The 136,327-nt window shown below is 56.3% G+C and overlaps 10 protein-coding genes and 2 long non-coding RNA genes across 23 annotated transcripts in view; 7 read left to right on the forward strand and 5 right to left on the reverse strand.

Annotated features, from left to right (window-relative positions):
• Positions 1-1,847: 1,847 nt before the first annotated feature.
• ITGA5 (integrin subunit alpha 5) lies at positions 1,848-20,946 on the forward strand. Of its 2 annotated transcripts, none has more exons than XR_011735967.1 (30): positions 1,848-2,254; positions 3,227-3,354; positions 3,905-4,017; positions 4,098-4,224; positions 4,886-4,947; positions 5,190-5,235; positions 5,978-6,103; positions 7,041-7,085; positions 7,177-7,220; positions 7,490-7,546; positions 7,843-7,895; positions 8,003-8,235; positions 8,917-9,108; positions 9,768-9,813; positions 9,891-9,998; positions 10,557-10,612; positions 10,722-10,900; positions 10,984-11,121; positions 12,014-12,081; positions 12,226-12,376; positions 13,300-13,392; positions 13,468-13,547; positions 14,230-14,310; positions 14,391-14,496; positions 15,214-15,366; positions 16,124-16,243; positions 17,031-17,145; positions 18,626-18,727; positions 19,413-19,532; positions 19,833-20,946. XR_011735967.1 is itself a non-coding variant. In XM_071799852.1 (30 exons), exons 1-30 carry the CDS (start codon positions 1,863-1,865, stop codon positions 19,914-19,916), a joined length of 3,417 nt encoding a protein of 1,138 aa, XP_071655953.1. In that variant the 5' UTR covers positions 1,848-1,862; the 3' UTR covers positions 19,917-20,946. The 2 variants fall into 2 exon arrangements, 1 of the variants encoding a protein (XP_071655953.1); XM_071799852.1 differs by having other exon boundaries at positions 17,031-17,139; positions 18,621-18,727.
• Positions 20,947-21,774: 828 nt separating this feature from the next.
• ZNF385A (zinc finger protein 385A) lies at positions 21,775-31,710 on the forward strand. The gene is made up of 8 exons (XM_071799870.1): positions 21,775-21,836; positions 22,198-22,294; positions 22,933-23,031; positions 24,233-24,371; positions 25,532-25,747; positions 27,618-27,781; positions 28,683-28,775; positions 29,843-31,710. The coding sequence occupies exons 2-8, from the start codon at positions 22,202-22,204 to the stop codon at positions 30,071-30,073; spliced, it is 1,035 nt and encodes a 344-aa protein (XP_071655971.1). The 5' UTR covers positions 21,775-21,836; positions 22,198-22,201; the 3' UTR covers positions 30,074-31,710.
• A 208-nt stretch (positions 31,711-31,918) lies between these two features.
• On the reverse strand, positions 31,919-38,096 carry COPZ1 (COPI coat complex subunit zeta 1). Of its 2 annotated transcripts, none has more exons than XM_071799889.1 (9): positions 38,014-38,096; positions 35,410-35,478; positions 34,914-34,995; positions 34,720-34,811; positions 34,113-34,168; positions 32,878-32,955; positions 32,733-32,784; positions 32,605-32,643; positions 31,919-32,040 (listed from the first exon to the last, which is right to left on the reverse strand). In XM_071799889.1, the coding sequence occupies exons 1-9, from the start codon at positions 38,029-38,031 to the stop codon at positions 31,993-31,995; spliced, it is 534 nt and encodes a 177-aa protein (XP_071655990.1). In that variant the 5' UTR covers positions 38,032-38,096; the 3' UTR covers positions 31,919-31,992. The 2 variants fall into 2 exon arrangements, with proteins under 2 accessions (XP_071655990.1, XP_071655989.1); XM_071799888.1 differs by having other exon boundaries at positions 32,036-32,175.
• A 1,650-nt stretch (positions 38,097-39,746) lies between these two features.
• NFE2 (nuclear factor, erythroid 2) lies at positions 39,747-45,262 on the forward strand. The gene is made up of 5 exons (XM_071799842.1): positions 39,747-39,813; positions 40,656-40,695; positions 40,933-41,073; positions 42,009-42,407; positions 45,149-45,262. Exons 2-5 carry the CDS (start codon positions 40,681-40,683, stop codon positions 45,260-45,262), a joined length of 669 nt encoding a protein of 222 aa, XP_071655943.1. The 5' UTR covers positions 39,747-39,813; positions 40,656-40,680.
• On the reverse strand, positions 45,105-51,862 carry HNRNPA1 (heterogeneous nuclear ribonucleoprotein A1). 2 transcript variants are annotated; one of them, XM_071799868.1, is made up of 10 exons: positions 51,707-51,862; positions 49,917-50,033; positions 49,543-49,689; positions 49,232-49,442; positions 49,017-49,109; positions 48,815-48,907; positions 48,541-48,717; positions 46,384-46,506; positions 45,589-45,651; positions 45,105-45,485 (listed from the first exon to the last, which is right to left on the reverse strand). In XM_071799868.1, the coding sequence occupies exons 1-9, from the start codon at positions 51,719-51,721 to the stop codon at positions 45,596-45,598; spliced, it is 1,032 nt and encodes a 343-aa protein (XP_071655969.1). In that variant the 5' UTR covers positions 51,722-51,862; the 3' UTR covers positions 45,105-45,485; positions 45,589-45,595. The 2 variants fall into 2 exon arrangements, with proteins under 2 accessions (XP_071655969.1, XP_071655967.1); XM_071799866.1 differs by having other exon boundaries at positions 48,815-48,937.
• A 329-nt stretch (positions 51,863-52,191) lies between these two features.
• CBX5 (chromobox 5) lies at positions 52,192-57,320 on the forward strand. Of its 4 annotated transcripts, none has more exons than XM_071799882.1 (5): positions 52,192-52,334; positions 53,667-53,822; positions 55,413-55,596; positions 56,607-56,704; positions 56,799-57,320. In XM_071799882.1, exons 2-5 carry the CDS (start codon positions 53,686-53,688, stop codon positions 56,947-56,949), a joined length of 570 nt encoding a protein of 189 aa, XP_071655983.1. In that variant the 5' UTR covers positions 52,192-52,334; positions 53,667-53,685; the 3' UTR covers positions 56,950-57,320. The 4 variants fall into 4 exon arrangements, with proteins under 4 accessions (XP_071655983.1, XP_071655982.1, XP_071655985.1 ...); XM_071799881.1 differs by lacking the exon at positions 52,192-52,334 and adding an exon at positions 52,397-52,521; XM_071799884.1 differs by lacking the exon at positions 52,192-52,334 and adding an exon at positions 52,507-52,524.
• Positions 57,321-57,883: 563 nt separating this feature from the next.
• Positions 57,884-61,945, forward strand: SMUG1 (single-strand-selective monofunctional uracil-DNA glycosylase 1). Of its 2 annotated transcripts, none has more exons than XM_071799873.1 (3): positions 57,884-58,023; positions 59,730-60,077; positions 61,158-61,945. In XM_071799873.1, exons 2-3 carry the CDS (start codon positions 59,772-59,774, stop codon positions 61,752-61,754), a joined length of 903 nt encoding a protein of 300 aa, XP_071655974.1. In that variant the 5' UTR covers positions 57,884-58,023; positions 59,730-59,771; the 3' UTR covers positions 61,755-61,945. The 2 variants fall into 2 exon arrangements, with proteins under 2 accessions (XP_071655974.1, XP_071655973.1); XM_071799872.1 differs by having other exon boundaries at positions 57,895-58,023; positions 59,762-60,077.
• Positions 61,946-62,284: 339 nt separating this feature from the next.
• Positions 62,285-66,946, forward strand: LOC139825765 (uncharacterized). Its single transcript, XR_011735970.1, has 3 exons — positions 62,285-62,689; positions 66,107-66,184; positions 66,687-66,946. It is a non-coding gene; the product is annotated as an uncharacterized lncRNA (long non-coding RNA).
• Positions 66,947-86,161: 19,215 nt separating this feature from the next.
• Positions 86,162-90,977, forward strand: LOC139825766 (uncharacterized). Its single transcript, XR_011735971.1, has 3 exons — positions 86,162-86,235; positions 87,550-87,638; positions 89,487-90,977. It is a non-coding gene; the product is annotated as an uncharacterized lncRNA (long non-coding RNA).
• Positions 90,978-100,829: 9,852 nt separating this feature from the next.
• On the reverse strand, positions 100,830-103,678 carry HOXC4 (homeobox C4). Its single transcript, XM_065858903.2, has 2 exons — positions 102,901-103,678; positions 100,830-101,973 (listed from the first exon to the last, which is right to left on the reverse strand). The coding sequence occupies exons 1-2, from the start codon at positions 103,634-103,636 to the stop codon at positions 101,621-101,623; spliced, it is 1,089 nt and encodes a 362-aa protein (XP_065714975.2). The 5' UTR covers positions 103,637-103,678; the 3' UTR covers positions 100,830-101,620.
• A 15,345-nt stretch (positions 103,679-119,023) lies between these two features.
• On the reverse strand, positions 119,024-121,656 carry HOXC5 (homeobox C5). The gene is made up of 2 exons (XM_065858928.2): positions 120,711-121,656; positions 119,024-120,004 (listed from the first exon to the last, which is right to left on the reverse strand). Exons 1-2 carry the CDS (start codon positions 121,174-121,176, stop codon positions 119,790-119,792), a joined length of 681 nt encoding a protein of 226 aa, XP_065715000.1. The 5' UTR covers positions 121,177-121,656; the 3' UTR covers positions 119,024-119,789.
• Positions 121,657-123,281: 1,625 nt separating this feature from the next.
• HOXC6 (homeobox C6) overlaps positions 123,282-136,327 on the reverse strand; it is a 14,002-nt gene continuing 956 nt past the window's right edge. The window contains exons 2-4 of one of the 5 annotated variants that reach the window (XM_071799880.1): positions 127,044-127,785; positions 125,415-125,639; positions 123,282-124,688 (exon numbers count right to left, since the gene is read on the reverse strand). In XM_071799880.1, coding sequence (XP_071655981.1) covers positions 124,351-124,688; positions 125,415-125,639; positions 127,044-127,080 — 600 coding nt within the window. In that variant the 5' untranslated portion in view covers positions 127,081-127,785 and the 3' untranslated portion in view covers positions 123,282-124,350. Of the gene's footprint in view, positions 124,689-125,414; positions 127,786-135,658 lie in introns of all 5 variants that reach the window. The other 4 variants (XM_071799877.1, XM_071799878.1, XM_071799876.1 and 1 more) reach the window with 4 other exon arrangements.

The following is a 136,327-nucleotide window of genomic DNA, read 5'->3' on the forward strand; positions in this document are numbered from 1 at the left end:
AGGTGAAGGTCTCAGGACACACGTGTGTGCACAAGGTGACGGTCTCAGGACACACGCGTGTGCACAAGGTGATGGTCTCAGGACACACGTGTGTGCACAAGGTGATGGTCTCAGGACACACGTGTGTGCAGAAGGTGACGGTCTCAGGACACACGCGTGTGCAGGGGGGGCCGGGCGTGCAGGGCAGGAAGGGCCCCGCCGCCAGCGCATTGTTCACGGTCTGCCCGTCACTTCCCCCCCCCCCGGCCACGGAAATGTCCCCATTGTCCCCACGGGCACCATGCCCACGGGGGGCACACGCAGCCCCGCACCCACACGCGTGTGTGAACTCCCACGCTCCCCCCACCGCCCTGAGCGGGGGGCGGCACCCACGGCGGGGTGCTAGGCAGTGGACCCAGGCGTCCGGGCCTGGGGGTGTGGGGAGAAGGCCCCGGACGCCTGGGTCCCCCTAAGCCCCCCGAGCCCCCGGCCCAGCTGCGGCCCCATTGCATCAGCAGCACAGGAATGTGGCCCCCCCGCCGGCGGCGTGCGAGGCCCCCGGCCCCTCGCACGGGGCTGCTGGGGGGGGTCCCACTCAGGGGGGGGTCCCACGCTGGTGGGATCTAACGCGGGGGGGGGGGGGTCCCACCTTTTGCACCTGGAGGGGCGCACGCTGGCGAGGGGACAACAAAGGTGACCCCGGGGGAAGCACGCGCGGGTCCCCCCCGCCCCTCGCGGGTGCTGGGGTGCTGGGGGGTGTGCGTGTCCCCCGCTGTGTCCCCCGTGTCCCCCGCCCCCAAACGCCGCGTGGGAACCGCTCCAGCTCCGGCCCTGTTTCCGCTGGTTCCTTCCAGGAAGCGGCAGCCGGATCCGCCCCCCCCGGCCCCTCTCCGTGTCCCCTTCCCCCTCCGTGTCCCCTTCCCCCTCCGTGTCCCCTTCCCCCTCCGCCCCCAGCCCCGTGTCCCCCCAGCTGTCCCATCCCCAGTGGCCCATTCCACGCCCACCCCCGTGTCCCATGTCCCCACGTGTTCCCCCCGTGTCCCCTCATGCCAGTCTCACCCTGTGTCCCTTTGTCCCCTCAGTGTCCCAGAACCCCTAGTGTCCTGTGTCCCAGCACGCCCTGCTGTCCTGCTCCCCCCATGTCCCCCTTGTCCTCCTGTTGTCCTGTTACCCCCATTGTCACCTCCCAGTCCCCTTAGTGTTGTCCTGTGTGCAGGGCCCCAGTTCCCTTCCCAGTGTCCCAGTCCCCAGTGTCCCCTTGCCACCTGGGCCCCATCTCCCCTCATCTCTCAGTGTCCCCACAGTGTCCCATTCACCCCAGTATGTCCCAGTCCTTCCCAGTGTCCCTCAAGTGTCCTGGTCCCCAGTATCCCTGTTCCCACTGTCCCGGTCCCCTCAGCTGTCCCAGTTCCTGATGTCTCGGTCCCACTAGTGTCCCCCCAGTGTCCCTGTTCCCAGTGTCCCGGTCCCTCCTGAGTATCCCAGTTACTGGTGTCCCTCGAGTGATTTTGTCCCCAGTATCCACTGTCCCCATGTCCTGCGGGTGTCCCCGTCCCTGGTGTCCTGATGCCCTCGGGGTGTCCTGGTGTACATGGGTGTCCCCATCCCTGGTGTCCCAATGAGCCAGTACCCCTGGGGTGGCCTTGTGCCCCCGGGTGTCCCAATCCCTGATGTCCCCATCCCTCCGGAGTGTCCCAGTGCATCCCAGTGCATCTCAGTCCCCGATACCGTGGTCCCTCTGGTGTGTCCCAGTGTCCCTCAAGTGTCCCGGTCCTTGCTGTCCCACTCCCCTCGGGATGTCCCGGTGTCCCCGAGGTGTTCCAGTCCCTCATGTCCTTGTGCCCCCGGGGTTCCCCGGTCCCTGATGTCCCACTCCCCCCAGCATGTCCCTCTCCCCCCGGGATGTCCCCGCTCCCCGTGCCCCCGTCCCTCTCCGGTGCGGTGCCGGTGCCCGTCGGGGCTCTGGCTCCTCCCCGGTGAGTCACGGCGGGGCGGGGCGGCCCGGGCCCCCCCCGGGCACTTTCCGAGGGGACTCGGGAGCGGGAGGCAGCGCCGAGCCCGGCCAGCCCCGCTCCGCCATGGCCCCGGCCCCCCCGCGCCGCCCCCCGGCCCGGCCGCTGCCACCGGTGCTGCTGCCGGTGCTGCTGCCGGTGCTGTTGCCGGTGCTGCCGGTCGCTGCGTTCAACCTGGAGGCGTCGCGGCCCGTCGCCTTCCGCGGGGCCCCCGGGTCCCTCTTCGGCTTCGCGTTGGACTTTTACCTGCCCGAACCCCACAGGTACCGGGAACGGCACCGGGAACGGGACGGGGCGGGAGCGGCCCCGAGAACTGGGCAGGGGACGAGAACCGACGACACGGGGAGCGGGATGGGGAACGAGGAACGGGCGGGACCGGGAGCGGCCCCGGGAGCGGCCCCCGGAGCGGGGCGGGGAAGGGGAACGGGAACCGGGAACGGGGCGGGATAACGGGAATGGGGCAGCGGGAATCGGGAATGGGAAACCGGGACGGACGCAAGGACGGGAACGGGACACCGGGGCGGGAACCGGGGGAGCGGGGCGGGATAACGGGAATGGGGCAGCGGGAACTGGAAATGGGAAACCGGGACGAACGGACGGGAATGGGACACGGGGGCGGGACGGGGAAACGGGAACCGGGAATGGGAAGCAGGAACCGGGACTGGGACAGGATAATGGGAACGGGGCGGGACCGGGGGGCTCCGGCGGGGCCGGGGGCACCGGGCGGGGACTCAACCCCGTTCCCGGCTCCGGTTCCGCGCCCCCGCCCCGCGCCGGCCCCCGCCGGGGGTCCCGGGGCCCCGTTGCCCCCGGCCGGAGCGTTTCCTGTAACCGGAGCCGGGAGCTGCCCCGGGGGGCGGCGGAGGCTCCGGGGGAACCCAGGCGTCCGGGTACGGCCCTACCCCCCCCCTCCACCCACGCGTGACCCGCACCCAGGGGGGGACCCAGGCGTCCCAGGCATGCTGGGCCCCCCCATCCAAAACACGGGAGGGGTGTCCCCGGCCCCTCTGCACCCATCATCCCATGGATCCTGGGTGCTCCTGGGTGTGTCCCCCCCCCCGGAAGGGGTCACCCCGGCTCGGCCCCGTGGGCTGGGCCAGAGGGGCCCGTGGGGGACACACAAAGGTGTGTCTCCCCCCCAGGACACCCCCCACCTCCTGGGTGCCCTGGGGTGACAGCCACCGTGTGCCCACGGTGACAGCCCCCACCCTGAGCATCCCCTGACCCCCCCACAGCGTCAGCATCCTGGTGGGTGCCCCCAAGGCCAACACGAGCCAGCCCAATGTCACCCAGGGGGGGGCCGTGTACCACTGCCCCTGGCCCCCCACTGGCGACTGCACCCCCATCGACTTCGACCACATCGGTACGGGGACATTGTGGGGGACAGGGACATGGGTGGGGATGGGATGCCCTGGGCATGATGACAGGGTGGGGATGAGGACACTGTGGGGGACAAGACCCCCTTGGGCATGGGGACAGAATGGGAAGCGGGGGACACACAGGTGAGGACAGGACCCCCCCCTGTGCAGGGGGACAGGGACAAGGACACAGGTGGGGACGGGACCCCCTTGGGTAGGACATGGGTTGGGGGTGGGGATGAGGACACACGTGGGGACAAGACCCCCCCAGGCCTGGGGACAGACACTGCATGGGGACAGGGATGGGCATGACCGGGGATCGGGCCCCCAGCACCCATAGGACCCCAGTGGCCCCCCATGGGCCCCCCCAGCCCCACGTCATCGTCCCCTATGGCCACGTGTCCCCCCTGGTGGCCTTGTCCCTGCAACTGGGCGCTTGTCCTGCCTGGTTAATGATAAACCCGGAGTGGGGGGGACACACGTTACCCACGGGGGGGGTCCCATGGGTGCTGCAGCAGCAGGTGCCAGTGACCCCTGGTGTCCCCCCACACACAGGGACCCGAACCCACGACTTTGGGGGCAACAGCACCGAGACCCCCGACCCCGTGGAGTTCAAGTCCCTGCAGTGGTTCGGGGCCACCGTGCGGGCGCATAACGGCTCCATCCTGGTACGGGGGGACACGGGGGATGACGGGGGGGCAGGGGGTGTGTTCTTGTCCCCTGTGACCCCTCCTTGGCCCCCTCCCAGGCCTGTGCCCCCCTGTACAGCTGGAGTCCCCCCAAGGAGGACGGGGGGGGCCAGGAACCGGTGGGCACCTGTTTCCTCTCCATTGGCAACTTCTCCAAGTTCGTGGAATACGCGCCTTGTCGTTCAGGTGGGACCCCCCCGTGCCCCCCCCAGACCCCTCTGGCACCTATGGGTGGCACCACTGGGCATCCCCCCCCCCGGCTGATACCCAGGGGTGACACCTCCATAACCCCCGTCAGCACCAATGGGCCCCCCACCCTGACAACCTGGGGGGGATGATACCGCCATAACTCCCACCAGCACCCATGGACCCCCACCCTGACACCTTGGAGGGCGGTGACACCCCCATAGCTCCCATCAGCACCGATGGGCTCCCCACAACCTGACACCCCCATAACCCCCATCAGCACCCATGGGTGCCCCCACCCTGACACCCTGGGGGGGGTGAGACCCCCATAGCCCCCATCAGCACCCATGGGTCCCCCCACCCTGACACCTTGGAGGGGGGTGACACCCCCATAGCCCCCATCAGCACCAATGGGCTCCCCCCAACCTGACCCCCCCATAACCCCCATCAGCACCCATGGGTCCCCCCACTCTGACACCCTGGGGGGGGTGAGACCCCCATAGCCCCCATCAGCACCAATGGGTCCCCCCACCCTGACACCCTGGGAGGGGTGACACCCCCATAGCCCCCATCAGCACCAATGGGCTCCCCCCAACCTGACACCCCCATAACCCCCATCAGCACCCATGGGTCCCCCCAACCGCCCCCCATCTCCCCACAGATCTGAACTCTGCAGCCGGGCAGGGATATTGCCAGGGGGGGTTCAGCGCCGAGTTCACCCAGGTGGGGGCACAGGGAGGACATGGGGGGGACAAGGGGACATGGGTGGGGGGCATGGGGATGGGGGAGCAGGACCCACAGGTCTGGGGGAGGTTGGGGTGCAGGGGTATGGGGGTAGTGGGATGGGGGGATCTATTGGGGGTTATGAGGGGTGGGGGGGTCTCTAGGGGTCTGGGGTCATAGAGGGGATGTGGGGGAGCCCTGTGGGTACCCCAGGCTCAGAGCCCCCCTGGGTCTCTCTGCAGACGGGACGGGTGCTCCTGGGGGGGCCCGGCAGCTACTTCTGGCAAGGTGAGACCCATGTCCCTGTGTCCCTGTGTCCCTATATCGCTATGTCCCTGTGTCCTTATGTCCCTATATCCCTGTGTCCCTGTTTCCCTGTTTCCCTGTGTCCCTGTCCCTGCCCCTCCCTGTGTGCCTGTGTCCCTATGTCCCTGTCCCTGTTCCCCTGTCTCCCTGTCCTTGCCTGTCCCTTCTGGTCCCTGCCCATCCCTGTCCCTTCTTGTCCCTGTCCCTGTCCCCCTGCCCATCCCTGTCCCTGCCCATCCCTGTCCCTGCCCATCCCTGTCCCCGTGCCCATCCCTGTCCCTTCTTGTCCCTGTCCCTGTCCCCCTGCCCATCCCTGTCCCTGCCCATCCCTGTCCCCGTGCCCATCCCTGTCCCTTCTTGTCCCTGTCCCTGTCCCCCTGCCCATCCCTGTCCCTGCCCATCCCTGTCCCCGTGCCCATCCCTGTCCCTTCTTGTCCCTGTCCCTGTCCCCCTGCCCATCCCTGTCCCCCTGCCCATCCCTGTCCCCGCCTGTTCCTAAACACCCCTACCTGTCCCTACCTGTCCCTACCTGTCCCTACCTGTCCCTACCTGTCCATGCCTGTCCCTGTCCCCCTTCCTACCCACGGTCCCTGCATGACAGACCCGGGTTCTGGACCCCCCATCCCCCGGGTTCTGGACCCCCCATCCTGCGGGTTCTGGACCCCCCCGCCCCGGGTTCTGCCCCTCTCGGGTTCTGGCCCCCGTGCTGAGCCCCCGTCCCCAGGGCAGGTGATGTCGGCCACGCAGGAGCAGATCGCAGCCTCCAGCTACCCCGAGTATTTCATCCAGGAGGTGGCCGGGCAGCTGCAGACGCGCCAGGCGGCCCCCACGCACGATGACAGCTACATGGGTCTGGGGACACGGACCGTGGGGGTGTGGGGACATGGGGACATGGAGGATACGGGCATGGGGTCCTAAGGGACATGGGCATGGGGACCTGGGGGGACAGGGGCATGGGGGCGTGGGGACATGTGGACACAGACAAGGGAATATGGGGACATGGGCATGGGGACCTGGGGGGACAGGGGCATGGGGACATAGGGGCATGGGGTCATAAGGGATGTGGGCATGGGGACATAGGGATGTAGGGGCATGGGGGGACAGGGGACATAGGGACATAGGGGTATGGGGACGTGGGAGAACAGGGGCATGGGGTCATAAGGGATGTGGGCATGGGGACATAGGGATGTAGGGACATTGGGGGACAGGGGACATGGGGATGTGGGGACATAGGGACATAGGGACATGGGGATGTGGGGACATGGGAATGTGAGGACGTGGGAGGACAGGGGCATGGGGTCATAAGGGATGTGGGCATGGGGACATCAGGACATGGGGGACATAAGGACATGGGGACATGGGAGAACAGGGGCATGGGGTCGTAGGGGACATGGGCATGGGGACCTGGGGGGACAGGGACATAGGGACATGGGGATGTGGGGACATGGGGGGACATGGGGACATAGGGACATGGGGACATAGGGACATAGGGACATGGGGATGTGGGGACATGGGGATGTGGGGTCATGGGGATGTGGGGTCATGGGAGGACAGGGGCATGGGGTCATAAGGGATGTGGGCATGGGGACATAGGGACATAGGGACATGGGGGACATAAGGACATGGGGACATGGGAGAACAGGGGCATGGGGTCGTAGGGGACATGAGCATGGGGACATAGGGACACGGACAAGAGGACATGGGTACATGGGAACATGGGCATGGGGACAGGGTGACATCAGTGGCACAGGTGACAACGCAGGTGACACCTCTCCCCCCTCTCCCAGGCTACTCAGTGGCAGTCGGCGAGTTCAGCGGGGACACGACACAAGGTGAGTGTCACCAGGGTGCTGGGGGGTGACATGGGGGTGTCACACCCCCCGCCTGGGGATACCCCTGACGGGGTCACTTTGTCCCTTGTAGACTTCGTGGCTGGTGTCCCCAAGGGCAACCTCACCTATGGCTACGTAAGGCTGTGGGGACAGGGACATGGGGGACACGGGGGGACAGAGGACACGGGGGGGACAGGGAACATGGGGGGACAGGGGTATGGGGTACATGGAAGAATAGGGGACATGGGGACAGAGGCTGGGGGGACATGGGGGCACAAGGGACATGAGGGGACACAGGTGGGCATGGGGGACATGTCTTGGGGGACAGGGGACACTGGGGGGCCTGGCTGCCCGGTCCCATGGCTGCAACCGCAGTGTCGCCCCCTGTGTCCCCATGTCCCCAGGTCACCATCCTCAATGGCACCAACATGAGATCCCTCTACAACTTCTCAGGGGAGCAGGTGGGCCCAGGGGGGCTCTTTTGGGGTCCCCATACAGGGTGGGGGGCACCCATATTTGTTGGGAGCACCCACAGAGGATGGGGGGGTCCCATAGAGGGTGGGGGGCACCCATTGAAGTTGGGGGGCACCCATATTTGTTGGGAGCACCCACAGAGGATGGGGGGGTCCCATAGGTGGTGGGGGGCACCCATGCTTATTGGGAGCACCCACAGTGGATGGGGGGCACCCGTACAGGGTGGGGGGCACCCACTGAAGGTGGGGGCGCCCACCCTCACCCCCCACCCCCCCCCCCCAAGATGGCAGCGTATTTCGGCTATGCGGTGGCAGCCACTGATGTGAACAACGACGGGTGAGCGTGTCACCCCCCAGCCCCCATCAGGCACCCATGGGTGCTCCCCTGCACCCCAGGGCTTCACAAGGGGGGTGCTGATTATCTCCCTCCCCCCAACCCCCAAGGCTGACGGACCTGCTGGTGGGGGCCCCCCTGTTCATGGCACGCAGCGGGGGGGGCCGGGTGCAGGAGGTGGGCAGGGTGTACCTGTACCTGCAGCGGGGGGGGGACACCCCGCCCCCCGACCCCCCCGCCATGGCCCCCACCCCCACCATGGAGCTCACGGGGACCCAGGAGTTCGGGCGCTTCGGCAGCGCCATCGCCCCCCTGGGTGACATTGACCTTGATGGGTTCAACGGTGGGTGCTGGGGGGCACTGGGGGGGTGACACAGGGGTATGGGGGGGCACAGGGGTGTTTGGGGAGGAGGGGAATAGGGGGGGTCCCTAAGCTATAGAGTGACTTGGGGGGGCACAGGGGTGCATGGGGGGGTCCCTGGGCTACAGGGTGACATGGGGGGGACAGAAGGGCATTTGGGGAGGGGGGGAATAGGAGGGTCCCTGAACTATAGAGTGACATGGGGGGGCACAGGGATGCATGGGAGGTCCCTGGGCTACAGGGTGACATGGGAGGGTATGGGGGGGACACAGGGGATTCAGGGAGGGGGGACATGGGGGTGTCCTTGTGCTATAGGGTGACACAGGGGGATACAGGGGAGCACAGGGGGGAATGGAGGGGGTCCCTGGGCTATAGGGTGATATGGGCGGGTACAGGGGGGGTTCAAGGAGGGGGATCATGGGGGGTCCCTGGGTTGTAGGGTGATATGGGGGGTACGAGGGGGCATGGGGGGTTTGAGGAGGGGGGGAATAGGGGGGTCCCTGGGCTATAGGGCGATATGGGTGGGTACAGGGGGGGCACAGGGGGTTTGGGGAGGGAGCTCAAGGGGGGTCCCTGGGCTATAGGGTGATATGAGGGGGGCACATGGAGGTTCGGGGGGGCCATGTCCCTTGAGCCCCCCCTTCACCGAGCATCTTGTCGCAGATGTGGCAGTGGGGGCCCCCCTGGGCATCGAGGGCCAGCAGGGGGCGGTTTACATCTACCGCGGGGGGGCCGCGGGGCTGCACCCAGAGCCTGCCCAGCAGCTGCGGGGACACTGGGGACCCCGGCGTCACCCCGACTTCTTCGGAGCCGCCCTGCGCGGGGACACCGACCTGGATGGCAACGGCTACCCAGGTAAGGGGGGACGGGCTGGAGAGCTGCGCGGGGAATGAAATAGAACAAGGACAAGTGTAGAGTCTTGAATCTGGGCAGGAACAACCCCAGGTTCCAGTGTAAGTTGGGAATGAGCTGTTGGAGCGGTGAAAAGGGACCTGGGGGTCGTGGGGACAGCAGGGTGACCATGAGCCAGCACTGGGCCCTTGTGGCCAGGAAGCCAATGGGACCTGGGGTGGGTTGGAAGGGGTGGTCAGTGGGTCAGAGAGGTTGTCCTGCCCCTCTACCCTGCCCATGAAGAAAGGGTTTAGTTCAGATACTGTCAGGATATACTTGGTGAACATATATATTCATACATATATATACATATAATATATACAGCCATAGCACCCTGAGAATGCCCCATCTGGGAAGCTAAGCAGGGTCGGGCCCGGTCAGCACTTGGATGGGAGACCAGCTGGGAATCCCGGGTGCTGTGGGCTGAGCCAGCACTGGGCCCTTGTGGCCAGGAAGCCAATGGGACCTGGGGTGGGTTAGAAGGGGTGGTCAGTAGGTCAGAGAGGTTCTCCTGCCCCTCTGCTCTGCCCTGGGGAGACCACACCTGGAATCTTGTGTCCAGTTGTGGTCACCCAGCCCCACATGTCCCCCATCCATTGACACCCCATCCCTTGTCCCCACAGATCTCCTGGTGGGCGCGTTCGGGGAGGATACGGCCGTGGTGTACAGGTGGGTGCCACCGGTTGGGGGGGTGTCCCTGGGGTGTCCCCGGGGTGTCCCTCCCGTCCCTGATGCCCTGTCCCCAGGGGCCGCCCCATCGTCCACGCCAGCGCCGCGCTCAGCGTCTTCCCCACCATGTTCAACCCCGAGGAACGCGGCTGTGTCTTGGAGGGCACCGGCCACCATGTCCCCTGGTGGGTGACACCGCAGGGGATGCGGCCACGGGGGTTCCTGGGTGGGGGGACCGCGGGTGGGGAGGGGTTGGGGACACCCAGGGTGTCCCCAGGGTCTCCGATGGCCGCCAAGGGGTCAGGTGGAGGCTTGGGGACACGAGGGACACTGCGAGGGGACGTTACTGGGGGGAAGCAAATGGCTGGGGACACTGCGGGGGTCTCTGGGGGTCCCGGGTCTGCAGGGGGGCACTGGGGAGTCACTTGGGGTTTCCCAGGGACATGGGGACACTGAGGGGGACATGGGGGTGGCACAGTGGGCTTGGGGACAACCCAAGGGACACAGGGGCACTGAGGGAGGTGGCCTGGGGGTAGCAAGGGGTCACGGGGCGGGCTTGGGGACATTGGGAAACACCATTGGGGGGGGCGTCAGGGGGGCTCCCTGAGGAGAGGTGGGGACCTGGTTGGGGGGGACACATCCAGGGGTGTTGGGGACAATTAGGGATGGAGTGGGGACACCAGGAGGGGGCACAGGGGGATGTGGGGTCCAATGGGTGCCCCCCTGTGTGTGCCCCCCCCCAGCATCAACGTCAGCTTCTGCCTCAACGCCTCGGGGCGTCACCTCCCGAGCTCCATCGGTGAGTCACGGCGGGGGAGGGGACAAGTGACATGGAGTTGGGGGGGGACACCCGCATCAGGGCCACCTGACACGGGTGTGTGCGTGTGTGTTTTCCCCCCAAAACAAAGGTTTTTCGGTGGAGCTGAGCGTGGACACGGCCAAGCCCGCGGGGGGGCGGCGGGCGCTGTTCCTGCGGGGGGGGCAGCCCACCCGCACCCTCACCCTGCCCGTCCCCAACGTCCCCAACGTCCCCAACGTCCCCAACGGCGCTGGCACCCGCTGCCGCACGCTGCCCGTGTTCCTGCGGGTATGCCGGGATCGGGGTGGGGGGGGAGGTGGGATGGGACACCCCCGTCCCCGTTTGTCACCGTGTGTCCCCCCACCCCGCAGAATGAGTCGGAGTTCAGGGACAAGCTGTCGCCCATCGCCGTGGGGCTGAGCTTCGCCCTGGACCCCCACGCACCCCCCGACGCCCACGGGCTGCACCCGGTGCTGGCGGCGCAGACCCGCACCCGCCTGGAGGCCAAGGTGACGGTCACCCCGTCACCCCTTTCACCCCCTGGCCACCCGCTGTCCCCTGCATCAGCTGTTGTCCCTGATCACCCGTTGTCACTGCGCCACCCACTGCCCCTGTGTCACCCATTGTCCCCTGCATCACTCAGTGTCCCCATGTCCTCCCTGTCCTCCCTGTCCCCATGTCGCCCCTGTCCCCATGTTCCCCATGTCCCCCATCACCCCCCGTCCCCACGTCCCGCCTGTCCCCATGTCCCCCATTATACCCATGTCTCCCATCACCCCCATGTACCCCATCACACCCCTGTCCTCATGTCCCCCATCAATCCCATGTCCCCATGTGCCCCATCATGCCCATGTCCCCCCTGTCCCCATGTCCCCCCTGTCCCCATGTCCCCCATCACCCTCATGTTCCACATCACCCTCATGTCCCCCATCAATCCCATGTCCCCATGTGCCCCATCATGCCCATGTCCCCATGTCCCTCTTGTCCCCATGTCGCCCCGTCCCCATGTCGCCCCTGTCCCCATGTCGCCCATCACCCTCATGTTCCCCATCACCCTCATGTTCCCCATCACCCTCATGTCCCCCATCATCCCCACGTCCCCCATGACCCCCATGTCCCCATGTCCCCCTGTCCCCATGTCCCATATCACGCCCCTGTCCTCATGTCCCCCATCAATCTCATGTCCCCATGTCCCACATCATCCCCATGTCCCCCCTGTCCCCATCTCCCCCTGTCCCCATGTCCCCCTTGTCCCCCATCACCCCCATGTCCCCATCACCTGCGTGTCCTCATGTCCCCATGTCCCTGTGTCCCCCCCTTTGCCCTTGTGCCCCTATCAGCCCAATGTCCCCCATCACCCCCATGACCCCCTGTGTCCCCATCATGTCCCCATGTCCCCAGGCTCACATCCAGCTGGACTGTGGGGAGGACAACATCTGTGTGCCTGACCTGCAGCTGGAGGCGTCTGCGTAAGGAGGGGGGGACAGAGGGGACAAGTGGGTCCGAGGGTCCCAGGAAGTGGCCCGGGGCGGGGTCTGGGTGTCCCTGGGGGATCTGGGGACACAGGGGACCCTGGCACAGGGTGACCGTGACACAGTGTCCCCCCCCGGCAGGGATCGACGTGCTGTGTACCTGGGGGACCGCAACAGCTTGAACTTGACCTTCAATGCCCGCAACCAGGGCGAGGGGGGGGCATACGAGGCCGAGCTGCACGTGCGGCCCCCCCCGAACGCACAGTACACGGGGGTGCTGCACCCGCACGGGGTGGGTGCGGGGGTCCCTGGGGTGTCCCTGGGGGTGTCCCCGGGTATTGGGGGGGGTCAGGGGGTCCCTGGGGGTGTCCCCTAGTATTGGGGGGTCAGGGGGTGTCTTCTGCTCTGGGAGGGGGTCAGAGGGTCCCCGGGGTCATCTCTGGGTATTGCGGGTTAGGGGGCTTCCTCTACTTCAGGGGTGGTCAGGGGGTGCCTGGGGGTGTCCCTGGGTATTGAGGGGGTCCCTGGGTATTGGGGGGATCAGGGGGTGTCCCCTGCTCCAGGGGTGGCTCAGGAGGTCCCTTGGGGGGTCCCTGGGTATTGAGGGGGTCAGGAGGTGTCTCCTGCTCCGGGTGGGGGTTGTCAGGGGGTCCCCAGGGGTATCTGGGTATTGGGGGGATCAGGGGGTGTCCCCTGCTCCAGGGGTGGGTCAGGAGGTCCCTGGGGGGGTCCCTGGGTACTGGGGGGTCCCTGGGTATTAGGGGGGGGTCAGGAGGTGTCTCCTGCTCCGGGGGGGGTCAGGGGGTCCCCAGGGGTATCTCTGGGTATTGGGGGGATCAGAGGGTGTCCCCTGCTCCAGGGGTGGGTCAGGAGGTCCCTAGGGGGGTCCCTGGGTATTGGGGGGATCAGGGGGTGTCCCCTGCTCCAGGGGTGGGTCAGGAGGTCCCTAGGGGGGTCCCTGGGTATTGGGGGGGTCATGGGGTGTCCCTACTCTAGGGTGGGCATGTCAGGGATGCCTGGGGGTGTGGGGGGAATCAGGAGAGTGTTGGGGGGACCCATGGGTGCCTAGGGGGTCAGTGGGTGCCCCCTAGATATGGGGTGAGGTGCATCTGGGTGTCTCCTGAATATATAGGGGTGTCCCTGGGGGGGTGCCTGTGTGTGCCCCCAACCCCTGCGGGTCCCAGCACCCCTGACACCCCCTTTGTGCCCCCCCAGAACTTCTCAGCACTGAGCTGTGAGCTGGGGGTGGGCAACGACTCCAGCCCCCTCGTCTGTGACCTGGGCAACCCAATGAAGGCGGGGGCCAGTGTAAGTGGGGGGGACACGGCAGGGGGGGCAGGGGGTGCGGGGCGAGCCGGTCTGACCCCCCCATTCTGCCCACAGATCTGGGGGGGGCTGCGTTTCACCATCCCCCAGCTGAGCGACAGCAGCAAGAGCGTCCGGTTCGAGCTGCAGATCCGCAGGTGGGGGGGGCACATGGGGGGATCCCCAAAATTGGGGGGCGGGGGTGTCCCAAAAATGTGGGTGTCCCCTTGGGGATGGGTTGGGGGGGGTCATACTTGGGAGGGTTCAGACTTGGGGTGTCCCCTGGGGTGGGTGTCCCCAAGGGGGTTGTCCTCAATCCCAGGGGGGTGTCCCCAATCTAGGGGGGTGTCCCCAGTCCCAGTGGGGGTGTCCCCAATCCAGGTGGTGTCCCCATTCCCAATGTGGGTGTCCCCAGTCCCCGGGGGTATGTCCCTAGTTCCAGTGGGGGTGTCCCCAATCCCAGGTGGTGTCCCCACTCCCAATGGGGGTGTCCCTGTTCCCAGTAGGGGTGTCTCCAATCCCAGTGAGGCGTCCCCAGTCCTGAGGGGGTGTCTCTGTTCCAAGTGGGGGGTGTCCCCAATCCCTGGGGGGGGGTGTCCCCAATCCCAGTGGGGGGTGTCCCCAATCCCAGTGGGATGTCCCTGATCCTGGGGGTTGTCCCCAGTCCCATTGGGGGTGTCCCCAATCCCTGGGTGGGTGTCCCCATTCCCAATATGGGATGTCCCCAATCCCGAGGGGGTGTCCCCATTCCCAGTGGGGGTGTCCCCATTCCCACTGGGGGTATCCCCATTCTGCGGGGGGGGGGGGGTTTCCTGCCGTGACCCCCCCGTTACCCGGCAGCAAGAACGCCAACAACTCGCAGAGCGCGGTGGTGCCGGTGCCACTGGAGGTGCGGGCGGCCACGCGCCTCTCGGTCTTCGGGTGAGTGTCACCGTGGGGACACGGGGGGACACAGGGCCCTGGGCCCTGCCTGAACCCCCCCGCGGTGTCCCCAACCTCAGGGTGTCCCGACCTGACGTTGTCACCATCCCCGAGGGGGTGTGGGCGTCCGAGCGGCCACCGCAGCGGCTGCAGGACCTGGGGCCACCCGTGGAGCACGTCTATGAGGTGGGGGTGTCCCCAATGCCAGGGGGTCCCTGTCCCCAACACTGGGGTCCCCATGTCCCCAACACTGGGTTATCCGTCTGTCCCCAACCCTAGGGTCCCCATGTCCCCAGCACCGGGGTCCCCATGTCCCCAACACTGGGTTATCTGTCTGTCCCCAACCCTAGGGTCCCCATGTCCCCAGCACCAGAGATGTCCCTGTCTCCAACACCAGGGGTGTCGTTATCCCCAACAGCGGGGTCTCTGTGTCCCCAACCCTAGGGTCCCTGTGTCCCCAACACCAGGGGTGTCCCTGTCCCCAACACTGGGGTCCCTCTGTCCCCAAGACTGGGGGTGTCCCTGTGTCCCCAAGGCTGGGGTCCCTGTGTCCCCAACACTGGGGGTGTCCCTGTCCCCAACACCGGGGTCCCTGTGTCCACAACACTGGGGGTGTCCCTGTCCCCACCACTTGGGTCCTTGTGTCCCAAATCCCAGGGTCCCCATGTCCCTGTCCCTATGACTGCCTCATGTCCCAACCCTGGGCGTCCTCATGTCCCCAAAACCAGGGGTGCCCATGTCCCCAAGCACACATCCGCCTGTGGGTCCCCATGTCCCCAAAACCCCAGGGGTGCTCCTGCCCCCAGTCCTGGTGGTCCCCATATCCCTGACCCCAAGTGTTCCCATGTCCCCACGCCATGGGTGACCCCCCAATGTCCCATGTCCCCCCCCTGCTACCACCAGGTGGTGAACGAGGGTCCCAGCGCCATCAGCCATGGGACCCTGGAGCTGAGCTGTCCCCTGAGCCACCGCGGCCACCCGCTGCTCTACGTCATCGGCCACTCGGGTCCCCGCAACTGCTCCGCCAGCCACCCCATGGACAGCCTGCGCCTGGCGGTGGGGACACGGGGGACACTGGGGACATTGGGTGGCACTGGGAGATGGGGCACTGGGGGTACTAGAGGGGGCTGGGGACATTGGGTGGCACTGGGGACATTGGGTGGCACTGGCTGATAGAGGACTGGGGGGAACATTGGGTAGCACTGGGGACATTGGGTGACACTGGCTGATAGGGGACTGGGGGACATTGGGTGGCACTGGGGACATTGGGTGGCACTGGGGACATTGGGTGACACTGGCTGATAAGGGACTGGGGGACACTGGGCGACACTGGGGATATTGAGTGGCACTGGGGACATTGGGTGGCACTGGGGACATTCGGGGACATTGGGTGGCAGTGGGAGATGAGGCACTGGATGGCACTGGGGACATTGGGTGGCACTGGCTGATAGAGGACTGGGGGCCACTGGGTGGCACTGGGGACATTGGGTGACACTGGGGACATTGGGTGGCATTGGGGACATCGGGTGGCACTGGGGACATCGGTTGGCGCTGGGAGATGGGGCACTGGGGGACACCGGGGGTACTGGAGGGTGCTGGGGACTTTGGGTGACACCAGGAAACGGGGCACTGGGGGTACTGGGGGCACCAGGTGGCACCAAGGCAGGTGACACTGGGTGACATGAGCGGCACTGGGAGGGCTGGGGGACACCGAGAGGGGACATGGGTGGCACGGGGAGGTGGTGGGGAGGGAGGACAGCAGTGGGTGCCAGGGCTGTCCCCAGAGCTGTCCCCAGAGCTGTCCCCTCCACAGGAGCAGAGCCCGGAGTCCCACATCCTGCAGCGCAGGGACACAGGGGACACCGTCACGAGGGACACGAGGGACACAAGGGACACGTGGGGCAGTGTCCCCCCCACAGCCCCCCACACCCTGGTCAGTGCCCTCCTGTCCCCATGTCCCCTCTTCTCCCTGTCCCCACTTGTGCCCATGTCCCCCCTCCCCATGTCCCCATGTCCCCTACTGTCCCTGTCCCACTCTGTGACACCCCCAGGCTGGCATGTGCCCCCCTGGGAGTGCTGTCCCCATGGGTGGGTGCTGTCCCCACCCAAGACAGGTGACACATGGGGGGATGGATGTCCCTGCTGTGGGTGATGGGGGGGTCACCCCACTTTGGGTGACCCTACTGTGAGTGACAGCTGGGGCCGGTGTCCCCATGGTGGGTGACATGATGGGGTGTCCCAGCTATGGGTGACCCCTGGGGCTGCTGTCCCCATGGTGGGTGACACAGGGGGTGTCCCTACTATGGGTGACCCCTGAGGCTACTGTCCCCGTGGTGGGTGACATGGGGGGGTGTCCCAGCTATGGGTGACCCCGGGGTTGCTGTCCCCGTGGTGGGTGACACAGGGGGTGTCCCCACTATGAGTGACCCCTGGGGCTGCTGTCCCCATGGTGGGTGACATGGGGGGGTGTCCCAGCTATGGGTGACCCCTGGGGTTGCTGTCCCCACTGTGAGTGACACAGGGGGGTGTCCCTGCTATGGGTGACCCCTGGGGCTGCTGTCCCCACTGTGAGTGACACAGGGGGGTGTCCCCACTATGGGTGACCCCTGGGCCTGCTGTCCCCACTGTGAGTGACACAGGGGGGTGTCCCCACTATGGGTGACCCCTGGGGCTGCTGTCCCCACTGTGGGTGACACGGTGGTGACACGGGGGTGACACAGGGGTGCCCCGAGGCCGAGTGTTTCCGGCTGAGCTGCCCCATGGGGGGGCTGGACAAGCAGCAGCGGGTGACCCTGCGCCTGGACCTGCGCCTGCGCGCCCCCCCCCCCCCGCCAGGTGAGACCCCCGGGACCCCCCCACCCCAACCAGCCCCCAGAATCCTGCCCCCCCCGCCAGGGACCCCCTTGTACCCCAGTTCCCCAGGGTGGGGGTGCCCTTGTCCCCCATGGGGGGGGGGTTACGTGGTGGGGGGGGGGGTCAGTGGGTGCCCTGGCACCCTCAGGTCCCACATGGGTGCAGGTGCCCACGGTCCTCTGTGTGTGTCTGGGGGTGTCTGGGGGTGTCTGGGGTTGCCCTGGGTTGTCCGTGGGTGTCTGTGGGTGTTTAGGGGTGTCCATGGGTGTCTGTGGGTGTTTGGGGGGGGTCCATGGGTGTTTGGGGGTGTCTGTGGGTGTTTGTGGGTGTCCATGGGTGTCTGGGGGTGCCTGGGGGTGTCCGTGGGTGTTTGTGGGTGTCCATGGGTGTCTGGGGGTGCCTGGGGCTGTCCATGGGTGTTTGTGGGTGTCCATGGGTGTCTGTGGGTGTTTAGGGGTGTCCGTGGGTGTCTGTGGGTCTTTGTGGGTGTCCATGGGTGTTTGGGGGTGTCCGTGGGTGTCTGGGGTTGCCCTGGGGGTGTCTGGGGTTGCCCTGGGGGTGTTTGGGGGTGTCCATAGGTGCCCCACGGGTGTCAGTGGGTGCCCTGTGGGTGCTTGTGGGTCTCGGTGGGTACCCATGGGTGTCAATGGATGTCCGTGTGCACCTATGGGTGCCACGGTGCTGACACTGGTGTCCATGTGCACCCGTGGGTGCTGTGGCACTGACACCATGTCCATGCTCACCCGTGGGTGCTGTGGCTCTGACACCGGTGTCCATGTGCACCCATGGGTGCTGTGGCACTGACACCATGTCCATGCTCACCCGTGGGTGCTGTGGCACTGACACCATGTCCATGCCCACCCGTGGGTGCTGTGGCTCTGACACCATGTCCATGCTCACCCGTGGGTGCTGTGGCTCTGACACCATGTCCATGCGCACCCATGGGTGCTGTGGCACTGACACCATGTCCATGCCCACCCGTGGGTGCTGTGGCTCTGACACCATGTCCATGCCCACCCGTGGGTCCTGTGGCACTGACACCATGTCCATGCCCACCCGTGGGTGCTGTGGCACTGACACCGGTGTCCATGCCCACCCGTGGGTGCTGTAGCTCTGACACCATGTCCATGCGCACCCATGGGTGCTGTGGCTCTGACACCGGTGTCCATGCCCACCCGTGGGTGCTGTGGCACTGACACCATGTCCACGCCCACCCGTGGGTGCTGTGGCACTGACACTGGTGTCCATGCTCACCCGTGGGTGCTGTGGCTCTGACACCATGTCCATACCCACCCGTGGGTGCTGTGGCTCTGACACCATGTCCATGTGCACCCATGGGTGCTGTGGCACTGACACTGGTGTCCACGCCCACCCGTGGGTGCTGTGGCACTGACACCGTGTCCACGCCCACCCGTGGGTGCTGTGGCACTGACACCATGTCCATGCGCACCCATGGGTGCAGGCGCAGGCGCGGGCGCAGTCCCTGCGCTGCGAGGCCGAATTCCGGGTGCTGCGGCTGCCGTACCGAGTGCGTCCCCAGCACTACCCCCGGCAGCGGCTGCAGGTGACACGGGGACACGGGGGGACATAGGGGGGACACACTGGGGGACACCAGGGGCGGGGGGGGGGGGGTCTCCCGAGGGCGCTGGGGGACGCTGGGGTGACACTGAGGGTGACAGGTGGTGACAGGGTGGTGGGCGCGGGGTGACATTGTGTGACACTGTGGCATTGTGACAGGTGGTGACGGGGCTGCGGTGAGTACAGGGTGACACTGGGTGACACTGCGTGACACTGGGTGACACTGGGGGGCACAGGGTGGCACTGGGTGACACTGTGACCCCATGACAGGTGGTGACAGGGGTGTGGTGGCCACAGGGTGACACTGGGTGACACTGTGTGTCACTGTCACAGTGATGGGTGGTGACGGGGCTGCAGTACGTGCAGGGTGACACTGTGAGGCGCCTGTGTGACACTGGGTGACCCTAGGTAACACTGGGTGACACTGAGTGACACTGTGACCCTGTGACAGGTGGTGACGGGGCTGCAGTGGGCGCAGGGTGACACTGGATGACACTGTGGGGCACTGGGTGACACTGAGTGACACTGACCCCATGACAGGTGGTGAGGGGGCTGCGGTGGGCGCGGGGTGACACTGGGTGACACTGGGTGACGCTGTGGGGCACAGGGTGACACTGGGTGGCACAGGGTGACACTGGGTGACCCTGGGTGACACTGTGTCCCTGTGACAGGTGGTGACAGGGCTGCAGTGGGCGCAGGGTGACCCCACCGGGGTCCCCGTCTGGGTCGTGGTGCTGTCGGTGCTGCTGGGGCTGCTGCTGCTGGCCCTGCTGTGCTATGGACTCTATAAGGTGGGTCTGGGGGGTCCAGGGGGGGCATTTTGGGGACAACGGGGGTGCAAGGGACATGGGGACAGCGCGGGGCACGGGGACACGAGGGCACAGGGGACATGGGAGGGGAGAAAGGGACATGGGTGGCACAGGAGACACGAGTGGCACAGGGGACGGGATGGCACAGGGGATGGGGTGGCACAGGGGATGGGGGGCACGAGGTCCATAAGAAGGGAAAGGGAACACATGGGGACACAGGGGACACTATGGGGGACCTGGGTGTCCCTTGGGGGGGTGACACGTCCCCTGTGTCCCCCCCAGCTCGGCTTCTTCAAGCGCTCGGGCCCCTACGGCACCGCCATGGAGAAGGCGCAGCTGAAGCCACAGGCGGCCTCCGAGGCCTGAGCGTCACCGTGTCACCGGTGTCACCGTGTCACCCGTGTCACCGGGCACCAGGGACCTCCAGCTGGGGACTGTCACACCGGGCGGTCCTGGAACCACCAGGACGGGTGTCACCGGTACAGGGGTGACACCGAGCCAGGCACCGACCCCTTGGACACTGCCCGGGTGACACGACCTGCACCGGGCATTGTCACCGGGACACCGTGGGGACAGTGCCATGCTGGGACCCCGGGCAGCGTGGGGACACTCAGGACACCGGTAGGGTGACAACACTGTCACCAAGCCAGGAACTGCCATGCTGTCACCGTCACTGTCACTGCGCCGGAACAAGACCTGGGGACAGATGTGCCTGGTGGCACCTTGTCGCGGTGTCACCCACCTGCGGTGTCACCTGGTTGTGGCGTCACTTGGGTGCCTGGTGTCACCCCCATCGCAGTGTCACCCGGTTGTGGCATCACTTGGGCACCTGGTGTCACCTTGTATCGCGGTGTCACCCGGTCACGGTGTCACCCGGTCACGGTGTCACCCGCTTGTGGCGTCACCTGGTTGTGGTGCCTCCTGGCCGCAGCGTCACTCGGACACTTGGTGTCACCCCCATCGCGGTGTCACCCGGTCGCGTTGTCACCCGCTTGTGCTGCGGCGTCACTTGGGCACCTGGTGTCACCTCATATCATGGTGTCACCCCATCGTGGTGTCACCCCATCACGGTGTCACCCCCATCGCGGTGTCACCCGTCCGCGGTGTCACCCGGCGTGTGCTGCACTGCCCGTGTCCCCCCCGCGGGCACCTCACTTTGCACTGACCCCGCGCCCAAAGGTTTTGGTTTTTCTTGGGGGGGGGGACACACACACACCCACACAGCGCCCCCTATTGTCCCCAGGGTGCCCCCGGGTGTCCCCAGGGTGTCCCAGGACCGCGGGGGGTGATTGCACTAGCGCGGGGGGGGGGGGCGCGGCTTCGGTTTGTATTTAATTTGGGGGGCGGGGGGGCGACCTCAGGGCCCCCCCTCCCCAATAAATGTGTCCGACCCAAAGCAGTGCGAGGGACACTGGGGAGGGGACACGGGTGGGGACACACACGGCGGGGGGGACACGGTTGAGCGCTCCGGGTGTCGGGTGACACCATTAGCGGCTCATTAGCAGCCGGGACGCGTCGGGCATCAATAATTCATCCCCCCCCCGGAGATGCAGGGGGGGCCCGGCACCCATAGAACAGCTGTGCAGCACCCACAGACCCCCCCCCTGCACCCACAGACCCCCCTGCACCCACAGAACCCCCCCACGGACCCATAGACCCCGCACATGGACCCACAGACCCCCGCATGGACCCATAGACCCTCCCACAGACCCCCCTGCACCCATAGACACCCCATATGGACCCACACCCCCCCCCGTGCACCCACAGACCCCCCAGCACCCACAGACTCCCCCACGCACCCACAGACCTCCCCGCACCCATAGAACCCCCAACACCCACAGATCCCCCTGCATTCGCAGACACCCCCCCCCCCCCCAACCTGCCCCACAGACCCGGGTGGGGAGGGTGCAGAGTGGGGGGTGACACACAGGGGGTGGGGGGGACACGGGGGTGTCATGGTTCTAACCAGAGGCACCCACGGGGGACCAGCCCCACCCGGACGCCTGGGTTCCTCCCCACCCCACTCCCCCAACCCGGACGCCTGGGTTCCTCTCCACCCCACTCCCCCCACCCGGACGCCTGGGTTCCTCCCTACACCCCCGCCCTGCGCCTGGGGCGCGCGTGGGCGGGGCGTGGGGAGCCCGTTCCCGAGGCAACCGCCCGCCCCCGCCCACGCGTGTCCCGACATGTGCGTGTCCCCGCCCGCCGGTGCGCCTGCGCAGAACCGCGCGTGGAGCGGGGGGGGACGCGCGTGGAGCGGGGACACGTGAGCGAGCGCCGACACGGGTGGGAGGAATTGCGGGGGGGGGGGGAGGGGGGGGCGGAATATGGGAGACACGCGTGGCCGGGGGGACACGCGTGTGACGTGAATCTCCCGCTCGCCATGCGTGTCCCCCCCCCCACCCCGCGCCTGCCCCACTTCTGCGCGGCGCCATTGGCTGCGCTGAGCGCGGAGAGCGGGGGGGGAACACGCGGGGGTGGGGGGTGGGGGGGGGACACATTGCGGGGGGGGACACGCGGGGCCAGCGCCACCCCACAGGTAACACCGCAACCCCCGGGGGTGGAGTGAACGGGAACGGGGGGTGAACGGGAACCGGGGGGGGTGAAGGGGAACCGGGGTGGGGGTCTGACTGTGTCCCCCCCCCAGGGCGATGCTGCGGCCGCTGGGGCCGCCCCCCCCCGGCCGCCTCCTGCTGCCCGAAGCCGCCGCTGCTGCCCTGCGGCTGCTGCCGCCGCTGCCCGCGGTGAGTGCGGGGGACACGGGAGTGGGGGACACGCGGGGACACTGCGGGGACATTGGGGGGTGCGGGGGGGCGCACAGGCCGGTGCGGAGCGGAAGCCCCGCCCCCTCCCGGCCGCCGTACCGGGACCCCCCCCTCCCCGTGTCACCCCCCCCCCCGCAGCAACGGGACGCGCTGGGGTAAGGGGGAGGGGGGGACGACACTGAAATCCACCCGTGGATGGGGGGGTGGGACGGGTGGGGTCGGTCCCCCGGGTTTGGGTGGGGGAGATTCCAGAGGCGCTGTGGATGGGGGGGGGGGGGGGGCACATGGTGCAGCTGCCCGGCCCCCCCCCCCCCGGCACAAACAGCCGGCACACAGCCCCCACCAGCACCCATTGCACCCCTACAGCACCCCCCAGCACCCACTGCACCCCCATAGCACCCACTGCACCCCATAGCACCCATAGCCCCCCCCCCGAACCCACTGCACCCACCCCCCGCCCAGCACCCCACAGCACCCCCCAGGCACTCCACAGCCTCCCCCAGCACCCACCCCACCGTGCCCCCCCAGCACCGGGGATGCCCCGGTGGGGGAGTTTGGGGGGGGCTGTGTGGGTGCTGCCCCCGCGCAGGCTGTGACCCCCCCATCCCGTGCTGCAGATGGAGCCGCTGCCGAAGGTGCTGGGGGGGGGCGCGCTGGCCAAGCCCCGGCGCCCCGTGATCGCCTGCAGCGTCTGCCAGATCCGCTTCAACTCCCAGGTGAGACCCCCCCCCAGGACCCCCCCAGGGCCCCCCCAGACACTCAGGACCCCTCCAGACTCCCAGGACCCCCCCCAGGACCCCTCCAGACTCCCAGGACCCCCCAAACAACTGGGACCCCCCTGAACAACCAGGACCTCCCCAGACACCTGGGACCCCCCCCCAGGACCCCCCTAGACACCTGGGACCCCCCCAAAGACCCAGGACCCCCCCAAACACCCAGAACCCCCCCCAGGACCCCCCCAGACTCCTGGGACCCCCCCAACACCTGGGACCCTCCCAAACAACCAAGACCTCCCCAGACACCCGGGAGTCCCCCAGGATCCCCCAAAACACCCAGGACCCCCCCAAACACCTGGGTCCCCCCCAGACACCCAGGACCCCCTCGGGACCCCCCCAGACAAGCAGGACCCTCCCAAACACCCAGGACACCCCAAAGACCCAGGACCCCCCCCAAACACCCTGGACCCCCCAGGACCCCCCCAGACACCCAGGACCCCCCCAGGACTCCCCCAGACACCCAGGACACCCCAAACAGCTGGGACCCCCCAAACATCCTGGACTTCCCCTGTGTATTCTGGACCCCCCCCAGGTGTCTGGGACCCCCCCAGCACTTGGACCCCCCCCAGACACTGGGGACCCCCCAATATCTGTGTGTCCCCCACCAGATTCTGCCCTGGTTTGGGGGACCAAGTGCTCAGGTGTCCCATGTCCCCAAGGGTGGGGGTCCCCAGGGTGACACTTGTCCCCAGGCTTCGGAGTCCCCAAACTTGGGGGTCCCCAGGGTGCGGGTCTGTGGGCTCTCATGTCCCCAAGAGTGGGGGTCCCCAGGGTGTCCCATGTCCCTAAGGGTGGGGGTCTCCAGGGTGACACTTGTCCCCAGATTTCAGGGTCCCCACACTTCGGGGTCCTCATTGTGTCCCATGTCCCCATGGGGTCATAGTGACTCTTGTCCCTAGGGTTGGGTGTCCCAAGGGTGGGGATCCCCAGGGTGTTCCATGTCCCCAAGGGTGGGGATCCCCAGGGTGTCCCATGTCCCCAGGGGTGGGTGGGGGGTCCATGAGGTGCCACATCCCGGGGTGACCTGGTCCCCAGAGCGGGGTCTGTGGGGTGTCACAGTGTCCCCAGGTGGGTGTCGCGGTGTCCCCAGGGGGTGATGCAGTGTCCCCAAGGGGGTGACATGCTGTTCCCTTGTCCCCAGAGCCAGGCGGCCGCTCACTACCAGGGGAACCGTCACGCGCGGCGCCTCAAGGGGCTGGAGGCCGCCCGGGCCCGCCGGGGGGGGGACAGCGGGGACCCCCCCGAGCCCCCCGCGTCCACAGACACACCCGAGCGCACAGGTGGGTCCCCACAGCCCCCCAAGTGTCCCCGGGACACCCCTGGGTCCCCAACACACCCCAGGGTGTCCCCATGTGTCCCTATGACACCCCTGGACACCTGGGTCCCCCCCATACCCTGGGGTGTCCCCACGTGTCCCTATGACACCCCAGATGCCTGGGTTCCCCCCATGGACCCTGGGGTGTCCCCACGTGTCCCCCTGGACACCCCTGGACACCTGGGTCCCCCACACACCCTGGGGTGTCCCCATGTGTTCCTATGACACCCCTGGGTCCCCCCTGAACCCTGGGGTGTCCCCACATGTCCCCGTGACACCCCCAGACACCTGGGTCCCCCACAAACCCTGGGGTGTCCCCATGTGTCTCCATTGCACCCTTGGGTCCCCCCACACCCTGGGGTGTCCCCATGTGTCCCCATGACACCCCTGGATCCCTCCATACCCTGGGGTGTCCCCATGTGTCCCCATTGCACCCCTGGATCCCCCCCACACCCTGGGGTGTCCCCACGTGTCCCCATGACTCCCCTGGGTCCCCCCTGAACCTTGGGGTGTCCCCACATGTCCCCCTGGACACCCCTGGACACCCCTGGACACCTGGGTCCCCCACACACCCTGGGGTGTCCCCATGTGTTCCTATGACACCCCTGGGTCCCCCACACACACCTGGGTCCCCCCTGAACCCTGGGGTGTCCCCACATGTCCCCGTGACACCCCCAGACACCTGAGTCCCCCACAAACCCTGGGGTGTCCCCATGTGTCTCCATTGCACCCTTGGGTCCCCCCACACCCTGGGGTGTCCCCATGTGTCCCCATTGCACCCCTGGGTCCCCCCACATCCTGGGGTGTCCCCATGTGTCTCCATTGCACCCCTGGGTCCCCCCACATCCTGGGGTGTCCCCATGTGTCCCCAGTGCACCCCTGGGTCTCCCCACACCCTGGGGTGTCCCCACGTGTCCCCATTGCACCCCTGGGTCCCCCCTGAACCCTGGGGTGTCCCCACGTGTCCCTGTGAGACCCCCAGACACCTGGGTCCCCCACAAACCCTGGGGTGTCCCCATGACACCCCTGTGTCCCCCATGTCCCTATGACACCCCCGGACGCATGGGTCCCCTTCACCCCCTGGTGGGGGTCCCTGTGCATCCCACTGACCCCCATAAATTGCAGGCGAGCAGCCCCCCACCCCCGCCGCCCCCGGTGCCCCCGGGCCCCCCTCGCCCCCCACTGTGCCCCCCCAGGGTGCGGAGCCGGCGGGGGGGGCGCAGGGGGGGCCGGGGGGTGAGGAGGAGGAGGAGGAGAAGGCCAAGGCCAAGCGGCTGCTGTACTGCGCGCTCTGCAAGGTGGCCGTCAACTCCCTGTCCCAGCTGGAGGCGCACAACAAAGGTGGGGACACGGGGACACAGGGGGGCTCTGGGACATGGGGGACACAGGGGACATGGGGATGCTGGAGGGTGGCGGGGACTGGAGACATAGGGACACAGGGGAGACACAGGGACACTGTGGGGCCTGGGGACATGGGGACACTGGAGGGCAAGCGGGGACATGGGGACACAGGGGATGTGGGGGTGACATGGGGACAATGGAGGGATGGGGGTTAGGGGACATAGGGACACAGCGGACATGAGGGACACAGGGACACTGTGGGGTCTGGGGACATGAGGGATATGGGGGTGACACAGGGACACTGGGGGTCCTGGGGACACGAGGGACTTGGGGACACAGGGGATGTGGGGGTGACACGGGGACAATGGATGGGTGGGGGTCAGGGGACATAGGGACACAGCAGACATGAGGGACACAGGGACACTGTGGGGTCTGGGGACATGAGGGACATGGGGGTGACACATGGACACTGGGGGTCCTGGGGACACGAGGGACATGGGGACACAGGGACACTGGGGGTCCTGGGGACACGAGGGACATGGGGACACAGGGGATGTGGGGGTGACACGGGGACAATGGATGGGTGGGGGTCAGGGGACATAGGGACGCAGCAGACATGAGGGACACAGGGACACTGTGGGGTCTGGGGACACGAGGGACATGGGGGTGACACGGGGACACTGGGGGTCCTGGGGACACGAGGGACATGGGGACACAGGGTATGTGGGGGTGACACGGGGACAATGGGGGTCAGGGGACATAGGGACACAGCAGACATGAGGGACACAGGGACACTGTGGGGTCTGGGGACATGAGGGACATGGGGGTGACACGGGGACACTGGGGGTCCTGGGGACACGAGGGACATGGGGACACAGGGGACGTGGGGGTGACACGGGGACAATGGAGGGATGGGGGTCAGGGGACATAGGGACACAGCAGACATGAGGGACACAGGGACACTGTGGGGTCTGGGGACACGAGGGACATGGGGGTGACACAGGGACACTGGGGGTCCTGGGGACACGAGGGACATGGGGACACAGGGGACGTGGGGGTGACACGGGGACAATGGAGGGATGGGGGTCAGGGGACATAGGGACACAGCAAACATGAGGGACACAGGGACACTGTGGGGTCTGGGGACACGGGGGACGTGGGGGTGACACAGGGACACTGGGGGTCCTGGGGACACGAGGGACATGGGGACACGGGGACACAGGGGACGTGGGGGGGACACGGGGACAATGGATGGGTGGGGGTCAGGGGACATAGGGACACAGCAGACATGAGGGACACAGGGACACTGTGGGGTCTGGGGACACGAGGGACATGGGGGTGACACAGGGACACTGGGGGTCCTGGGGACACGAGGGACATGGGGACACAGGGGACGTGGGGGTGACACGGGGACAATGGAGGGATGGGGGTCAGGGGACATAGGGACACAGCAAACATGAGGGACACAGGGACACTGTGGGGTCTGGGGACATGAGGGACATGGGGACACAGGGGACATGGGGGTGACACAGGGACACCGTGGGACCTGGGGACACGAGGGACATGGGGACACAGGGGACGTGGGTGGGACACAGGGGACATGGGGGTGACAGGGGGACACTGGAGGGCAGGGGGTCTGGGGACACAAGGGACATGGGGACACAGGGGACGTGGGTGGGACACAGGGGACATGGGGGTGACAGGGGGACACTGGAGGGCAGGGGTTCTGGGGACACAAGGGACATGGGGACATGAGGGCCACGGGGACACAGGGGACGTGGTGGGGACACGGGGACTCTGGGGGGCTTGGGGACACTGGGGGGGCAGAGGAGGGTCTGGGGGTGTTGGGGTCCCAGCTGCGGTTCCCCAGGCACGAAGCACAAGACGCTGGTGGAGGCGCGCAGCGGGCTGGGGCCCATCCGCGCCTTCCCGCGCCCGGGGGGGCCCGCGGGGACCCCCCCAGAGCCCCCCGAGCGCTCCTTCCACTGCCAGATCTGCAACGTGCGCCTCAACTCCGAGCTGCAGCTCAAGCAGGTACCGGGGACCCCCAGACAGCCCAGACACCCCCGGGACCCCCCAACCCCCCCTGGGACCCCCCAACCCCTCCTTGGGATCCCCAGACACCCCAGGGCCCTGCCCCAAAACCATCCTGGGACCCCCAAGGACCCCCAGACAACCCCCCCAAGCCCACCCGAGAATCCCAACCCCCCCTGGGAACCCCATACACCCCAAAACCATCCTGGGGCTCCCAGACACCCCCCCAACCCCTCATGGGACCCCCCCCCAACCCTCCCAGGACCCCCAACCCCTCCCTGGGACCCCCAGACACCCCAGGGACCCCCAACCCCTCCCTGGGATCCCCAGACACCCCAGGCCCCCCCCAAAACCATCCTGGGGCTCCCAAGGACCCCCAGACAACCCCTGCAAGCCCACCTGAGAATCCCAGCCCCCCCTGGGAACCCCATACACCCCAAAACCATCCTGGGGCTCCCAGACACTCCAAGGACCCCCAAGCCTCTCCAAGACCCCCAGACGCCCCCAAATCCCTCTGAGACCCCCAGACATGCCCCCAAACTCTCGTGGGACCCCCCAAACTCTCCCGGGACCCCCAAATCCCCCTGGGACCCCAAGACACCCCCCCAAACCCTCTCAGGACCCTCAAACCCCCCAGGACCCCCAGACACCCGTGGGACCCCCAAATCTCCCTGGGACCCCCAGACACCCCCCCAGCTCCTCCTGGGACCCCCCAAACCATCCTAAGACCCCAGACCCCCCCCAGAATGCTTTCGGGAGCCTCCGCCCAGCTCCACTTGACTCCCCTAATCTCTCCTCTACTCCCGGCTGCCTGGGTCCCCCCGGACGCCTGGGTCCCCTGACCCCCCCCCCCACCTCTCCCCGGACGCCTGGGTCCCCTGACCCCCCCTTGCCCCCCCAGCACATCTCCAGCCGGCGGCACCGGGACGGGGTGGCTGGGAAGCCCAATCCCCTGCTGAGCCGCCACAAGAAGCCGCGGAGCCCCCCCGAGCTGGTATGGGGGCTATAGGGCATCTATAGGGTGGGGGATGGCCGAGGGTATCTATAGGGTGACTGGGAGTATCTCAGTGGGTGCCCCATGGGGTTGGCGGGGGGACTGGGGATATCTATGGAGTGCTTGGGGTTATCTATGGGGTGACAAGGGCATCTATAAGGTACCCAATATCTATAGGATGTTTGGGGGTATCTATAGGGTGCCCTGAAGGGACCCTGAAGATGGGGGTTGCCAACAAGTGGGGTATCTATAGGGTTGCTGGGGGTATCCTGGGGGTATCTATAGGGTTGCTGGGGTATCTTGGGGGTATCCTGGGGGTATCTATAGGGTTTCTGGGGTATCCTGGGGGTATCCATAGGGTTGCTGCAGTATCTTGGAGGTATCCTGGGGGTATCTATAGGGTTTCTGGGGTATCCTGGGGGTATCTATAGGGTTGCTGGGGTATCTTAGGGGTATCCTGGGGGTATCTATAGGGTTTCTGGGGTATCCTGGGGGTATCTATAGGGTTGCTGGGGTATCTTAGGGGCATCCTGGGGGTATCTATAGGGTTTCTGGGGTATCCTGGGGGTATCTATAGGGTTGCTGGGGTATCTTAGGGGCATCCTGGGGGTATCTATAGGGTTTCTGGGGTATCCTGGGGGTATCCATAGGGTTGCTGGGATATCTTGGGGGTATCCTGGGGGTATCTATAGGGTTTCTGGGGTATCCTGGGGGTATCTATAGGGTTGCTGGGGTATCTTAGGGGCATCCTGGGGGTATCTATAGGGTTTCTGGGGTATCCTGGGGGTATCCATAGGGTTGCTGGGATATCTTGGGGGTATCCTGGGGGTATCTATAGGGTTTCTGGGGTATCCTGGGGGTATCCATAGGGTTGCTGGGATATCTTGGGGGTATCCTGGGGGTATCTATAGGATTCCTGGGGGTATCTATCAGGTGCCCTATAAGACAAGGGGGTGGGATCTCGGGGTGCTCTGGGCGGGGGGTTGGTGGGACCTGGGGGGTACCCAGGGAAGGGGGTCTCTGGGGGTGCCCCCCCCCAACCCCTGACCCCTGTCCCCCCACCACAGGCCCCGCTGCCGTTCCCCAAGGAGCTGCCCAAGGCACTGGCGGGGGGGGGGCTCCTGCCGCCGCCCCTGGCCCTGGCGGCTGCCGCCGCCGCCATGGCCGCCCCCCCACTGGCCCTGCGCCCCCCCGGGCCCCCCCTCCTGCCCGGGCCCCCCCTGGCCCCCGCGCTGCTGCGCCCCGCGCCCGGGCCCCTGCGCCCCGCACATGCCCCCCTGCTCTTCTCCCCATACTGACCCCCCTGGCAACCGTTGCCTGGCAACCGTCACCTGGCAACCGGTACCCGGCAACCAGGCGAGTGGTACCTGGAAAGCATCACCCAGCAACTGTTGCCCAGCAACCGGTACCTGGCAATGGTCACCCAGCAACCCCCCCCCTCAGCGCAACGCAGCAACTGTTGCCAGGCAACCGAGCAGTGGTGGTTACCCGGCAACCATCCCAGAATGGTTCCCTGGCAACAGTTGCCCAGCAACCAGCCGCCCCAATGGGTACCCAGCGAAGGAGCCCGGAAATCTGCCCGGCAACAGCCTCGCTGTGGCAATGGTTACCTGGCAACAGGCCCCACCCGCCCAGCAATGGTTACCTGGCAACACCCCCCACCCGCAATAGTTCCCTGGTAACCCGCCTGACAATGGTTACCTGGCAACAGGACCGGCAACGGTTGCCTGGCAACCAGGAGATGATGTTTACCCAGCAATGGTACCCGGCACTGGTTGCCTGGCAACCAGGAGATGATGTTTACCCAGCAATGGTACCCGGCACTGGTTGCCTGGCAACCAGGAGATGATGTTTACCCAGCAATGGTACCCGGCACTGGTTGCCTGGCAACCATGTCCAGCATCTCCACCTGACAGAGGGACCCAGCAACGGTCCCTAGCAACCGTTTCCTAGCAACCATATCCCAGCAACCGTGCTCGGCAACAGCCCCCCCGCACCCCCACCCCCTCCCCGGCTGCTCCCGGGGCTCAGTGACTATTTTTTAACTGGAATTGGGATATTTGGCAGGAAAATGATGAACACCCCCCCCCCCCGGCCCCACTGCACAACTCCCGCGGGGACGGGGATCCCCCCCCAGAGACCAGGGTGGGGTGGGGGGCACGGGGGGGTCCCCAGTGGTGTGTGTGTGTGTGTGTGTGTGTGTCCCAGGCCCCTCAGGGATCTGCTAAGCAATCAGTGATGGCTGAAGGGAGCCCGCCCCCCACCCCCGGCCAGGGTGTCGTCCCCCCCCACAACCCCAGGGTGCCCCCCCAAGCCATGACCTCTTGCACTGAGGGCAGCAAGCCCTGCACACCCCCCCGGGCGGGGGGACCCATTCACCCCCCCCCCACCCAAACAAACCCCAGGGCCCCCCCCCCTTCTTGGCCCAGCCCATTGCAATAATGCGGGGGGGTCCGGGGCACCCCCCACCCTGTAAATAGCGCCCCCCCAGCCCGGTATTGCCCCACAAACACTGTGCCCCCCCCATCACTGTGCCCTCCCTTTAGTGCCCCCCACGATCACTGTGCCCCCCGCACTGAGCACCCCCATCACTGTGACCCCCCCCTTTATCAACCCCCCACTATCACTGTGCCCCCCCTCCTTATCACTACACCCCACCCATCCTTATCACCCCAGAACTGGCACTGCCCCCCCCCTTGCACCCCCCCCACCCCGTTCCTTATTGTCGCCCCCACTTGGCACTGCCCCCCCCCACTTCCCGGTGCCCCCCCCCCCAAGTCAATACTGTGATTTAAGCAAAGCAATAGCAGGCAGGGGGGTGAGGGGGAGACAGGATTTGGGGGGGGGGGCACAGAGCCTTGTTCCCCCCCCCAGCATCCACCTGTCCCCATGTTCCCCAACCCCCAGCTTTGCCCCAATAAATGATGATGTTTGAGCTCCTGGTTTTGGTTTCTTTGGGGGGGGGGACACAGGAGGTTTGGGGGGGCCCCCCAACATGTCCAAGTGTATCCCCCCCACCCACAGCAAAACGGACCCCCCCACATCAAGGGGGGACACCAGACCCCTCCCCGGACGCCTGGGTCCCCCCTGCATGGATGTGGGGGGGGGGGCGGCGCAGGGACAGACAAGGCCACACACAGAAGTTGGGGGCATGACATGTTGGGGGGGGGGGGGGGGTGACATGTTGGGGGGCACACGGGGTCCGGGGGGGGTCGCGCTAATGCAGCAGTGTCCACTTGATTTGCTCCTTCGCCGACTGCAGCACCTGGTGGGGGGACACGGTGTTGGGGGGGGGGACACCCGTGGGTGCTGGGGGGACATGGGGCGGGGGCCGGGGGGGGGGGGGGTCGCGCTAACGCAGCAGCGTCCACTTGATTTGCTCCTTCGCCGACTGCAGCACCTGGGGGGGGACACGGTGTTGGGGGGGGGGGGGGACGACACCCGTGGGTGCTGGGGGGACATATTGGGGGGGCCCTGGGGCACCCAGGTGGCACTGGGGGAGTCACAGGGATGGACATGGGGACATCAGGGGCAGCTGGGGACACCCAGATGGCACTGGGTGGGGGGCACATGGCGGGGGGGCACCCATGGGTGGGGGGACATGGAGGGGGCCTCAGGGACACCCAGGTGGCACTGGGCGGGGTACATGGTGGGGGGGCACAGGGGCACCCATGGGTGGGGGGGACATGGGGGGGGCCTCAGGGACACCCAGGTGACACTGGGGACACCCAGGAGTTTGGTGTCCTTGGAGGGGGGGGCAGCACCAGCCCTGGGCGGGGGTTCCGGGGGTGCCGTGAGTGGGGGTCCTGGTGGGGACATGGGGCCATACCTGTGACACCGTCTGCTCCGTGAGGGGCACGTCCTCGCCCTGTGACACATGGGGGGGCGGTGAGTGCCTGGGGGGCACCCATAACCCCCCCATGACCCCCCCACGTCCCCCCCATTGACCCCCCATACCCGCACGGCCACGCGATGAACCACTTGCTGGGGGTCGCTCTCCAGGACGATGCTGTGGAATTTGGGGGGGGACATGGAACCCTCAGCACCAAGTGACCCCCTCCATGGGGGACAGACCTTGGTGGGGGGGGACACGGGGACTCACCCCCCATCCACGATCTCGTCCATGGCCAAGAACAGCCCCTCCATGTTCTCCAGCAGCGCCCGTTTCTCCACGTTTTTCCTGGGGGGGGGGACATGCTCAGCACCCCCCCCCACCCACAATGGGGACCCCCCCACAATGGGACCTCCCACCCCAGTATGGTGAACCCACCTGCAATGGGGACCTCCCCACAATGGGACCTCAGCTAATAGGTCCCCCTAAAACCAGGACCCTCCTGTAATGGGGACCCCCCCCACAATGGGACCCCAGGTAATAGGACCCCCCCAAAACCAGGACCCCCCTGCAATGGGGACCCCCCCACAATGGGACCCTCCCCAGTATGGGGAACCCACCTGCAACGGGGACCCCCCCCACAATGGGACACCCCCCCAGTATGGGGAACCCACCTGCAATGGGGACCTCCCCACAATGGGACCCCAGGTAATAGGTCCCCCCAAAACCAGGATCCCCCTGCAATGGGGACTCCCCCCACAATGGGACACCCCCCCAGTATGGGGAACCCACCTGCAATGGGGACCCCCCCACAATGGGACCCCCCCCCTCCCAGTATGGGGAACCCACCTGCAATGGGGACCCCCCCACAATGGGACCCCCCGCCCCAGTATGGGGAACCCACCTGCAATGGGGACCCCCCCACAATGGGACCCCCTGCCCCAGTATGGGGAACCCACCTGCAATGGGGACCTCCCCACAATAGGACCCCAGGTAATAGGTCCCCCCAAAACCAGGATCCCCCTGCAATGGGGACCCCCCCCACAATGGGACACCCCCCCCAGTATGGGGAACCCACCTGCAATGGGGACCCCCCCACAATGGGACCCCCCCCCTCCCAGTATGGGGAACCCACCTGCAATGGGGACCCCCCCACAATGGGACCCCCCGCCCCGGTATGGGGAACCCACCTGCAATGGGGACCTCCCCACAATGGGACCCCAGGTAATAGGTCCCCCCACAAAACCAGCAGCTCCCAGCAATGGGGACCCCCCCCACAACGGGGACCCCCCCCAGGACGTGATGCTGTGGCCCTCCCCAAACCATAGGTGACATCTTCCAGAATACAGGTCCTGCCAGGACCTCTGTGTCCCCCCAGCCCCACAGGAGCCCCCCAAGACCTCTGTGCCTCCCTCAGCCCCACAGGAGCCCCTCAGCCCCACAGGAGCCCCCCAGGACCTCTGTGCCCCCCAGGAGCCCCCCAAGACCTCTGTGCCCCCCCCTACCGCAGCATCTGGCTGAGGGAGTCGAACAGGCAGTTGAGCACGGCCGTGAGCATCAGCTGGGGACGGGGGGGCACACGGTGTCACACCCCCGGAGACACCCCACGGTGACCCCCCCGTCCTGGTGTCACACCCCACGTCCCCTCCATCCTATCCCCTCTGTGTCCCCCCCACCCCCATGTCACCCCCAAACCTGCAACCCCCCCATGTCACCCCCAACCTGCAACCCCAACTATGTCACCCCCGCCATGTCACACCCCCAATCTGCAACCCCCTCTATGTCACCCCCCCATGTCACACCCCCAATTTGCAACCCCCATGTCACTCCCCATGTCACCCCCCCATGTCACACCCCCAACTTGCAACACCCCCATGTCACACCCCCAACTTGCAACACCCCCATGTCACCCCCAACCTGCAACCCCCATGTCACCCCCCCATGTCACCCCCAACCTGCAAAGCCCCATGTCACCCCCCAACCTGCCAACCCCCCCATGTTGCCCCCTATGTCACCCCCTACATCACCTCCTATGTCACCCCCCATGTCCCCAGGCCGCCCCCGCCGGGGTGACCCCCCCGCCCCGATGTCCCCACATTGTCCCCAACCCACCTCGTTCTCGTAGGAGCTGCCGATGACATAGAAATAAAGGTCGATGCTGCTCTTGTAGACCACGGTCAGACCCTCCAGCAGCGCAATTTCACCTGCGGGGACAGCGCTGTCACCTCCCCGTGTCCCCAGTGTCCCCATGGGGCTGGCAGCCCCCCCGGGGGGACACAGGTGTCCCTTGTCCCCAGGTCACGCACTGTCGGTGCGGTGGGTCTTGTTGAAGATGTTCTTCTCGAAGGTTTTCTGCTCCTTGGCGCTGGGGTACGTGTCATCGTAGTACTGCGGGGACAGTGGCACTTGGGGACATTTGGGGACATGGGAGGAGTCCTCCCGAGGCCACCAACCCCGTCCCCATGTCCCTGTGCCACCAAACATCCCCTCAATGTCCCCAGCCCTTCCCCGTGTCACCAAACCCCCCTCAATGTCCCCATCCCACCAAACATCCCTTTGTTGGTGCCACATGTCACCTGTGTCACCTCCCAGCCCCACCGATTGTCCCCAGCCCTGTCCCCATGTCCCTGTGCCATCAAACATCCCCCCAATGTCCCCAGCCCTTCCCTGTGCCACCAAACACCCCCCAATGTCCCCATCCCACCAAACATCCCTTTGTTGGTGCCACATGTCACCTGTGTCACCTCCCAGCCCCATCAATTGTCCCCAGCCCTGTCCCCCCCGTGTCACCGCGTCCCCCACCTTGGCGAAGAGCCGCTCGCCGTCGTTGTCCAGGATGATGACGGCTTTGATGGTGTAGAGGGACGGCTCCTGCGGGGACACGGCCGATGTCACCTGTGGGGACACCCACTGGGGACACCCGGTGGCGCCGCGACCTCCCTGGCACCCGCACAGCTCCGTGGTGGCACCGGGGACATGGGGACCGAGCCTGTGACCCTGTCCCTATCCCATCAGTGTCCCTGTCCCTGTTATTGCCCCATCAGTGTCACCATCACTGTTGGTGTCCCCACCAGTGTCCCCATCGCTGTCAGTGTCCCCATCCCTGTTATTGTCATTGTCAGTGTCCCCATCCCTGTTATTGTCCCTGTCAGTGTCCCTGTTCCTATCACTTCCGCCATCAGTGTCACTGTCCCTGTCAGTGTCCCCATCCCTCTTATTGTCCCCATCAGTGTCACCATCACTGTCCCCATCAGTGTCACTATCACTGGCCCTGTCCCTCTTATTGTTCCCATCAGTGTCCCTGTCCCTATCACTGTCCCCATCAGTGTCACCATCACTGTCCCCATCAGTGTCACTATCACTGGCCCTGTCCCTCTTATTGTCCCCATCAGTGTCCCTGTCCCCATCAGCATCACCATCCCTGTCACTGTCCCCATCAGTGTCCCCATCCCTGCCGCTGTCCCCCCATCAGTATCACTGTCAGTGTCCCCATCACTGTCAGTACCCTGTCACTGTCCCCATCGGTGTCCCTGTCGCTGTCCCCGTGGATCCAGGCGCTCCCGAGCTCCCGGGACCAAGTTCTGTGATGCACTGACTGTCCATAGCCACAGCCGGAGTGTAGGACAGAACCTCGCCCCGGGCGCTGCCAGCTCACAGATGGCCACCAAGGGCCACCAAGGGCCACCGACAGCCACCAAGGGCCACCAAGGGCCACTGATGGCCACCAAGGGCCACCAAGGGTCACTGAGGGCCACCAAGGGCCACCAAGGGCCACCAACAGCTATCGACAACCACCGAGGGCCACCATAATCATTGAGGGCCACCAATGGTGACCAATGGCCACTAATGGCCACCAACAGCCACTGAGGGCAACCAAGGGCCAGTGAGGGCCACTCATGGCCACCAACAGCCAGCAAGGGCCACCAATGGTCACCAATGATCACCAAGGGCCATCAACAGCCACCAAGGGCCACCAATGGTCACCAACAGCTATTGACAATCACCAACAGCCACAATAAACACCAAGGGCCACCAAGGGTCACTGAGGGCCACCAAAGGCCACCGATGGCCACCAAGGGCCACCAATGGTCACCAACAGCTATCGACAACCACCAAGAGCCACCATAACCATTGAGGCCCACCAATGGTGACCAACGGCCACTAATGGTCACCAACGGCCACTGAGGGCAACCAAGGGCCACTGAGGGCCACTCATGGCCACCAAGAACCACCAAGGGCCATCAACAGCCACCAAGGGCCACCAATGGTCACCAACAGCTATCGACAATCCCCAAGGGCCACCATAACCATTGAGGGCCACCAATGGTGACCAACTATGGCCACTAATGGCCACCAACAGCCACTGAGGGCAACCAAGGGCCACTGAGGGCCACTCATGGCCACCAACAGCCACCAAGGGCCACCAATGGTCACCAAGGGCCATCAACAGCCACCAAGGGTCACCAATGGTCACCAACAGCTATTGCCAATCACCAACAGCCACAATAAACACCAAGGGCCACCAAGGGTCACTGAGGGCCACCAAGGGCCACCAATAGCCACCAAGGGTCACCAAGGGTCACCAACAGCTATCGACAACCATCAAGGGCCACCATAACCATTGAGGGCCACCAATGGTGACCAATGGCCACTAATGGCCACCAACAGCCACTGAGGGCAACCAAGGGCCACTGAGGGCCACTCATGGCCACCAATGGTCACCAATGGTCACCAAGGGTCATCAACAGCCACCAAGGGCCACCAATGGTCACCAACAGCTATTGCCAATCACCAACAGCCACAATAAACACCAAGGGCCACCAACAGGCACCGAGGGCCACCAAGGGTCACCAATGGGCACCGAGAACCACCAAGAGCCACCAAGGGCCACCCATGGCAACCAACAGCCATTAATGGCCACCAACAGCCACCACCCACAGGCACCGTCCCAGGGCCCCTGTCACCCCACTGGGGACAGTCCCCCCCCGCAGGACGAGACCACCCCAGGGGCACCCGGGAATTTACCCCCCCCCCAATGACCCCCGTTTGCCCCATTGCCCCCAACAGACCCCCCTTTACTCCCCATTTCCCCCCTCACTGCCCCCATTGACTCCCCCCATTCACCCCCCATTTCTTCCACTGCCCCCCCCAAGTTTACCCCAATTGCTCCCCCATTCACGCCACTGGGAACCCCAGTTTATCCCCATTCACCCCCCATTGCCCCCCTAGTTTACGCCCCTCACTACCCCCCCTTACTCCCCATTCACCCCCCATTTCCCCACCATTTCACCCCCACTACCCCCTCGCCCCCCCCCATTTCCCCACCCCGCACCCCAAACGCCGCCCCCCAGTCTCTCCCGTTAACCCCCATTAAGACCCCGGCCCCCCCGGCCCCGCCGCCCTCACCAAGATCAGCGCCTCCATTTTGCGCCCGCCGCTGCCGACGTGGAGCCGGAAGAGCGGCCGCCGCTCATTGGCTGTTCGCCTGCCAGTCACGCCCTTGGCGACCGCCCCTCCGGGCTGATTAGACGAGCCGATGATCTAGTTGGCCAATCGCGACGCAGCTACGCGCGGAGGGAGGGCTAGCTTTTCCCGCCCTTCCCGCAGTGGCCGCTGATTGGAGGAGCGAGCCGTCCGTCACAGCCGCGCCGCACTCCCGGAAGCCGTGGGGGCGGCGCAGTTCCCATGGTGACCAGGGAAGCGCTGACGTCACCCCTTTGCCAGTTTCACCCTGCGGTTGGCTGGCTCGCCAACCACGTGACCGGAAGCGTTTGCCCTTTCCGTGCTTGGCCACATGCCCATAGGTGGACGGGGCCACCTGTGACCTTTGGCTTCTGTGGGGTCAGGAGGGGACATGGGGACACAAGTGGGGGACATAGGGACACATAGGATGTGGGGGACATGGGGACACAAGGGGGATGAGGGGACATGGGGGTATGTGGGATATGGGGGGTGTGGGGACATAGGGGGACACCAGGGGACAAGTGGGGTGCGGGGGGACACGAGGAACGTAGGGGGACAAAGGTGACAAGGGGGGGAACAGCAGGGGGTGTAGGGGGACACAGGGACCCAGCAGCGTCCCAGTGTCACCGCGGGGGGGGATGGGACACCCGGACGCCTGGGTCCTCGCGTGCGGTTTTGGGGTGAGGGGGTGGCGGATGCCCTGGGCCCCACTGATAACGCCGGGGGTGTCACACGTGTCCCCTGTGTCCCCTGTGTCCCCCGCGGGGCCCCAGGGTTGGGCAACCGCCAGTGGCTTCCTGTGCCCGGACGCCTGGGTCCCCCGTGCGGGGGGGGCATGGGGGGGACAGGGAGGGACGCACGAGTGTCCTCTGTCCCTGGCCCCCAACCCTGGGGCCCCTTGTCCCCCTGACCCCACCAGTGTCCCCGAGTTGTGTCCCCTTGTCCCTGTGACCCCATAATTGTCCCTGTGTCCCCCAGCTGTGTCCCCTTTTCCCTGTGACCCCATAATTGTCCCTATGTCCCCCAGCTGTGTCCCCTTGAAGTTAATAGATACATTGTAAATGAGAAACTCATCAATTAGTGATGTAAATGAGCGCTAATTGCGCTTGTGCCGATGTGGGGAGGGCAACCTGGAGCCCCCCAAAGGGGCTGTAGTACCGGTATCCGCCACTGGGTGGCAGCAAAGACCGCGGAATAACCCCCCCGGGTAACCTGTGGATGCGATCGGTTCTTCACATCGATGTATTTTGGGTTAAAAGCCCGCAATAATTGTAATCAACACGCAATAATTGTAATCAACACGCAATAATTGTAATTAACACGCAATAATTGTAATCAACACGCAATAATTGTGCGGGTACGAGCAACGCGAGAGCGTTGGATGCACTTTGGATGATGATTCCCCAGCGCTGTCAATAAAATGCCAATTAACACTATAATTAAGTTTATTCCTCCGTTTCACCCGTGTCCCCCAATTGCACCCACATGTCCCCCCCTCCTCCTGTCCGCGTGACGTCCCCTATTTTTGTCACCGCACCCCCCGTTTCCCCATCCCCTTGTCACCCTTTTGTGTCCCCCATTCCCTTTTCCCCACCCTCCCCGGGTTCCTGCTCCCCCCGCCCCGCGTTGTCCCCAGGGTGTCCCCGGGGCGGGTCCCCGGTGCCAGCGCTGGGGGTGGCGCTGCCGGGCCCGTCCCTTGTCCCCGCGTGTCCCCGCGTGTCCCCGCGTCCCGCCGGGCAGCAGGTGGGTCCCGGTAATGGGGGGGTGGGCAGGGAGGGGCAGGAACAGGACACAGGCAGGGATTGGGGTGCAGGCAGGGACATGGAGGAGCAGGCAGAGCGCAGGGAGCAGGACACAGGCAGGGATAAGAAGGGACAGGCAGGGACAAGAAGGGACAAGAAGGGACAGGCAGGAGCAGGCAGGGACAGGCAGGGCACAGATAGAACACAGGCAGGGACAGGTAGGGACAAGAAGGGACGGGCAGGACAGACAGGAGCAGGCAGGGCGCAGGCAGAACACAGGCAGGGACAAGAAGGATGGGCAGGGACAAGAAGGGACAGGCAGGGACAAGAAGGGACGGGCAGGACAGACAGGGACGAGCAGGGACAAGAAGGGACAGGCAGGGACAGGCAGGACACAGGCAGGACAGGCAGGGACAAGAAGGGACAGGCAGGGACAAGAACGGACAGGCAGGACACAGATAGAACACAGGCAGGGACAGGCAGGGTGCCCTGGCCGAGCGCCAGCGCGTTGGTGACGGGGACCCGGCTCAGCCCCGGGCGGGAACAGCCGGAAACGGCCCCAACGGCTGCGGGGAGCGGGGGGGACATGGGGACACACACGGGGGGGGGGGGGTGGCGGCCACGCCGCTCCGTCCTTGTGCAACATCCCAGCGTTGGGCAACGCGGTGGCGCAAGGTGGGTGGCGCCTGGGGGGCACCCATGGGTGGGGGCATCACCCCCCCCCATTGCACCCCATGACCCCCGCTGCACCCCGAAAGCAGAAGTGGGAGCGGGAAGGGACCCAAGCATCCTGCGGGGGGGTCAGTGCGTGGCCGCCCCGTAACTCCGTATTTGGGGCGGCAGGAGGAGGCGACGCTGCGGCTTCGACATGGGGGACCCCGAGGTGAGTGGGGGGTCTCAGGGGTTGGGGGTCGCACTGGGGAGGGTTGAGGGGGGCCCCTGTGTGTCTGGGGGGTGTCGCATGGGAGGTCAGGGCCATGGGTGGGGACTGAGGGGGGTCTGGGGATGATTCGGGGACTGAGGGGGGCGCTAGGACCCGGGGGTCTCCTGGGGGGCCATTGGGGCGGGGCCACGGGCCGCCTGCAGCCAATCAGAACCAACGAGGCGCTTTGTCCCTCAGACGCTGGGGGCGCTCGGGGAGCTGGGGGGGCGGGGCCCGCCCTTGGCTCCGCCCATAGCAACGCCCTTGGCCCCGCCCCCGTCGGGCCCCGCCGAGGTGGAGATCACGTGGCAAGAGATCCTGTCGCTCAGCGAGCTGCAGGTGGGCCACGCCCCCTCCGTGTAACCACGCCCCCTCTATGGTGCCATGCCCCCCTCCGCAGGCTCCTACCGCCCCCTGCCGGCCACCAGGGTGCACCCCAAATCGTTCCTGCCTTGAGATCCCCCCCCACACACCTCAGGCCCCCCCCGCTGCACCCCCCTCTTCCTGAACCTCCTGAGACCCCCACTGTACCCCCCCAAAACCCCCCTCCCAGTTGCACCCATCTCCCCGAGACACCTCCATTATACACCCCCCCAATTGCACCCATCTCCCTTTGGCACCCCTGAGACCCCCACTGTACCCCCTCACTGCACCCCCCTGCCTCTGAACCCCCTGAGACTCCCACTGTACCCTCCCAACCCAACTGCACCCCCCTCCCAATTGCACCCCTGAGACCCCCATTGTACCCCCCACTAGACCCCCCTGCCTCTGAACCCTGAGACCCCCATTGTAACCCCCCCACCCAACTGCACCCCCCCCCCAATTGCACCCACCTCCCCTTGGCACCCCTGAGACCCCCATTGTACCCCCCACTAGACCCCCCTGCCTCTGAACCCTGAGACCCCCATTGTAACCCCCCACCCAATTGCACCCCCCCCCAATTGCACCCACCTCCCCTTGGCAATGAGACCCCCATTGTACCCCCCACTAGACCCCCCTGACTCTGAACCTTGAGACCTCCGTTGTAACCCCCCCACCCAATTGCACCCCCCCCCCCCCCAATTGCACCCACCTCCCCTTGGCACCCCTGAGACCCCCATTAGACCCCTCCCACTGCACCCCCCTGCCTCTGAACCCCCTGAGACCCCAATTGTACCCCCCTCAACTTGCACCCACCTCCCCCTGGGACAGCCCCATTGTACCCCCCCCAGCCCCTGAACCCCCCAATTTGCTCCTCCCAGGGCCACCCCCCTGACCCCCCTTCTCCCCCCCAGGGCCTGGACATATCAACCGCCCCCCCTCTCCCCCCAGCGCCCCCTCCGGTTTACGCCCCCGCTCCCCCGCCGCTCCCGCCCCGGTGGCCGCTGCCGCTCCCGCCCGAGGCGCTGGTGGCTCTGCCGGCCGAGTCGTTCCGAGCCGCGCTCGGCCGGGCGCGCCTGTCGGGAGCGGAGGTGGCGCTGGCCCGCGACATCCGCCGCCGAGCCAAGAACAAGGTGGCGGCGCAGAGATGCCGGCGCCGCAAGCTGGAAGCGATCGCGGGGCTGCGGGAGGAGCTGGGGCGCTTGGGACGGGAGAGGGAGCGGCTGCTGAGGGTGCGCGGGGGGCTGCGGAGGGACCTGGCCAGGGTGGCGGCCATGGTGCGGGGGGCCATGGGGGACGGGGGGGACCTGGGGGTGCTGGGGAATGGGGGAGTGATGGGGAACGGCGGGGTCCTGGACAATGGAGGGGTCCTGGACAATAGGGGAGGCCTCGACAATGGGGGGATCCTGGGGAATGGGGGAGTGATAGGGAATGAGGGGGTCCTGGACAATAGGGGAGGCCTCGACAATGGGGGGGTGATGGGGAATAGGGGGATCCTGGACAATAGGGGAGCCCTTGACAATGGGGGGGTCCTGGGGAATGAGGAAATCTTGGACAATGGGGGAGTCCTGGACAATAGGGGAGTCCTTGACAATGGGGGGGTGATGGGGAACAGGGGGGTCCTGGACAACAGGGGAGTCCTCGACAATGGGGGGGTCCTCGACAATGGGGGGGTGATGGGGAATAGGGGGATCCTGGACGATAGGGGAGCCCTTGACAATGGGGGGGTCCTGGGGAATGAGGGAGTCCTGGACAATGGGGGGATGATGGGGAACAGGAGGGTCCTGAACAATAGGGGAGCCCTTGACAATGGGGGGGTCCTGGGGAATGCAGAGCTGATGAGGAATGGGGGGGTCTTGGGGGCCAGGGTGGTCCTGGACAATGGGGGGATGCTGGGGAATGGGGGAGTGATGGGGAATAGGGTGGGGCTTGGGAATGCAGAGGTGATGGGGAATGGGGGGGGCCTGGGGGACACAGGGACCCTTGGGAACGGGGGGGTCCTGGACAATGGGGGGACCCTGGGGGTGCTGGGGAATGGGGGAGTGCTGGGGAATGGGGGGGTCCAGGGGGATGGGGGGATCTTGGGGCCGATGGGGAATAGGGGGATCCTGGGGAATGGGGAGGCCCTGGGGAATGCAGAGCTGATGGGGAACGGGGGGTTCTTGGGGGCCCTGGACAATAGGGTGGCCCTGGGGGTGCTGGGTAATGGGGGGGTCCCAGGGAATGTGGAGGTGATGGGGCACAGGGAGGTCTTAGGGGACAAAGGTGTCCTGGGGGCGATAGGGAATGGGGTGCCCCTGGAGAATGGGGGGGCCCTGGGGGTGCTGAGGGACATTGGGGTCCTGGGGCACAGGGGGGTGATGGGGGATGAGGAGCTGCGCCCCCCCGAAAACCTTGGGCTGCACCTGGCACCTGATGCGGGGGGCACATTGGGGGAATGAGGCGGGGGGGCTGCACCCCATGGGGAGCAGGGGAGGCTTGGGTGCACCCCAGAGCACCCCTGTACCTGATGGGGTGCTGGGGGGCCCTTGGGTGCTCATGGTGCCATTGTGAACCCCACAGAGCCCAAGGGCACCATTGGGTGACCCCTGTGCCCCACAGCACCCTTGGGTAACACCTGAACCCCCTGGGGTGCTGGGGGGTCCTTGGGGTGACATCCTGCACCCCACAGAGCCCCATAACACCCCTGGGTGACCTCTGCACCCCACAGCACCCTTGGGTGCTCCCACATCCCCAGAGCCCAATGAACCCAGGGTCCTGTCCCCAGTGTCCCCTGCACCACACCATGGTGTCCCCAGTGCCCTCCAGCTCTGCAGGTGACACCCTGGGGACACCCTGTCACTGTCACCTCTGTAAACAGACAATAAACCAGCTTGGATAGGGCCAGCACCTGTGTCACCTGTCACCTCCTGTCCCAGCACCCTGAGGTGACACATTCCTGCCACCTCTATTCCTTCTGTCCCTCCAGGGCAAGGAGGTGTCACCCTGTCACCTCAGTTTAGGTGACACATCCATTACTCCATCCCACCCTGGGGTATCACAGCCTGTCACCTCCTGTTCCTGTCCCCTGGGGTGACAGGTGGCTCTCACCTCCCTGTGGTCCCCACGACCTTGTCCCTCATCCCAGGCAACCTCATCCCCCCTTCTCCCTTCTCTGTCCCCATTCTGTCCCCTCCCCTCATCCCCAGCCCTGTCCCCTCTGTCCTAATCCCTCTCCTGCTCCCCAGTGCCACCCTGTCCCCAAATGCTCCATCCCCATCCTGTCCCCTCCATCCTTGTCCCCATCATCTCCATCACTTCCCCATCACAGCGTCACCTTGTCCCTTCCACCCTTGTCCCCATCATCTCCATCACTTCCCCATCACAGCGTCACCTTGTCCCTTCCACCCTTGTCCCCATCATCTCCATCACAGTGTCACCTTGTCCCCTCCACCCCTGTCCCCTCCCTGTGCCCACAAACGGGTCACAATTACAAAACCACCCTTTTTAAAAATTTATTTACAAGCCCCCCCTTCCCCGGCGAATCCAACACCTCAGGGGTCCCATGGGCGCTGTAAAGAAGGGGACAGTTGTGAGGGGGGCGTCCCCAACCCCAGGGGTGTCCCCAATTTCCCCTCACCCCCCCAATATCCCCCGCACTCACCTGGTGCTGCCCATGGGCTCATTTACCAGCAGCTCCTAAAAGAGCAAAAAGGGAGTGTTAGTGACATGGGGGGGTGACAAGGGACAATAGGGAGGGGACAGACACAGAAGCTGCTCTTACCTACAGCGTCCGCGGTGCTGCGGGGGGGGAAATTGGAAGGGGGGGGGTGACACCAAAGGGACACCACGGGGGACAAGGTGGCAGCTTGAAATATACGGTTTTGAAATTGGGATGATCTACGGTTTGTTGGGGGGAGAGAAGGAAAAGCCTGAACTATTCTGGTTGCGCTCCACAGGATCTGAGTGCGGAGCTTTGAAATATGGAAAAATCTGATTAAAAAAGGATTATTTTATATTAAAAAAAAAAAAAAAAAAAAAAGAGACATTTATTCAGCGTCAGGTTGTGTTACAGTCAGCGATCGACAGCACGGGCGCGCAAATAAAAGCGAGGCCCCGGGGGTTTCGGCCTCGTCGGAATGCTTCCACGGCACAGAACAAACTAAAAGGAACCTGGTTGTACAATTAATTAATTACTGAGTCACAAAAAAAATAATACACAGTCCTTGGTGGGTGGGGGGATCGCGGAGGAGACGCTCGTGTCCGAGGACGTGGTGGCGTCACTGGGGGGGGGGGGGGCGGCCACCGATCTCTCCCCCCCCAACTGCCAAAGGGGCCGCGGGCACAAGCGGTGTCACCTGCGGCGGCCCTGTCCCCTCTCTTGACTCGCCTCTCCCGCTAAGCTTGGTGTCCTGTGGATAACAGGCAATGAGATTAATCTAAAAGGTGCGTTTTTGGGGGGGGGGAAGGTGCATTTTGGGGGGGGGTTATGTGTGATTTAATATACGGGCTCACCTGGGTGTTAAAACCTCCTGCCGCCGCCGTAGCTGCCGCCGCCGCTCGAGCTGCCGTAGCCGCCTGTGTAGAGGGGAAAAACGCTCTTAAAAGGCTTTTAAAATGCTGCTTTTTTGCAGGTACTCACCCAAAATGACCTAAAAAAGTGCTGTGTTCAATGCAAAATGCAAAAAAAACCCAAACGTGAGGATATTTGGTGGCTACACAGGTGATCTGTGGTGGCTTCGGTTCCATCAGCAAGTGGTTTGGCGACACAGCGCGGCAATGGCGCTTTTTAAAGGTTATTTTTTACAACATTTTTATAATGTTCAGGCTGCAGTGTTGCCCAGGTGGTCAAAAAGCCACCAGTGGTGACCGTCCCCCTGTCCTGGGGAGGCCAAACTGCGGATCCCTGGGGCAGTTTTGGGACCCTCGAAATGGTGGCACTGAGATCACCTCAGGGCTCAAAATGTGGCACCAAAATCACCTTGAAACACAAAAACGCAGCCCTGGGGGCACCAAAATTACCTCAACCACAAAATTTCAGCCCTAGGGCACCAAGATCACCTCAAAAGACAGAATGGTGGCACCAAGGCCACCGAGATCACCTAAGGGTTGAAAATGGTGGCACCAGGGGTGGTGGGATCACCAAAACTGGGGTACCAAGATGATCTAAAACCACAGAATTGTGGTCTCAGGGGCACCAGAATCACCTCAGGGCTTGAGAAGGCAGTAAAATAATCTCAAAACACAGAACAGTGGCACCAAAATTTTGGGGGAAACAAGCAAACCCCTCCTTCCCAACCCCGGACTCACCGCCGCCGTAGGGGCCCGAGCTGCGCCCCCCAAAATTGCCGCCCTTCATGGGGCCGAAGTTGGATGCCTGGTTGTTGTAACTGCCGAAGTCGTTGTAGTTCCCCCCGCCGCCAAAATTGCTGCCTGGGGGGAAGAAAGGAGGGAGAGAGGGTGGGTATGGGGAATTGGGGGACACCTGGATACCTGAGGGTCTGGGGAGGCTAATGGGGAGACTGGAGGCACTGGGGAGCTTGTGAGGGGGTTAATGGGGAGCTCAGAGCCACCCCATGGTGGGGGGGTGGGGGGGTTTAACTGGGAGCCCAGAGTGGGGTCTAACTCGGAATACACAGACTGGTAGTGCAGTTTAATTGGGAGCCCAGGGAAGGGGTAGACCTGGCAGCCCCGGCTAGAAGGGTAGACCTGGCAGCCCAGGCTAAGGGGGTAGACTTGGCAGCCCAGGCTAAGGGGGTAGACTTGGCAGCCCAGGCTAAGGGGGTAGACCTGGCAGCCCAGGCTAGGGGGGTAGACCTGGCAGTCCAGGCTAGGGGGGTAGACCTGGCAGCCCAGGCTAGGGGGGTAGACCTGGCAGCCCAGGCTAGGGGGGTAGACCTGGCAGCCCAGGCTAGGGGGGTAGACCTGGCAGCCCAGGCTAGGGGGGTAGACCTGGCAGCCCAGGCTAGGGGGGTAGACCTGGCAGCCCAGGCTAGGGGGGTAGACCTGGCAGCCCAGGCTAGGGGGGTAGACCTGGCAGCCCAGGCTAGGGGGTAGACCTGGCAGCCCAGGCTAGGGGGTAGACCTGGCAGCCCAGGGAGTGGGGGTAGACCTGGCAGCCCAGGGAGTGGGGGTAGACCTGGCAGCCCAGGGAGTGGGGGTAGACCTGGCAGCCCAGGGAGTGGGGGTAGACCTGGCAGTCCAGGCTAGGGGGGTAGACCTGGCAGTCCAGGCTACGGGAGGTAGACCTGGGAGCCCAGGCTGGGGGGGTAGACCTGGGAGCCTGGGCTACGGGGGTAGACCTGGGGGCCTGCAGGCACTTGAGGAATTGGAAGCTGGGGCGAGGATTAGCTGAGAGATTAGAAGCACACAAGGAATGGGAGGGTTTAACTGGGAGCGCAGGGTGGGCATATATCTGGGCGCACAGGCAAGGGGTTTAAGTGGGAGCCCAGGGAGGGGTCTAACTGGGAATGCAGAGACTGGTGGTGGGGTTTAATGGGGAGCCCAAGGGCGGGAGGTAGACCTGGGAGCCTGGAGGTACTTGATGAATTGGTGGGGGCAGTTAAGAGGAAGCCTGGGCAGGGGTTAGCTGGGAGATCAGAAGCACACAAGGAATGGGGGGGTTTAACAGGCAGCCCAGGGAGGGGGTACATCTGGGCACCCAGGCAGGGGGTTTAAGTGGGAGCCCAGGGGCTGGGAGCACTCAGGAGAGTGTTTAATGGGGGTCTGGGGGCTCCCCACTGTCAGAATGGGGTTTAACTGGGAGCCCAGAGGTACCAAATGAATTGGGGAGGGGGTTAACAGGGAGCAAGTGGGAGCCTGGGAGTCCCCCTGGTATAACTGGTAGCACCCAGGACAGTGTTCAATGGGAGTTTGGGGGTACCCCACTGTCAGAATGGGGTTTAATTGGGAGCCCAGAGATCTGGGAGGGATTTAACAGGGAGCATTGGGTGGGGGTGTTTAATTGGGGGACTCTGGGCACCCCACTGGTCAGAACGGGGTTTAACTGGGAGCTGAAAGCCAACCAGAGATCTGGGGGATGGGGAGGATTTAATGAGCAGCCCAGAGGCACTGTGAGTTTTGGGGCGATTTAACTGGGAGCCCAATGGCCTGGGGGGGAGGTAACTGGGAGCCAAAAGGCACCCAGAAGCCTGAAAGGGGGAAAGGGGGTTTAGCGGGGAGCCCAGAAGTCTGGGGGGGGTTAACTGGGAGCCTGGGGGAGTGTTTAATTGGTGATTTGGCCCCATCATCAGAATGGGGTTTAACTGGGAGCTCAACGGCCTGGCGGGGGGCGGTTAACTGGCACCCCAAAGGCCTGAGGGGGGGTTTAGTAGGGAGCTCAGAGATCCGGGGGAGGAGGATTAACTGGGATCCTAAAGGCACCCAGAAGCCTGGGTGGGTTTAACTGGGAGCCTGGAGTCACCCCATGGCCCAGAGACAGATTTGGAGGTCCAGGGGGGGTCCCACCTGTCCCCGCTTCAGAGAGGCCGTTTCGCACGGCGAGCGCAGGTCCCCGTGCCGGGCGCCGGCCCCCGCTGCCGCCGCCGAAACCGCCGCCACCGTTGTTGTAACCGTCATAGGTGCTGCCGCCGCCGTAGCCCCGGTTGCCGCCCGAGTAGCCGGGGCCGCCGCTGCCGCCGTAACCTGGAGGCGGGGAGAGAAAAAAGAGCCGGGGGCTGAGCCACGTGTTGGTGTCCCCAAGAGGGGGTGGCAGCTGATGTGTCCCCCCAGAATCACTTACCACGGCCGCCAAAGTTCCCGCCGCGATTGAAGTTGTCGTTACCGCCAAATCCACCTCCACGGCCGCCGCCAAAGTTACCGGATCCGCTGCGGCCTAGGAGAGGGGGCGGCGGGGGGGGACAGCCTTTAGGAACAGCACAGGCAGCGGGTTTAGCGGCGGCGGGGGGGTGGGTTCGGGGGGGGACGCCGGGCTGCGGGCTCACCTCTCTGGCTGGCCGAGGCGCTGGCCATCTCCTGCTTGGAAAGCGCCTTCCGCACCTCGCAGTTGTGCCCGTTCACCGTGTGGTACTTCTGGACTGCGGGGTAGGACGTAAAACTTAGGGGTGTGGGGTAAAACTTTGGGGCGAGGGTAAAATTTAAGGGTAGAAAGCACAAAATGGGGTGCCCCACTCGTTTTCGGCACACGTCTTGGACTTACTGACTATCTTGTCGACGGAGTCGTGGTCGTCGAAGGTGACGAAGGCGAAGCCGCGCTTCTTGCCGCTGCCGCGGTCCGTCATGATCTCAATGACTTCGATTTTGCCATACTGGCCGAAATAGTCCCGCAGGTGATGCTCCTCCGTGTCCTCCTTGATGCCGCCCACAAAGATCTTCTTGACTGTGAGGTGGGCGCCGGGGCGTTGCGAGTCCTGCGGGGACACCCCAGAGTGGGTTTGGGGTCTGGGGAGCCCCCCTGGTGGCGTTTCACCCCCCTCATTGGGGACAATGACAGCGATGTCACCTCCGTACCTCTCGGGACACGGCTCTCTTTGGTTCGACGACTCTGCCGTCCACTTTGTGCGGCCGGGCGTTCATGGCGGCGTCAACCTCCTCCACTGAGGAGTACGTGACAAAGCCGAAGCCTCGTGAGCGTTTGGTATTCGGGTCCCTCATCACCTGCGGGGATGGGGACGTGTCAGGTGTGTGACCCCCCCCCCCCCCCAAAAAAAGCAGCCATCCCCCTTCCAGGGGGATGTGAATCCATTCCCTCCACTCCCCTCATTACCCTGTCAGTGCTGGGTCACTGATGGCTGTCACTTGTCACCCACCCTCCCCAGACAGTGGTTCTGGGGACAGAAAGGACAAATGGGGGGCACAAAGGGGGTGTTTGGGGGGGTCCTTACCACGCAGTCGGTCAGGGTGCCCCATTGCTCGAAGTGGCTGCGGAGACTCTCGTCTGTGGTTTCAAAGCTGAGGCCGCCAATGAAGAGTTTGCGGAGCTGCTCGGGCTCCTTTGGAGACTACAGGGATGAGGGCATGAGAAAGGGGGACAAACACACCCCTGTCCCACGCCCAAACTCCTACATGGGATCCCCTTGTGCTGTCCCAGCTCCAGGGAGGCCCTGGCACCCCAAACTTCCTCCCTGGGGTCCCCACAGCTCCAGGGAGGCCTTGGCACCCCTCACTGAGCCCTCTGCACCCCATCATCTCTGTCTGCAACCCCCATCACCCCCAAATCTTTTCTATGGGGCCTCCTCGTGCTCCTCCAGCCCCAGGGGGAGCCTGTCGTACCCAGCGCTGTCCCCAGCCCTGGGGAGACCCCATCACCCCCAGACCCCACCTATGGACATACCCAGGCCCCCCAAAACCCCCTGGGGGTCCCCAAACTTCACTTATGGGGCTGACCAAGCCCAGGGGGTCCCCAGCCCCACTGTGAGGCTACAGACCCCTCAAGGGGCCTGAGACCCCCAAAGTGAATCTGTGGGGCCATCCAGGCCCTAAGGGGACCTTGAGTCCCCCAACCCCCATCTGTGGGGCTGCCATGGGCCCAAAGGGACCTTGAGCCCCCTAACCCCATCTGTGGGGCTGCCATGGACCCAAAGGCACCCTGAGCCCCCCAGCTCTTATCTGTGGGGCTGCCATGGGCCCAACGGGACCCTGAGTCCCCCAGCTCCCATCTGTGGGGCTGCCATGGCCTCAAATGGACCCTGAGCTCCCCAGCTCCCATCTGTGGGGCTGCCATGGGCTCAAAGGGACCCTGAGCCCCCCAGCTCCCATCTGTGGGGCTGCCATGGCATCAAATGGACCCTTAACCCCCCTAGCCCCCATCTGTGGGGTAGTGCAGCTCCTGAGCCCCCCAAGCCCCTTCTGTAGGGCCACCCTGACCCCAAATGGACCCTGAGTCCCCCAGCCCCCATCTGTGGGGCTGCCATGGACTCAAATGCACCCTGAGCCCCCCAGCTCTTATCTGTGGGGCTGCCATGGGCTCAAAGGGACCCTGAGCCCCCCAACCCCCATCTGTGGGGCTGTCATGGCATCAAATGGACCCTTAACCCCCCCAGCCCCCATCTGTGGGGTAGTGCAGCTCCTGAGCCCCCCAAGCCCCTTCTGTAGGGCCACCCTGACCCCAAATGGACCCTGAGCCCCCTCAGAGCTCATCTCTGGGACACTGCAGCGCCCTGAGCCCCCCAACCCCCATCTGCGGGGCCGCCGAGCCCTCAAGCACACCCTAAATCCTCCCCAAACCCCACCTAAAGGGCAACCCCGGCCACCAAGTACCCCTGATTCCCCACCAAGACCCCACTTTGGGGGTGGCCGGGGTCTCTACGGGGCTATGGGGCGAGAGCCCGGCCCCTCGCTCTGCGCATGCGCGGAGCCGCCGCCATCGCCCACCCGAGCACAAAGAGCGCGCACGTGGCCCCGCGCGCGGGGCGCCGCGGCGGGGAGAGGGAGGGAGGGAAGGAGGGGGGAAGAGCCGGCGCGCGCGCGCGGGGTCTGCGCATGCGCCGCAGGAGCCCCCCGGCGCGCAGCGGGGCGCCGGCGCCTGCGCAGTGAGGGGCGGGCGGGCGGCGCGCGCAGGCGCGGTGCGCGCGGCCCGCGCGGCGGCAAGAGCGGGGCGGCGGGGGCGGGGAGGCCGCGGCGGGCGGCGGGAGCGAACGGCGGGGCGGGGCCGGGGAGCGGCGGGGGCGCTTACCTCGGACTTGGCCATGGCGGCGGCGCGGGGCTGAGCGGGCTGGTCGGCGGGCGGCTCAGCGCGCGATGCTCCCTCTGCGAGGCGCCGACACAGAAAGGGGCCGAGCGACGAGAGCGCCGCCGCCTCACTCCGCCGCCCCCGCCGTCCGCCCGCCCCCAGGCCGCTCCCATTGGGTGGTCCCGCCCGCGCCGCGCCCCCACACCGCCTCCTATTGGGCGGTGGGTCTGAGCGGCGCGGCCTCATTGGTGGCGCCCGGCTGCTCCGCCCGCGAGGCCGCCGCTGGTTGGCCGCGGCGAGGGAGGTCCCGCCTCCGCAGCTCACGGATTGGGCCACACGGCCACGGCTCCGCCCTGCGCCGCTTTTCCCGCTCCCGCCCGGACACTCCCCCGCGGTCCTCCGATTGGCTCCCTCGCTGGCGATCCCGCCTCGCGCTTCACTCTCATTGGCTAGAACATCGGCTCGGCCGTTGCCATTGGCGAGCGCGGCCGTCGCTCAGCGCTGCCCGGCGGCGGGCCCGGCGCAGGTCAGCGAGCGCGGCGCGGTGAGCGGCAGCAGCAGGGCGCGGTGGCGCCGCGGCGGCGACTCCCGGCGGCGGCGAGAAGGGGCCGCCCGGCCGCCAGCGCCCAAGGTGGGTCTGGCTCGGCGCATGCGCAACGCGGGGCTGTGGGGGGAGGAAAGGCGGGCGGACGCATGCGCGGAGCGCGGCCAGCGGCGCCTGCGCGCTGCGGGCGGTTTTGGCGGGCGGAGCGGCGGTGGCTCGGAGGGGCGGCCAGACCGCGGCGGACGGGCCCGCGCCGGAGCCGCTCCCCGCCCAGGTAGCGGTTGCGGGCGGCGAACGAATGGAGGGGTGGGGCAGGACAGGGGCGGGTCCGGCCGGCGGGATGGGCAGGCGCGCCGGCCAATGGCAGCGGCAGAGGGGCGGGACGGCGGGGTGAATGACGGTTGGCCGGGCCAACGGCGGTGGGAGGGGGAGACGGGGCGGGGTGGCGACGAGCGGCGGACCGCTCAGCCAATCAGCGAGCGGCCGCTGCGGCCCTACCGACCAATGAGGAGAGGTGGCGCGCTCCTCGCCCCGCCCCCGCGGCCTGTTCCGTTGTGCGGCACCGGGAGCGGGTCCGGGCTCCGCCGCCCCCGGGTCCGGGGTTGGATAGCCTGGACCACCCCGTCCGAACCGGTGCTTTTTAACCTCAAACCAGCTCTTTTTATTTACCTGAAAACAGCGCTTTGCCTCCAAACGCCTCTTTTTTTTGTCTCAAAACGCCTTTTTTGCCTCAAAAGTGAAGCATTTTGCCTGAAAACGGCGCTTTTCTTTTGTTCCTCCGGGACTCCCGCGGGCGGCTTTGGGGATGCAACGCCCCGGGGTTCTGTTCCCGTCCCTTTTACACGAAAACTTGCCTTTTTTTCAATCAAAACTGTCCCTTTTACACCCAAACTCTCCCCTTTTACACCCAAAACCTGCCCTTTTACACCCAAACCCACCGCTGTAAATCACACCCGGCCCTGTCAGGAAACGCCCCCCAGGGAACAGAGACCACGAGGAATTTCTTGGCCCCGTTACTATTTTTTGGGCTGAATTTAAAGACAAAATGCTTAACCCAAGATTTAACAAACCCCCACATTTTGGCCGTGTGTCTTAAAACTTATTGTTCTTAACCCCCTTTTTTTTCCTTCTAAACCTGAGGTTTAAACCCAGGGGCGGTTTTACCATTAAGCAGCAAAATGCTGTTGGTTGAGACCACGGGGTCCCCCCCTCATTGTTTCGCCATTAACCCCCAAAAAGATCCAAAAAAACCCAAGGAAAGTGCGTTATAAATTAGTAAAAATAGGCTTTTCAGACTCATTTTTAGGGGTTTTAAGGCAAATCAGGCGGGGAGGCGCTGGAGGGTTTGTTGGTTTTAAGGGTTTGGGGGGTGATGGGTGGTAGGGGGGTCCCCACTAACTGCGTCTTATCCCCCCTCAGGACCCTTGGGCGCTGCGCTATGGGCAAGAGGAGCAAGCGGGCAGCCGACAGCTCGTCCTCGGGTGACGAGGAGGAGTATGTGGTGGAGAAAGTCCTGGACCGGCGCGTGGTGAAGGGCCAGGCCGAGTACCTGCTCAAGTGGAAGGGCTTCTCCGAGTGAGTTGGGGACAGGACGGGGATGATTGTCCTGCCCTTGTGTCACAGCGTAAGGGAAAGGGACCTGGGGGTCCTGGGGACAGCAGGGTGACCATGAGCCAGCACTGGGCCCTTGTGGCCAGGAAGCCAATGGGACCTGGGGTGGGTTAGAAGGGGGGGTCAGTGGGTCAGAGAGGTTCTCCTGCCCCTCTGCTCTGCCCTTGAAAAAAGGGTTTAGTTCAAATACTATCAGGATATATTTGGGGAACATATAGATATACATACATATACATATATATAATGTATACAGCCATAGCACCTTGAGAATGCCTGATCTCATCTGATCTGGGAAGCTAAGCAGGGTCAGACCCAGTCAGCACTTGGATGGGAGACCAGCTGGGAATCCCGGGTGCTGTGGGCTGAACCAGCACTGGGCCCTTGTGGCCAGGAAGCCAATGGGACCTGGGGTGGGTTAGAAGGGGGTGGTCAGTGGGTCAGAGAGGTTCTCCTGCCCCGCTGCTCTGCCCTGGGGAGGCCACACCTGGAATCTTGTGTCCAGTTGTGGCCCCTCAGCTCCAGAAGGACAGGGAACTGCTGGAGAGAGTCCAGCGCAGCCACCAAGATGCTGGAGGGAGTGGAGCATCTCCCGTGTGAGGAAAGGCTGAGGGAGCTGGGGCTCTGGAGCTGGAGAAGAGGAGACTGAGGGGGGATTAATTAATGGTGATCAATATGGAAAGGGGCAGTGTCAGGAGGATGGAGCCAGACTCTTCTGGGTGACAACCAGTGACAGGACAAGGGGCAGTGGGTGCAAACTTGAACACAGGAGGTTCTGCTTAAATATGGGAAGAAACTTGTTTCTGGTGAGGGTGTCAGAGCCTGGCCCAGGCTGCCCAGGGGGGTTGTGGAGTCTCCTTCTCTGCAGACATTCAAACCCGCCTGGTTCCTGTGGAACCTCAACTGGGTGTTCCTGCTCCATGGGGGATTGCACTGGATGAGCTTTCCAGGTCCCTTCAACCCCTGACACTCTGGGATTCTGTGAAAAGGACCTGGGGGTGTTGAACATGAGCCAGAGTGTGGCCCAAGAGGCCACCAGCACCCTGGTGTGTGTCACCAGCAGGACCATGGCAGTGACCGACCCCTGCGCTGGGGAGGCCAAACCTCAAATCTTAGGGGCGGTTTTGGGAACCTCGAAATGGTGAGATCGCCTCATGGGTCAAAATGCGGCACCGGGGGCATGAAAATTGCCTCGAAACACAAAACTGCGGCCTCAGGAGCAACAAAATCACCACAAAACGGTGGCCCCAGGGGCTGCAGAATCACTTCATGACAAGAAAGAGCTTGAGGAGCTGGAGTGAGTTCAGAGAAGGGAATGAAGCTGGGGAAGGAGCTGGAAAAGGAGGTTGAGGGTGGGAATTTGGGGTCATTTCTTCCCCAAAGGGCTGTGGGGCGCTGAACAGGCTGCCCAGGGCGGTGGTGGAGTCACCATCCCTGGGGGGGTGAACAGATGAGGTTCTCAGGGACATTTTAGGATTGGGGTAACGTTTGGACTCGATCTTGAGGGGCTTTTCCAACCCAAACGACTCTCTGGTGACAACGGTGACTCGGTGACAGGGAACACAACACTTGGGAGCCGGAGAAGAACCTGGATTGCCCGGAGCTGATCTCGGAGTTTATGCGCAAGTACAAGAAGATGAAGGAGGGAGATGGGAACAGACCCCGTGAGAAGGCGGAGGGAGCCAAGAGGAAAGGGCTGCCCGGCGGAGGGGAGGACGCCCGCGCCAAGAAGAAGAGGGAGGTGAGGGGACACGCCATGGGGACAGGGGATGGGCACCCAGTGTCCCAGGCTGGGGACAGGGACCTAGGGAGGGGGACAGACAGACTGTGTCCCCATGATGGGGACAAGAATCCAGGGATGGGGGACAGGAACCCAACATCTCCATGATGGGGACAGGAACCCAGGGATGGGGACAAGTATCCAGGGATGGGGTCAGGTAACCAGATGTGGGGACAGGAACCCAGGGATGGAGACAGGAACCCGGGGATGGGGACAAGAATCCAGGGAGGGGGACAGGAACCCAACATCTCCATGATGGGGATAGGAACCCAGGGAGGGGGACAAGAACCCAGCGATGGGGACAGGTGACCAGATGTGGGGACAGGTGACCAGGGATGGGGACAGGTGACCAGGTGTGGGGACAGGAACCCGGGGATGGGGACAAGAACCCAGGGATGGGGACAGGTGACCAGGTGTGGGGGCAGGAACCCAGGGATGGAGACAGGAACCTGGGGATGGGGACAGGTGACCAGACATGGGGACAGATACTCAGGGATGGGGACAGGAACCCAGGGATTGGGGACAGGTAACCAGGCATGGGGACAGGTAACCAGGTGTGGGGACAGGTGACCAGGGACTGGGGACAAGAACCCAAGGATTGGGGACAAGAACCCAGGCATGGGGACAGGTGACCAGGGACTGGGGACAAGAACCCAAGGATTGGGGACAAGAACCCAGGAATGGGGACAGGTAACCAGGTGTGTGGACAGGTGACCAGGGCTGGGGACAGGAACCCAGGGATGAGGACAGGTACCCACAGATGGGGACAGGCACACTGTCCCCATAATGGGGACTGTCACCCAGCCATGGGGACAGGCAGCTGCCATCCTCACAATGGGGACAGACCCAGTGTCACTGCAATGGGGACAGATCCCCAACCCTGTGACCTCCAGCCACGGCAATGCAGGGCTGTGTCCCCTCCCTGTGTCCCTGTCACCCCAAAACCACCTTTTTTTCCCCCAAATCCACAGAGCAACGACATCGCCCGGGGCTTCGAGCGAGGGCTGGAGCCCGAGAAGATCATCGGTGCCACCGACTCCTGCGGGGACCTCATGTTCCTCATGAAGTGGTGAGGCCACCAGCGTGTCCCCAAGGGGGGTGACCACCACCTGTGTCCCCCAGAACCCCCTGACCCCCCTTTATTTCTGTGTCCCCCTCCCCAGGAAGGACACAGACGAGGCCGACCTGGTGCTGGCGAAGGAGGCAAACCTCAAGTGTCCCCAAATTGTCATCGCGTTCTATGAGGAGCGGCTGACCTGGCACGCGTACCCCGAGGACACAGACAGCAAAGAGCGTGACACCCCCCGAAGCTAAGGCGGCCCCCCCGCCTGTACATAGCCCCCCCCTCATCTCGTGTGTGTCACCCCCTCTGTGTCCCCTCCCCGCACCCCCCTTGGCGACAGGGGAGGGGACGCTCAAACCCTGGGAGGGGGACACAACACAACGTTTCCCCCCTCACTCCTCTTTGGGGGTGTCTGAAGGGGGGCAGCCCCCCACTTTCCCCCCCCTCCCCTCCAGACCAGGGGGTGGGGCAGGTTTGGGGGGGCTCAGCCCCCTTTTTTTTTTGTTGGTCTTTTTTTTTGCGCTGTTTTTCTAAAGTTGGTGTTTTTAGCCCCCTGGGGTGTCACTGTCCCCCTGTCCCCCCCCCCCAATATTTCCACTCAATAAACAATCACTTTTCAGGAGCCGCCGCTTTGTCTGGGGGGTGGGTGTGACTGGGGGGGTGTCCCCAGTATGTCCCAGTTCACCCCAGTACTGAGTCGGGCGCCGGTTTCACCCGTAAGAAAAGGGGCGGACCCCACGCTCGGACGCCTGGGTCCCCCCGGTCGTGCCTCTAGCGCCACCTGGTGGCCTCATCGCGGCACCGCAACCCGGGGAAACGACGCTACCGCGGTGGGCGGAGCCAAAGGGAGCCCGGGGGCGTGGCCTCAGCTCAGGCCACGCCCACTCCCCGCAGCGGCACCAGCAGCCTCCACCAGGGGTCGCCGTTGTGTCACGGAAGCCCGCGCGGCACCGCCCCTCCCTCCGCGGAGAAGGGGCGGAGCGTGCGGAGGCCACGCCCCCTCCCTGTACTCCCCGTGGGGTCACGTCCCCTGTGTGTGCGCGTGTGTGTGTGTGTGTGTCTCCCGTTGTCACGCGTGTCCTGGTGTGTGTGTGTCCCCCCCCCCAGCCCCACGGGCGTTCCCGCCGCAAAGCACGATGGGAAACTCCGCGCAAGCAGACAAAGGGCCGGGCTCCGCCCACCCGCGCGGGGCACGCCGGGAAGGTGGCGGTGGGAGTGGGCGGGGCCAGCCGAGGCTTTAACTCCCGGCAGGCGCTGTGGCGGGGTCAGGGGTTAAGGGGCAGGGCCGGCGGGAGCGCTGCCGGTCCGCCCGGCGCTGCGCACAGGTATGCCCGAGGGTGGGGGGGGTGACGTCTTATGACGTAACGTGACGTCATTCGCGGACTGGGGGGGCTGATGAGGGGCGGTTGTGGGGCACGGCGGGGTTAACGGGGCGCTTGGTGGCCCCGGGAGCACAGGGGACGGGGCAGAGCAGCTGGGGCTCGTCCCTTCCCTGGGTCAGGGCCGGAGGGGCCGCTCTGTCACCCCTGGGGTCTCCCTGTCACCCCCCAGGGCTCCGCGTCACCTCCCGGGGTCTCCCCGTCCCCCCCGTGGCCTCCTTGTCACCCCCCAGGGCCTCTCTGTGTCCCTCACGCTCTCCTTGTCTACCCCGGGCATCTCTTTGTTGTTCCGTGGGGCTTCCCTGTGTCCCCTCCGACCATGTCCATGACCCCCAGGGCCACCCTGTCCTCCGTGTCCCCCATCTGACCATGGCCCTGTCCCTCCAGGGCCACCTTGTTCCCCGTGTCCCCCCTCTGACCATGTTCCTGTCCCCCCAGGGCCACCCTGTTCCCTGTGTCCCCTCCCAACACATCCCTGTCCCCCATGTCCCCCCCAGCATGTCCCTGTCTGCCCAGGGCCACCTTGTCCCCCCACAACATGTCCCTACCCCCCAGGGCCACCTTGTTCCCCGTGTTCCCCCAAACATGTCCCTGTCTCCCCAGGGCCACCCTGTCCCCCGTGTCCCCCCCAGTATGTCCCTGTCCCACCAGGGCCACCATGTGCCCTGTGTCCCCACCAGGACCACCCTGTCCCCACCAGGACCACCCTGTCCCCCCCAGGGCCGCCCTGTCCCCCGTGTCCTCCCCAGCATCTCCCTGTCCGCCCAGGGCCACCCTGTCCCCCCCAACATGTCCCTACCCCCCCCCCACAAACCACCCTCTCCACCCAGGGCCACCCTGTCTCCCATGTCACACCCCAACATGTCCCTGTTCCACCAGGGCCACCGTCTGCCCTGTGTCCCCCCCAGGGCCACCCTGTCCCCTATGTCCCCTCCCCCAGCATGTCCCTGTCCCCCCAGGGCCACCCTGTCCCCCGTGTCCCACCCCAACATGTCCGTGTCCCACCAGGGCCACCATGTGCCCTGTGTCCCCCCCAGGACCACCCTGTCCCCCCCAGGGCCACCCTGTGCCCTGTGTCCCCTTCCCCAGCATGTCCCTGTCCCACCAGGGCCACCCTGTCCTCCCCAACATGTCCCTACCCCGCCTCAAACCACCCTCTCCACCCAGGGCCACCCTGTCCCCCATGTCCCACCCCAACATGTCCCTGTCCCACCAGGACCACCATGTGCCCTGTGTCCCCCCCAGGGCCACCCTGTCCCCTATGTCCCCTCCCCCCGCATCTTCCTGTCCCCCCCAGGGCCACTCTGTCCCCCGTGTCCCACCCCAACATGTCCCTGTCCCCCCAGGGCCACCCTGTCCCCGCCCAGGGCCACCCTCTCCCCTGTGTCCCCTCCCCCAGCATGTCCCTGTCCCCCCAGGGCCACCCTGTCCCCCGTGTCCCACCCCAACATGTCCCTGTCCCACCAGGGCCACCGTGTGCCCTGTGTCCCCCCCAGGACCACCCTGACCCCCTAGGGCCACCCTGTCCCCTGTGTCCCCCCCCAGCATGTCCCTGTCCCCCCAACATGTCCCTACCCCCCGCAAAACCACCCTCTCCACCCAGGGCCACCCTGTCCCCCATGTCCCACCCCAACATGTCCCTGTCCCACCAGGACCACCATGTGCCCTGTGTCCCCTCCCGCAGGGATGGCACCATGGAAAACAGGCTGGAGGTGACGATGACAGAGCCAGAGCCGCTGCAGGCGGATGAGGACGAGGACACCGAGGATGAGGAGGGTGACGAAGGGGACCTGGCGGGGCGGTTCCTGCGGCTGGAGCGGGAGCAGGACGCGGAGCTGCGGGCGCTGTCGCCCTTCGGGGCGCCCGTCACGCACGTGTACCACCCCCTGCAGTACGCGTGGCGGCCCCACCGCCGCTTCGTGCGCCGCTACCTGCGCACCCCGAAACGCGTCCTGTTCCTCGGCATGAACCCCGGCCCCTTCGGCATGGCCCAGACCGGGGTACGGCACCGGAGGGGGGTCCCGGTTCATCCCTGTGGGGCTTCAGGTCAGGGAAACTGAGGCATGGGAGTGCCGAGGGGGTCCCAATCCGACCCCATGGGGCATCGGGTGGGGGAAACTGAGGCGTGGGGGTGCTCATGGGGTGCCTGAGGGTCCCAATTCATCCCCATGGGGCATCAGGTCAGGGAAACTGAGGCATGGGAGTGCCCAGGGGGTCCCAGTTTATCTCCATGGAGCATTAGGTGGGGCAGACTGAGGCACAGGGGTGCTCATGGGGTGCCTGGGGGTCCCAATCCATCACCATGGGGCATCAGGTCAAGGAAATTGAGGCACAGGAGTGCCCAGGGGGTCCCAATCCATCTCCATGGGGCATTGGGTGGGGGAAACTGAGGCATGGGGGTGCTCATGGGGTGCCTGGGGGTCCCAATTCGTCCCCATGGGGCATCAGGTCAGGGAAACTGAGGCATGGGAGTGCCCACGGGGTCCCAATCCATCTACATGGGACATCGGGTGGGGGAAACTGAGGTGTGGGGGTGCTCATGGGGTGCTTGGGGGTCCCAGTTCATCCCTGTGGGGCTTCAGGTCAGGGAAACTGAGGCATGGGAGTGCCCAGGGGGTCCCAATCCAACCCCATGAGGCCTTAAGTGAGGGAAACTGAGGCACAGGGGTGCTCATGGGGTGCCTGGAGGTCCCATTTCATCCCCATAGGGCATCAGGTGGGGGAAACTGAGGCACAGGGATGCCCAGAGGATCCTAATCCAACCCCATGGGGTATCAGGTGGTGGAAATTGAGGCACAGGGGTGCCCAGAGGATCCTAATCCAACCCGATGGGGTATCAGGTGGGGGAAATTGAGGCACAGGGGTGCCCAGAGGGTCCTAATCCATCCCCATAGGGCATCAGGTATGGGAAACTGAGGCACAGGGCTGCCCAGGGGACACCACACACTGTCCCCATCCATCCCCACAGAGCCCCAGCCAAGGGAAACTGAGGCACAACGTCACCTCCAGGGCTACTTTTGGGTACCAGATCCCCTCAGCGCCCCCAAACTCCCCCCTAACCCCTTTGTCTTGTCCCTCAGGTCCCCTTCGGTGAAGCCTGGCACGTGCGGGAGTGGCTGCGCGTCACCGGCGCGGTGACAAAACCCCCCGGCGAGCACCCCAAGCGCCCCGTGCTGGGGCTGAGCTGCCACCGCTCCGAGGTGAGCGGCGCCCGTTTCTGGGGGCTCATCCGCGCCCTCTGCCCCGACCCCCGCGTCTTTTTCCGCCACTGCTTCGTCCACAACCACTGTCCCCTCCTCTTCCTCGCCGCCAGCGGCCGCAACGTCCCCCCCACCGAATTGCCGCCCCCCGAACGCGACCGCTTGCTGGGACCGTGCGACCGGGCGCTGGCGCGAGCCGTGGGGCTGCTGGGCGTGGGGCTGGTGGTGGCCGTGGGGCGGTTTGCGGAGCGGAGGGCGCGCCGGGCGCTGGCGGGGGCGGCCGTGAGGGTGGAGGGGTTACCCCATCCCTCCCCCCGAAATCCCCGCGCCAACCGGGGCTGGGAGGAGCTGGCCAAGGCCAGACTGGGGGAACTGGGAGTGCTGGAGTTATTTGGGGGACAGGGGGAGGAGGGGACTGTGCCTCAGTTACCCCAGTTGGGAGGAAATTTGGGGCAGCTCCCAGTCTCCCCAGTTTAACACTACACTTTTTTTCCCATAAAATTGCCCTTTTTGGGTTTTCTTAGGGTTTTTTAAGCTTTTTAACCGCAGGGTCTGGGGCACTGTGTGCTCTTGGGGAGGGAAACTGAGGCACAAGGGGACCCCGGGTCTTCTGTCACATCCCCCCGTGCCTCAGTTTCCCCTGTTGACAATAAACGCTGCATTTCTCATGCCTTGTCCTTGGGGTGTTGTCATTGCGGTGTCACCTGGGGTATCACTTGGGGAGGTCCCTGCTGTTGTCACCACCCTTCCTCGAGGCACCCATGGGTTTGGGGGTGCGGGTATGGAGGGGACACAGGAGCTGGGGGGGACATAGGTGGCCTTGAGGGGGATGTGGGGGGACACAGGGACCTTGCGGGGGACACAGGGCTGGGCGGGGACATGGGAACACCTCCCTAAGTGTCACCTGGGTGGATTTGGATCCCTCTCTGCTTCCGTTCCTCCTTCGTCCCTCCATCCCTCCTTCCCCGTTATCCCTCTCCCTCCATCCGATCTCCATCCTTCCAGCCTTCCCTCCTTCCTCCCTGTCCCTCCCTCCTTCTTCCCCTTCATCCTCCCTCCTTCCTCCATCTCTCCTTCTCTTCCTCCCTCCTTCCTTCCACCGCCGGGGTGCTGGGTTGAACTGGGAAGGCACTGGCCTGCCCACAGCCACTGGAGCAGGTTGTGTGGAGCCGTGGCCTCTGGGCTGGTTCTGCCGGGAGAAGCCGCTAGAGAGAGGCAGAGAGCTGCTGGCACCGCAGCCCGGCCTCGAACCGCTGCCCCGGCCCTGGCTCCAAACCCCGGGCCTGACACCGCAGCCCGGCCTCGAACCGCGGTCCGGGCACCGCAACCGCACCGTGACTCCGCACCTGGGCCGCGAACCCGGGTACGGCCTGACAGAGTCCTCGGAGGTGGAGCTTTGCTGAGAGACTGGGGTGAGCTGGACTGGGATGAACTGAACTGGGATGAACTGGACTGGGATGTGCAGGACTGTGGTTTGCTGGACTGGGCTGAACTGGACTGGATTATGTGGGACTGGGATTTGCTGGACTGGGATGAACTGGACTGGAATATGTGGAACTGGACTGGAGTATGTGGGACTGGGCTGAACTGGGCTGGGATGAGCTGGACTGGGATGAACTGGGCTGGGCTGTGCGGGACTGGGATGTACGGGACTGGGATGAACTGGACTGGGATTTGCTGAACTGGGCTGAACCGGCCCGGGACGTGCGGGACTGGGATGAGCTGACCTGGGATGAACTGGACTGGGATTTGCTGAACTGGGCTGAACTGGCCCGAGATGTACAGGACTGGGATGAGCTGACCTGGGATGAGCTGGACTGGGATGTACTAGACTGTGATTGGCTGGCCTGGGATGAGCTGACCTGGGATGAACTGGACTGGGATGAACTGGACTGGAATATGCAGGACTGGGCTGAACTGGGCTGGAATTCACTGGACTGGGATCAGACCACAATCCCCCCACAGGTGGGATCCCCCCCAACCCTTCCCCCCAAATTTCACCACGAGTCTCATTTATTCCCCTCGCTATTTTATGTCTCCATTAATTAGATAATTAATCTTTATTGGTTCCTTTTATTTTTGATTACTTGCCCCCCCGTTCTCTCCCCCCTCCCATCTGCCAGGCGACATTTTCTAACAGACTCTTTAAAATGAAACGTGGGGATGGAAAAAGGGGGAAAACTACAAATAAAATAAACCCTCTTGGAAAATAATTCCCGGGTAAAATAAACCTGGAACTGGGCCATAAAAACAAGGAAATAGCACAATACGAGAGGCAATAAAACGTCATATTTTGCAATAGAAAACATCCTTTTTAATGATTTTCTTTACCCTTGCTGGGTGTTTTGCATGAGGTGGAGTTTGTTGGAGAGGGGAAGGGAGGAGGAAATGGGAAATCAACCTTTAAAGGGGAAATAAAGCTTTAAAGGGGGGAAAAAGGCATTTTTGAGGGATAAAAAAGCCCTTTTAGAGGGGAATAAAGTCATTTTTGAAACAAAAACCAGGCCTTTTAGAGGGGAAAAAGGACTTTTAAGGTGAGATAAGACATGTAGAGGGGGAAAAGTCTATTTAGAGGGAAAAGCTCCCCAAATTTGGGGTTTGAGGGGGGAATTTGGGGTTTGAGGAGGGAATTTTGGGGCCGGAGGGGGTGAAAAGCGGCACGGGGTGGATTGGAGAGAAAATCCTCGGGTTCCATAGAAAATCCTGGGGGTTTTATGCTCAAATATTTTCGGTTTCCAAATGATTTTTGTAATAGATTCGCAATTTTGATTGGAAAATTTCTTGATTGAAAATTTCCCGATTGGAAATTCATTGATTGCAAATTCATTGATTGCAAATTTATTAAGTGAAAAATTCTTGATTTCAAATGTATTGATTTAAACTCTATGGATGGATTGAAAACGCGAACGGCGGGGGGTGGAGGAATGAAAAATGCTGAAGAAGCCAAATTCCGCCCCTCCCCCCACTCCCCCAGCAGGGCCAGGGGGGGTGAAGCGGCCTCTTCCTTCCCTTCCTTCCCTTCCTTCCCTTCCTTCCCTCCCTTCCCTCCCTCCTTGCCCTCCCTCCCCTCCCTTCTTCCCCTCCCTTCCCTCCCTTCCCTTCCCTTCCCTTCCTTCCCTTCCCTCTCTTCCCTCCCTCCCTCCCTGCCCTCCCTCCTTTCCCTTCTTCCCTTCTTCCCTTCTTCCCTTCTTCCCTTCTTCCCTTCTTCCCTTCTTCCCTTCTTCCCTTCTTCCCTTCTTCCCTTCTTCCCTTCCGCCCCTTCCGCCCCTTCCTTCCGCCCCTTCCTTCCCTTCCTTCCCTCCTTCCTTCCCTTCCCTCCTTCCCTTCCTTCCCTCCCTCCCTCCCTTCCCTCCCTCCCTTCCTTCCCTCCCTTCCCTTCCCTTCCCTTCCCTTCCCTTCCCTTCCCTTCCCTTCCCTTCCCTTCCCTTCCCTTCCCTTCCCTTCCCTTCCCTTCCCTTCCCTTCCCTTCCCTTCCCTTCCCTTCCCTTCCCCTCCTTTTCTTTTCCTTCTTTCCCTTCTTCTCTTTCTTTCCCTTTTCCTCCTTTTTTCCTTCCCCTTCCCCCCTTTTCTTTCCCTTTTCCTCCTATTTCCCTCTCCCCCTCATTTTCTTTCCTTCCCTCAATTCCCCCCTCCCCCCAGCCCAATTTTGGGTCAAAAAACTGAGACTTCAGCTCAAAACCAAACCACACTGGGCCATTCGAATCACGTCGCCCCAAGCGTTCCCGCTTCCCAGAAATATTCATCTAAATTACTATTAATAAGGGACAGCTACACGTTAATTGGCGTTCAAATAATTCATTTCAATTTGTTCATACAAAATGAGCTGCCGGGGCCTTCGCGACGTTGGTTTTTCCCCTTGGTTTTCCCCATTTTTTCCCAGATTTCACCCAAAAAACCACCCTCAGTCCCACCTCAAACAATCCCCCCGCCAATACAATATTGATAGTATTGATTTGATAGAGCCAAAATAAGGGGGTTGATGAATGTTCACGGGTCTGGTGGCTGTGGATGGGGCTGAACCGTCAGAAGAGGGGGAAAAAGGGGGGGGGGGAGATGGGAAAAGAGGGGAAAAGGTAGGGAAAAGGGGAAAAATGGGAAAAGGAGGAAAAAAGGTGGGGGAAGATGGAAAAATAGGGGGGAAAAGGTGGGGAAAAGAGGGGAAGAAAGGTGGGAAAAAGAGGAAAATAAGGTGGGAATAAGAGGGGAAAGCTGGGGAAAAAGGAGAAAAGTGGGAAAAAGAGGGGAAAGGAGGAAAGAAGGTAGGGGGAAAAAGAGGGAAATAAGGTGGGAATAAGAGAGGAAAATGGTGGGAAAAGGAGGAGAAAAAGAGGGAGAAGGGGGAAAAAGGTGGGGAAAAAAGTGGGAATAAGAGGAGAAAAAGACAGGAAAAGGAGGAAAAAAAGAGGGGGAAAGTGGGGAGAAGGGGGAAAAAAGGTGGGGAAAAAAGTGGGAATAAGAGGAGAAAAAGGCAGGAAAAGGAGGAAAAAAGAGGGGGGAAAGTGGGGAGAAGGGGGGAAAAAAGGTGGGGAAAAAAGTGGGAATAAGAGGAGAAAAAGGCAGGAAAAGGAGGAAAAAAGAGGGGGGAAAAGTGGGGAAAAGGGGGAAAAGTGGAGAAAAGAGGGGTAAAGGTGGGGGAAGACGAAAAAGAGGGGAAAGGTGGAAATAGGTGGGGGGAAGATGGAAAAAGAGGGGGGAAGGTGGAGAAAAGAAGGAAAGAGGTGGGGAAAAGTGGGAAAAAGGTGGGGGAAAGTGGAGAAAGGTGGGAAAAGAGAGGGATAAAGGTGAGTGACATGAATTACAGCAGCGTTTCCCTCCTGCCTTTGCATAAGTCACGGCGCTGGCACCGGGCTCTTGAGGAGAAGGATGCTCCGCTCAGCTGCCATAACCGGGAGATAAATAAAGCCCCGGTAAGTCTCGCTTAAATCCATTTTATGGGGTGATTAGAACAGGAGCCATCGCGTCGAGGGGTTTATTTGCAGCTTCGCGAAGGCGGCGGAAGCATTTCCCACCCTCATTCTGCAACCCCCAGGAAATACCCCAGATCTTGGGTTATTCTTCACTTCCCAAGCAAGGAAAGCAAGAGAATTGGGGGCTGAGCATGTAGAATAAATGTAGAATCCTCCCCGCTCCATCCTGAAAATATAGGTTGTAAATTGATATTTTCACCCATAACTGGTTTATTTTAGGATGCAAAAATGGCTTTTCTCCCCACAAATAGGATGGTTTGGGGTGAATCAACCCCCCCAACCCTGTGCGGCTCCATTAGCCCTAAACCATCCTCAACAAATGGGTCCCTCGCTGGGAGCGTCTCCCCATGCGACACCCCCCGAACAGCTTCCAACCGCCTGTTCCCTCCCCCCCGGTGCCCAAATCGCGCCTAAAGCTTCTCTTAATTTTTCCCCGCTGCAGCATCAGTCCCAGCTCCTCTTGCTTTTCCTGCTTAATGAGTGTAACGAGTCGCCGGCCTCGTTGGAACAACCTTGGTTGCGTTATTGGGCTCCGCTCTGCTGGATTCCTTCGAATCAGAGCATCCTTGCATTTCCCAGCAAAGCCAGGCTTTACTGAACTTCCAGCTGGGTTTTGGTGCTGGTTTTTCTCCTCCTTGCAACCGGAAGAAGTGTGAGGATTGACCATGGGCGTCTCCACCAACAAAATCCACCTGGGAGATCATGACCTGTTGCACAAGGTACCTTTTTGGTCCCATTGTGCCTTAAGCGTCATGTTTGGGTATCAAATAAAATACCTTTGAGACCCTGAGGTCTGAGCTCCAGACCCTTGAGAATGAGGAGCGAATCGTTCACGGCGCGGTGGGACGATGTCGCTGTCGTTGGGTGGCCTTGGGTCAGTTTGCATCTTGACTTTGCCTTGAGTTGGGACCCAACTCAATGGTTGGGTTGGGCCATGACGTGGTGGGACAATGTCGCTGTCGTTGGGTGGCCTTGGGTCAACTCTCACCTTGACTTTGCCTTGAGTTGGGACCCAACTCAATGGTTGGCTTGTGTCACTGCTCCGCCAAACCCAACCCACGTCACTTTAATGGTGAAAGTGCCACTAATTAACCTTCAAAACTCAAATTTTGGGGACAGAAATGCTAAAATGGTGCCGCTGGAAGGAGGATTTGGGGTTGGAGGCAGCGGGGCGAGCGTGGGGCTCTGGGCTTGAACTGCCCTGGGCTTTGGCCACCTTGGAGCTGCCAAAATTCACCATGTGCTCAGTATTTTGATCGTTTCATGTAAGGGTTTTTATGAGGGGCCAACCCTGGGCTGAACCCGTGGCATTGGAGAGGGTTGGTATGAGAAATGCCAGGGTTAGCGTGCAAAGGGCTCGTGTTGTCACCTCCTCCTCCCCAATTCTCACCGATCCTTTTATTTCATACTTTTTTCCAAAGGGAATTCCCAAGCTGAGCTGCTTCCCATAGGATCACCCCACCCGGCTGGTCCCACCCCCAAAAAGATGCTGAGAAAATGGTACCCACAACGCAACCGCATCACCTGGGCGCTGCATTCGGTACCTCCAGGCTCACGGGGACACTCGGGGGGACGTTTATTTCCCCTGGACCAAGGGATCTGCAAAGCATCCGGCATCGTGGAGGGATCTGACCCATCATCATCCTCCCGGCCGGGTAGGAAACAAGCGGAGCGTGGTGCGAGGAGCGGTGGCGGCAGGAGGCTGTGGATCAGCGTATTTATGGCCACCGGCAGTCCATTCATCTGCGAGAGCCGTGTAAAAAATCCCTCGCCATCACCTACAAGCAGCGTCGCTCGTTAATGGGTATTAGCTCTGACCCGGAGATTTATGTCCCGCTCCTCGCGGGATTGTGCTGAGAGACAGGGCTGGGAATCGCTGACCTGGCTGCTCGGGGCTCCGCGGTGGTGGGTCCAGCCTGGTTGAGCTGGGGGGGTCCTGGGTTTGGGGTTGGGTGGGATTTACATGGCGCTTAGAGTCAGGGGTTTCGAGGAGGAGGTGGAGATGGATGGATGGAGTGAGGCAGGGATGGGTGGAGAGGTGGAGGGATGGGTGGATGGATGGATGGAGAGATGGAGGGATGAATTGATGGAGATATAGAGGGATGGACGGGTGGATGGATAGATGGATGGAGGGATGAAAGGATGGGTGGAGGGATAGATGGATGAAGAGATGGAGGGATGAATTGATGGAGAGGTGGAGGGATGGAGGGAGAGATGGATGGATAGATGGATGGAGGGATGGGTGGAAGGATAGATGGATGAAGAGATGGAGGGATGAATGGATGGAGAGAGAGAGGGATGGAGAGATAGAAGGAGAACACGCCCTTCGCCTTCCTCCATGGGATGCTGGAGGAAGAGCATCCCATCAACCCCCCAACCCACCAACCCATCAGCCCACCAACCCATCAGCCCATCGGCCCAGGAGCAGCATCCTCCAGCCAAGGAGCCCCAGGGGATTTCCACAAGTGGAGACTTTTGGGTCACCCCCTCCTCCTGGGCCACCCCATCCCTGCTCGCCCCACCCCAAAACACAGGTGCCCCCATCCCTGGGACCAGCTCAGGAGGGGACCCCAGTGGGTGCTCACACCAGGATCCATGGGCGCACATCCCAAGGCCGCGTGTTTGGGAGAGAGGAAGATCTTGCTAAGCAGGGGGAGGAGGAGGAGGAGAAGGCTGGAAACATGTTCTGCTCCACGGGCCATCGCTCGGGGCCGACGTCTGCAGATTGCAAAGCAGCAGCAGAAAAAGAATATATAAATATATATATATACCATAATCGGTTCATTTACGGAGCAAACCAACTCCCGGCATATTAATATCAGATGAGGAGAGGGAACATCTTGATCTTTTCCGCTCAGCGATACCTTGTCCTCTCTCTCTTTTACGGCTCACAACTGGTTTGCCCCTCTCTGCCATCCCCCCCTTTTGTTCGTCTCCGTGCGCAGGAAAAGCCGCTGAAGCGGCTCGAAAATATAATTAGAAATCTAAATATGACATTGCCGTTCCACTCCGAGCCCCCGCGCCATAAAACACCCGCGCTGTGATTTGTAAAAGCCGCAGCGAGTCGGCCGGAGCAGAAAATACACCCGAGCGTCCCGACGGGTGAAGTTCATGATCGCTTCGAGTTTTCAATTACCTCCTATTAATGTATTTACTCGCTGTATCTTTTTATCAAGCTAAAAGTTGTTTTATTTCCTACGCGGGGATGGCTTCACTTGCCTAAATGGCACATATTTCAATATTAAAGCCGCCGCGCCATCGTCGCCGGCGTGAGAGATGCCTCTGGGGAGCGGAACCGCAGCCGCCGGCATCTCCGTCCTCTCCCGGAGTTTAATTAAGTGGGAGTTGGTCGTTACGGGTGGTCAGTGCTGACTCCAGCGAGGGGTGGAATGTTCTGGAGCGAAGTGGGATTCAAACCCATCATCCTGCTTGTTGGGAAGGTGCTGATGGGGAGGGAGAAGGGGATGTCAATGTCATCTTCCTTCCGCATCAGTCGCCTCCGTGCCTCAGTTTCCATCAGGAGGAGGAGCTGAGAGTCCCAGCTTTGGGCTGAATTAAGCTGAGTTCCTCCCATAATGAACCAACCCATGTCCCACACTTGGAGAGGCGATGGGTGGCGGGACAAGGTCCTCAGAGGTCCCCAAGATGCCACTCAGAGGTCCCCAAGATCCTGCTCTCACAGCCCAGGATGCTCCCTATATTGCTAAGATTTGGATATTTGGGACAATTTCTTCCCCAAAGGGCTGTGGGGCACTCAACAGGCTGCCCAGGGCAGTGATGGAGTCACCATCCCTGGAGGGGTGAACAGATGAGGTTCTTGGGGACATTTTAGTGCCAGTTTTGGGTTAACGGTTGGATTTGATGACATTGAGGGTCTTTCCCAACCAAAATGATTCTGTGCCATCCCGGGACCCATTTATATCATTCCCATGGATGAATCGTGTCGTTTCTCCCCAAAACCCATCCGTTTTCAACAACCTCCTTCTTGTGCGGGATGCAACCCCTGCACGAGAGCTTCCTCCACCCTTATTTTTGAGCTGAAACCCAGCAATTTCACCAACACCAGCCCCAAAATCACCTCCCACCCCCTGCCAAGTTGGGATTCTCCATCCTCCTCCCAACCCTATAGGATTCACTTTCATAGGATGTATTATTAGAGGATCTGTCCCTATAGACCTCATTCCCATAGGATCTATTCCTACAGGTTCTGTAGCTATAGGATCCATTCCTATAGGACCCATTCCTACGGGATCAATTTCTCTAGGATGCATCCCTATAGGTTCTCTTCCTAGAGGACACGCTCCTAGGGGATCTATTCCTATAGGATCTGTGACGTGATTCTGTAGGATCCAGGATGCGCTTCCCTGTGATTCTTTCTTGTGGGATGTCTTCTTATGGGATTCCTTCCCATGCAATCTCTTCCTATAGAATCTATTCCTATAAGATCTAGTCTCCCTTCCCAGGATCCCGGGTTTGCTGGTGGAAACCTCGATCCCCGTGTTATCGCTGCTGCTGGGATTAATTTTATTTAAGGGAATAATGTTGTAATACGTTAAAAGTATCTCAGTGTTTCCAGGTCCATCATGTTGAGGAACTTCCCCAGCTAAACGAGAACCCAGCTTTTTATGGCAACAATTATGCTAACGATAACATCATTAAACCACACGGGAACGACCCCTAAATCAACCCAGAAAGTTGCCCCTTCAAGAAACACCAAATGATCCCGCTCCCAATAAACCGATCGATCGAAGAGGTTCCCCCGACCACCACGAATCCGCCGGATCTCTTATTTTTTGAGAAGATTATTTATGGTTTATTTTAGACACCAGATCATTTGGCGCTTGTTTCATCAATTTGTCACTGTTTTTATTGTCACCAATTGCCCATAACTGGAGTGCATTTAAAATGTCATTGATCTTGATATTATGGTGTCATAATATGACAGTAATAGTTGTATCTTGCACAGAAGCCCACTTCCTAAGATTGATGGCTTTCACCGTACCAATTATATTCTGTCCATCTCAGTGATAAAGAGAGCGTTGGAGGCATTCAATAGATAAATTAGATATCTTTTCAATTATTTCCTTTATTTTATAGGGTCACGTGCCTGATTAACAACTTTTTACTTCTGTTATTAGCCGGGAAAATTTTCGGCGCTCAACTCCCCGCGCTTTAATTTTGCCGATGGAATGAAAGATGGCGAGAGCGCTGTAATTGTCTCCAATCTTTCTTGCTCTCCCTGTGAGTACGTGAGGGTTTCTCTCTCCTTTTTTTTCCCCAGATTTAAAGGAAAAAACCCAGGAAAACTTATTTTTCCTGGAATCCGGCCCAATCTGTGAGCTCAGCCCCGTTTTCCGCCGAGGTTTCGCTCTGTCTTGTCTTGATTCGAGGGAGTTTTGGTATGCGGAGCATCCCGTGTCAAGGAGGGGACGAGCCCCTTGAGATGAGCGTGGGGGTCTCCAAACCTCCTCCAAAGCCAAGGGCTGCTCACCAGCCCCACATTACTGCTCCTGACCCATTTCGGGGGGACACAAAGTGGTTGAGCTCAAGCCTTTGCTGGGATGGAGCCACCATGACCCACAATTGGTTCTTTTTGAGGAAGAACGGGGTGGTTTTTGGTGGAAATTGGTTAACCCCTTCGGCTTGGAGACTCCCATGATGTTGCTGCTGTTGGGGAGAATTATCCCCCGCGCCCACCCATTGATCACCCACCCGCCTGGGGGATCCTCCAATCTCTCTTCCTTGGCCACCAAGCGAGCGTTTGGGACCAGTTGGGACCAAGTCCTGGTTCTACATGGTCCCAGTGAGGTTCAGTGATGCATCGGGCTCGGGTACCACTCTGTGGTGGAAGGAATCGGGCTCTGGATGTGCCAACCTTCACGTTGGGATCCATGAGCACCTGGGAAGACCTGAACTTGGAGCCACAGAAATTATCCAAGGGATGGAACCCTGGAAAGATGGGGACAGACTTTTGAGCAGGGCCTGTCGAGACAGGACAAGGCGTGATGGTTTTAAACTAAAAGAGGGAGATTCAGGTGGGATAAAAGGGAATTTTTGGCACTAAGGGTGGTGAGAGGTGGTGGATGAACCATCCCTGGAGACATCCCAGGCCAGGCTGGATGGGGCTCTGAGCAATCTGAGCTGGTGAAGATGTCCCTGCTCATGGGTTGGACTGGATGAGCTGGGAAGGTCCCTTCAACCCAAACCCTCCTGTGATCCTGTGATTCTATGTCCTCATCATCTAGGCAGCCAAAAGGACCAACTCCAACACCACCCTGGCCACATTCCTTCTCCCAACCTTCACCTCAAGCTCCCAGGTTGTTGTCAAGGTCCAGGGTTTATAACACATCAAATCCCCCCCCAAATCACTTTTCTTTCTTCCCCTGAGCTCTGCACCAGACGCTGGACCAGCCCCAGGGCGATCTCATCCACCCCACCAAAAACATCAGCTGGGAAATATTTCACCGGTGGGCGGCAGGGGGGTCTGCAGCTCTTCCCCCCCGAGCCGCAGTTCTTCATCCTGATCGGAGAAACACACAAAGAACAATTCAGGTGGAGTTACCGTAAGGAGATTTATTGCGGCCGGGGAAGCACATGTGATTCGATACCAAAGCATGAATCACGGCGGGACAGCCGGGATGTATTTACATTTGTACCCTGCGCGCATGAATATTGCAAGGAGAATACAAAGTCACGGAGGTGACGACTCTCGGCGGGTAGGACTGGGGGGGCTCGGTAAGTTATGGGAGGGGGCGGCTGTAAATTTGTGGGTGCACAGGGAATAAAAGGGGTGATCGTGAGTGTAAGGCTGGGCTGTATTTGTGCTGCAGGGATTTCTCTTCCTCTTCTCTTCTCTTCTCTTCTCTTCTCTTCTCTTCTCTTCTCTTCTCTTCTCTTCTCTTCTCTTCTCTTCTCTTCTCTTCTCTTCTCTTCTCTTCTCTCTTCTCTTCTCTTCTCTTCTCTTCTCTTCTCTTCTCTTCTCTTCTCTTCTCTTCTTTCTCTTCTTCCTCTTCTTCTCCTCTCCTCTCCTCTCCTCTCCTCTCCTCTCCTCTCCTCTCCTCTCCTCTCCTCTCCTCTCCTCTCCTCTCCTCTCCTCTCCTCTCCTCTCCTCTCCTCTCCTCTCCTCTCCTCTCTTCTTTCTCTTCTCCTTCTCCTTCTCCTTCTCCTTCTCCTTCTCCTTCTCCTTCTCCTTCTCCTTCTCCTTCTCCTTCTCCTTCTCCTTCTCCTTCTCCTTCTCCTTCTCCTTCTCCTTCTCCTTCTCCTTCTCTCCTCTTTCCCTCTTCTCCTCTTCTCAAAAATGTTTGTATTTAATAGTTGCTGTGGATGGAGAATCCATTGCAAGGGCTGGTTGCATGTGTTGATAGAGAACTTTTCTCTGGTCCTCCCTAAATCTCAACAGAAAACCCAACACCGTTTCACGCCGACCACATCGCCTCGCTTTGCTCCTGGTCACCCAGCTCTTCTCCAAGGTGAGTGTGGTGCTTCTCCATGGTCTGTGCTGAAGTGGACACCCAACAGTGGCCTCGGCCACCAGCTTGTCCCCATCAGTAGCTTCCCGCCATCTCACTGTGGAGGGACCAAGGGGGTTGTGTCTTGGTAGGGGAATGGTCTGGGGGTGTCCAGCTCAAAGAGGGGGCACGGGAGAAGGAAAAAGGTCCAGGGTATGGGTCAGACCACCAGAGCCAAGAACATGGTGCACTCGTAGAGGGTGTTCTCACCATCGCCTCTCGCTGATTTTGGGCCCATTCTGCCAATAAATGGTCCATTCCTGCATGGAAACGGCCAAACCACGACCATGACCTAGCATGGATGCTTTTGTTCTCCGTCGGGGCTTCATGGACTCATCGCCCACTTGTGATGAATGAACTTTTAATGGAGAAAAATACATCACCCTATTTTAAGTGGGGCGTTTAAGTGAAGCTGATGATTTAAGCAACTTAAAGTCCATTAAACAAAGGGGGAACCTGGATCTTAGAGTCCCATCCATTTGGAGGAGCGTCTGGCCTGGGATAAACATGACGTTAAGTGGCCACCTGAGCATTGCTAAAACAGACATTTGCCGTCTTAATAAAGTGTTTTTAAGCTCTAGTAATGGTTACCTGGAGAGCGGTTCGTGTTAAAATCCCTCTGCTGAGATACTTCAGTAGCTGCCCATCAACTAATGGAAATGAGTCATTTAGATGTGAAGACACCAGGAATATTTTGGCTGTATTTAGAGGAGAAGGGGGATGGTACAAGGAGCTGGGTCTCTTCCAACCCTCAGACCTTCCTCTTTTGGTCGTGGGGGGATGAGATGGAGTGGTGGTGGATGGATGGAGGGATGGAGGGATGGAGGGATGGATGGAGATCAAAACCAGTTGCGCCATAAGAAAGAGCTGATCAGAGATGTTTAGCAAATCCAGTGGGGTCCAGGTCCAGATGTTTAGTATCCAGCGAGGACTTTGCTTTTCTGTCACTAAGTGATAGGACAGAGGCTGGACTGGAGATCACTGGGTTTCCATCAACCACATCTGAAGTTGGTCCATCTAAGTTAGCGAAGAGGCCGAGTTAGCTAATAGGTTAATACTAAAATCCTCATAACTCCTCCCAAATTCAATATTTTGGGGCTTCTTGACACGTTATGAGGAGCCTTGTGATAAAGGCACCAGGTCCTACCTAAACACAGGGCAGAAGCCTCAGTTTTCCCTTCTCTCCTCTGCAGAAAACCCACCTCCGAATCCTCCAAACCAAAGACCCTCTGGAGGCACCAGGAAATTCATCTCCGGAATTTAAAGCAAACCTTCGGATCTTAATGTCTGGGCTCAGCAGAGCATGGAAATATTTGCTTAACTTTAAGCATGTGCTCAACACCCGTGGGAGCTCGGTGCTGCCAGGCGTTGGATTTCCTCCCCGGTTCGTCCGTCGTGGGAGCGGAGCTGGGAAGCAGCACGAGCCAAGGGTCGGACAAACAGGGCTCTGACGCCACCGTGAGATTCATGGGAGGGGAAAAGACCTACTTGCTTTTCCGTAATTAATAAGGAGAAGACAAGAAACCTCCTCAAAGCCTTGGTGGAGGCATTTCCACTCCCAGTGCCCAGCTTGACGGGGTCATTTGCAGCCAAATTCCAGCGCTATCTCTGCTATAGATATGGTTTCCTCAGGGGATTGGAAGGTCCCATCCTGCTTGTGGTCTCTTGTGCCTGGAAGGGTCCAAATCCCATCCCAATGGGCACGTCTCAGTGGCCACAGGAGACATCCAGGCTGGGAAACTCTTCGTCGTCCAACCTGATCCAAATTTTGGTGACCCCACTGAGATCTTGGTGGGGACCAGGTTGGAGATGGAGGTGGTGAAGTCACAGAATAATGTTGTTTGGAAGAGACCCTCAAGTTCAACCGTTAACCCAACCCTGGCACTAACCTGTGTCCTTGAGGACCTCATCTCTGCGGCTTTTAAATACGAATGGCTGGTGACGAAGCCCATGAAATCAAGGTGTGACCTCTGGAAAGGACCTGGGGGATGGTTGGTGTCTGCAGAAGGGGTGTAGATACCTGGAGATCCATCCTCCAGGGCTGTTGGATCCTCTACTCACCCCTGCCAAGTGATGGTGACCACGGCCAAGTGTTCCATCAATGTGCGACCCCAACTTCTCCAAACATCTCCCCATTTCTCAGGGCTGGAAAATCCAGCCAAAGGATGAGATTTTCTCTCTCACACAGAACAAAAGCCCCTCAGGATCCCATTTATTGCCATCAGGACCTTCTCCCCTCCATGCACGGGGTGCGTGATGGTCCCAGTTCCATCAGCAAAAGGATTCACCGAGAGCGAGCGCAGCAAAACCCTAACGAAGACAAGCCGCTGTAATTTTTACCTTGAGGTTACCTGCCAAGCCGCTTTCCCCAGGGACCTATAGATCAACTGAGGGTGTGAATTTAAAGCTGGGCCAGCTAAATTACATTAAACCCGCACGCAGACCTTCTCATTCCAAATGCAGCCAGCCTTAATTCAGTTTAGCTTTGCGAATTAAACTAAACTGAATTAAACCAACTGTAATTCTGAATAAGTGTCCAGTAAGGGGCTTCATGTGCTCCAGCTAATCCACTTTAGGAGTTGATTTGGATTAATGCTGATGAATGTCCCCTCATAGATACATCTCGGTGCCGCTGGGCTCTGCCAACACGCCGTGCGGTGAGGATTTACGGCGTACCGGCTCACCCGTAACCACCTCCCTCATGGACCTGCTCCAAAACCCTGCTCTTTCCTCCTTCCAGGAGATGCTAAGATTGGGGTTCAACCTTCTCCAAAACCAGGATCCATTCAGCTTCACCACCTCGCTGGCGATGGGTTTAGCTGGGTGTTTGGTTCCCATCAGGGCGATGGAAGGAGGGAAAACACTTATTTGGGCATCTTTAGGGATATTCCTGGTGGATTTGCAAAGAATTTGGCCCTTCTTTAAGACCTGAAGGTGCTGCTCTCTCTGCATTGACCACATAGAGTCTGGGCATGAGGTTCCTCGTTTAGGCACATCTATGAAATAACTAACATTATGCAGACAAAAAAAGTGTCCCTGCAACTAATTAATATCACAGAATGATCCAAAATGAACACAGGTTCAAGGAGCCAACCTTTGCAACCCACAGCTCTTCGTGCAAGGAGGAACCTGCAAAAATCCCCACCCTGACAGTGCAGTTCACCCACACCCCAGCGCCCACGGAGGCACCAGACCCCAACCATCGTCACCTCCTTCCAAAACGACCTTGGCGAAGTCCCTGCATCACAGAGGAAAAACGTTATCTCCTTGACTTTGTCCTTCTTTTAGAGTCTGCTGACGCGTTAACTGCCAACGCCGCGGCCGCCGGCTTCATTTCTCTTGCACAACGGCCAATTGGCAACGGATCAATACAGGGGAAAGGAGGACGGGAGCAAAATAAATGATTTCTCTTTGGGAGACAACGTGGAGACGACAGAGAGCAGAGCACCTCGCCGACCCACCAATGGGGCCGGTCTAGAGCAGCTTTTTGGATGGCGGATCCTGCTAAGATGCGTTTGCACCCCATGGCTTTGGCATGAGGCTGCGTGGTGAGTAAATTGGGGCAAAAACTCATAAATTGGCTCAGAAAATCCCGGTCTCGTGAAGGGTTTGCTGGATCCTCTCCATCACCATGTCCTTGTCTTCTGCACTGCCTAGTTGGACCAGCTCTGCGTCACTCCTTGAAGAGAAGAAAAGCCTGGGGAGGGCTGAATGGTTTATTCCAGCACTAATTCTGGGGTTTAACTTATTTAAATAGAAAATGTTGGTCTGGGTGGGTTATCTCAGCTCAGGGTCAATGGGGAAAGGTGAAGCACTAGATGCAGGTCGTGTCTCCAGGGATGGTTCATCCACCACCTCTCTGGGCAACCTGGACCAGGGTCTCACCGCTCTCAGGGCCAACAATTCCTTCCTCATGCTTTGAATCTCTCCTCCTTTAGTTTAAAACCATCACCCCTTGTTCTATGGTAACGTAACAGGATGAAGATGTGGGCGCGCATCTCTCTCCAGGGATAGATAGAAGAAGATCAGACCCGACACGATGTTTTCGGTCATGGGAGAGGAGATGAAGCTGACGTGAAGGCCTTTCTTGCAGCTTCAAAGGGCGCTGGATTGGGTCCTGCAATGGGGATGTGTCTGCACGGGAACGCTCAGGCAGGCGAGTCTGAATTAACTAAGGGTTTGAGTTGAAAGTGCATTAATATAAGTGCATCTGAAGAGCATGCAAAATGCATGCAAAGTGCACTTTGGTCCAAATGAAAGTGCTCCTCCGTCAGCGGAAGGTAATTTACGGCCCATCCCTTGACGTTTCGGTCAGGATCCATCTCTCTTTACCGTAGACGTCCACAGGTTCGTTAGCAAAGATGGGCTTCTCAGCTCAGCTCCTCCTGAGGAGCATCTCCCTTGGCATGGGCGATTCCCTGCTGTCAACCACCGCTTACGGGACGCGGCAAATCGCTTCCCGCCATTGCCCGTCTTTCCCGGTTGGGGTTGGGAAGAGGTTGGACAACGTCTTGTAGGGGAGTGAGTAACCTGGGGAGCAGTGGAGGGACCTGGGGGTTCAGCTGGAGAACAGGAGCTGAGGGGGAGACCTCCTGATCTCTCAACTGCCTGAAAGGAGCTTGGAGCATGGAGGGGGTTGATCTCTTCTCCCAAGGGATAAAACAAGAGAAAACGGCCTCAAGTTGCACCAGGGGAGGTTGAGGTTGGATTTAGGAACAATTTCTTCCCCAAAGGGCTGTGGGGCATTGAACAGGCTGCCCAGGGCAGTGCTGGAGTCACCATCCCTGGAGGGGTTGAACAGATGGAGATGAGGTTCTCAGGAACATTGGGTTGGACTCGATGATCTTGAGGGGCTTTTCCAACCCAAATCACCCTCTGATTCTATAACTCTACGAGCTGCATCCCCGTGCATCCCGCTTCCCGACGCCAACTCCATCCCTCCCACGTGGGCCATGAGCTGCTGAACATCAAGAGATGCTTGAACCGCTGCCCTCGACCCGGCGGCTCTCCCGGCACCGCTGCCTTATTTACAGCAACAAAACCAACAACTGGTCAGCTCGGGAAATAAAACCCCAGCATCTTCCCTCCCTCCCTCCTTCCTGCAGCCTCTCCCCCGCAAAGCAGCCGCCAACAGCTTTGTTTAGAAAAGAAAACTGATGTTTTTATGGGTCCCATGAATCTTACTGGGAAGGCAACAACCCCGGACAGGCGGCTCCGAGAAGCTGAGCCGGAGCCGTGAAGCAAAAGAAAGGTCAACCCAAGGCACTGAACAACCATTAAAGCCAAGGGCTGGATGCCAAAGTCCAGGCTTTTAAACCCAAAGAGCTGAGCTTAAAGCAAATTCTCTCCTAAAAGCTCGGAGCGTGCTGAAATCCCACAGCTCGGAGATGTTTTTGTAGGAAATCAGGATGAAAATGCCTCTTTCTATTTTTGTTTCTCTAGGGATTTTCGAGAGAAATTCGGTTCTTTGAAGGCAAAAGCCAGGAATACTGCGGGAGCATCCCAAATATTCCGGCAAAGCCCCGGCGTTGACGTGCAAAGCTTTAAAATGATGGGAAAAAACCAGGGTGCGAGGGGGGAAATCAGCGGGAAAGATGCTTCCCACAGCGATGTAACCGAAACTCCGGCTTTTCCAGGGTGAGAAAAAGGGTGGAAAATAGTTGAGCTCTTCCTAAACCCCAGCAGGTTTAATGGGAAGTTTAGCGTGAAACTCAATAATCCTCCAGCGGCGCCGAGTCCTCCAAGGAGCTGCAGGGATGAGTTGGGGTCTTGCAAACGAAGCGAGTAAAACCAATTACCCTAATGAGCGGCGGCGTGGGTTTATTTAGGAAGGATTTTCGGGTCTAAATTCCAGGTTTTAAATTAATCTCTTCCTAGTAAAGACCGAATGGGTCATTCTCTGTGGTACCCACTCCCGGCGGTGATTTAAGCGTGGTGATGGGTGATGGGGACAACCATGTCCACGGTGTTAAGCCTGCATGCGTGGTTAAGCCTCACTTACCAAAAAGTTAGGCCAGCTCCCAGAATGGGAAGGAATTGGGCGATTTTAGGGTGTTTTCCCCTATTTCCCTAATTCGTGCCAATTCTCTCCACTGACTCCAGAGGGAGCCTGGACTAGCGATGCCGATCGGTTTATATCCCAAGCGGGAAGGGAATTCAGCTGCTCCACCAAAGCCAGGACTAAACGTCCCCAGGATGCAGGGGGTTTCCCCCATCAGCACCGCAAGCTCGGGATTGCCCATATACCCCATCCCCAACCAAGTTTAATTACAAGTCCCAACCTCGTTAGCAGGACAAATCCACCTCCTCGGGATGCTGATTGTCCCCCCCAAGGAGGGGTGACCCCCACCCCTGTATATCAGGGATTTTACCCCAGACAAGAGCTCATGGACCGAGGGGGGTGGCAGGACCACGTTCCCACCTTGAGCCCCCAAAGTCTCTTTATTACTCACAGTGATTAATAAGCGAATAAAAACAAAGGGGGGGGGTCCAGGAGGGGCATCACTCCTGCCTGTTGCTAATTAGGCTGCGGGGAGCTCGTTTGCCCACGACGCTTAATGAAAGCAGCACAACACCGCACGTTATTTAATTGAATCAGAGAATTAATATCAGGACGGAGGGCGATCGCCTCCACACCGCAGCCTGGGGGAAGATGCTCCATCCATCTTGTTTTATCCCGAAAAGCGTCTCATTGCAGGGTAATAAGTGGGTTTTTTGGTGCTTTTGGAGTCTTATTTTGATTCTATTTTGAGTTCAATGGGGTGAAAGGCTCCATCGGCGCCAAACGAAACCCGCGCCTCACCCTTCACCCGGCTCCCTCCGCTGATAAAGTCGCCCCAATCTTAATTCAATCTGTAAAGATTAAGGCAGCAATAAGGAGCATTGGAGGGGCCGACGGCCACCGAGTCTCCCCAGGGCCGGTGACAAATGACTTTGTGACAGTAATCGCCAAATTAGAATCTGCACGGCGAGCCCCGGCGCAACCGCCGCACCGGCTCCTCCCCGGCACCGGGTGCAAGGAGAGGTCACGCAGCGGCTCCGAGCGCCTGACGCCTTGCATGTTAATGCGAGCCGTGATTTCCCATTCTAAATATCCCAAAATACTTATTACAATTCACAAAAATCGTTAAAATGGGGTGTTTGGTTATTTAGCGTCCGTTTTGCGCCCGGTGATGTTGGGAGAAGGCGCCCGGTGCGCTGCGAAGAATGGGGGTAAGCGCCCATTGCGTGAAGGTTGCAGCCAAAGGGTTCTCAGATTTTCCCCAAATCGCCCAATTTTCCCCCAAATTCCCAGCCCCAAAGATGTGGCTGAGCCCCACATCTCCGCCCGCAGCGTTTCTAATTAAATCAAATTAATAAGGCGAATGTCGCTCGCTGGTATGACGTGTATCGCGGTCTCTACGGGTCCACCTGCAGCTGGAGGTGGATTGATGTGGTTTGGGGGTTTTTGGCAACACCCCGTGGGGGGGTTTTGCCTGAAAAAGGTGGAATTTGAGGGGAATGGGGGTTGATTCTGCCCCATTGACAAGGGGTCCCAGCCCCGCGTGGACCTCGTGCCCCAATAGATGAGTGTGCAAAGGGGCGTGATGCTTTGCACGAGCGCCCTGGCCGTGCTAAATCCGTGCAAAGCCATGCGGCCTTCACCTTGCACGTGGGCTTTGCTTTGCACGTGGGCTTTGTTTCACATGTGGCCATCGTCTTGCACATGGACTTTGCTTTGCACATGGGCTTTACTTTGCATGTGGGCTTTGCTTTGCATGCGGGCTTTGCTTTGCACGTGGGCTTTTCTTTGCACGTGGGTTTTTCTTTGCACGTGGGCTTTGCTTTGCACGCGGGCTTTGCTTTTCACGTGGGCTTTGCTTTGCACGCGGGCTTTGCTTTGCACGTGGGCTTTGCTTTGCACGCAGGCTTTTCTTTGCACATGGGCTTTGCACACGGGCTTTGCTTTGCACGCGGGCTTTGCTTACGGGCTTTGCACGCGGGCTTTGCTTTGCACGTGGGCTTTTCTCTGCACACAGGATTTTCTTTGCACGTGGGCTTTGCTTTGCACGCAGGCTTTGCTTTGCACGCAGGCTTTGCTTTGCATGTGGGCTTTGCTTTACACGTGGGCTTTGCTTTGCACGTGGGCTTTGCTTTACACGTGGGCTTTGTTTTGCACGCGGGCTTTGCTTTACACTTGGGCTTTGCTTTGCACGTGGGCTTTGCTTCTCACATGGCCATCGTCTTGCTCATGTCCTGTATCTTGCACGTGTGCTTCATCTTGCACGTGGCTTTTGCCCTGCACGTGGCCTTCGTCTTGCGTGTGGTTTTCTCCTTTTTCTCCCTTTTTTCCTCCTTTTCCTTATTTTCCTCTTCTTCTCCTTTTTCTCCTTTTTCCTCCTTTTCCTCTTCTTCTCCTTTTCCTTCTTTTTCCTCCTTTTTCCTCCTCTTCCTCCTCTTCCTCCTCCTCCTCCTCATTCCCCCCCAACAAAGCCCCCGTGCAGCTCTCAGGCCGAGCACCCAAAGGTGCCGCTCTGCAGGCAATAAAATCCACACCATTCCATTGCGACGGGGAGAATGAATTCGGAAGCAGCGTAGATGTAAAATACATATTTATGCAAATACGTATTCTAAATAGATATTCAATATATATTAAAAATATACTAAAGATAGAGAGGAGGGTTTTTCTCAGCCCAGGGAAGGGTCCCCCGTCCGGGGAGGGACCCGCGGTGACGGTGCCACCGGCGTCATTGTGCGGGAGATGAAAAGGGGCCGAGAGGCCTCGGCGAGCGAGGGGCTGTCGTGGTGATGAATGGGGGTGAGCGCGGGGTGAGGCCCCTCCCCGGGCCAGGAACAAGAGAGCACTGTTCACCCTGCAAAAGATTAAAAACAAAATGCACTGTATTCCCGGTAACCGGCAGAGCCGAGGGCTGCGCTGCTTCCTCCTCCTCTCCTCTCCTCTCCTCTCCTCCTCTCCTCTCCTCTCCTCTCCTCTCCTCTCCTCTCCTCTCCTCTCCTCTCCTCTCCTCTCCTCTCCTCTCCTCTCCTCTCCTCTCCTCTCCTCTCCTCTCCTCTCCTCTCCTCTCCTCTCCTCTCCTCTCCTCCTCATTTCTTGCTTCTTTCTCCTCTCCTCTCCTCCTCATTTCTTGCTTCTTTTTAGTCTTCTTTTCTTCCTTTTTCCTTCATTTTTTCTGCCTTTTTTTCTTCCTGTTTTTCTTCCTTTTTTTCCCCGTTTTCTTCCTGATCTTTCCACCTTTTTTCTTCCCTTTTTCTTCCTGTTTTTCTTCCTTTTTTCTTCCTTTTTTCTCCCTTTTTTCTTCCTTTTTTTCTTTTTTCTTGCTTTTTTCTCCCTTTTTTCTTCCTTTTTTCTCCCTTTTTTCTTCCTGTTTTTCTTCCTTTTTTCTTCCTGTTTTTCCACCTTTTTTCTTCCTCTTTTTTCTTCCTTTTTTCTTCCATTTTTCCTTCCTTTTTTCCTTCCTTTTTTCTTCCTTTCTTCCTTTTTTCCTTCCTTTTTTCTTTCCTTTTTTTGTCCTTTTTTCTTCCTGATTTTCTTCCTGATTTTCTTCCTTTCTTCTTCCTTTTTCTTCCTCTTTTTTCTTCCTTTTTAATTTCTTTTTTCTTCCTTTTTTCTTCCTCTTTTTTCTTCCTTTTTCTTCCTTTTTTCTTCCTCTTTTTCATTCCTTTTTTCTTCATTTTTTTCTTCCTTTTTCTTCCTTTTTTCTTCCTCTTTTCTATTCCTTTTTCTTCTTTTCCCTTCCTTTTTTCTTCCTTTTTTCTGTCTTTTTCCTTCCTTTTTTCTTCCTCTTTTTTCTTCCTTTTTTTTCCTTTTTTTAATCCTTTTTTCCCTTCCTTTTTTCTTCCTTTTTTCTGCCTTTTTCCTTGCTTTTTCTTCCTCTTTTTTCTTCCTTTTTTCTTCCTTTTTTTAATCCTTTTTTCCCTTCCTTTTTTCTTCCTTTTTTCTGCCTTTTTCCTTCATTTTTTCTTGCTCTTTTTTCTTCCTTTTTTCTTCCTTTTTCCTTCCTTTTTTAATCCTTTTTTCTCTTCCTTCTTTCTTCCTTCTTTCTGCCTTTTTCCTTCCTTTTTTCTTCCTCTTTTTTCTTCCTTTTTTCCTGCCTTTTTCCTTCCTTTTTATTGCTCTTTTTTCTTCCTTTTTTCTTCCTTCTTCCTTCCTTTTTTTATCCTTTTCCCCCTTCCTTTTTTCTTCCTTTTTCCCTCCCTTTTCCCCCTATTTTCCCCACCTATGTCCGTGCAGACAAACCAGCACAAGGCAGACGTGCAAAGGGCGGCGGGAGCTGCCGGCTCAGAACCACCCAGGACTCACCACCTCAATGAGGAATCAGGGGGCGGCTTGGGGGGAACCCCCAGTTCAGACAAAACCCGAGATCCCACGCAGTTTTTCACCAATTCCCCCCTTTTTTTGCTGGATTCCGCAGCCATGCTCGTTCCCACTGACGCTGCCTTTGTATGTATAGAACGCCACCTTGGCACGTATATAGCGCTGATTTGCACACATATTACGCTGCCATTGCACGTATACAGCGCGACCTTTACACGTATATAATGCTATATTCAAACATACATAACACTGCCTCTTCACATATATAATGCTGCCTTTGTACGTATATAAAGTTAACTCTCCGTGTATATAATGCTACCTCTGCACGTATACAATGGTGCCTTTGCACATATATAACACTACTTTTGCACATATATAACGCTATCTTTGAACATATAGAATGCTGCCTTTGCATGTGTACAACACCATCTCTACACATATATGACGCTACCTCTCCATGTATATAACCACCTTTGCACGTATATAACGCTACCTTTGCGCATATATAACGCCACCTTTGTATGTATATAATGTCACCTTTGCATTTATATAACACCACCTTTGTATGTATGTAACGCCGCCTTTGCACGTATATAACACTATCTCTGCATATATATAACACTACATTTTCATGTATATAACACTACTTTTAATATATATAACACTACCTTTGGACATATATAATGCTACCTCTCCATGTATATAATGCTACCTCTCCACATATATAACGCTACCTCTCCATGTATATAACGCCACCTTTGCACATATATAATGCCTGAGGACAATATATAGGGCCCAGCATGTGCCTCTCACTGCCCAGGCCTATATATATAATATATATCCCCATCTATATGTGTAGAGCCACATCTACAGGGAGCACAAACCCAGCTGTTGCACCAGGGCCTCATCCCGCCCACCTGAACGCCTGCAGCTCGTCAGCTTAATTACCCCGGAGCATTAATTAGGTGCACGCACACACACGCACACGCGCCGGCCCAGAAAGCGATTAGCCGCCGCGCTAATTTGCATCTCATTAACATGCCCACAAGGGTTCATTTGCCAGCCAAGGGCGGGCGAGCGCTCGGTGGAGAGCTGGAAAAATCGTTAAAAATGAGGATTTTGGGTGCGGGAGGAGGATGGGGGGGCACGGGGGACATGGGGGGACATGGGGGGATGCAGGGGTATGGGGGCATGGGGTACATGGGGGGACACAGGGATATGGGGGACATGGGGGGCATACAGGGTATGGGGGGCATGTGGGACATTGGGGGACACATGGATATGGGGGGCATGAGGGACATGGGGGGACACAGGGATATGCAGGACATGGGGGGCATACAGGGTATGGAGGGCATGTGGGACATTGGGGGACACAGGGATATGGGGGGCATGAGGGACATGGGGGGACACAGGGATATGGAGGACATGGGGGGCATACAGGGTATGGAGGGCATGTGGGACATTGGGGGACACAGGGATATGGGGGACACGGGGCATGGGGGGACAGGGGACAGGAGGGGGACATGGGAGACATGGTGGGGACATGGGTGACACTGGGGACATGGGAGGGACATGGGGGGGCACGGGGGACATGGGGGAGACACAGGGACATGGGGGGACAGGGGACACGAAGGAGACATGGGAGACATGGGAGGACACAAGGACATCGGGGGACAGGGGACACAAGGGGGATATGGGGGGACATGGGGGACATGGGGGGACACAGGGGGACATGGGGGACATGGGGGGACTCAAGGACATGGGGGGACAGGGCACACGAGGAGGACGTGGGAGACATGAGGGGGACATGGGGGTACACAGGGGGCATGGGGTACATGGGGGGGCACAGGGGACACGGGGACATGGGGGACACGGGGGGGACTTGGGGACACGGGGACATGGGAGGGACATGGGGGGGCACGGGGTACACACGGGAAGGACACAGGGGATGTGGCGGGGACATTGGGGACACGGGAGGACTCAGGGGGGATATGGGGGGACGTGGGGGGAACACGGGGGACACAGATGCACACGGGGGGACACAGGGCCATGGGGGGGGACACGTTGGGAACCAATCACGTCGGGTGATTTACAGGAGCCGCTTCTGCAGGAGTTTCGGTCCCCGGTGCCGATTCGGTTCCGAACCCGCGGGGAAGGACCTGGGAGGGGTATTTGGATTTCATTTCTATTTCATTTCTATTTAATTTCTATTTCATTTGTGTTTTATAAGCATTTTATTTGTAATTTGAAGGGGATTTTTTTGTTGCTGTTTTGGGTGGGTTTTATTGGGGGGGGGGCACATTTTATTTCTATTTTATTTGGGTTTTTTTAATATTTTATTTGCATTTTTTCCATATTTTTTAATTATTTTGGGGGGTTTTTTTTGCATTTGGAGGGGTGCATTTTAAAACATTTTTAAAGAATTATTATTATTAGGCTGTTTTGTATTTTTTTGTACTTTATTTGGGAGGGGCTGGGTACATTTTCCATATTGTTGTATTTTTATATAATTTCTTTAATTTTTAAAATTATTATTGGGGAGGGGGTGGTTTCTAAATTTCATTTGGGGGTTTGTATTTTCTCCTTTATATATATATATTTTATCTATATAAATATACATATATTTATATAGATAAAAATATATATTTTTCTATATATTTTTCTATATATTTTTCCCTTATATATATATATATTTAATTTTCCCTCTATTTTATCCCTATTTTATTTGCATTTCCCTTGAGAATTCAGTCGAGGGGGGGAGAAGGGGGGAGGTTGGTTCTCCCACCCCTACCACAGCGCATCCCCCACCACCCCCTCAGTGCATTTTTTAGGGTGCTGAACCCCCATATAACACCTGAAGCTCAAACCAAAGCGGGAGGGACGGGGGGGGCGCAACCCCCCCCCCCAGTTTCATTCTCAATTAAAAACCCTTTTACTCTCTGGCGAGGCAGCGGTTGAGGGAGCGGGAGAAGCATTTCCAATAGTCACACTTGTCAAGTGAGACCATCTTTTAGCCCTCAGGAACAGCAAATCCCCGTGAACTCTGGGTGAACCAAGATTGAAGTCATAAATCAGCCCTACAAAAGCCGGCTGGTGGATGGCGGGCTCCTACCTTTTAACGCTTTCGCGGGTGCACAAGGAAAAGAGGGGAAAAGATGGGGGAAAAGAAGAGATGTTAGGGAAAAATAGCTAAAAATCTGAGATTTGCAGCGGGGAGGAAAGAAAAAGTAAAAAATGAAAAAAATCACGCTGTGTGCATGCTGGGAAAAATAAGAGGTGCATTAAAGAAATCAAAAATCCACACTATCTACGCCCTGCAAAAAATGGAATATATTAAAAATATATCCCAAACCCACGTTATGTGGATCCTGCAAACCAAATGTGTGGAAAGAAATACTGAAAGTTCGCCTTGAAGTAAAATATGTGGGAATAAAATACCAAAAATGCAAATTAGCTGAATAAAATGGAATCTATTTTTACAGGGAAAATTCGCGTTGTCTGCACGCTGCAAAAAATGCGATAGATTGGGAAAACAGAGCGAAAATTCCCATTATCTGCATCGTGCCTGAGGGTGAGGATGAGGAGGGAGGGGATGCTGGCGCTTGCTGGGGTGAAATGAAGGGAGCTTGTTCCTTTTCGATGGATTTGGGGTGTTTTGGGGTGCGAAATGGGGTCACCGAGGGGTGATGATGGGGAGGGGGGAAGGAAAAGGAGCTGGAGGGAGCAGAAAGGAATTGATTAGCGCAAAGGAAATAGCTGGTGTAATGGATGTGGGGAGAGGGGCTGGTTGGCATCGATCTGCTAATGGGAGAGAGAAAATGGGAGCAAAAACATATATATATATATATTTATATATAAAAAGCCTATTAAGAAATAGCGTGAACCGCATATATATGGGCAGGGGACATATGGGCGTATGTGCGTCCCCTGCCCGCACCAGCCTCCCGCTTTATTCTATTTATTTGTATTCTTTTTACCATTATGTTATTTATTTCTATTTATTTATTTTTATAACGTCTCCATCGCGTTTATTTTTAATTATTTCCTTTCTCGTTATTCCTTCGGCGTTTTGCTTATTTTTGTAATTTTGATTACTTTATCTTCTTTATTATTCTAATTTTTATCTCTTCTATCTTATCATGATTTCTCTTTATTATTTGATGTAGCGTTAGGCTCCTTATTTATTATCATTTTTACCATTTTATTTATTTCATTCCCTAATTATTACTTTATTTTCACTAATTTTTATTCTCTTACTTCTCATTTACTTCCATCATTCATTCCCATCGCGCTCCTCATTTTTATCGCATCACTCATTTTTTATCCCTTATCTCGTTCGCTCTCATTCCTCATTTTCTTTCCTTCCACCCTTTCATTCATTTCTAACCCCCCCCCCATCCCTTCACCCCACAGAGCGCCCAAAAACCCCCCAAAAACTCAAAAATCATTAAAAAAAACCACCCCTCGAGGTGGTGGGGGGGAAAAAAACACCCCCCGCCCGCATCTCTTTTTTTTTTCCCTTAGCTAATCTAACCTGACAAACAATATGATGGATTTGGTTTCTGTTAATTCGCGCTGCCCTTTTCCTGCAGAATTTAAGTGTAAGTTAATGTACAGCGGAAACCCGGGCCCGGCCGCGCCGCTAATGGGCTGCGGGACGAGCTGCGCGCAGCGCCGCATACAAATGCGCTTGTCTCCGCGGGCTGCCCGAGATTTATGGCTCTTTTGCCTTCTGGAGCTGTAAACAAGCGAGCAAAAAAAAATACAAACCCAGTCCCGGCACCGCTCGCTACCCGAAGGAGGCTGAAAATAAAGAGGAAAGGGAAAAACTTGCTTTTGGGGGGTTTTGGGGGGTTGGTTGTTAGCGCTTTTGCAGGGGGTTTGGGGGGATTGCAGCGCTTGGATTTGCAGCCCCGACGGGGGGTGGGTTCGGCCAGCCCCACATCAGCAGCACCCCCATGGCATCAGCAGCGTCCGCGGGGGACGGGGGTGTCCCCGGGGGGGGGACTTTGGGATGGGGAGGGGGGGACAATGCGCGGAGCTGCGCGGGTGCGGGCGGGGGAGGGTTTAGCGCAGCTCGGTGCGGTGCTGGGATTGGATTTTTACTGTTGAAATATGATTTGGTTTTAATATTTTCTTTCATATACCTTCTTTTTCTCTTTTAATATATTCTTTTTTTAATCTTTTCTTTTTAGTATTTGAATTTTGATGTTTTCTTTTGAATATTTTCACTCTTATCTTTTCTCTTTAATAGTTGCATTTTTATCTTTTCAATCTTTTCTATCTTTTCTATCTCTTCATTTTTATCTCTCCTTTTTTATCTTTCCTTTTGAATATTCCCTCTTCCATATTCCCTTGCAAACATTCCCTTTGGAACACCCTCTTTTGAATATCTCCCTTTGCATGTGTGTTTTTCTAGAACCAAAGGGCCGGTTCCTCCTCCAACCGGCCCCACCGCCCCCGGAAGAAATCACAGCTTAAAACAAAAAGAAGAAGAAAGGAGGGGGAAAAAATAACACGAAATGCAGCCAAAAAATAGAGCGATTTGGGTTAAATCTCCGCGTTTTTCCTCCCGAGACGCCGCGGAGCGAACGAAGCGAAGCGAAGATGCCGGAGTTTGGGTGGAAATGGAAAAGATTTGGGAAGAGTTTGCAAAGCTAAAAGTAAAGGGGGTTTTTTGAGCGCTGCGGGCTGGTAGGTGGAAAATGCGGCCGTGTCGGGGGGTTGGGGACGTCGGGAAACACTAAAAATGCGGTTTAGGGGGGGAAATAACCCAGCTGGAGGAGGGAGGGAGGTGAAGAGGAGTTTAAACCTCGCTTAAGTTTCTGGTTGGTTTTGGTTTGGGGTTTTTTTTAGGAAATAAAGTGAAATTTTTTGGCGGAGTTGTGGTTGGAAAGTGGGTTTCGGTAGCGGGACTTGTGGCCATCGCTGCGGATGGATTATATTATACATATATATAATATATATTGTATTAATTGTAGGTATTATATATATATTTTTAATATATTATGTTTTATATAGTATAAATTTTATATATACACACACACGTAGTTTGTTTTATATATATATATAAAATTAGCTGCTCGCTGCTTTTATTATTATTAAAAATAATAATTTAAAAGCCACAACCAACCAAAAACTCACCAAAATACTCCAAGGAGAAGTAGGAAATCGCATTTTTAACAACTCTTTTTAGAACCCGGGACTTCCAGCAAAGTTCACAAACCCCCTTCTCTCTTCGTGTATTATATATATATATATATGTATTTTAAAGGCCGCTCCAGCCGTTCCCTCCTTTTATTTTAAAAGCCCCAAATGGGTGATTTTGGGGGGTTGCGCAGAACACGCCTCCTGCTCGTTCATATGGTGCCAATTGAAACGGATCGCTCTTTACGGCCGCTTTTATTATTTAGGGGAGAGAAGGGCAATTTAAACAAAATACAGGGGAGAGGGAGGAGAGGAAAAGGTTTTAAAAATTAGAGTAAAAAGGATTAAAGGGGGGAGAAAAAAGATATGAAGATTTTTTTTAAAATACAGGGGAAAAAAGAAAAAATAATTTAAAAAAAAGTAAAGTTGGCCGGGGGAACAAGGCGAGTCCGTGTGATGGGTCGGAGCCACATGGTGCTACTTGAAACGTTCGCTTGGAGATTCATAAAATATTTAAAGCCCCGAGTCATGCCTCTTTTTTTTTTTTTTCCTATTTATTGCGGCGTATAATTCAAAATTATCGTGTATTAATAAGCCAATAATGATAATCTCGGTCGGAGCCGCGCTGGTTGTGCTGGTTTTATGGGCGCCCTTCTCCTGGCTCGTCACCTCTGCGAGCGCCGGGCAATAATTCACCGGCAACGAGCAGCTGCCTGGAGGCTCTTAAATATCTCCCGGGTTTGGCACCGGCCGGACCCCCCCTCGTCCCCCCCCCAAGGGCTCCCACGTCATCTCAGCTCCGGCCGGACGCGGGTTCGAGTCCCCGCTCCGCCCGCTCGGGTGCAACGGGGGGCGGGAGGAGATTTAGGCTTCAAAGTCCTTTCTTTCTACCTCCCCCCTTTATTTGATGTTACCAAATTTATATTATTAATTTTCTATTATTATTATTAGCCTAAAAGTCTTTTTTTTTAGTAATGTGTCACACTGCTCTGTGCAAGCACGCATGCACACGTATCACGCACATGTGCAAACACGCGTGCACACACATGCACAAGCATCACACGCATGCACAGGTATCACATGTGCACACACATCATATCATCATCATCATCATCATTATTATTATCATATACACGTGTGCACATACATGTGAACATACACTAGGCCCGTGCACAGCACATACGTGTGCACATGCTCCAGGCCCATGCACAGCACATACGTGTGCACATACACGTGCACGCTTGCAGGCACGTGTGTGCACACGCTCTAGGCCCATGCACAGCACACATGTGCACATATATGTGCACACTTGCAGGCAGATATGTGTGCACACACGCTAGACACATTCACAGCACATGTGCAAACGCACATACATGTGTGCACATGCAGTAGGTCCGTGCACAGCACACATGCACACACACGTGCACACTTGCAGGCAGACGCGTGGGGCACCGAGCTCAGCACCGCCGTATGTGCGTGCACACGCGTGTGCCAAACATGGGGGGGGTTGGCCATGGGACATGCGTCGCACAAGCACACACGTGTAGACAACATGTGAGTGTGCACAGGGTCACACATGCACACTCATGTGCACTCCAGGTGTGTGTGGAGGCGTTGTGTGCAGCCCTGTGTGTGAACACACGTGCACGGGTGTCACACTCGTGTGCAAACACCCACGCACGTGCATCACACTTGTGCACAGGTACCATGCTCATGTGCACAGGTGTCACACACGTGCAAACCTATGCAGGCACACTTGCGCACGAGTGTCACACTCCTCTGTGCAAGCACGCATCCACACGTGTGCACCGGTATCACGCACGTGTGCAAACACACTTGCACACGCATTGCACAGGTATCACCTGTGCACACACATCACATTCCCATGGGCAGGTATCACACTCGTGTGCAAACACACACGCACGGACACGCGCAGCTGTCCCGTGTTCACACACATATCACACATATGCAAACACACATCACAGGTATCACACGTGTGTGCAACCATACGTGCACCCACATCACACACAACTCCCCCCTGTGTCCCCTCACACCCAATTATCACAATAATTAAACCAAATTGCTCCCCCCGTCCAAATTAAACCAGGCCCTAAACGAAGCACCGGGCGGGGGGGTGATGGTATTTTGGTGTCACATGTGAAGCCCTTTGGGTAATAAATTCCCTTTTCTGCCTTATTTCCCCCCAAAACAAGCGTGGTTTAGCAAAGCCAGGTGTCCCTATGGTGCACGGCCCCAAATATTCCATGTTCTTGCCAGCGCTGGCCCACGGAATGTCTCAAATCACCTTTATTTTGGGGAAATAAATGAATAATCTTAATTAAGAGCAGCCACGCATTGATGTGTTTTCCCTGGTTGGGAGGTATGGGTGGCGGGAATGGGGTGGGAAGGGATTGGTTTTTCCCTTTCAGTTGCATATGGGGTTGGGAAAAAAGGTAAAAAAATATTAAAAATAATAATAAAATAATAAAAAATTATATATATATATATAAACCAATCTCTCCTTCAGCAGCAGCACAATCTGGGAGGTGAGCGTTCGGTTAATCAAGATAAATACGGTTTGCGTGGCGCAGGCCCCGCTAACGAGGAGCCGGGTGCTGGGATGCTCCAGCTCCCCCGTTGCCATGGTTACCGCGCTGGCAGCTGCATCCCACCCCAAAACCAACCTCTCCCCCAAAAAACCAACCTGCCCCCCTCAAACAACCTCTCCCTCCCCCAAAACAACCTCCCCCCCAAAAAGCAACCTCTGCCCCCAAAAAACCACCTTTCCCCCCCCCCAAAAACCTCCCCAGGCTCGGTCACAACTCCACAACATCCCACCCAAAATGAGGTGGGAGGTGGGGGGGGGAAGGCAAAATTCAAGTTTTAATAATATATATAGAGATATTTTTCCCCCCTTGTGGTGTTTTTAGGGTTTTCCAAAACAGGGAAAAAATATATATATATTTAATTTCATTTTTTTGGGGGGGGGACAATGGATTTAACTCCAGTGAATCACCTTCAGCCTTTGGCCATGAGGATGTGCACTATACACATCATAATTATATCATATACATTATACTAAATATATACGTGTCATGTTATTGGGGAGGTGGACTAAATGATCTTTAAGGTCCCTTCTGACCCAAACTGAGCTCTGCTTAAAACCAAGCGACACCCACAATTGGGTGCAGATGGTGACACCTCGTATCCAAGCAGCACCCAAGGTGACATCCACATCTGGACACCCCCACCCCATGGTGACACCCCACATCTGGACACCCCCACCTATGGTGACACCCCCGGCTTCTGAGTGTCATCTCAGGATGCCACCCCACATCTGGACACCCCCATCCTATGGTAAGACTCCCTGCTTCTGGGTGGCATCTTTGGGTGACACCCACATCTGGACAGCACCCCAGGGTGACATCCCACATCTGGACACCCCCATCCCACAATGACACCCCCGCTTCTGGGTGGCATCTCAGGGTGACACCCCCACATCTGGCCACCCCCAAACAGCAGCACCCACACTTGGACACCCCCCGTATCAGCACCCAGACTGTGACCCCTCCCATGTCACCACTGTCACCATGACACCCCCTAAGCATCCCCCCCCCCCCAATCTGGCCGCTGTCCCACCACATTCCCCCCACATCTGGCCGCCCCCCACGCGTGTCCCCGTCCCCACGCCCCCCCCGGGGGCTCCCTCTGTCTTCGACCTTTGCAGGGACCTTCCGCCCCCCCCTTATCTCCCCAAATTCGGTGAAAAAAACCTGAAACCCGGCCAAAAAAGGGGGGGGACGTTTCGGGGCTCTCCCCTGATTCATTTACCCCCAAATCCCTCCGCCCCCCAAACTTTGCGGTGTGACCCCCCCGCTCCCTTCAATTCTCCCTCTATTTAATTCCCTCCTGCGTTTCTTTCCCCGTGTCCAACCTGGACCGGTTTGATGAAGGGGGGGGGTCATTGGCGACCAAACAAGTGAAAAAAACAAGGGAAATAATCAAATAAACTCATAAATTTTCCTAAAGGGATTAACAAGGTTTTTCCCCTGTATATCGGCAGATATCGCGACATAAAGACACATCCACGGAGGCAAAAGCCGTTTTATAACTGCGCAAATTATCCCCATACCTGTCTAATTAGTACTCGGCGCAATTAGAGCTCTGGTCCCCATTAGCGCTAAATGCCCGGCTTTATTAGCGTTAATAAATATTTCTAAGAATTAAAGATGCTCCTCAAAGGGCTGAAGCGCCATTTTTTGGGTGGTTTAACCCCAAATCGGGGAAATATCGGAAGCGTCCACACCGCCCCTCCAAGGCATTAAACCCTAGTATTAGTATTAGTATCAGTATTAGTATCAGTATTAGTATCAGTATCAGTATTATGGGTCAAGGCCTGTCCTGGAGTGTCTGGGTCTTATTTTCCTCATCCAGATGGGCTTAAACGAACCTTTTTAGTATCTCCCCTAAGCTAAATTTACAAATAAGGTGGAAAATAAACCTAAAAGAGGTGGAGGGGGTAGAAAAATGCAGGGGGGGCAAAACCCCCTGTGGGAAGGGTAATAAACTCATTTTAGGTGCAATTAAAATTCCCCCCGAGCCTGGAGAAGCCACTTTTCCTCCTTTGAAATCCACCTTTTTTTTGAGGGGGGGAATATTAAAATAGAATTTAAAATATAAAGTGAGGAGAAAATACGATCGAGACGTAATAGGTGTATAATAAAAATGTAATTAACTAGAATTAAATAGGATAACAATTCAAAGCACATCCTTCCCCCCCCCCCAAAAAGCCTCTTTTGTCCGTCTGTCCAGAGCCGGGGTCGTGACCCAGTTAATCCGGAGTCAACCTGGATGTAAACACTTTGGGGGCTCTTCTTTAAATATTTAGAAACGCTTCAAGGAATGCGGGATGGGGCTGAATTTGAGAGTATTTGAGGAGTTTAGTGTGTTGGGGGGGTTATCTCGCCCCCTCCTTTGTAAAAGGAGCCACAGATAAACCGGGAAGCAGCGATAGATGGGAATAAATCGGAGATAAAATAGGGGTATCATAAGGATGAGTTCGCGATATAATAGGGAAAGTGCAAGGGAGGGGATTTAAACTTTGGGGTTTTAAGCGAAGGTGAAGCAGCCTGGGGGGTTAAATTAATAGCAATATTTAAATTAATAGCAATAAATGAGTTTTAGTTGTTAAGCCAGGGTAGGTACCTGAGTGGGTGTCCCAGCTCGGATCCCTGCGGCTGCGCTTCTCTGATTGTCCCTATAAAAACGTGTGTGTTGGGGGGGGTAATTAGAAATGATCATTATAAACGCATCTCACCGGCTCCCTTTGCTCGCCCATCTAAATAAATCCATATGTGCGTGGCTGGGCATGGTCAAGCAGAGAAAACACCTTTTTGTAGCGTGAAGTGCCCACTCGGGGAAGGAATAAATGTATATTTGGAGAATTTGCTGGAATATGCAGGTTTATTTCCAGGGAGGGGGGCGGGAGGGTTTGAGCAGCCGGTTTATTCATTAAAAAGGAATAAAATGAATAAGCGTCATAAGAAAAGCTCCTGGAATTCCCGGCTCGCCAAGCACTTCCAGCTTGTTTAAGTTGCTGATTGCATCATCAGGGAATTAATTGGGGGGAAATGGAGAGGGGAGGGTTGGAGCTTGTGGGGGGGTGGATGGGGAGTCGTGGTATCTTGGAGAAGGATTTTGGGGAGGGGAGATTTGGGGAAACAGGGGGTGCGCTGGTTATAAATTCCGTCTTGTTTCCCAGCATTTTGGGGGCTAAAAATTGATATTTTACGATCGCGGGGGGGCGCTTTTTATTGGAGGTGCCGCTGCTTCTCTTTCGGGATATTTTGGTGCTTTTCATCCAAATTAACAGGATTGCCGAGGAAAAGGGGATTTCCCCTCCTTCTTGCCTTTAATCCCCTTGGAATAAGGCGGGGAGGGGGCAGCGAATGTGTCCCCCGCAAAGGGATGGGGTGGCTTGGGGTGACAACTGTCACCAAAAGCAGCCAAACCCGATGCTGGGCGGAGGAAATGAATGCAAAATATACAACAAAACCAGATAAACTCGCCTAAATCCTCGGCCTAAACCATCCTGACATTCCGGCGGGAGAAATCAGTTTATTCCCCAACCAAATCCTATTTGTCGGAGCGGACGAAGCTCGTTGGACGGGCGAGGGATCAAAAAGTGTCATTTGGGGCAACAAAGTCTTCGGGAAAGAGGCAAAACCAAGAGAAAAAGCTTTAAAAAGCAACTTTGGGGGGTATAGAGAGATATTCCCAGCTCTCCCTTCTGCCGCGTCCCTGCTTGGCCATTACACGGCTCGGGAAATTATGCGATACATATGTTGGATTAGAGAGCAAGGGGGAAAAAATGTTAATTAAGACATGGGAGGAAAAAGTTAATCATTTGCAAAGCAGTATTTAATTCCCGACGCAGAAAGGGGTGATTTATTTATTTACCTATTATTTCTTTTACTCCAAAAGGGTGGAACTTGCCCCCATGCGCTTCTATTTATTTTGGGAGGGTGGGAGGGGGCAATCAGCCTCAAAATGGCACCAAGAAGCCTTCCCCCTCCCACCCTGAAAAATCAAATAGAATAAATGAAAGAGAGAAGAATCCGGTTGCACTGAAGCAAAAACCCAAACAAGCGAGAAAAAGGTGATAGTTGAAAATTACTAACGGCGGTTTGGGAAGGAAATCTGAGTCTTTCACTCCAAAATATATATATATAAATCCCCAAATGTTTAGTTTGGTGCTTTGCCCATCAAAATTAATCACAGCGACAGATTAGGAAGTGCATTAAACTATATCTCTGGGTAATGATATAGGAGAGCACGATAAATAAAAGTTGCACGTTGGAGGTGCTGTCAGGTCTGGGGCGACCCAGTAACTCACTCGTTTAACCCCGGCTGCGCGTTTGGGCTTTTAATTCCAATTAACGCCGGAGTTCGGAGCTACGGGGGAAATCGCTGGAAGGGCCCGCGATGCCGCGTTAACTGCGGCTCAATGGGAGAGCGAGCCCCGGGGCACAAATATCAATATAAAATCCAAAATCCCCTTTAAAAGCCTTTTCCGCTGCGTTCAAACAACACGATAAGAAAGTTCTCCTAACCCCGAGGCTGCCGAGGACCCTCCGCCTGTAGTTATCTCCACAGAGCATCTCTGCAGCTGTAATTTGCCTTTTCCCCCTCCTTTTCTAACAGGAAGCTGATGTAAATTGAAGAGGGGTTACCGCTCTGGATACAAAGGCTTCCTCACCTTTTTCTTTGTTATTTTCCCCTTTTTTATTGCCGTTTAAGCCCCACGTAAAGCGACTTCGCGACCCCCTTAAAACCCGAGTCCTTAGCGAAGAGAAGAAGGGCAAAGAAAATAAAGCCCGAGCTGCAAAAGGAACCGGCACAAACTTATCTGGGAACTTCAAAACAAATTGGACTCGAAGGACATAAAAGGGAGAAAAAAGGGGGAAAAAGGCGCCCTGGCCTTAGATGTTAATTTGAGGCTCCAGAAACACGTTGTTGCTGGGAGTTTTATAGCCCAATAATCAAAGTAAAGCGAATTATCCGAGCACTGAACAATGCAGCACCCGGGGTGGGGGGCACATCTATAGGTGCCAGGTCTGGGACGTATAGCCCAGGGATGAGCAAACCCTGATGCCTCGGGGGGGGCATTTATTCCTTTAATCCGCGTCTGTCTGTCCGTCTGTCCCGTGGCTTCTTTCCGCTGGAGAAACATTTCATTTTCCATCCACAACCCCCCCGAATCCATCACCGCTCCCATTTATTTACACCCTGATTTTCACCCCCAAACTTTCAAAGTCTCCTTTTATTATTATTATTCTTTTTTCCTCCTCTCTTCTTGGGCTGATTTCTTATTCTTTTCCTTTTTGAATTTTAAAATATCTATATTTAAAGCCTTAATTTGTTTTATCTTTTTCCCTGGGGGGGTGGGTTACTTACGTGGCTGGGAGCGCCCTGGACCAGCCGGGAGGCAGAACATCTCTGGAGGAAAAGAGGGGAAGAGAAGTTTGGCCGCCACTTCACCCTCCTCTCCCTTTTTTTCCCTCTTATTTTGGCCAGAAAACAATCAACCACAACAAGCATCACATCCCCCCCCCTTACCCCCCCCCCCCCCCCGCCTCTCATACACCCCCATTAAACCGCTAAAAACCTACAAAAGCCTCGAAACAGCGATGGTGCCTCTAAATGTGCGTCCGGGGACACGGAGGGGACAAGGTTGGGAGAGGCAGCGGGTCAGGAGGGCTCGGGGTCAGATGCTGCACAGAAAAGTTGCCCTTTCCATGAACCCGCTGCTTTTTTTTGGCCGTTTTCCCCCAACTTCAATAAAGTTCGGGTTGGGTTTTTTTTTTCCGGCCTCTCTACTTGGAGGCGTCAAGAGGCTGAAAAAGGGACCGCGGTTCGGGCCGTTTGCAGCGGGAACAGCTTTTTTTCCCTCTCTTTTATCATCGTTTTCCCTTCTTTTTACGTCTTTTCCCTTCTTTTTCCATTTTCCCTCCCTGTTTCCCTTTATTCCTTTTTTCCTTTCCCCCTTTCTTCCTTCCCCTCCCTTTATTTCTCCCTTTTTCCATTTCCCCCCTTTCCCCCTCTCTTTTCTCTTTATTCTTTTTCCTTTATCCCCTGCTTTCTTTCCCCCTTTTATCCTCTTTTCCCCCTTTACTTCCCTATTTTTCCCACTTCCCCCTCGCTTTCTTCCCTTTTTTCTCTTTCCTCTTTTTCCTTTATCCCCTTCCCCCTTTTTTCCTCTTTTCCTCTATTTCTTTTCCCTTCCCCTTTCTTCCTCCCTCTCCCTCCCACTCTATTTCCCCCTTTTTCCTTCTTCCCCTTCCCTTTCCCCCCCTTTTGTTTCTCTCCCCCCACTTCCTTCCCCGGGTATCCCGTCCATTCACATTCTCCACAACCCCAGTTGTGCCATGGCCAAGGCTGGGGACCCTTCTGCGGACAAGAACCCCCCCCTGGTTGGTGTCCCTGGCACCCAAGGGACCCGCCATCCGTGGGTGTCACCCCCCCACGGGATACACCCAACCGGGGGGGGGGGCACAGCACCCAAAACCACTCAAAAACCCCCAAAACTCCAACATCCCCCCCTAACACAAAAAGGAGGAATCCAGCTTGGAGTGGTGCTCCTTCCTCCCCACCCTCCTCCTCCTCCCGAGGACATTTGGGTGCTGCTCTGCCTCCACTTTTGGGTGCTCAGGGGGTGCATTTCCCTGCAGATTTCCTGCTTTTTCCTGCATTAAACCTCCTTTTCTCCCCTATTTTTCCCTTTTCCGCTTGGATTTCTTGCCTCTAGAAGAGGACGTTACAGATTCCCAAGCCCCCAAGGGATGGGCCGAGCCTTGGGTGCTGTTTACTGACCAGATTTGATCCTATTTAATTTTTGGGGCTGGGTTTTATGTTTCATGCGGGTTGGGATCTTCCTTGGGAATAAAAAACCCCAATCCCAACTGGTTCCCAACACCTTTCCCTGTTCTGTGGAGGAAACCTGGTCCTGTCCATAGGTTTTAACTCAGCCTCGTCCTTGTATCGATAGCACTAAAGCAGGGTGGGAAATTAAAAGAATAAATTAAAATAAAGCTACGTATAAACTCCCCGGGATAAATTAAACCTCATCCCTTCCAGATCAGCATCCCCACAAAGGGGTTTGAGACCACGGTTTGGTTAATGGCAGCTTAAATCGATGTTGGAGAGAGAGAGAGAGGAGAGGGGGGGAAACAACATAAATAAATAGGATAAAAGCTAAAGAAAGATGCTTGTAAAGGTGATTCTGTGTCCCAGGGCTGGAATTCCAACAGGCCTCCCCCTCCCAGCTCCTGCAATGGGGGTTTAAGCACCAAACTTCCCAAAACCGAGGCCTAAACGATAAGAAAAGGGGGTTCAACCCCAGTTCCCCCCCATGCACCCACTTCCCTGCCTTACCAGGGAAGCACAGACACCCCGAACCGAGGGGGGGACACACTTAGAATCCTAAAATTACCCTAAAATCCTCCCATTGCTGCCAATTCACAGGCTGCCAGGAGCAATGAATTAGAGTTATTAGCGCTATTACTACCATTATTCTCATTATTGTTATTATTATTATTATTGTTATTTAACAGCCTTTTCATTGCCTGGCCAAATTCAGTCCGACCTCTTGGCTCCCACGAGCGCGCCACGACAATAAGAGAAAATCACGACAATAATAATAATAATAATTAATGAGAATTAATAAAAAGCACCACCAGAAAAGTTCCGAGAGGGGCTAAACCCGGACTATTTTCTGCGGGATAAAAAGCAAATCAAGATACGCCTGGAAGTTAAATCCAAATCCACAGCACTTGTCTGAACCCCCAAATTTCTCTCCCCCCCACCCCCCATATTTACAGCTTGGGAGGGGCTGAGATTTAAAGTCACGTCGTGATGTCATAAAAAATCTGGAGTGGAGAGTTTGCCTTTAGTTTGGCTTAAACTTAACTTAAGCAGTAACTGGTGCACATGGGATCCATTGCACATCGTCCCAGCATTTTATTACCCTTCTTATTATTATTTGGGGGCGAGTTTGCGGGGAGATGTGGGGATAAAAGAAGCCACCAGACATAGAAGTAAAACTAATTCACACTGACTGGTTTATTGAACACTGGGACTTCCACATACACACTAAAACTCTTTATTGCAAGTTTACAATCATCATGTAAAATCAGTCCAAAAACACAAATAACCACGACAGAAAACCCTATCTACTGGCTTTTTAAAACCTTTTCGTTTTAAATAGGTCACTCTTGCCCTCTCTCGCTCCCCCTTTTCTTCTCAATTCCTCAGCAAAGCCTCGTGTGCTGTTTCGTGGCTGCTTTTTGTTTGTTTGGGGTTTTCTTTCTTTCTAAACCGTGATATTTTTTAGCTTCCCCCCCCACTATTTCTACAAAATAACTTAATAACATTGTGCATTTGTAAAAGGGGGGAAAAATACCTTCATTCGCCTGTTCTTTTTGTTCGGGTTTTTGGCGTCAATATTCTCAGCGTTTCTTCATTCGATTCACCCAACAGAACGTTTCCCGCTTCCCCCCCCCCCACCGCCCTGCGCTCCCTCCCCAGCCCCACAGCTTCCAAAAATAAATAACCCCCTGAAATGGCGTCAAAAAGCCCACCCTGCAGGTACAGACACCTGGCCTCATGCTATCTGACATGCACCTAAAGCCCGTGGTCCTGGGGGGGACCCATTGTTGGTCTTTTTTTAATACGCACAGGAAAAAAATAATAATAATAATAATTATAATAATAATTATAATAATAAAACTACGAGGAAAAGGGAGAAAGGACGGGAAGAAAGAACCAAAATATATATATATATATTAGATTCTATAAATAATCCAGAGTCATTTGTGTGCGGGTGTGGGGAGGCGGAAGGGGGGGTGTTTATAACCTGGTGATATCCTCCGTGCGCGGGTCCTGCGCGGGTGCGGAGGGCAGATCCTCACCCGCGGCCGTGCTGGGGGCCGGGGGGGCGCTGGAAGCCGCGGTGCCCGCGGCCGCCGCCGCCCGTACTTTGGTGTTTGGCAGCCTGTGGTCTTTTTTCCATTTCATCCTCCGGTTCTGAAACCAGATTTTGATCTGCCGCTCCGAGAGGCAAAGGGAATGGGCGATCTCGATGCGTCGCCGCCGGGTCAGGTACCTGTTATAGTGAAATTCTTTTTCCAGCTCCAAAACTTGCTGCCTGGTGTAGGCTGTCCTGGATCGCTTGGGTTCGCCTCCATTGTAATTGGGATTCACTGGAAAGGAGGGGAAGGAAAACAAAAAGGAACAAAAACAAAAGCAAAAAACAACGAACCAAAGCAAACCAAACGCGAACCAAACAGAACACGAACCAAACAGAACACAAACCAAAGCAAACCAAACACGAACCAAACAGAACACGAACCAAACCAAACACAAACCCAACACAAACCAAACAAAACACGAATCAAACCAAACACGAACCAAACCAAACACGAACCAAACCAAACCCAAACCGAACCAAACCCAAACCAAACCAAACCAAACCCAAACCAAACCAAACACGAACCAAACCAACCCAAACCCAAACCAAACCCAAATCAAACCAAACACGAACCAAACACAAACCAGACAAAACCAAAGCAAATCATCGAAAATAAAGAAATAAAAGGAGAAGGGGGGGAAACCCACAAAAAAACAACACAGGGGGAAAAGAAATAAAATAAAAAGAAATTAAAAAAATAAAGAAAAAAGAAAAAACACACAAGGAAAATCAGCGTGGATGGAGAGAGGGTCGGCAGAGGCGACTGGAGGAGCCGGGGGGGGGAAGTAATAGGCTAAATAGGTAATAAAGAACTTTGGGCAGCTCAAGAGTTGCTATTCTAATAGGAAGGGGTTTCCCTGGCTCAAAAGACTGAATTATTTATGCACCCCTTACAAAGCTTTCGGAGTTTCACACATACATAACAGAACGAGCCACATGGCTTAGGCTGCCCACAGTAGCTCGGCTATAAAATTTATGGTGGGTGTAATTACCCATTCGGAGTCGTAAATCCAGTTCAATTGTGCTAACCCAAAGACTCTCATGGAAGGGAAGGAAATAAAAAAAAATGGGAAAAAAAAAAAGGAGAGAGAGAGAGAGAGGGGAGCATGGTGTGAAAATAAGAGAGCGAGAGACAGAGAGGAAAATAAAAGTTGCATACCAGTACTGACGTGGATTTTTTTCATCCAGGGATAGACTATGGGCTGTTTGGATGCTGTGCTGGTGGGATGCTCGGGGTTTGGCTGGTTGCAGGCTGGAGGGGCTGGGGAAGGAGGAGTGGTGGAGGTGGTGGGTAGAGCAGCCTCGCAGAGCTGCGGGGGTTTCTCTGAGAGGTGGTGGTGGCCTCCTGGAGTTTGCCCCGGTCCCCTTTGGAGCGTGTTCGGGTTCCCCGGTGCCTGCAGCCCCCCGCAGCCGAACGGGCGGTCGGGGAAGGAGGGTCGTGGCACTGGGTACAGCTCCTGGTGGTGATGCTGGTAGCTGGACTCCCTTGTCCGGCTATAATATTCCGGACTGTGGTCTGGGATGTAATTATTTTGCGAATATTCCTCGCATGGAGGAAATTTCGGATCGATGTAGTTAGAGTCCATCAAATAAGAGCTCATGATCATTAATTTCTGGAGTGGAAAATAATTTTTCTCGCTTTGTCGTTTTTCTGCTCCATAAAGCCCTCCTACTAGCTGGCGACCCCGTAAAGTTACTTTCACCATGTGACATCCCCGGCCAATCACACCCGCCAGCCCAGTCCCCGGATAAGGAACCAAAAGCTTCTGCAAAATGTACCCAAATTGGGGGGGGGTGGGGGGGAGGCGTGGATGGGGAAGGGGGGGCGTGGGAGTGGGTGCGCGGGGAGATGAGGTTGGGTGCGGGGTGCTGGGACTTGGGGTCCAACACCCCATGGGGTATTGGGGGGGACATACAATGGGGACCCCCCGCTTTGGGTTGGGGGGTGTAAAGGGGAGGGTGTATGGGGGTGTTTGGGGAGCACCAGGTATCCCCCCCGCCCCGCCGCGATGCGAACTGGGAACAATGAGCCCCCCCCCAACCTCGTGTGTGAGTGTGAGCGTGACCCCCCCTCCCCCCGGGGCTGCACTGACCCTTCAGACCCCCCCAAACTTGGCAGCCCCCCCATCTCCTCACAAGGCTGGGGAGGGGACAGGACAGCTTGGGGACATCACCGGGGGAGTCCCCCCCACCCCCTGAGCCCGGACTCCCCCATCCCAGACGGGAGAGGGTTAAACACCGTCAGCACCTATTTTTTGGGGGGGAGGAACAGTTACCTGAAGGTGGAGGCGGGGGTGCAGATCCGTTCTTGACCCTGCCTTAAATCGCAGGCGGGGACATTTGTGTGTGTCCCTTGTAATGGGCAGGGCCAGGCTGGGGTGTCCTCCCCACCCCAGGCAGCGGGGACCCCCATTTGTTCCCCAAGCTGCCCCCGCTTTGCTTAGTCCCGGCCTTGAGGAGCAAAGCGGGGTATTTAGGGGAGGGGGACAGCACCCTACGTGTCCCTCGGCCTTGGGTGCTGCAGGTGACGCACCCACGGGTGTCCCCCCATCTCAGAGCAGCACCCACGGGTGTCCCCCCCTCCCAGGCCGCTTGGCTCCTGCTTAAAGCAACGACCTCCCCACGCTCAAGCTCTGGTGTATACATCTCCAATCTATATATAATTTTGGGGGGTAAATCTAGCGGGATGCGTTAAAAATGGCTCCCACCACCCCGGCGCATGTCGGGGAGCTGCGAATGGGTGTCAGCATTTTGGGAGGGTTTTACCTCATTCAATTAACGCTTTTTTAAACAGTTATTTTTAATCTCCATCTCACCCTAAAGAGAGGGGCAGAGGAGGGAGGTGGGGTATTCCCTCCTTGTACTTGATAACAATTATAGTTGAAAATCATAGCTTGCAGGGCATTGCCATATTTTACTTGATAACAATAAAAGTGACACATAAAGTTAACTGTTTATGTTTTATTTATTAGACTAAATGTGCCAGCGGTGTCGAAGGCTTTTGGCTGGTTGTTACAGCTTTTTATGGGGTTGTAAAACGCCATAAATCAGTCACTGCGAAATGGTCGGGGCTCTTTGTGCTCTTGGCTCCGAGTTGTGTTTGCGGTGGCTGCTGTTTCTTCTGGAGATGAAAAGTCATAATGGGATTTTATTTTGATTATTATCACCCCTCCACACACCCCAATCATCGCGGGGATTTCGCTTTTTACCTTGATTTTTAAATCATTATTATTATTAATTATTATTAACAAGCCCTGGCTTTCGCACTTTGAATAAACTACCTTTAGCAAATGACATCAGCGGGGCTGGAGGATTTAATTAGCAGCGCTGCAATTAAAGGAAAGCAGAACTTTCCAAGGCTCTGGCATCGCCCATATATTCCCCTAGAGACGAATTTGTGACTGGGAGACGCTCACACAAATTCGAGTCTACAGGGTACATATAGGAGACGGGGAGGGTTGGGGGGGCTCAGCCCCCCTCGGACACCAGCTCCGCATCTATTTGGCCACCAGGACATGGAATAAGTTGGTTTATTTCTCGTTTTATGTGGCTTTTTTTTACTAAGGGGGGGGTGGTTTATTGGCGAGTGATTCGCGGGGCTTCTCCAATTGCTGGCCCGGCGCATCAACCGCGCCTGCTCCTTCCTAAAGTTGTAAATCGCGGGATTACATCGAGAAACGCTTAAATATCCACCTATGGAAGGGAAAATCCTTCCTCTTCCCAGCGAGGTTTTGGAGCTGCGAGATTGGAGGGGAGGGAGGAGGGAAACAATTAAAAAATATATGAATAGAAATGCATTCCGGAACCCAAACCATTGATTTAAATATATCCAATAAATTCCTTTTCTCCAGCTATACTTCATTCTGCCCAAACACCTCAGACTCATGCAGGGCTTTGACATTTATAGTTCAGACTGATGCAACAACTTTATTCCAAGGCTGAGGGAATATTGAATAAAGATGGAGAGTTAATAAAGTAATTTTTACCTACGCACATCCTTCCCCCCCCTCCACCCCCCCAGCTTTGAATATATGGGTTTCAATAAGCGCCAGCAGAATAAATAAATATCCACAGGTAGTTCTCTGCTGGATTAAAATATATATATATAAAATAAAAATTAATTAAAATAAACCACAGCAATCAAAGCATTAAAAAAACCAAGGCGTGAAGGTCACAAATTGGGCGGCTCTGGACTCTCCCGCTTTTTCTTGATGGGGGGGGACACGCAACTTTATTTGCACCGTGCGTGCCCCCCCCCATTTCCACCCAAACATCTTTGCTTTTGCGGACTCACTTCTCCATCTCCCTTTCCCATCTCCCTCCAGTGTGTTTGCAGAGGGAAGGGGGGGCACCCTCGGATTCTTACAACCCCCAAAAACCCGCAGATTTCTCACCAAAACCACCCCATTCTCCCCTTTTTATTCAGTGTGGATTAATACCCCCCCTTTTCGCTTTTTAACGGGGGTTTAGAGCTGCGCCTCTTGCTGAAGTGGTTGGGATTTGGTGTTTATTTAATCCCCCCCCCCTTTTTTTTGCGCTGTAAATAAGTCTGCGGGGACGTGTGAAGAATAGTTGTACAAGAATCTGGCTCTTTTGTCTCTCCAGCCGCCCTCCCACCGCTTTCCATCCCTCGTCCCCCCACCAGCGCGCCGAGAAACACTTGGGGAGGGACAAAACCCCGAGGGAAAAACCCACAGCACCTCGGCCAAGAAATTACCCCAAATAATTCAAAATATTCAAGAAAACCTTGATTTTTTTGCTTTATTTCCCCTTCTGAGGGAGGGGGGTATAGATCCGCTTGGCATCGCGGGGAGGGTTTTTAAGTACAAAGCGCCTTTTTGACAGTACTGAAGAAAAATAAGTGCGCATTGTCTCTCCGGATTCATTGTGCTGGCTATTACCATACTGACCGTTTGGTAACCTGTACCTCGGCCCATTAGCAATCTGTGCTTTCCAGCAAAAAATGAAGTACCTATCTACTGGGGGTTTGTTATCCCGTGTTTAATAATAATGGGGAGAGCGGGGGCAAAGCTGAACTCTGGCTCCTGGAGATGCGGGAGGTGGGAATTCATGTTGGAGCGGAGTTGGGTTTCGAGGTGATTATCGCACAATTAGTGGCGGGAGAAGCAAAACCCTGGGTGTATTTATTTAGTATTTTCTTAAAACAGTTGCGTCCTCTCTTAATTAATTTCTTTAATCCTTTTTTTTCCTGCCAACCCGAGTGCAAGACCTTTGCTTTTTGTCCCTTCCTAATGCAAATAGACAAGGGCTAATTTATGCAAAGAAATATGCAAATGTTTAATTGATTTTTTTCCCCCCCTTAAATCCGTTGTCAGTAAAAGTAATGAATCGGCCTAAAACGATTTTAATAAGCAAAGCCTGTCACCCAAAGTCTTCGCCTTCACATTTTTCTTTGGAGCCTCTTTCGCCTCAAAGAAGCGAATAATGTAAATATTTATCCCTTCATTTTACCCCATCAAAGCTGAATCCCTTGCGAGAGAACTGAAATAAAATACAACTAAAATAAAAGATGCAAAGTAGTTTCTCCATATCCCCCCCCCTCCCCTTCTCACCCCACCCAGGAATTCAATTTTCTTCAAATCTCGTTGAAAGTGGCTTTTTAAAAAGTGGGCGCATTTTAATATTGGTTAGACAGCGTGACCTGAATTTCACCTCAACTGTTTGACTTGATCCAATAGGTCACTGCCAAGGAGTTATTGATGGGGGAACTCCATTGAAATTTCTCTCCTCACAAATGGCCTTTAGATCTTCTAGCGAGTTCAATAACTAGTTATAATGTAGAAGGGGAAAAATGAAGCCCAGAGGCAAACTAATTTGATGTTTCATTTTTATGCTGGAGAAATTGTTGGTTTTTGTTCCTCTCAACGTCCCGCTCTGCCCCTCTCTGCTGCTCCAAAAGGGAGAGGGGGGGGGGGGTGGATAAAGCATCCAAATAACCCGGTTTGAGCGAAGCCCCCTGTGAGCCGAGCTTTGCCTGGGCTGGATTACCTGCTATTTTATTTATCGGTTAATTGGCAGTGGCGGTTTAGGCCGCGAACTCCTCGGGACTCGGCGGAGTGGGGAGTCCAGCAAGGGTCAAACTTGCTGTTTGGTAGGAAACACTTTATTTCCCCCTTTCCTTTTCCCTTTTTATTTTTCCTTTTTAATTTTCTCCTTCTCCCCCTTTTATTCTTTTAATTTTCTTCTCATTTTTTCCCTTTTTCTGTTCCATTTTCTTTTCCCCAAGGTTTTCTTTCCAATAAATCCAAGCCGCCCATCACCAAGTCCCACCTCTCCCCTCTTCACCTTCTCCCATTTACCAGCACCGAGCAGACCCCTCTTTCCCCTCCCCACCAAATCAACGCCCCCCCCCAAAAAAAACCCTCTTGGAGCTGGAACTGAGCGATCACCCTCATTTTTATCCCCGAGTTTTGATTTGGGTGCTGGGTCACCCTAATTCATGTGACCACAACTCATTGGTTTGGTGGTGTTGGGGAGGACTTTTCTCCCTTTAAATCCATATTTTTAGGCTTAAAATATTTCCTTGAAGAGGGAGGGATTGGAGTGGGGGAGCCTGAGGGGCAAAGGAGTCAGCGGGGGGGGTGATTTTAGATTATATATATATACAGGAGCGAAGGTTTCTCCTTGACTTTCCATAGACAAAGACCATTTCTACTGAACCAGCGGATAATTGCTGAACCCTGGGTTAAGTTGAAAAGAAAACATTGGGTTTGTATTGGGGAAAAGGGCATGGGGGGGGGGGAGGAAAGTGAAAGTTGCAGGAGAAAGTGTCCAGGGCGAAGCCATTAGCAGATCTATAGCTGTTATTGTATGGGATGGAAACATATACAAACTTGAGGCTGAGCCCTCTTGGTGGAGAGAGCGGCTGCTTGAGTGGTACTTACTGCTCTCAGCCCGTGGAAATCTTGCTCCGGGATGATAATATTAATAATTAACATTATTTCCACTCATCGCCCCCCCTCAGCCTCCTCCCCCAGGCCCCCCTCGGGTTGTAAACCCACGTTTAGGCTCCAGAGTCTTTCTCGATGTTCAGGTTGGGGAGAAGGGGGTGAAAAAAAGCTTCTGTGTAAGGAAATAGAATAAAAATTAAGATATTTTGGGGTTTTTCCCCCAAAAAACCACTTAACCCAGCGCCAGTTGTGGGTTTTATAGCGGGGAATTTGGGGAGGGGGGAGGCCTGACCCGTTGTTACTGCAGAGACGTGGCCGAGGCGGCCCAGCCTTCATTGCAGGGATGCGGAGCCCCCGGCCTGGCGAAAAATGGGGTGGGAAGGGGATAAAATGAGCGAAAAGTCCCTCTTTTCGGTGCATTTTGAGTCCTCCCAAGCGAAGACGAAGCTCAGTTTTTACCAGGTTGCGCTCATCCCTTTACAATTAAAAATCAACCCCCGGGGGGGACGCGACCCAGCACTTCGGAAGCAAAAAACAGTGCGAAAAATGTCTATAAAACCCTGTTTGCTTCGAGCAAACGCATCCCTGAGATACCCAACCCCGGCCGTGCACCTTGGAGGGTCCTGGAAACCCGGCTCAACACCCCACTGGTGTTAAAAACCTCGGGTCTCCCTTCCTGGGGACGCGGGTCAATGAGAAGTGGGGTGAGGAGGGATGGAAAGCGAAGGACACGCGTGGGAAGCGACACGGGAGGGGGGGAACCAGCATCACATGGTACGCAGATCTCAGCAGCTGCAGATGCCATGGGATGAAGGGCAGGATGATTTAAAGCCCCGGGTTTATGGCCTTTTCGTGGTTTCAACTCTCGCCATGTGTAAACACGCTGGTTTTAAACCCCACAAAGCCCCAGATCCGCGCAGCTCCGCGCCCATGCGCGCAACCCCCGCCCTGACACCTCCGCGGCCAGGCCGGGAAATGGGACTTTTCCCACCAATAATTCTGCCCGCAAAGGGCTGAGAGACGACGAGGGATATCCCTCCGCACCCGCTTCACCGAGGTGTATTTAAATCTTAATAATAATTGCAATAATAATAATAATAACGCCCAGGGAAGGCGGCGCGGACACCCTGGAGCCCGGGGGAGCCTTGTTAGGGTGGGAAACGAGGATTTAACGCAAGAAAAGGCGCTCCCCGGTTCCCTTTAATGTTTATTTATTTTTTTGCACTAGGGTACTTTCAGTTTAATCTTTCGCAGTGCAATAAACTATTATCTTAGTTAATCCCCAAGGCGAATCCATCAAAACCTTTTAATAAAAACGTTACGTGGCTTCCGCGGGGGCCTCCAGCAACACGGGCTGGGGAAGGAAGGGCGAGCATCGTTTGGGGTGAAATTTGGATGTTTGAGGGGGTCTCCATCAAATTTTCTGCTAGTAAAATGGGGGGAAAGGGTGTCCCCCTCCTTCGGTGGGGCCATTAGGATTCCGGTGGCATGGGGAGCGGTGGGAACCATCACTCACGGCCCCGGGAGCAACGGGAGCGGGGCTGGAACAAGAGGAACAAGGGATGATATAGAGGAGGAGGCCGGCAGCATCAATCCCGACCTGATAAGAAATCGGTCGCTTCCTTGGAATAAAACTGAATAAAATCAAATCAAATCCCAGCTCGCTGGCCTGGGCCCTCCAGGGATTTTTTTTAGGGGGGGAGAAACAGCGTTTTCCAAACGCTGAATGTGCCCTCGGCTCTTTAGGTTTGCTGAGAAAACTGGAAAAGGTGAGCTGATTTTTTTTTTGGGGGGGGGGAAAAAGCATAAATAAGGGGAAAACAACCCGTTGCCCAGAGGACATGGTGAGGGGCACTGCGAGGAACCCCTGCCCCAAAAAGCTGCTTTTTAAGCTCCACATCCGACTTGAAATATCGCGTTTAGGGCTTAAGTGAAGAATTAGGCGTTAGTGCGGCACGCTGAAAGCTTCCCATAAAATACCGGCTTGTTCATACTCCACTTCTCCCCTTACACATGACCCGGCCGCTCCAGCCCCAGCCTATTTTTTAAACCTAGCTCGCCACAATATTCCACAGAATTAATTCCGACAAGAGACAGGTACCGGAGAGGAGTAGACACAGATGTGAAGTGTCAGCTTGAGGCTGCAGGTAAATATTTCCCCCCCCCCCCGCTTCTTTTCCAACATGCAAAAGGTTTTGATTCTGTGTCGGAGAGGCAGGAAAATAGCAGGAAAATGGGATTTATCTTTGCGCTGGACGCCCATGAGCCCACGGATCCAAGTGGTGGGTTTTTGCCCCCCAAAAATCCCACCCGTGTGTTCCAGAGGGAGAAGACCCCCCCCCTCAAGGGGGAAAGGGAAAAGTGGGGTGCTCAGTACACCCCCCCCCAGCAGGGAAACCCCTCGTTGCTCCCCCAAAATCTCGTTCAGCATCCGGGGGGGTCGCACGCACAGAGGTGGCTTTTTTTTCTTGGGAGGGGGGATTTGGTTTGATCCCAAATTAGGGGGGTGTTTTGGAGAAATGATGGAGTCCTGTGAAGGGCGTGGAGGAGATGGGGGGACCACCAGCTCCTTATTAATTACAGAAACTCATCAAGCTCAGCCTGCAAACCCCTAATGGGGCGTCTAACCGAGGGGGGTTACCCCCCAAAAGGAGAGGAGGTTTTGAGCTCTGGAGAAGCTGTGACCCCCACCTAAATTTGTGTTCCCCCTTAAAGTTGTGAGTCCCCCCGAGGTCCACACCGAGGATGAATATACTGGAGGGTCGGGGGGTTGATAATGAGGAGGGAAAGGCCTTAAAAATAAACACAGGAATCAGTGAATGAGGAGGAATAGGGGTGGAAAAAATCCACACCCCCCCTCGGGTGGCAGATTTTGCTTTGGGGGGGTGGGATTCCGAGGAGGTGCCTTCGGTTTGGGGTGGAAAAGGGGAGTTTGGGCGGAGGGGGAAGGTGGAGGATGAAGGGGAAGATGGAGAGAAAGGAAGGGGAGATGTATAGAAGGAGAATAAGAGAGAAACGGGGAGAGAATAAGAGATGGAGAGAAAAGGAGAGAGATGGGGAGAGAGAAGGAAGGGAAGAGAGAGAATGGAAGAGGAGGAGAAGGAGAAGGAGAAGGAGAAGGAGAAGGAGAAGGAGAAGGAGAAGGAGAAGGAGAAGGAGAAGGAGAAGGAGAAGGAGAAGGAGAAGGAGAAGGAGAAGGAGAAGGAGAAGGAGAAGGAGAAGGAGGAGAAGGAGGAGAGAGAGAGAAAGAGAATGAATGAATGAGAGAAAGAGAATGAAGAAGGAAGGAAAGAAAGAGAAAACAGGAAGAAAATATGAAGAAAAGAGGCAGAAAATGAAGAAAAGAGGAAGAAATGAGCGGAGAGAGCGAGGTGTATTCGGGCAGAAGAACCGGCCCGTGCAGTTCGCAGCGGTTTTGGGGTGTCCCCGCAGCCCTCACAGCAAAAGCAATCAGTATTACCCATCGCCGGCTCCCTCCGAGTTGCATTTCTTAATTTTCCCTAAACATACAGGAAATAAACCACTAAAACTCCTTTTCGTTGTTGTTTTTTTAAGGCTCCTCTCACCCAAACTCCAGACAACTCCAAAATCCTGCCCTGGACGCGAATAAATAGCAGAGGTCAACAGTAGCCGCTCTCCCTTCCCTGGTGGTTATTTTAGTGCTGAGAGGGAATCAGAGGAATCCGCTAAGTGCCAAGAAAACATTTCCATATCTCCGTGTCTGTTTACATAAGTGTGTGTGTCTGTGTGCAGCCTCCCAGGCACCTATGGACCGCACGTATACATATCCATACACGCACAGCATCGCGGGGAGAATGTAACAATATATATCTGCACATAGACACAGCCCACGTAGGAAGAAAAGGGTGAATAAATTGTATATAGGCGGAAATAATAGTGGGGGTTATTATTAATAAACCATGCTGCTTTGAGTCTTTTTCCCAGCAAAAAAGAGGGGGGATAAAGAGATATAAAGGATGTGTCCGGAGAGAAAGTAATTGGTGTGTTTATTTTCTTTAGTCCTTTTCCTTCCTAAAAGCGGGGAAAGTGGATGGGGAGGGTGGGTATTCGCGGTCCCTACTGGGAAAAGGGGTCGTGTGTGGTAGGCAAGAGGGAAATCGCGAATAAACAGCTTAAAATATATAAAAATATAAAAAAAAAAGAGGGGAGGGATATAAATCGATAAGTCGGGATTCAACTCTTGACCGGGAAAACCCAGATCAAAACATCATTTGATAGAAACGCGCTTTGAGGAGCGGATAATAAATCAATAAACTCAATCCATCAGTGGGATGTGCAGGGACAGCGGCTGCTGGGGACCCGGGGGAGGACGGGAGATGAGGCTCGGAAACTCTTCCCCACCTCGGAGAGAGAGGCAAAACCACATGAAACCAACAGATAACGGGGTGGAAACATCGGGCTGCACCCATTTCCACCGCATTTCCTTCGGGTTTAATGCCGTAATTCACACTGGAGGCTACCCCGGCCGCGCAAGTGAACGCGAGCAGCATTCTAAACTCGAATTAAATCAGATTTAAGCGAAAATGCAAAATATTCGGCAGAAACGTCTCCAAGCCCGTATTTATTTGCAATGATTCCCCCTCCATCCGTAACCGAGAGATCGGAGGGGAAAGAAAGAGTTTCACGTCGGACGCAGAACACCTCTTGTTTCTCCCCAAATCGGGGAACCCCCCCGTGTTTCTACCTCAACCAGCCTCGACACGCGTGGGACAACATCCCCTTTAACCCCCTCAAGCTCTGGGGGCACCGCCCCCCCCCAATTCCCTCCGTCCTTTGGATGATCCCGGGTTTTTAGCGACTTCGTGTTGTCCCCAAACACGTTTTATAAACGAGACTCGCAAGGACTTTCCGTGGGGGGGGGCAGGGGGCTCCAGGGACCACCCCGCATGTTCCAAACTCCCCCCTCACGGATTTTTGGCACTTTTTTCCCCCGTAACACCTTTTCTCACTATTAACGACCGCGAAATAAAGGGAATAACTCTATTTTTCAGCATTTTTTCCCTTTTCCAACCCCGCAGCACCCAGATAGGCCGGGGCAGGACTGCACCACCCCGAGGAGGGGTGAGGGGGGGAAAGATCCTAGGCACCCCCCCCCAGGAAAGCCCTGAGCTGGGGACAATGGCCTTGTCCCCCCCCTACGTGGGGACATCTCGCTGCTCCGGGTGGGGTGTAAAGAAACTATTGATTATTTCTAATGCTGTTTTTTGATATATCCTCGGAGGGGGCAAGTTCAGGGTATTTCCCCCACACACACCCAGCGACAGAGCCTTCTAGAGCCCTATAGAGCCCTATTTTTGCATAGGGCCCAGGTGACGGATCTGCCCCGGGAGGGGGGGGGGTGGGGTCCCACTTTCCCAGTGGGACTGGGAGGAAAAATTGATCTCCCCCCCCAATACGCCTCTGCATTTGTTGGTGCCAAAATGGGGGTGCAATAAGGGGGCAGAGAGGGCTTGGGGGGACTCTACAGAAGAGCAGCCCCCCAAACCGCTACAACCCCACCAAGACCCTCTGAGACAGGGGAATGCCCCCCCCAAGGAGGGCTCAGCCCCCAAGACACCCCCAAATGAGGGTCCCCGGATAAAACACTTGGAGAAGGGACCTAAAATCCCCCTCCCTGCAAAAGGACCACAGGTCCCAGGGGGCTGCTCTCTGCGTTTTGGGGGGGGACTTGAGCCCCCCCAGGGCTCTGGGAAGGGATCTGGGAAAGATTTGGGGGTCCCTGGGTGATTCACCCAGTCGTGCCCATGGAGGGGCCAGCGGTTCTTGGGGTGCAGGGGGGGTCTGGCTGCAAACGGGGGGTCCCTAAACCTGCAAGGGAGCTGCTGGGAGAGGTTTAGCACCCACAGATCTCCCCCCAGCACCCACAAAGGCCCCCCAGCACCCACAGAGCCCCTCCAGCACCCACGAGGAGGGGGCGACACACGTGGTGTGTAGGTGTTTGTGTGTGTGCGAGGCCTCGCGTGTGCACATGCGCTGGTGACGGAGTGTGCGCGCACCCTCGTGAGCACGTGTGCGCATGTTTGCACGTCCACGCGTGTGCTGGTGTGGGCGTGCACACACGTGTGCGTCGCACGCTCGCGTGTCGCCCGTGTTTGTGCTCACGTGCGTGCATTTGCACACCCGCCCCTGTGTGCAAGCAGTCAAGTTCACTCGTGCACACGTGGGGTTGCGTGTGCACTCTGGGGAGGGGGACACATGACACCCCTCCTGACAATTCATGTCATGGTGGGAACCTGCAGCCTCTGCTCCCAAATACAAAATATGTACCCCCCCTCCCCGAAATAAATCCCTGGGATGGGGCCTTGTGAGGGGTCACAAAGCTGAGCATCCCCCCCAGAGAACAATAGGGGCCTGGCCATTGTCTGGGAGGGAGTGCCCCGTTGGTTTTTGGGGGACGCGTGGGGGACACCCCGGGGTGGGAAGGGGGGGGTGAGGTCACGTCTCCCCCCCAAGCCCAGTTCCCAGTGGGTTGCACCCCGTCCCTGTCCCCCCCCAACACACCTTGGGCCGTCTCCGGGATGGGGGGAATCCCTGCGCCTCAAGGTGTCCCCGTGGGGGGGGTCCCCCAGCCCTGGCTGCTGCTCCCGCCCCACGCGTGACCCCCAAACGCTTCACCAAACATCCCCTGCGAGTCAGACGTGGGGGGGCTCGATCCACCCACTTCCCAGAGCCCATTCTCCCCACCGTGGGCCCCCCACGGGTGTCGTGGCCACGCAGGAGCGCCCCTCCCTCCACACACCTGCCCCGGCCCCTCCCAGCGCCGCCGCTTCCTCCGCGCTCTGTGGAATATTCCCATTTATTCCTTGTATTTTCTTTAATTCCTTTCCCCTCCTCTCTTTGCAAAGCCCAACTTTCCCCAAACACGAATAAACCCACCCCCCCCGCAAAAAAAGCCCCACACCAAACTGTGTTGAAACTTCGGGTTGTACCCCCGGGGGGGGCCGGTTGATGGGGAAAGGGGGGGTTTGCCAGCCGAACCGGTAATATATAGACTTTCTTTGGCCTTATCTCTTCTCCAGCAGCCCTGGGGATGCGAGGAAGGGGGGGAAGCCGAGATTCCTTCCAGATAAGCTCCTTGGTGTTTGCAAAACTCGCATTCCATCTTTAACCACCACCCCCCCCCGCCTTCACACACCCCCCCCACGCAGGGAGCGCGATTTTCACCACGTCGCGCCGTTCCTAGAGAGGTTCAAAATAGGCGAGAAGTAAAAAGGAGTTGAAAAGAAGCGCAAACTTACAGGGAAGATGCCGCTCCGGCCGCCGCGCTCGCACTAAGCGCCTTGTCCCACTGTCCCAGCATTAAACAGCTCGAGCAGCTGCGATGGTGGACAGTTAAGATTATATATGATGTAAATATATTGTGGGTTTGTCAGCTCCCCCAAACCATAAAACTTAGTTTAATGACATCACGTGCTCCCTGAGAGCCATTCAGGGCTTTTGCTTAGGGCCATCCACATAAATAACCTTCAAAAGTTTTAAACTACTAAAATCGCATAGAAGCCATGAGTATTTCCGCTAATGTTCTCGGTGAAACTAAAAGAGCGTGGCGTTTTTTGGAAAAAAACAAACAAAAAAAGTCCTGGATTTATATATAGAGAGAGATATATAGATATAAAAAATAGGGAACTTTGGTTTGTTTGTTGTTTTTTTTTTGGGCCATTTTAAGTTCTCACTGGGTTGACACGGATGACGGGGCAAGGTAAGTCCTTTTCTATTTCCTTCTTGAGGCTTTGGGAAGGGATTTGAGCAGCCGAGAGGGGAAATCAAAAGGTGAATCTCCTCCAGACAGCACCAGCAACAACACCCACCAAACACCCACCAATCCCGAGGAAAACGCCCCAAAAAGAAGAGAGGGATGAGGGGTACACAGAACCCCCGACCCCCCCTCCCCGCGCCGATAATTAATCATAAGTAGCCGCACTCCGCTCCACAGGGTGGAAATGTGCGAGTTGGGAGTGTAAAGTGCGGTTTTTGGGGGGTTTTGGGGGGGTTTTGTGCTACTTTCGCAGACAAAACACGCGTGGTCTTGAAGCTGTTTAACCCTTGCCAAGCCTGAGCTGTTTTGACAGCTTCCCGGTTCCAAAAAGCAGAGAGGGGGGGGAAAGGTGTTGTTAGAGTGCGAAATGTAATCAGAATAAACAATAATAACCCAGAGACGCCGCAATAATCCCGGTGAGAGGAAGGGGAAGACGTTGCTTAAGAGAAAATTGAACGGAATAACGAGCAATTACCAGCGCACGCCAAGAGGGGTTTGTGCCTGAATAGATTTACACAGCATGGGGAGGAAAAGAAGTGGAATAAAGAGAGAAAAAGGCAAAAATCAAAGAGCAAAGAGATGATTGGAATCGCTCCAGAGCCCTCCCTGAAATCACCCCAGGCCTCGGAGTGGGGCAGCAAATCAATGTACGAGGCGAGCCTTGGCTTTGCAGTATTTCACTCCAAACCGACGGGGAAATGACAGGAAAAATAACTAAAACCATTTCAAAAAAGGAGGGTTTTTTATGCACTGACTGTTGAACGACAGTACAATTAAATATCTTTGCAGCTCTCCACTTGCCAAACAAGCAGAACCCACCATCCACGAATAAGCGACCATCAAATCAAATAATGCCGATGAAAAGCGCGGCCCTGGGCGCTGCCCCATTTGAGCCCGCTGTGCTAATTGTGCCCCCCCCCGGGCCGCCCGGAGCCGCTACCGCAAGCGAACTTTTGTTTTGCAGGTTCAGGAAATTGTTCCCTTGTTCCCCATGTGTAAAGGAAATCCTATAAAGTTTTATGGAGCTTATTGGGCTTCTCCCAGCATTTGTTTTCGCCTGTAAATAGCTGCGAAGACACAGGAGGAGCCACCCCCGCGTGTCTGGGAGATATAGGTTGAGCCCTATGCAAATAACCTATGGGCAAGCACCACACGTGGGTTGTTTTCTTGGGGGGGGCAGCACCCACCCCACCCCCGTGGGTGGAAAGCACGTAGGGACCCTCCATAAAGCGTTTGCTTTTCTTCTTTTTCTCAACCATATGGTTGGAGGGTATGGAGAAAGTCCATATGGACCCAAGTGTGAGCCTACAGGACGTATAGACACCCTATAGAAGGTGGGTTTCCCACCCAGGGGCTCGGTGTTCCCTATCAGGCCCCTCCACCTTAGCAGAGACAGAAAACTATATATATATATATATTTTAAAGCCATATTTTTAAAGCCCCATATATCTCTGTAGTCAAAAAGCCATATATATATTTTAAAGCCATATCTCTATTTTAAAAGTCATATCTACATACTTAAAGCCATATATATATATATTCAAAGTCCCATATATATATTCTTAAGCCATATATATATATACTTAAAGCCCGGCTTAAAAAGCCCCCCCCTTCCCTAGGGTCTGCTCCCCTTTTGGGGGGGTACAGCAGGGCCTGGACCCCCCATCTCCCCAGTAACCCCCCCATCCCATCCCCGTCACCTCCAGTCAAGCACTGGGATCTCCTTCCCTCATCCAGGTGCTGCAAGAGGCAGCGGCCGGGAGATTTTGGGGCAAAATCATGTTATTCCGAGTATATATTGGGGAGAGAAGAGGGGAGGAGAGAGAAACAGAGAGAAAAGGTGATCTTAATCCGCTCTGCCTATTAAACGCCATCTCCCAGGCGAGGACACCAACCTGGAATGAAAACCGGATTGAAATACAGATAAAGAAAGTCGGAGCTGGGACAGGGAGCAAATCAACCCCTCAGGGCCCAACCAGCGCTTCACCACCAAATTAATACGTTCAAAAAGCACTTTTCTCCCCCTTTTCCCCACAATCCGGGCGAGAGAAAAAGCACCACGTCCCTTTGGGTGCGGGGAGAAGGACACTAAACCAAATCATCCCTCCACCCCTCCGGAAAGCTGCATTTTGGCTAAGAAATGAGGGTATTTCTCCAAGACTTCGCCGAAGTGGCGGAGGAGCAGAAAGACGCTCCAGGAGCGCAGAAATGCCCGCCCGGCGCACCAACTTTTGCATCATTCACCGTTTATTCCATATGACAAAATAGAAGTTTCGCAGCCGAAACAGCAACTCATAAATATCCCGAGCGCATCACTTGTCGAGGAGGTGGGGGGGGGGATATAAAAGAAGTTACTGCGATGGACTGAATTTAGACAGAGATGTAGAAATTCGGGTTCACCTTGGCTTGTTTTTTAATATATACCTTAGCATTTAGCAAATCTACATTAACGACGCAACAAATAAATACACAATAATATTTAGTCCTATTTTTCCCTCCCCACACCCCCGCCCCCCCCATGCTGCACTTTCCTACCCGGAGCTTTTGTAGGAGCCGCTCAAACCGGTGTCCCCCTCCCATCCCTTTCCCCCCAGTCTATTAATTTCCTCTCTATGCAAATAATAACGAAATGATGCGGCCGAGTCCCAACGCAAACACGCAAACACACACCAGGGACCCCCCCGCTTCTCTCCGGGGCTTCCAAATTGGATTTGAGGGCTTTCCAAGCCTTTTCCCGACTTGCGCCAGCGCGTCTTTCCTGGGCACCCCCAGCGAAGCACAATCAGCAATTTCCATCTCCCATCAGGGCCAGGTTGGGACTTCACAAAACTTACACACTTTGGGGGCTTTTATTCCCCCCTTTTATTTCCCTTCTTTTCCTTCTTCACCAGTGTTTTATTTGTGTGGGGGTTTTTTGCCATTTTCCCATGAATATCGCGATTTTTAGCGCTGAGACGACACGATCCAGCAACCCAGCGGATTATTTTTTCCAAGCCTTTTTGGTGTTGTGATTTATTGATGTTTTCCCCTCTTTCTTCGCGGTTCTTTTTTTTCCCCCAAAGAGCGCACAGGTTAGGACACTTAATAACAACCTATAGAGCCATACATTGAATTTTTGCACGAAGCGAACAGCGGGGTGGTGCCTTTTTTTTTTGTTGATGTTGCATACTAATAAGAGATCTCCTTTGTCTGAGGGATTTGTGAGGGTACAGATCACAGTCCATCCAGCAGCTCCCTCCCCACCCCAAAAATCCAACTTTCCTCAATGTAACTTCCACCAGAAGCGATGGAAAATAATAATAATAATAATAATAAAAATAAAAAAAGCAGGGGACCCCCCCAATTCTCCTGCAATCCCACCTAAAGAGCCTCTTTGCTTTTCAACTTGGAATCTTTCTTCCACTTCATCCTGCGGTTCTGGAACCAGATTTTGATCTGTCTCTCGTTGAGGCAGAGGTTGTTGGCGATCTCAATGCGCCTCCGCCGGGTCAGGTATCTGTTAAAATGAAACTCTTTCTCTAGTTCCAGAGTTTGGTAGCGGGTGTAGCTGGTTCGGGAGCGTTTCCCATCCGTTTCTGAGGAGGAGGAGGGGGAAATAACATCGTTTTAAAAGGGGGAAGACATTGCATGAAAGCCAAAGTAATTCTGGATGATTTCATTGTTTTATTCTTATTTTTACCAATGTAAAACCCGCTTACAAATGTAGAACACACAGAAGTTTGCTGAGGCTCCGGGCACGCAGTAGCCTGAAATCTTCCATTCCCCAACACCTCCAGCCCCCCAAGTCCCCCCCTTTTCCTTTCTAAAGCCCAGATCAAACGCATGTAGATGAGCCAGAACTGAACCTGTTTCCTCTCGGACAATAAATAAGTGTACAAAGGAAGGAAACATCTTTTCTTGGGGATCTCGTCTCTATTTTCCACCATGGGAAGGTGGAGGGGGAGAATCTTCCCACCTTCGCTTCTGGCGCCTCTTTTCTTTTGAAAGCTCGCCCTCCAAGAACATGTGTATTTCAAGTTATTTTTAACCCCCCCTTCCCAAAAAAATGGAATATTGCCTTTTATACACGTTTTGTTTCTATGATCCAATTATGCTGTCATAAATTTGGGCGTATATAGCCTCTAAGCCTTTTAGTGGACAGTTTTACGAGCAATTGATGCCTTAGTCGTAAAATTTACGACCTCAGGTTTTTTATTATTTGCCCCGTATGGCCTATAAAAACCCAAGGCAAAAAAAAAAATAAAGGGGAAAAAGAAGAAATCAAGAAGTGAAAGTTTTTACCATGGCTCATGTGTAGTTTGGTCATCCAGGGGTAAATTTGTGGAGGTTGTTGCTGCTGCAGTTGTGGTTCTCCTTGTTGTGCTGTTTGCACGGGTTCAGCTTTGATTTCACCCGAGCTCTTAGATCTCTCCTCCAACGGCGGCTTAACGCTCTTCTGCCTGTAAATCCCGGGATTTAGGGCTCCTTGCTCTAAAGGATGCCCTGCAGAACCCATGACCGTGCAGGGAGGTCGCTGGGGGTTCGCTGGGGGGGTCGCAGCCATGTCCAAGCCGTTGAGGGAGTTGGTGGCCCCGGAGGAGGAGGAGGAGGAGGAGGGGAGGGTGATGCTCAGATCCAAACCAGCGTAGCGGTACCTGGGGGGTGCTGGAACCTCGGGCACACTTCCATAATTTCCATAACTTTGCATGGCATAGGCAGGAACGGGGGGATTTTGCTTATAAAAGGAATTGGCGACGTAAGAACTCATGGCGGAGGAGGGGAGGAAAAGAAAAAGGGGGGGGGAGGAAGAAATTTGGGGAGGGGGATTTATTTCCTTTTATTTCCTTTTTTTTTTCCTTATTTCTTCTTTCTTTTCCTATTATTTCTTGCTTTTTTTCTTCCTTCTTCCCCCCCCTCTTTTTTCTTTTTTCTATTTATTTTCCCCCCAACCTCTTTGATTAGGGTGATTTGTGGCCCTTTGAAGTTCAGGGGTGGGGTGTGCGCGTAGGGGGGGGGGGCGCGTTTTGTTCCTCCTAAAGTGCAGAATTTATAGGTAGGGGGGATTCTTCTGTCTTCTTCTTTTCATTTCTCCCCCCCCCCCATACGCTCTGCCCAAATATGGGATATTTAAGTGGCATCACGTGAAGGCGCCGGCCACTCATCAATTTGCCTTGATGACCCCGGGGCGGGTAATTGATGGGCGCCCGCGGAAGGCGCCGGGGGTGCGCGGGGGGTGCGCGGGCGGAGCGCTCCGCGGGACGGCGAGGCGGCAGCGGCACCTAGTGCTGCTCCGCGGCAGCGCAACCGCCGCTCCGCACCCCCCCCCCGCCACCAAACCCCGCTCCGCCCCCGCGGAGGAAAAAGGGCGCAGCGAGCGTATTTTTTAATATAATTTCTAAATCTTTGCGCTCTTTTTTTTTTACGCCCCTCACGCCCCAAAATCGCAGTTCAACCAACACATCAAAATAAAAGCGATTTTAAAATTTTTTTAATTAATTTTTTGAATTCTCTTTTCACTGAAAGCGAAACTCGCAGCAGCATCCGCGTCATTTTGAATTCCTTTTGTAATATATATTTTAAACGCGCGCAGATTGTGTTTTGCCGGCCGGGTGGACGGAAACGCATTCCCCGCGTTGTTTGCCGAGGTTTGGAGCGCGGAGGCGGTCGGGGAAGCTCCTGAGCCCTCTGCAGAGGCAGCTCCTCCAATGCGCCAAAGTTTACATTCCTGTTACCTTTCCCCCCCTTTTTTTTGGCTCAATTTATTGCTGCCAGGAGCCTGGATCTTCCTCGTCTGCTGGAGAAACCAGCCCCTCTCTTCAAAGGGCGCGGGCGAAGGGGAAATAAAGACCTTCAGATCTGAATTTCCAGCCTTTCCTTGTCCTCCGGAGCAGGGGGGGCTCCCCTCTCCCCCCCCAGCCCCATTTCGGGCTTTGCTTTCCAGACCTGAGCGCTTTTTCCTTCTTCTTGTTTTATTTTTTAATATATATATATATTAACTCCGTCTCCATTCAGCAGCCAGAGAAACGCCTTGAGTGCGTTGGGTGCTCCGTGTCGCCTTCCTTCTCCCTATAGGCGCCGAATTATCTGTGTGTGGTTGCGGATTTACGTTTATATTTATGTTTGGGGCTGGGTTTTCCTTTGTTTTTTGGCAATCCCAAGCGCTTTACACCCAGGGAGCCTCCCGCTCCCTGGCCAGGTCGTTACCCTCTTGCAAAACGCTCTTGGCTCCTGATGCTGTTTCCTTGTTTCCTTTCGCTTTATTTTTTAAACTCTATCTTAATTTTTGGGGTCTTTCCTGCGCCTTGCAATAAAAAATCGCCTGCACGTTGCACATTCCAGACTGCAGACGAGCAAAGGGTGGGCTGGAAAATCACCCTCCCTAGGCTGTTTTGGTTGGTTGTGGGTGTTTTTTTTGGTTGGGGTTATTTTTCTGGTTATCCAAACCAAATCCTGATTGTTTCATTTAAAAATATATATAACTCGGAGGGGACTAAGCTGCTTCTCATCCCTGGTTAAGTGCGACCTGCTGTAAATATCAGAGCAAAGAGGCGAGGGAAATGCAGCTCCTTTTATCCAAGCTTTGCAATGGGGTCTCCAAGCCCGCGATCCGCAGCAGCGTTTGTTTCGCAGCGTTCCATCCACCATTTCCGTCCTCCTAAGGATGAGTTTGAGGAGAAAAGCGGCTCCCCCCCCCCTTGGAAAGCTTTATTGGGTCGCAATAAGCCGGGGGAGGGCTGGGGGGGGTTGGTCCTTCCGCAGAGCTGGGGGGTTCTCAGCTGTGGAGAGCTCAAATTAAATCAAAATGATAATAAAACCAGCGGAACCTTTGACCTGGTGTTTGACTGAGGAGGGTGCAATAAGAAATATATACTGTTTTGAACTTTGGAAATGCATTTTTAATCATGAAGCGAGAGGTATGGCATAGATTCCTGATGCCACCGAACAATACAGTAACAAGACTAATTCAAGGAGACAAAGCAAAATGTAATTATTTTTCCCCCCCTCCCTATTTTTTGGGATACTCTTGAATGGGAGAGGTACGAAGGAGGGAGAGAAAGGAGAGAGGGAGCTGATTCTCAGGAACAACACACAAGATAAGTGAACTTTCTAACAGGCTGTTACCAACACGAAACGTTTCGACTGAAGCTCAGAGGCCATTCTATAAACTTTAAAAATAATATTCAGTTTTTATTAAATACTCAACATAGTCCTCTGGACCTTTATACATGAGAGGGTGTAACACAAGGTTGGGTTATTTTTTTTTTAGGGTTTTTTCTTTTCCTTTTCTACCGCTATAGAACTCCATTCACTTGATACTGTGGAACATTACAGTGCTAAACATAAATATAAATACAGGTACCACAAACACAGTTAAAAATATTCACACAGAAACTGTCACAGTTTGTCGTATGCAGTGATGAGCCCAGGTAGCTGCTTAAATACAAGGAGGATGCTCTTGGAAATGCGATATTTAGGAGCTTTCTCAGGGAAGAAAATCAGTTTTGCACCGGGGGGGGAAGAGCTGCTCTGGCTGGGGGGGGGGAAGAGGCGCCTGGGCAGAGCCCAACCCGGTACAGGGGAGGGTGGGTGCCCAATTTTTTTGGGGGGGGGCGAGGCGGAGGGATAAGGAGGAAGGAAGGGAGGGGAGTGTGCGGCTTGGAACAGTCTTATCCCGAGTTAGATAAATAGGCGATGGATGCGTGTGCGGGTGGGGGGGGTCACTGGGGAGAGCACAGGGGGGGGGGGGGGCTGTGTAGCGGTGCCCACATTTCCACTTCAACCTTATTATTTTGACCCCCCTCCAATTTATTTTTTTAATTATTATTTTTTTAATTATTATTATCATTTTTTAACGTAGCCAAACATTGTGCCGGTGATAAATACGGGTCGGGGAGGGGGGTCTGGGTGATTGGGGGGGGTTTGCCGCCGAGCTGTCACTTTTTCACTCCTTCTGCTTCTCCTCCTCTGTCTCTTCTCGCTTCTCCTCCTTGGCCAAGCTGTCGGCGGCGGCGGCGGCCGTTCCCCCCCCAGCTCCGGAAAGGGTCGAACTCAAATTACTCTCTTTTTTCCATTTCATCCTCCGGTTTTGGAACCAGATTTTGATCTGCCGCTCCGTCAGGCACAGAGCGTTGGCGATCTCGATCCGCCTCCGCCGGGTCAGGTACCGGTTGAAGTGAAATTCTTTCTCCAGCTCCAAGGTTTGATAACGGGAATAAATCTGACGCCCCCGCCGGCGATCGGCCCCGTAGCCCACTCCTAAGGATGCCGAGAAAACACAGACTAAAAATCGTCAGCCCGCTAAGAACGCGGAAAATGAAGGGGTTGGTGGGGGGGGGGGTGCAGCAACACCCCGCACCCGCGCAACCCCCTCCGCCCCCGCGCAACCCCGCGCTCCTCCTCCCCCACCCTCCACCCCCGGCCTCCTGCCCCCTCCCCACCCCCTGCAAAAATACATTCAATAAAATAACTCTATTTTTAGATATATTTCTATTTTAATTAAATGAACCTTGGGCGCGCAGCGTTTTCTCCCGGGTCATTTTCTCCCGGGATGCTGCTCCCCGCCCCCCACCTCCCACCACCCCCCCCTTTGCTTTTTCCCACATTATTTCTGCCAATTGGAGGATTTGGGGGAGCCGGGGGGGGGGAAGTGGGAGCTTCCCCCAAGGCGTCTCGGTGCGGGGAACCCGCCACCGCAGCACTTCCCCGCACCCGTCATTAAAACTTGTTTTTACCCCGGTAATATTTTGTGCTTAACTCCCGAGCAGAGCTCGCTGCACTTTATTATCGATATTTTACACTCTCGAAGTCTTTTAATTAGAAAGAGCATAACAAGCCATATTTGCTTGCAACAACTTAACAAATAAAAGGCCTGTAGCTGCAACTGTGAAGGAGCTATATTATTGTTTTTATGGGGCCATAAAAAGTCGCTCAGCCTGTTCTGCTAGGGAGAAGGTCGTAAAGATGGTTCAGTTTATTTAATTTATATCTCCGAGCTGTAAAACTTACCACTGTGGGAGTTCATACGCTGCATCCATGGGTATATTTGAATGCTAGTTTTTTGTTCTTGCGAAGTGTTCCTGTTTTGGTCACTGGTAAAATCCTGTGCGATTGATGTCTGTGTATTATGTCCCATAGAATTTTGCCTGCAGCTAGAAAGCATGTCTTTTTCTTGGTAAAAAGCATTAGATCCATAGTCATAAGGTCCTCGGCTGGAGCTAAACACAACATTATCTTGCGGTGAATAAAAAGGAGAAGAATAAATCCGGTTTTGAGCAACGGCTGCTCCATAAGTAGAAAAATGCCTGACAGGGTCATAGGCAGTTGAATTGAGGGCTACGTTGGGAAGCACCTCTTGGCCACTGGTGAGATGGCAGGATAAAGATGGGTTTGTAAAATAGGAATTCATATCCTCCTCTATACCTGGCTGTGTGATTTCTTTAATATTTATTTCTGTCTCCAGTTTGTAGTCTGAACTAGATTGTTATAGGGAAGGCTCTGCTCCAGGACAGACAAAATGACAAAGTCAGCTGACCCGGGGGGAGCCAATGGGGAGGCGGGTGTCAAAAAGGGAAAAAATTGCTTTTGCTTCTGTTGATTCCCTAGTTGAAACTAAGTGGGCATGGAAAGTAAGTCTTGCACCCCCGAACCCCCCCCCCAGCACCCCCGGGGTGCGCTGGGTGCGCTGGGAGCGCTGCCGGAGCCGGGACTGGGGGGGCCGGGGGGGTCCTGCGTGGGGAGGCAGCAGCGCCGGGAGGGGGTGGCACCAATTTCTTAAGCCAGGCTTAACTTTTCCTTCCCCCCCCCCTCCCCCAAGCCCCCCCTTTTGCTGCTAATGAGCTTTGGAAGCACCGTCTGTGTGTCTGTGCGTTATGTTGCTTGTGTTTTGTTTTGTATGTGCGTGTGGATGATTTTTTTTGGAGAACTGTTTGCTTAATATCTTGTAATAAAATAGCTCAGAATTCACAGTAATAAATCTCAGATGTCCACAGAATATTAAGCCATAAATTACCCTCTTTTTTTTTTTTTCCCCCTTTCCTTCTTGTTCTCATGTAGCATTGGTCAATATTATGGAATCAAATGGTTGTGTTCCTGATGAGAAAATATTACATAAAGAGAGAGGGGGGGAAAAAATGGCGACTTCTGAATTGCTAACGTGTTTCAGAGCCTTCCCAAATTATGTCCTGGGGAGGAAAGAGGGGGGAAAAAGAGACACCCAGAAAGCAACACCCAACATTGCAAACTCACGTTAGGCTGGAAGTTGGATTTCTCCTCTAGTTTGACGTTTCTCCCCTCCAAGGTTTCCCATTTTCAGTGCTGGGGGATATTTACATTTGCAACAACAACAGAAAGGGAAAAGAAATAGGAAAGAAAACTAAAACCCAAGAGGATTTGGAGTTGGAATGGGGAGCTGGGCTGGAGACGCAACCTCGTGTTGGTGTTTGCAGCAATTTAGAGTTGCAGATATTTACAACTGATTGGGAAACTTCTCCTGCAAATATTTAGTTAGATGAAAAGAGGGATTATATCCAATCTTCTCTGGGTAGATTGCACCTAGAACTAATTGAAATGAAGGCAGCTAACCTCATTTTAATTTCAATCTAGAGCCATAAATTGCCCCTGAAATGTAAAACATACCTGCTGATCTGTAAATATTGCGAGGTGTCTTTATCATCCTGGTGGCTCGCTGTTTAAAATCCAATGCTGGCAGGGAAACCCCGGCCTCCTCTGCCTGGGTGTGTTGTGTTGAGTGGGGTTGTTTTCAACCCCTCCATCGTGTCCACGTTTTGATTCGAATCGAGAGGGTGTGGGGTGCTGGGGAGAGGAAGCTTTGTGGGTGCACCCTCCAAAACTGAGACCGTTTGTTTGTCTTGCCCTCAATCAATAGACTTAATTCCTTCCTTTTTTTTAAAGCGATGTATCCCTAAAAGATTTTAGCTGACAAAGAAGGCTTGGGGGGGTGTATATTTTTTCCCCAGCTATAACAGGAACCCGGATGCCAACGGATTTTATGCTCTTTTTCCTCTGTGTAACAAAGCAAAGTAATCAATGGTAGCAATAAAACCATAAACGAGACTACAACTGACAAAAAAAAAGCAGCAGCTCGTGTATTCATCTTCTATAACGTTAAAGCTTCCCCTGAGTGTCACTAGGGGGGAAAATCAAGTTTCGAACCAAAAAGGAGGGAGCTGGGAGGGTGCACCACGTTCTTTAGCTGCTGGACCCTGGGGGGAGCGCACCTAAGGCTGCCCAACTTGGTACAGCACCCAGCCCCATGGCCATGGGGAGCATTTCCAGGCGTTCCCCCCCCCCGCTTCCAAAATCAAAAGCCAACTTCAGGTTGCTTTCGTTTCCCTTTTTTTTCTCCCCATGGGGATTTCTGGAATGACAGAAAAAAAAAAAAAAAAAAAAAAAAGGCGAAAATCCAGGAATTAGGCAAGAAATGTGATTATTTGGGGTATTTTGATTTTTTGATGGTTTTTTATCCCGCCTTCTGCTGAGTTGTTAAACCCAAAGTCAGAGGCACTTTGGGCAGATGTGGGGAGCCAGGGCTGTGCTGCAAATATCATTTGTAAATATGATTTATTACGCATGGGCGCGACTCCCCAAAGCCAGGGCTGGGTGACTTTGGAACCCGCCGCTACTCCCATAGCCCAAATTATTGGGCAAGTCCCCCAAATGGACTTGGAGGGACGAGGAGACTTTGCAGCGCTGCAGAAATTAAGGGGCCGGACCTTGGCTGGGGCAGATTGACATGGGATTGGCACCTATGGAGGGGGATTTATAGAATCACATAGAATACTTGGGGTGCTTATACCCACATCACCCTCGTCAAAGTTTGGAGGAGTTTGTGGAAAACCCCCTTGTAGGCTTTGATGTTTTCCTTTCCATTTGTTATTATTATTTTGCTTCCCACTTCCGTTTTGATTTCTTTTATATGATTTTATTTATATTATATTGATTTTATTTGTTTTATTTCATTTTTAAATTTTATTTTATACTCCATTCTATTGTATTATTTTTGTATAGGTGCTCGAGGGCTGTTGTAGCAGAGACCTGTGTGATAACCGTGTGACTAGGAGTCGAGAAAGTTAAGTGTTTTATTACTTCTCTAAACAGAGGGCAAGTCTTAAAAGTCTGCTCGATTTATAGTGAACAGAAACCAGCTGCCGTAAAGAAACTCCAAATAGAATCCTCGCCCTGCACTGAAAATCAGGATTCTGGGGAGAAAAGGGAAAGAAAGAGGAAGGAGTGAAAAAACACAGCACAACCACCCCCAAAACTGCACCATTCAAATATGTTTTACTCATTGCGATTCCTCACGGTTTGAATGCACTGGTTCTATATATATATATTATTATTATTCTTATTTTTTTGTCCTCTCATTGATATTTTCTACCAGTTTGGGGCTTACTCGAAAGTATTTCACCAAGCTATGCCACTACCCAAAAGGTATTTATTCCCCCCCCCCCCCGAAAACACAGAGAGGGAATATGTGGGGCGCTTTCTGGTTAAATTGGTCTGCAAACAATTATGTAAACTCATCAGCAGAAGCAAGAACAGATGTTTTATTAAAAGTGCTACACAGCAGTAGAAATATGGACAAGTCTTCGAGTAGCTCTTTAATACGAGTTGCTCTTTGTTCCCAGGAAAGAAAAGCGCCCATAGAAATCTGAAATAACACCCACCACTCATAAGCCATATTTACCACCCCCCCTCCCCTTTATTTTTTCATCTCCCCCCACTGATGCTCACACAGAGAGGGAAAAATACATATATATATAAGAAGAAAAAAATACGAGTCGGGAGATTTCCTCCCCCCTCCCAGCTTTAATTAGCAAATTGATGAACTGATTTAGGGAAAGGAAAAAAAAGAGGCTTAAAAAATATATATATATGCAATCCCAACACATGTGTTTTCTATCCCCCAGTAATTACTGAAAGGAAACGAATCCAAATCGGTGTCCCCCCCCCGGCCGCCCGCCCCTCCTCGCCTGCAGATCCCGCTACTGGCAGCGCTGCTGCCCGGCCCTGCGGCCGCTCGGGCTCTTTGGGGGGGTTCGGGGGGGTTTTGCTGTCTCTTTCCCAACCACGTTGTGTATTTGGGGCTGATTCCCGCGTGGGGCAAAAGATGGGGGTGGCCCCCCCCGCCTCGCCCACGCGTGTCGCGTTGGGAGGTGCCCACCCCCCGCCACTACGTGCCCCCCGCAGCCACTTGGAAATTCCAATTATTCGAGCAGGGCGAGGGGGGGGTTTACTGTAAACTGCTGCCAAAACGGCTCTATGGGGATGCTCTAAAGGGGGGGGACACCCCTTAATCTCATCACCCCCCCCCCAAAATAAACCCCACACCTGCGTGTTTAAGGCCCACGCACCCCCCGGCTATGGGGCCATGAGCCTGCGCGCCCACATCGGATCAAACCCTCGAAGCTTTTAGAGGTAAATACAAGTGATGCCATTAAAAGGCTTTTTATTTAAACTGATTTCACCTTGTATCTGGGTTCTCTGCCTCCCCCCGTCCCCCCCCTCCCCGCTTCGCTTTCTTTTTTAACTTGACATTTATGGCACACGTGAGTCCTAATTATTTATTTGGGTCTTTCGCTGGGAATTTATTCCTGCTCTTTACAACGGGGGTTATTCCTACTCAAATATTGCTTTTTGCTGTAAATAACACTGGGGGGGGGGGGGCGGGAAATAATGGTCAAAAATAAGGAGAACACCCTCCCAAATAAAAGGGGGGGCAACGGGATAACAGCGACCAAGCCTCGGAGGTTTACATGGGGGTTTAATTCTCTCTCCCCCAGCCTGAAGTGCTTCGCATTGTTTTGGAGCCGTCTCTGCTCTCTGTAATTACAACCTCGGAGTCAGAGTCTGAGCAGCTCTTAATTAAATAAAACGAGGAGATGAAATCTCCCTTTCCCCCGAATACTTTTATTCGGAGCTTCAAGTTTTATCCCACCGCGTTGGGGAGGGGGCGGCCTATTTGGGAGGCTTATTTCTTAATTAAATGGCACTTTCCGCACCAAGATGCACGAAGCCATTATTAGCGAAAACACCCATTTCCCCCCATATCTTCCCGAAGCAAAAAAACACACCCAGCGGCATTTCAGTTATTTTTCCTTAATACAAACCATCCCAAACCCCCTTTTTTGCCCCCCTAGGTGAGTAAAGATTATTTACCACCCCGTAGAGCTACTCAGACGAGTCATTTCTTTGCATTTTCCTATGGATTTTTTTGGTTGCTTTCAGCGCGATGGAGGGAAATGGGTTTAGAGTGTTCGCGTTATTTTATTCGCTGAGTTGCTTTGGGAAAGCGCAGCAAAAGTTCAGGGCAACTCCAAGTTGCAGCGCTCAGCGCGATTAAAAATACATAGAATAATAAGAATAATAATGGAGGGGGAAAGGGGGGAAATAAGGGTTTTCTCGCTTGTAAAACCGCTCAATCGCTGCACAGATTTGCAGGGGTTGGAGGGTGAAAAACAAGAGGGAATTCTGGCAATTGTCAAAACACATGTCTGCTGAGCAGGAAGCTGGAGGTGTGCGGGAAGAGAAATTAATCCGCTCCTACTCCTCAAATTCATCCCTCTGCTTTCTACCGAGCTTGAAAGCGCTTTGGAGCCTTTATTCAGATTTTTCCCTGCGACGGGAGGAGGTTTTAATTCTCAAATATATATATATTTTTAATATATATAAGGGGGGAGGTGATTGATTTCATTTATTTCTCTCCTTCCCCAGATTTATTGGCGAATCTCAGCCCAACAAAAGGAGGCAGCACCGAAAATCTCCCCGCGGAAACGGGACTTCGCTGGCTCTTAAATGACCGAGTAACCGCGTTGAGGGAAGAAAAAGGAGCCAAAAACAAAAGTTAGCGGAGAAAATAAAAGCGAAGGGGGAACCTCCCCTGTTAAACCGCCGCAATTAAATTGGATTTGCTGATTAAACGCCCCGCTGAATCAATCTCAGCGCTGGGAAAGGGACCCCCACCCCCTTTTTTTCTTGGGGAGGGGGGGAAATCCTCATATTTGAAGGGGTGTAAAGCGCTTTGTTTATAGGGAGGGGTCTGCGGAATATTCCTGGTGCTTCCTTTGCTAAAAGTGGGGTTAATGGTGCTTTGGGGGTTTATTTAAGCTCGGTTTAAATTCAGTTGGATCCAGGAAAATACCTTTCGGCCCCCAAACCTGCCCAGGTGGCAGGTAGCAACTTTTCCCCAGGGAAAAAAGATACATATATATATGGATATATATGTATCGATATATATATATGGAGATATATATGGAGATATATATGTATCTCCACCTTTCAGCTTTTAATCCGTGTTTTTCTCCAATTTGGGGTCTCTTTTCGTGACCGAGTGGGAATATTCCCTAACCCCCCCCCAAAATGAACCAAAACCGACAATGGCGCTCGTGACGTCACACCCGTCGCGGCCAAGACTTCGTGGCGTAAAATAAGGGGGAAAAGGCGACTTTTTGCTGCATCCACGCGTGTTTCTATACGTGTGTCTATATGTGTATATATATGTAGAGATGCAATTACTTCTGCGGGGTGTAGAGATTAAAAATAAAAGGAGGGGGGTGTTATTACGTTCTGCAAGGGTAACTCAAGAGTGAAGAATTGTTGTCATTAACTATAGGCACTTTTATCCTTTATTCTTCGCAGATCCGAAGGCAGAAATTTAATCATAGGTGACTCGGAATAAAAATAATTCAGGAAACAATAATAGTTGCCTTAATGATGATTTTTTTTTTTAAAGGGGCGATCACTTAGGCAGAATTAAACTATATATTTGGAGACGATCTCTTGAGCACTTTGGTGAATTTATACATTGACATCGTCTTTAATCGAGCAACAATTTAATATTTCAGGATTTGCTTAAATACACTCATATTTTCAGGGGGAAAACACCGTTCCCGAGCTGACATGCCGCATCTATTTTTATGGGTTCGCATACACTGGGATGATTTAAACCCCCGTAACACGGAACGAAAGGAATAAAGAGGAAAAATAGGAGGAAAAATGGGGGGAAAAGGGTGAAAACCCGCCTTGAATGAGCAGAAAGTGCGAGTGAGGAGCCTCAAATGGCTGCGGGAAACTTGGGGAAGTTTATGGGTGGGGGTCGGGGGGGGCACACGACTCAATGTTAAAGGGACTAAAACAGCTTTGTAAAGTGATTGGGTTTTAATACGTATTTTTTATTCAGGAGGGAGAAGCTTATTCAGGACGTTGCGCTCTCTCCCAACCGATGTGGGGGTCTAATTTTAAACACCCCCCCCCATTACACACCCAGACAAGGGGGGGGGAAATAAGCCACCAAATAGCAAAACCTTGCGGGTTTCTGTCACTTGGTGGCAGTATACAAAACAAGTAAACAACAACGGGCGGGAATGGAAACGCTCCAAACGGGGGGGGGGACGACACCGTATGAGGGGGGGGCCACCTGTGGGACAAACGCTGCACCCCCCCATCTCTTAGCGTGGTGCGGGATTTGGGGTTTTTTGAGGGGTTTTTTAGTGTTTTGGGTGGTTTTTTCGCTTTGCTTCCAGTCTCCCCCCCTTCTCTTTTTATTTCCCCCCCTCCCCGCCTCCCATTGAAACGCGGGGGCTTTAGTCTGGGGACAAAGAGTTTTACAGCCAAGGTGTGTCCCGGGTGACAAAGCGGCCCGAGCGGCCTGTCCCCTGCAGACTGCGTCCAGACACCCGCAATTGCGGGGACTTCGGCCTTTTATTGTGTTTGTGTCTGGGGGAAAAAGAGGATGGGGGGGGGGGGGAGAGACGGGGCCGCTTTTTTCCTTCCTCCTCCCCAGCATCTTCCTCCTCCCCAGCATCATCCTCCTCCCCACCACTTTTAGATCTTTAATTTAATTTCTTTTTTAGCCCTGACCTAAAAGCACTGAAAATTGTAGTAATTTTATTTTTCCCCTTTCCCTCCTTTTTTTTTTGGGGGGGGAAAGAGCGAACTGCAGGGATTAACCCCCCCGTCAATAATAGTAATACGATCTCCAACTATCCTCTCCAACAATAAAATCCTTGATCCCTCAATGTTCCGCATCATCCTGTCCCAAAGTGTATTCGCCCCTCTATGACTAATTATTTGATCTTCTCCTCCACACGCCGAGCGCCGCAAATTTATCTCTCGGGATAAAAAAATAGAGATAGAAAATAACCACCACCAAACCGCAATAACCAACCCAAACAAATCCCACAAAGCTCCGGGTAGAAATCCACACCCCCCCCTTCCAAAAAAATAATCACATTTATTGGGGAAATAACCACAAAGATACGGATCCCCATCGCAAATCGATGTGAGCATCACCACGCTCACGGCTCGCACATAATACCTATATATATATAAATATATATTATTTCTGATGGGTTTGGTTTATTCGTTCCCCAACCCGAAATTCCTTCACACGCCCGAGTTGGGAAATCGCTTCTTTCTAATAATTTCTTTGTAGTTCTAGGATTAATTTTTCCCCAGGTTCTTACAACACGGCGGATTCCACACAATAAACCCACCCACGCCTTCTTGCTCTGTATTTATATATATTTGATCGCAACACGCGGTTTTAGACGCCGCGATAAACGCCCACGCACGGGGGGAAGATCGTATCAAATTAGAACCGGGTATAAATGCGCACAGCGTGTTCACATCAAATACAAATCCCTCCTGTTTGCACAAACCCTGTTTACGTCCTGTACTCAACACCTCGGAATAAAACGCCCCTGTAAATAAATTCAGCAGCATTTGGGCCGCCTTTTAATATTTTCTGTAGTATCCTGATTTGATTTGATTGTATTTTCCTCTACCGATTACATCTGTCGAAGAAAACCTATTATTTCCTGCAAGTCCATGCCAATAACACGTGGCGATTTTCTTATAATGTTGCAGCTACAAGCAGCAATTTATTTCCTCTGCTTTAGGCTGAGATTTAGGGAAAAAAACAAGCTCGCAGAATATAAATCATCCCGTTATTCCAGCTCTACATCCTAAAATTGTTCCTCAGCAAAGCGAACGGCTGAAGGATGACAATACGTCAAGGGAAAGGAGAAAATCAATACATTTCCAAGTTGTTTTGGGGGTTTCCAGGCCTGGCAGGAGGTTTAATGCGGGGAGCGGGAAGCGGGGAGGGGGAGCAGACGGATTTCAGGCTGAAAACAATAAAAGATCCCATTTCTGTAATCATGTGGTTCCAATAAACACTCATTGTTTGCTCATAAAATGTCTTTACGACCAGGCGCGGTCCGGGCTGAGCCTCCACACAACGGGCTTTTCCCAGCGAACAAAACCAAGGCAAAACCGGCTCTTTCCCCCTTCTTTTTTATTTATCCCCGAACCTTCTGTTTTATTCCACGCTCGGAAAATGAAACATAAACGGAAAGCCGCGTGTTGTCTCAAAGGCAACGCGCTGCAAACTTGGGGTTCACATCGCTTTTGGAGGGGAATGGGGGAACGGCAGCGCTCGGTTTTGTTCGGCCGATAATTTCCAGCCCCAAAGGCAGGAGAGCGGGTTTACCAGATTTCTCGAAAGAAAAGCGAAGCCAACTTGGGAAACTTGGCCTCTTTTTTTTTTTGCTTTCATTTCTTGTTCTTAATTAAATTTAACACGCCGCCACCAGAAACCAGCCCAGAACTCCACAAACGCTCTCGCTAATTAACCTCTGCCAACGCGCGCTGAGAATTAAAACAGAGGAGGCCATTTTTATTAAGAAACAACAGAAAACAACATTTCTCTTTCTGTTTTAAAGCACGAAAGGAGAAAATGAGGCGCCCCTCTGGCCTCCAGACCCCTCCTTTCCTCCCCAAAATCCCCCTTCCCGCAAAGGCCCAACCAACCACACACTCAAACCCCCCCAAAATCGCTTATAATACACCAGAAAATCGCCATCTCCTCCGCCACCCTTCCCCCCACAGGGTTTATTTTATGTCCGCCCCTATATATGTATATACATCCAGCCCTATACGTGCACAGACTGGCATGACCAGCAGCAAATCTCTGCTCACGCACACGCTCCTTATTATTATTCTTATTTAAAACACAGAGGATTTATCAAGGAGGGGGAAAAGAAATACAACCTCGGGAGGAAATGAAGTCACTGCATTTTATATATGTGTATATATATATATCTTTACGCGGCAGCGGTATACACAGGGAGATAGATAAGATTAGATGATGGATGGGTAGGTGGGGAGGTAGGTGGATGGATAGGTAGAGGGGGAGGTTAGGAGGGGAAGGGTCACGCTTTAAATCTCACCCGTTAAACCGGAATTAAAGTTGCTGGAGGAAAGGAGGAAAAAAAAAAGCACAAAATAATAAAGAATAAGGGAAAGGGGAGGGACTTTTGCACGCAGATAAAACAGAAAAGCCAACAGCGTGTTAACCACTTCGCAGGAGAAACCAGAGCGCTCCTGAAAGTCATTATTGTGATTATTTGTGACGTGCCGGAGCTTGTTTCCATCGCTCCTTTGCAAGGGGGAGTTCAATAAAATTCCCTAAAATTCAACAGAATTCAATCAAATTCAATAAACCCCCCCCCTTTCCGGCGAACTTTACACCCACCCGGTTGCCAAGAAGCGGACGCTCTTGGGATGCAAAGAGTTGATTGTTAATCAGTTCGCTCTTAATATTAATTATCGGCGCGGGGAAGAGGCGCGGAGCCCCGCGGAAGAGGCGCAGGCCGCGGAGTTGGGGGGGGTGGTAGGCTGGGGTGTGGGGGGGTGTTAAGGGGGGGGCAATGGGCGTGCAAGGCCTCGCGCACACAATTAGCAGCGCAGCTCATTAACTCCAGCACTACCAGCCGGCTCGGACGCCCCACCCGGGTTGCGCCGGGCCGGCCCCTTCGCGCATGCGCTTCCCCCCCCCCTTTTATTTCTTCACGTTTTTTAAGGAAAACTTCGGAGGATTAATTCTTCCATCTCTATTT

This window comes from Patagioenas fasciata, chromosome 28 (assembly GCF_037038585.1).
Source record: "Patagioenas fasciata isolate bPatFas1 chromosome 28, bPatFas1.hap1, whole genome shotgun sequence".
NCBI classification, from domain to species: Eukaryota; Metazoa; Chordata; class Aves; order Columbiformes; family Columbidae; genus Patagioenas; species Patagioenas fasciata.

What these genes read in the sequence shown, in the direction of transcription:
- ITGA5 (XM_071799852.1), top strand. Translation starts at nt 1,863, where the DNA reads ATGTCCCTCTCCCCCCGGGATGTCCCCGCTCCCCGTGCCCCCGTCCCT. An exon ending in TCAGCGCCGAGTTCACCCAG is followed by an intron (nt 4,948 to 5,189) that starts GTGGGGGCACAG and finishes GTCTCTCTGCAG; the next exon opens with ACGGGACGGGTGCTCCTGGG. An exon ending in CTGCAGCTGGAGGCGTCTGC is followed by an intron (nt 12,082 to 12,225) that starts GTAAGGAGGGGG and finishes CCCCCCCGGCAG; the next exon opens with GGATCGACGTGCTGTGTACC.
- ZNF385A (XM_071799870.1), top strand. Translation starts at nt 22,202, where the DNA reads ATGCTGCGGCCGCTGGGGCCGCCCCCCCCCGGCCGCCTCCTGCTGCCC. An exon ending in GCTGGAGGCGCACAACAAAG is followed by an intron (nt 25,748 to 27,617) that starts GTGGGGACACGG and finishes GCGGTTCCCCAG; the next exon opens with GCACGAAGCACAAGACGCTG. An exon ending in CCGAGCTGCAGCTCAAGCAG is followed by an intron (nt 27,782 to 28,682) that starts GTACCGGGGACC and finishes TTGCCCCCCCAG; the next exon opens with CACATCTCCAGCCGGCGGCA.
- COPZ1 (XM_071799889.1), bottom strand. An exon ending in CAAGACCCACCGCACCGACA is followed by an intron (nt 34,812 to 34,913) that starts GTGCGTGACCTG and finishes CTGTCCCCGCAG; the next exon opens with GTGAAATTGCGCTGCTGGAG. An exon ending in GCAGCTCCTACGAGAACGAG is followed by an intron (nt 34,169 to 34,719) that starts GTGGGTTGGGGA and finishes CCCCGTCCCCAG; the next exon opens with CTGATGCTCACGGCCGTGCT.
- NFE2 (XM_071799842.1), top strand. An exon ending in TGTCGCTCAGCGAGCTGCAG is followed by an intron (nt 41,074 to 42,008) that starts GTGGGCCACGCC and finishes TCTCCCCCCCAG; the next exon opens with GGCCTGGACATATCAACCGC. An exon ending in GGGACGGGGGGGACCTGGGG is followed by an intron (nt 42,408 to 45,148) that starts GTGCTGGGGAAT and finishes GTTGTGTTACAG; the next exon opens with TCAGCGATCGACAGCACGGG.
- HNRNPA1 (XM_071799866.1), bottom strand. An exon ending in GCACCCTGACCGACTGCGTG is followed by an intron (nt 49,690 to 49,916) that starts GTAAGGACCCCC and finishes CCATCCCCGCAG; the next exon opens with GTGATGAGGGACCCGAATAC. An exon ending in CTCGGGCCCCTACGGCGGCG is followed by an intron (nt 45,652 to 46,383) that starts GTGAGTCCGGGG and finishes CCCTCTACACAG; the next exon opens with GCGGCTACGGCAGCTCGAGC.
- CBX5 (XM_071799881.1), top strand. Translation starts at nt 52,397, where the DNA reads ATGCGCGGAGCGCGGCCAGCGGCGCCTGCGCGCTGCGGGCGGTTTTGG. An exon ending in CGGAGCCGCTCCCCGCCCAG is followed by an intron (nt 52,522 to 53,666) that starts GTAGCGGTTGCG and finishes ATCCCCCCTCAG; the next exon opens with GACCCTTGGGCGCTGCGCTA. An exon ending in AAGTGGAAGGGCTTCTCCGA is followed by an intron (nt 53,823 to 55,412) that starts GTGAGTTGGGGA and finishes ACTCGGTGACAG; the next exon opens with GGAACACAACACTTGGGAGC.
- SMUG1 (XM_071799873.1), top strand. Translation starts at nt 59,772, where the DNA reads ATGGAAAACAGGCTGGAGGTGACGATGACAGAGCCAGAGCCGCTGCAG. An exon ending in TCGGCATGGCCCAGACCGGG is followed by an intron (nt 60,078 to 61,157) that starts GTACGGCACCGG and finishes CTTGTCCCTCAG; the next exon opens with GTCCCCTTCGGTGAAGCCTG.
- HOXC4 (XM_065858903.2), bottom strand. Translation starts at nt 103,636, where the DNA reads ATGGGGTGTTGGACCCCAAGTCCCAGCACCCCGCACCCAACCTCATCT. An exon ending in AAAAATCCACGTCAGTACTG is followed by an intron (nt 101,974 to 102,900) that starts GTATGCAACTTT and finishes CCTCCTTTCCAG; the next exon opens with TGAATCCCAATTACAATGGA.
- HOXC5 (XM_065858928.2), bottom strand. Translation starts at nt 121,176, where the DNA reads ATGAGTTCTTACGTCGCCAATTCCTTTTATAAGCAAAATCCCCCCGTT. An exon ending in CAAACTACACATGAGCCATG is followed by an intron (nt 120,005 to 120,710) that starts GTAAAAACTTTC and finishes CCTCCTCCTCAG; the next exon opens with AAACGGATGGGAAACGCTCC.